The sequence below is a fragment of the Thermobia domestica genome, chromosome 11, assembly GCF_964235325.1.
Source record: "Thermobia domestica chromosome 11, izTheDome1.hap1.1, whole genome shotgun sequence".
NCBI classification, from domain to species: Eukaryota; Metazoa; Arthropoda; class Insecta; order Zygentoma; family Lepismatidae; genus Thermobia; species Thermobia domestica.
Window position 1 is genome coordinate 148351632 of NC_137464.1, and position 144179 is coordinate 148495810.

The 144179-nt window shown below is 35.5% G+C and overlaps 1 protein-coding gene across 1 annotated transcript; it reads left to right on the forward strand.

Moving 5' to 3' along the window:
- Nucleotides 1–21463: 21463 nt before the first annotated feature.
- On the forward strand, nt 21464–93842 carry LOC145664486 (uncharacterized). The gene is made up of 3 exons (XM_081731205.1): nt 21464–21984; nt 69628–69806; nt 93010–93842. Exons 1-3 carry the CDS (start codon nt 21621–21623, stop codon nt 93631–93633), a joined length of 1167 nt encoding a protein of 388 aa, XP_081587331.1. The 5' UTR covers nt 21464–21620; the 3' UTR covers nt 93634–93842.
- Nucleotides 93843–144179: the final 50337 nt, after the last annotated feature.

Genomic DNA, 144179 nt, shown 5'->3' on the forward strand with positions numbered 1-144179 from the left:
AAGAAAATTTTCGACATGAGACACCGTTTTCAAAATGATCGCAAAGACATGGTGACTGTGTCTAAGAAAACGTCTAGTGCCCATAGTATGAATACGGTTAGACATAAATGAAAATAACGAAAATTAAATAGGAAAACCACGGAGGCGTTCCAAGGCTCGAGAATAATACAACAGAGATAAAAATATTAGAGTAAAATTGCCATAATGTATAGAGAGAAATCCAAGTCCTGCAAAATAATCTCTCCCTGCGCTCTGTATGTAAGTGCGGTGGAAAGTAAAGTGAAAGTTCAAACGAGAACTCTACTTTAATTCGTAAATTAAGGCTAACCTTATAAATAGGTATGGTGTGGTTGAAACAATTGTTTGTAAAGATGACGCTGTAGTGACTAAAAAAAGAGAAACTTTTATGCAATGCGTGCTGGTTATTCAGAAAGCATTTCGGGGATATACGTACACACCGTTTCGTCCCTCAAGCTCACAATATGATATGAATGCTAATAGTTAATCAAAATGTAACTGTGGCCATCCGCGTTAACTTAGTGCACCAATTCTCTATGCATGGAGTCTGCCTTCCAAACAGCATTGGGTAGGTTAAGCGTACGCCCGAACCGTTGTCCGGTCGGACATTGAAATTTTGAAGTTAACCCACAAGACCCCTTCAGGGAGGCCACTGGGATCACAGGGACCACACCGTTCGATATGCCCTATGATATTTACGTATTTCAATTTTGTTCCATTCATTTACCTCCCATGGTTTTCATACTACGGGTACTGGAGTTTTCGAACCATATCATGGCGGCCATTTTGAAACTGGTGCACAATATGAAACATCTTTTGGTACAGCGTTACTTAGTTTTCCAAGACCTTTCGAACGAGGTATTACTCGACCCATGTTCCCATTTGACATTTCAAAGTTACCCCCCGTTACCCCATTTAGGGGTGCGGGGAGGGGTACTTTTGGCGGAATTGGTTTTCCCCCTTAGCAATATACAACGTGTACTTCAAGAAATTCTTCTATGTTTTATCATTTTTCAGATATTTCCGTGGATTAATTAAAATGGCCCACCCTGTATATAAAACGAGAGTAAGGCTATAGTAATTCATCATCAGTGCTAAGCAGTTTTCTTCTTTCCTCTCGTCATCATATCCGTCTTCTACTATCAATATTTTTTGGGACAACTTTATTTTGGAAACTTCAGATTCTCCACTTATCTGAAAAGAAACGAGAAAATATAATTAGTACACAATATCCAGAAAAGAAAGAAATTATAACTATTTTATTTAGTAAGGAAAGGTTGCAAAAGAAGTATTTTGATTGAATTCTTTGTTTACATTACAGATAGTCAACATACTTTTAAGCTGCATATTCCTTTTTACTATGCTACCTTGCGCAGAGACGAATGAAATTGATTTCACCATCAGTTCACAATTACATTTTAAGAAATTACTTAATGTGATTCTATATCAGCTTTCCTTACCAATACCTTTCAACCTAACTTTCCCTTTTCCCCATAACCTACCAACTATTTCAATATCTCTCTATTGATATTTCTCTATTTCTCTATCTCTCTATCAATATTTCAATTCTCTATTTTAATATCTCCATTGTAAAAATATCGACGACCCACTAACAACATCAGTTGGTCAGTTAGCAGAAAAATGCAGGATCTTCACACGCATATCAACGATTTTTTTCTGGAACCCCCAAATCCCAGATTTCATGAGATGTCGAGCAGATCACCTACAGCTCTACAGCTCTGTTGATGATTTCCTTTCTTATTGTTGCGGTGTTGCAGACAGTTCATCGGTTGAGGATATGAATAAAAAGAGAAACGAATTTGGAACAGACCGTGCTTGGTTTGGAAAAGCAACTTTTGAAGAACAATCTTTTCATTAAGAATTCATCAGTTTTTGACTTTCAAGGCACAAGTTAAAGAGAATTTTGAGAAGATTCGGAATATTTCTGCGCCTTGTTTTGGACCAAGAAAAGGATATCGCCGACCATTTGAACCAATTAAATGACAAGATGGATCAAGAAGCGACAGCTTTCGTTTCAGATTTTTCTCAAACTTTGTCACAGTTTACTCAGTTTCTACAGATCTTCAGATACGACTTGACCTTAGAGATGTGTCGAATTTCAAAGCTAAACCACAATATCATACCCTACAAAGTTTTGTATGCGCATTTGTCAGAATTTGAAAACATAGTTTTAAGAAATGGATATCGATTGGCTATAGACAAGAAAGTTTTGGAACTGTATTATTCGATTAATGTACTATCTTGCTCAACAACTGAGTCGTTAATTTATTTACAACTAAAGATACCTATTGTAGAACATCTATCTTCTTTTGAGCTGTATGAAGTTAGACCGATACCTTTCGCAGTCTTCAATCAGACCTGTAGTATTGACGTAGAACACTTGGTTTCCGCAGTGGAGAATGGAAAACAGCTGATACCGGTAGCTGAATATGATCTTTTGTTCTGCAGATATTCTTCTGCTAAATTGTGTAAGATCCCGTCTCATGTTATTTCAAATTCAAGGTTAGATAATTGTTTGCATTTTGTTTGGATGGGACAAAAGAGTTCGAGAAGTTATCGCAAACTGTGATCATACTTGCGTTCAGTCACAATTAACGCATACAATGGGCATTGGTTCCCATGAATCAGTCATCACACATCCGCCACCAACGTTAATACTCCAGTCAAAAGACAATACTTCAAGGATTACTGCTCTTGAACCGTCAATGCTATACTATGCTATCAAGATTAAGATACCATGCAATACGAAACTCATCGTAGATAGAAATTTATTTGTAAGATCAGAATTTCCATGTTTTGAGAACGAACTTAGGGAACCTATATTTCTTCATCTTCCCGCCCAACTCGCCTCAAACGACTTATTACAGTTAAATCAAAATTTTCAACCAAATTTATTCTTTAATACATCTTCTCTTCTTAACAAAGTGTGGACATCAAGCGTTAGACACGTAAATATATCCGCCTACACTATTATCAATCAAACGCCTACGCCAGTGCCCAACTATAAACACGAATATTTCATACCAGGAGTTAGGTTATGTTGGAATATTGTTCTTACTCTTTTGGTGGAATATTTGTTGGGAGAACAAGAAATTTTGAGTAGTTTATTGTTTTGCAAGAAGTATATTGCACAGGCCGAGATTTCGATGACAGAGAGTGTTCACGTTGTTGACATTTTTCAATTGCTTTGTACGATTGCGGGCTTCTTTCTACTCTGCAAAGTGATAAAATTGTTGAGGGAAGTAGCACGGAAATCAGTCAATGTTACACACAGTGAAAATTTGGAATTAGGAGATGTTTTACTCACAGAAAGGTCCGTCTCATTGGACAAGAAGAGTGACACTTCGTTATCAGCTTCTGATCTATCACTTCCCCCACCTCCCGAAGAAATTAGAGTGCACGAAATTATACACGGAACAGAAGTTTATCCGCCCCTTTTACCACCAATTGAAGTTTCCAACGCCAACTTACAGGATTCGTATGTGAATAACTACATTGTATACTGTTGAAACTTAGTTGTCGAGACATTGTCCTACATTGACTACCAGATTATTATCGGAAAATTTTTGGCACTGAAGGCGAAAATAATGTTGTGATAAGGTGTCGTTGCAACCCACTCTCTACTTTTTTTATTGAATTTCTTTTTTTCTTTTTTCTTTTTTTTTTTTTTTTGAACAAATTCTCTTTCCCTTCCTATCATATATATTAACCATAATAAATGTCAGGTCGAGTGCTGTGCGACCTTAACTAACAAAGCTTCCTTTTCACCCGACTACCTATACGACAGAACTTTAAACATTGAATGGAAATGAAGACGACGTCATTGTCTAAAATTGGACGAAAGAATAGAAAACAACATTAACTGAATATGTAGCCTCAAAAGATGTCAGGAAATTCTTGAGGATAATGGCACACATTCAAAAGTTGGAGTAATTCTGGCTTGTTCCAGAAGGGAAGCTATCCACTAATGTACTAATTCAATTCTATTATAAATCATGAAAATAAATTACTAATTCATTGAACGTTAATATTGACTTTGTTTCTTATACTTATTCCGAGCTTTATCTGCCCATAACAATGGGTAACTGTGTGCCAAATGAATGACTTGTGACAAATCACTTCGCTAGCAAGTTGTTCTTTGGATAATCCCGTAATGCTCACGCGTACTTACAAATATCTCAATATGTTAAAAACGAAGAAAGAAGAATATTATATTTCAACTCAGTAACCATTGGCAAATAGTTATCGGAAAACTGTTAAGAAAAACTATACAAGAAAACAAAAATAAATAATTAAATATTTCTAGAAGTTCCCTTTAAATACCATGGTCAGGAGTTCGACCAATCAGAGATAAGGATTTGATTACATTTTCCAGTTTTGACCAATCACAAACAAGCAATAAAATTGATTTCCATCTTTCAGATGTGTTACCATGTTTTCTAGTAAATGTTCTTTCACTGATCTATATAATTGATCATTATATTTGCATTTACATGTTCTTAGGTGCTGTGAGAAAGGTTGGTATTAAATATTGTGAGTTAATAATGGTTTTATATTCTGAAAGATTTTTACTCTGCTTTTAGTGTGAAAAAAACCATGGCCCCCTGAAAAGGTCATGATCCCCATACAACAACTTCCTGGCTACACCAATTTGATGAAACTTGGTCCAGTTGATACAGTGTACTTATCCTCTAAAACAACCGAAGATATCTTCTCTCAGCTTCGAGAATAAGAAGTTATTTTGAATAGTACCGCAAATGTCCCAGTACCATAAATAAAGATACTATATATTTATTCTTACACGGTGAAAAGAGAACATACATCAGAGTAATAGAAAAATTAAAAGCATTATCATTAATATTTTGCTTTCCAAAATAAGGAATATATCTTCTAAAAATAAAACTCATAATTTTAAAAGAAATATCTGGGAAGATGAAAGAACAAATCCTTGTATTATAGGCATGTGCGTAACAGTAATATACAAGATAAATAAACACGGCACACAGATCCAGATTGTGGATTGAATTTAAGCTACCAATGGTAGGACAATGCTACGAGTACAACGCTATTGTGCTTAACTCCGAGTTCTATACACTGCGTAGGCTCCAAGAAGGAAGCTAGCATTTCTTTCGTATTTTAGGTAACAATCAAGCGTTATTTTCAGTGAACAATGGAGTGTGACATTTTGTCTTCGTGACGTTTATTCGCACTTCCTTCGTTTCTACTCTAGTTCACAACCCAGGGATCTTCACTAGACCTGTACTTCTGCTAAGCTTAGTGATACAAAATTTGAAAATGCGAGTACGCTAAGATATATTTAAATTTTATGAAGAATATAAAGGTTCTTGGATACAACGAAACAACAATTATGTTTGCTCATATCGGTATGTCCCACGTGCGACAGTCCTATATCTCTTGTAATGAAGAACCATTCCCTTCGTCAATGCACCAATATTTTGCGAAAAGTGTAGTACCTTACCACATGACCATGTAAATATGTTTTTATGCTATATATCTCTTGACAACTGTATATTGTAAGTGTTATTATGTTTACACAATATCTATAGTACGTGTCTAAGGAGGGATGAGTATGAAAAACTCAAAATTCGTCTTGTGTTGACATATCGTCACAAAATTTTTTGTTTGGCGACCTACCTGAATTTGCCATGAGAGCTCTTCACCTGTCAAGCTTGTCAGTTATGGAGTGGGGAAATTGAGACTTTTTGATTATGTGTATCTCTCTTTTAACGTCTCATATAGTTATACGAGAGTATTGTTATGTCAAAATATATCATTACGATAAGAAAAGATGTAAGTGTGTAGTGAGACATTTGGAACTCAAACCACAAGTCACGTAAATAAGTTATTAATGTTCAAAGTCGTGACACCATTTCCAGAATCCAGGAATATAAACAGCACAAAACCGATGGTAGGTAAAGAAACAGACGCGCGAAAAGAGTTTATAATTTTGGACATTCCAAAATTTTGGACCGTAGAATACCAAATGAAAAGTTTACGAAATAGTAGTGAGACTTACCACATTATACACAGCAAAAGATTGAATAACGAAGAAGAGAGAGGAACAGAAGTTGCATAATGTAGAGATGAAGATCCTGCGCTGAATGTGAGGAGTGACGAAAAGTGACAATATTAAGAATGAAGTGATCCGAGAAACAGTAAAGATGAAACCAGTAGCAGAAAACTCCAATAAAGTACACTGAGATAATTTGGGAAAGGAAGAAGATCTACGGATTACGTAGGTCACCGAATGGATTCTATTGAAGCAGAATGGAAAATGAGTGAGGGAAGATCGCAGAAAAAGTGCCGAGATTGTACTAAGAACGATATGGTGCAGTGTAATGTTGCAGTGGGCATGATACAAGATAGAAACTGGCGGATGACAGATATTGGAAAAGCCAACCACAGTTAAGTTGAGAAAATGCTTATAATAATTATAATAATATTTCCGCTGAAGATTTACTGTGTGGAATAACGGACAAACAGAAGGATAACTTTAGAATCTATGAATCAGAGCTCGCCTTAGAATGTTACTAATTCACTCCGCAATTTGACTGATTGGGTCTTCAAATAACGCAGATTATAGGAAATTTTCAAAGAATATATACACAATATTGTACCAGAAGAATATCATTTGGGAATACTTTCGCCCATACGTGTTTTCAAAGTTAAAAACAAAGAGAGTACACTCACCCCTCAGTCTTACCATATTATAACTCTAAGCAACCAGAAAGGTAGACCATAAATTGTATGGATCGTAGCAACATCTCAAGGTGATACACATTCTTTAATGTTGAGCATTGTCCACATACTGTGAATTCAGCATGGCATGACCATTGAAGATGCACTTCGTTCACCGGTGAATTAATTTTCTAACATTTCAAACATGTACATAATTTCCTATGGAATTTGGTGTTTGATACGGCGCATGAGAAGCTGAAATTTCCTAAAGTGTGTATTCAGTTTGGTTCCAAGAAACCTCACTGGATCCTAGTATAAGAGACAGCAATAGCTGTTCTACAAAGTTTACAAAGGAAACGATGCAGCAAAATAGATAAGAGAATATCTCGCTTGAAAAAGTTTCCATTTCTACAATTACAATTGTAAACTTTGTACGTAGTTAGAATAAAATGTGAAAGTGATAAATATAAATGTAATTCTTCATACCTTTCATTAACTAAATTGAAGTAAGTTGAAACAATAAAAGTGTAAATTTAAAAATAAAAAATGTACATTTGGGAAAGAAATAAGTAAGTTTAAATATAAACGTGTAACTTTAAAAATCAAAAATTTAATTCTTCATACTTTCCTTTACAACGTTAGTCTGTAATTGTAATATGTAAAAGTGAAACATAAAAATGCAGAAATTAAAATTAAAAATGCAAGTTTAATAATACAAAATCATGGTCATTTTTCAACATTTTTCGATAAGAATAACCTTAAAGAAAATAGCTCTGTATTCAATCACATAACCAAATATTAAAAAGAAAACAAGTAGAATAAACTAAGCAAAATATTTTACTTACAAATATAAATATTATGTTATCAAAAAATCTAGTCATGGAGAGTACGAAGTTCCCACATCGCGACGTTCATAAATACACATGAACCTCACCAAACGGAAAAACATAATCAAATTGATCACGTTTTAGTAGGTAGAAACAGACTATCTAACATAATTGATGTCCGGTCGTTTAGAGGGGCTGATTGTGACACCGATCACTACCTGGTAGGGGCGATAATAAGAGAGAGATTATCTTTGAATAAAGGAAATATTCAATGCCCGAAAACTGAGAGATTTAATTTAAAGAAATTAAAAGAGAGCCAGGTAAGAGAGGAATACCAAATTGAAATTTCGAATAGATTCTCGGTTTTAGAAGATACGGAGTGCACTAGTGTTGAGGATACTTGGATTGAAATTAGAGGAAACATTAAAATTTCAGTAAAAGAAGAATTGGGACACGAGGATTTACGTAGGAACAAACCATAGTTGACCAGGAATGCATTAAACTAGCAGAGAAGAGAAAACAGGAAAAATTACATTGCTACAAAATTCGAATGAAATAACTACACAAAATTTCGTAGACATCATGCGGGAAACTTCCAAAACTTTTAGAACAAAGAAACGCGATTTTTGAAAGCTAAAATTAAGAAATTTAAAGATAATACTAAAAATAAAAACATTCGAGACATGTATAAGGGGACCAACGAATTTAAGGAAGGCTATCAACCTCGTCCTTATATATTAAAGAAAGCTGACGGAAGAGTTCTCACTAGTACGGATAGCATCTTAAATAGATGGAAAGATTTCTTTGATGATTTGCTGAACACGCAGCGAAAAACTAATGTGCATGGAGAAAAGGAGATACACACCGCAGAACCGTATATTTCAGAAAGATTATATAACGTTCTTACAGAACTTGGAATACCGAGAAAGCTAATTAGATTGATTAAAATGTGTTTAAATGAACCCCAATGTAAAGTCCGTGTAGGAAAATCTTTGTCCACGATCTTTCACTTCGAAAATGACCTGAAACAAGGAGATGCGTTGTCGCCATTATTATAACTTCGTTCTGGAATACGCTATAAGGAAAATCAAAGAAAGCAAGAAAACACTCAGGGCCTAGAGTTGAACAGTATTCACCAGGTTATGGCATATACTGATGATGTAAATTTAATAGGAGATTATAGAAGAACAATAGAAAGAAATGTAAAGATCTGATTAAACGGTTGCAGGGACTTGGGTTTAGAAGTAAATGCACAGAAAACTAAACACATGGAAGTGCGTCGGGACCGTAATACGGTAAATTATAGATGCGTTGAGATATTAAAAAATATTTTTCATGAAGTGGATACTTTTACATATCTAGGATCAATATTAACAGACGAAAATCATATTCACGAAGAAATTAAATGTCGACTATAAACAGGGAATTCGTGTTATTATTCAGCTCAAAATCTATTGTCGTTGGAAATTCTGTCGAGGAATTTGAAGCATAAAAATATATAAAACGATAATCATACCTGTTGTTCTGTATGGTTTCGAAACCTGGTCGCTTACTCTGAAGGAAGAACATAGACTGAAAGTATTTGAGAACAAGATTCTGAAAAGAATATTCGGACCTAAGTGGAACGGGAATTGGAAAAGGCGGAAACTTCATAACGAGGAACTAAATTATTTATACTGTTTACCAAACATTGTTAGGATCATCAAGTCTAGGAGCCTTAGGCGGGCAAGTCATGTAGCTAGGATGGAAAAAAGTATAAATACTTTCCAAGTCTTGACTGGAAGACCAATCGGAAACGACAATTAGGAAGGGAGGACAATATTAAGATCGATCTAGGAGAAATAGGAATACAAAGTAGAAACTAGATTCAGTTTCCTAAGGGTAGAACTCAATAGAGAGCTTTTGTGAACGCGGCATTGAACCTCCGGGTTCCATAGGTCATAGAGTTAGTTAGTTAGTTATTATTTATAAGAACAGACACGCTTTTATAAATTTCCAAGAATACTTGTTAAAAAATTATTTCCTTTTAATACACATTACAAAGTTTTCACATTTCAGTTTATTTTAGCTTTAAATTTTTTGTCTATGCTAAATATTCAACTTTTCTTAAAATGTTTTCTAAGGTAGTCAATGTGTACCAAGTTATATGCACAACTATATAATGGCAAATTTAATGCTGAAGGTAATTTTTTTTTGATTCCGAGAACATATGTTTTCCTTTAGAGAAAACACCATTATTTTTTCCTTAAGCTACACATGACGTGTTCCGTAATTAGTTTTGTTTTCACTATCTTATAAACATTATAACTATTTATATTCGTTAGCATTAGATTTCATTATTCTTTACTTATCACGAACTTTCAACATGAACAAATACAATGCATTTTAATTTTCCATGGTTAATATTTACATAATGAAATTATCTGGCTGGTTTACAACATAGCTGTTCCACAGAATTTTCAAGATTGAAAACGAGGGTCTTAAATAAGTCATAATCAAAGATTATTCTACATTGTTTCCGTGGGAAATTTTAAGCAACGAGTAATAGTTTAAGTATTTAAAATAAAAATAAAATATTACCATACAAAAATGTAATTCATTTGCATTTGGTAATATAAATGTTCCCTGTGCAATGTAAATATCTTTTTACACATGTCACTTATCAATCGCGTAATATCATTAGAGATTCTTTAATTTGTAAACTCCCTCATTATCATTTTAGCGCAAAATATCTATCAGTTCTGATAAGTATGCAGCATTAGTTATTTTAATTTCGTAACCAATATGAAAATATTTCCGCGTACAAGGTCAATCATATGAGATTCACATACATAGCAAAAGAATCTTCTTGCACTTTTTCTACTGTCATAACGCACCATGCAAAGATTTCATATGTAATATGATCTACTGACAAACAATAATGTCCACTTTGATTAAAAATTTCACGTGCACAGCCAGAACATACTACCATGTAATCCGATTGCCATTTTTGAATACTGTTCGTTATGCACTGCCCATTCACATTGTTATAAGAAACTCCCTAGCAGCATAATAACATAGCAGGCATATGCCTATCATGTTCCCTCAGGTACATGGGAATGTGTCCAGTACGTGCCTTATATACTTCTGAGAAGGAAATCACATGGATGGCAAGTGATAGTCACAGTCTATGTCCGCCCCTAGGCATATGCCTGACATGTACCTGGGATACGTGCCTAGTATGTTCTAGGTATGTTCCCCATGCCGAAAGTGTAAATGAACCACGAAATTACTCCCCCAAAATATGCTAAGTCGCTCATATGCATAATGTGTTTACATTAAGGTGAGTCTAAACAACACTTTAAACAAATGAAAAATGTAGAGCTAGCCTAGGATGGGCGCGAACCACACCTAACAGCACATGGTGTGCTAGGCCTGTGCCATTTAGGTGTCTCAGCTAATTTTTAGGTACCCGACACTTTTCACATATTATGTTCATGTGCTCAGTATGTACCTCAGCTACCTACAGTTTTAGGTATAGTTACACCTAATTGAATTTTGCAACTATTTACCACAAATAGCGTGTACCATTTATATACCTGGCTCAGTTTTACACTCTAAGTTTTTTTATATCTTCACTTGGGACATTTATCTGTCACGTTCTAGGTACGTTCTTTAGGTATATATTGTTTCAAATACCCTAACAGCACAAGATGTGCTAGGCATTCGTCATTTAGGTGTTCTAACTTTATTTCCCACATTTGATGCATTTGTTGCTTCCTTTTCTAAGCGATTGTGTACTAAAAGCAATAAACGCATCAACTTTATTAGATGGCAACTGTGGCCGATCATTTGAAAGTAAATATGGAAGAACCATGAAATAAAGTAAATAGACACTCGTTAATATGTTATAAAATTACATGGCGAGCAGATTTTATCTGATCCCAAACGGTTGTAGTCGAATATATGCGGTTAAAGAGCACTCTGATTAGCAGAATGCAAAAGGCCTCAATAATTTATCTTTCTATAAGCGAGGTTCTCTTTATCAGCTCTGTGGCCAAGTCGGAAGAGCACGCGGTTAGTAATCGAAAGATTAGTGGTTCGTGCCCGCCCTAGGCTAAAACTACGTTTTTTTACTTGTTTAAAGTGTTGTTTAGACTCACCTTAATGTAAACACATTACGCATATAGGGGGGAGTAATTTTGTGTTTCATTTACGGTTACGGCATTGGGAACATTTAGAACATACTAGGCACGTTCTCCAGGTACATGTCAGGCATGTACCTAGGGGCTGACATAGACTGTGACTAGCACTTGCCATCCATGTGATTTTTCTCAGAAGTATATAAGGCACATACTCAACACGTTCCCATGTACCTGAGGGAATACGACAGGCATATGCCTGCTATGTAATTGTGGTGTTAGGTACCAATCTTTTTATTACTAGCAGCGTGCTCTTCCGACTTGGCCACGGACGCGATGAAGAGAAGGTCCCTTGTAGAGAGATAAATTATTGAGGTCTTTTGAATTTGGCTAATCAGAGTGCTCTTTTAACCGCATATATTCGACGATAACTGTTTGGGATCAGACAAAATCTGCTCGCCATGTAATAAAAAATAACGAGTGTCTATTCACTTTATTTCATGGTTCTTCCATATTCACTTTCAAATGATCGGCGACAGTTGCCATCTAATAAAGTTAATGAATTTGTTGTTTCCAGTACACAAACACTTATGAAAAGAAGCAACAAACGCATCAAATGTGGGAGATGAATTTCGAACACCTATGGCACATGCCTAGCACATCTTGCGGTGTTAGGGTAACTGAAACAGTATGTAACAAAAAGACATATCTAGAACATGGCAAACATATGTTCCAAGTGACGACATAAAAGAATGACTGTTAGAGTTCGAAACTGAGCCAGGTATATAAATGCTATATTTGTGTAGATAGTTTCAAATATTAATTAGGTGTAACAAGTACCTAAAATTGTAGGGTGCTGAAGGAAATACTTAGCACATGAATATCATATGTGCCAAGTATCGGAGCTGGGACACCTAAATGGCACATGCTTCGCACATCTTGTACTGTTAGGGCTCACTCATGTTCAAAATGATGTTATGTATGTTTATGTACACTTATGTTATGTACGCTCATGTCCAAAATGATTGTCGCACGTCTATAACTGTCTTCTTTTAAGAATATAATTTGGTAATTATTTTGCAGTGTACTTTTAAAACTGATATTATGTGTATAATCAAGAAATGTATATTTCTGGTAAATTTCGTAGGAAAAGAGTTATAAATACGAAAATTAGAAAGAGTAAAACAAAATGTTGCTAAATGGACAAGAAAAATTTAATTTATTTTTACTAATCTTGTTTACTGCTTTTTGAAATGAAATTTTCCACATACATGTCTTTGCTGATTATACACATACTAACATTATAAGAAATACCGGGCGAATTCGCTATCAAATTATATTCCTACAACATATTTATAAACAGGCGACAATAGTTTTGGACATGAGTGTACATGAAATGAAAAAAGAAACCTTTAAATTTTTACGTCTTATGGTTATCTCGGCTAGGCTCAGGAGACTGTTGATAAGAAATGAATGAAATGATGGAATGAGGAAAGTGGGAGGTAACAGTGGAACCCCTTGGCTCGAATTGGAATCGAACCAAGGACCTCATGCACCGGAGGTGAAATCTCTATCGCTGAGGTACTGCTACTTCTCACATGATATGTATGCAAAATTATTTAACGATAATTATGGTGATTCCCCATGAAATTCTGATGGGACACTACCCTAACAGCACAAGATGTGCTAGGCATGTGCCATTTAGGTGCCCCAGCTACTTTTTAGGTACCCGATACTTGGCACATATGATATTCATGTGCTAAGTATTTACTTCAGCTCCCTACAATTTTAGGTACTTGTTACACCTAATTAATATTTGAAACTATCTACACAAATATAGCATTTATATACCTGGCTCAGTTTCGCACTCTAACAGTCATTCTTTTATGTCGTCACTTGGAACATATGTTTGTCATGTTCTAGATACGTCATTTTGGTATATACTGTTTCAGATACCCTAACACCACAAGATGTGCTAGGCATGTGCCACTTTGATGTTCTAAATTCATCTTCCACATTTGATGCATTTGTTGCTTCTTTTCATAAGCGTTTGTGTACTGGAAACAACAAACTCATTAACTTTATTAGATGGCAACTGTCGCCGATCATTTGAAAGTGAATATGGAAGAACCATGAAATAAAGTAAATAGACACTCGTCATTTTGTTATTACATGGCGAAAAGATTTTATCTGATCTCAAACAGTTATCGTCGAATATACGCGGTTAAAGGAGCACTCTGATAGCCAAATTCAAAAGACCTCAATAATGTATCCCTCTACAAGGGACCTTCTCTTCATCGCCTCCGTGGCCAAGTCCGAAGAGCACGAGGCTAGTAATCCAAAGGTTGGTGGTTCGCGTCCACCGTGGGGTATGTTTTTTTTTACTTGTTTGAAGTGTTTTTTTAGAATCACCTTAATGTAAACACATTACGCATATTGGGGATTTAACATATTTTGGTTGAGTAATTTTGTGGTTCATTGAAGCTTACAGCATGGGGAACATACTTAGAACATACTAGGCACGTTTCCCAGGGACATGTCAGGCTTGTGCCTAAAGGCGGGCATAGACTGTAACTATCACTTGGCATCCATGTGATTTCTCTCTCAGGGGTACATAAGGCACATACTGGATACATTCCCATGTACCTGAGGGAACATGATAGGCATATGCCTGCTATGTAATTGTGTTGTTAGGGTACTAATATGATCTTCTTCGAAATTCAACTCTGGAAAAAGTTTCGGAGAAGATGGAAAATATTCACCATCGTCATCTCTTTCTTCTTCTTCTTCTTCTAAGTGTTGAGATGAAAGTTCATGATCAGAAATACAAAAAAATTAGTGTTTTCTAAAAATCATCCCAAGAAACTCTCGCGTCCCATTCGAACTCGTTCGCCACAGCAATCTCACACTGAATAATATAATCTTCTGATGCCATGTTTGCATAGGTACTTTATATTTTCAGTCTCGTGCGAGGGTCACTTCGAAGATTCTAAACACTGAAATATATTATGGAAGTAAATAATTTATTGTACAAAATATCTTTCCAGACCTGTGTGTGTGTGTGTGTGTGTGTGTGACCAACGTTACGTTACATCTTAGGAATCTACAATTGCAACAGTTTTGAACAAAGAAACGTTTATTCTTGTTTCCCTTACGTAGTTCATAACACTTCATAATTTTAAGGAAAATACCTGACAATGTGTATCACTTCTACTCTGCTAATTCATTTAAAGAACCAATTACCGGTTGGTCGCAAACTGGAATTATTATTTTCGGCTGAGGAATTTTTTTCAAACTCTCAATCAAATTTGGCCGATACATGAACAATAATGGCCTTGTCGCAAATTGGAATGATCACAAATCACACGGAATCAATAAAAATATATCCAAAGAAAGCTGTAGTATTCCATATATCCACATTCGTGCATACTTCTATTTTGCAGTTGACCATCCATTACACAGAGTTAATACTTGATCTGTTGATAATTTGTGGGTGAAACATTGCAACTAAATTCTCGCGGCCCACAATCTCGCCTAGCGAAAACCTCGCTGACTAAAATCTTACTAGACGAAATCAAGCCTGGCCAGAAACTCTCGGAATAAAACTTAGCCATGTAAAATTTTCCCGAACCAACACTTTTAGTAACGATTTCTTCTGAATGTGTTTAAAATATATATTCAAAATAGGCACTGTACACTTGGTAAATGATAATAATTATTATAAACAAATGACAAGAAATGGCTTTATTAATTTTTAAAGGAAGAAAACAAACATAGTTAAGCAGTTAGTTTTCGACTTATTAATATAACAGTTGGGACGAAAACAGATCTTTACAGCTCACGCACATCATATAATTTAATTAAATACAGGTGCAGAACAAGAATGGGGTACATCTTTTCTCTTTAAAAGAATAAATATTTACGGGTATTATTATTATTAGGTATTCTGTCTTTCGGCAGCTCCTGGGACTGATGATATATATATATATATTTTTTTTTTAATTTTAGATTTGGGCCTGAAAACCTGTTAACTCAGAAACGAAACTCATGTAACTAAGATATAACACTGAAAAGTTGCTCCATCACCATGATATTGTTCTATGTGAACAATGCAATGGATATACGTATTTAGTAATATTATGAAGGGTAATTTAAATTTATGCACTAATATGTTTAGATCAGTGGCATATTTATTGGAGATATTGGGCTCAATCCCCCCCTCCCCGAAATAATTTCATTGTTATTTTTTCGCATTATACGTACACCAAAAATGCTTCTTACTGGTTCCCAAGCTGCTTCCGAAACAAGATCCTAAATACGCCACTGGTTTTGACAACATTTGAATCGATAGAAATGCTTTATAGGAAGTTCAAACCTGAATTATCACAGAAATAAGAACACGTATGATGTTAGTAACTGAGGTCGTATTGTCAAACGAACTCCAAAAGGGCTGACCTCTTAAATGAAAGTATCAATTATTAATTTGCAACTAACATCTCTACAAGCGCGTTGGCAGTTTATATTGGAAAATATTTCACTGCAGCGTAAGAGAAAAAAAAATTGATATTGCACCTTTTTACCTTTTCAAATTCGAGACTAGGCAAGAAATACAAGAATTATCGTCTCGTTTTTGAGACGAGAAGTTTCTCGAGTCCCGTGGGCAACACGGTTCCATTTCCTCAGTTAATCTTCTATATAAATCAGAAGTGATAGAGGTCAACCACTTACGAGCCATAACTCAAAAACTATAATAGATAGCGACAAGCAGTTTTAAGAAATTGATTCAACGTCTCTAGAAAATAAACTATATCCACCCCTATCTCCCTGTTAAAACCGGAACTGATACAAATTTACTACTACTTCCACTTTCAAAATTGATTTTCATAGAGCAAAAACGATAAGACATATAGAGAACGAGTTCTCTGGAATCCATTCAGCACCCCAAGAATAGGTTCCGTCTCCTCCAATTATAATCATTTATTTAAACCGTAAATGGTGGAAATCGACCACAACCGGTTTCAATATTGTAATGATTTTGGTAGAGTCAATGATGGACCGAGATTTTATACCCTTCACCAATTTATTATAAAATTTGATAAGTACAAAACGTCTTTGATTACAAAGAGTACAATACTGTTTTCTCGTTAATGTCCAAGTACGGGAGAATAGGTGTTTTGCACGGTGCCCCTTCTCTCAAGGCAGTCTTCAAGTCACCCGCCGGTTCGGTGAGTCTGGAAGGATAGCCCCCTCAGCTCAAAGCAGCTTCGCAAGGCTTGGTTGTAGAAAGGACCCCTAGTCCAGTGCGGCGTCGGGAAGGATACTTGCACCCCAAGTCCAGTGCGACCTCAGGGCGGTGTAGGTGATTTGATCAGTTGGACGACTGATGCTGGGTCATTCGGTGGTTCTCCTTTTATTTGTCCTCCTCGGGTTCTTCCGTGAGGTCCGTCTGCTTTCGGTTTTCCTCGGTGTCTTCCGTGTCGGCTTGTTGTCTGCTAGGTTGTTTATAATCATTAGACCGGGTCACGTGTATGACTGCTTCCAATTCTCGAAATTCGTGACCAATTTCTCACTGCTTTCCAATACAAAGTAACATACAGCATTGGTTTCAACCCCAACGAGCAACAATTGATCGTTCTCTGATAACTTTTTCTAAAAAAGAAAGGGCTTCGATTACCGACAAGGGTTCATGTTGTTCGCTTTCTACATTAAGCTGTAGGTCCACGTCACGCCTCACTGCTGAACGGAACGCGAAACTCAAATCAACTACAAGAACAACTAAAAAGGGAGAGAAGGTGCTCTGCAGGCCATTTTCTTCATAATGAAATTTTATTCGTATCAAACAGAACCATTGCCTATGTGTAAGAACAAAGATTTGCAAAACCTTAAGTATATTTACAAACCTTTAAAAAAGTTTGATAGAGGTTCTATGAATCAAAAATAGGTTTTAAGAAGCAAAGTAGTCCCTACTGCGTAGGCTATTTTAGACATTATTAAATTTGATCTGCTACATTTGCTAATGAAACGTTGACGTTATACTTATTCTTTCTGAAATATATGTAAAGGAAGAATAGGTTTCGACATCACACCGACATGTAGTAATAATGTAATTAGTTATGTTAATTTATGCACAAATCAGGAAAGAAATGGTGATTTAGTGAGCCACTTCCTAGATTTATCCTTAAGCTAATCACTTTATAAAGACCCTCGAGGCTTAAAATTCTTAACATATATAAGAGTTTGTCAAAAATCAAATTCAAAGTGTATATTTCAAGGTGAAATATCACTTATTTATTCAAGAACCTTTTCAAATATGAAATAATATTTTTGCTAACTTCCAACATCCTGAACCCCATTGCAGATTATTTTAGTATAAACCATTGCTTATTTTATCACAGAATTGTTCATAATGTTTGTCACACCTTTTTCGACATTTTCAAGTATAGCTCCCTCGTGGCTAAGTGGTTAGCGTGCGCGCCTTTGTCGTGGAAGCCACGAGCTCGATTTTCGGCGGAGTTCATGTTATTTGGATACCAAGTTAGTCTGTAGGATTATGTTTTACATCCTTTCGCTTTTGCAAGGAACGCTAAACTCTCATCAACAAACCACCATTATCTACTTCAAGGATTGTGATGTAGATTATCTGTTATTTGTCACTTTTATTATTATTTGCTTACTATTAAAATTTCAGGCTGAACTGAAAGAGTCTATTTAATAGGAACACAATATCTTGGAAAGGAACTTCAATGGTTAGTTTGTTGAACGGTCAGTTTAGAGCTAATCACCTATCGCATGACAATTGTGAGTTCGATTCTCTGTAAGAATACATGTTGTTAATAATCTACAGCAATAGGTTAATGTGAACATTTTAACTGGTTATTGGCTATCGCACGAAATTTCTGCATGTGTGTACCCAGTTTTGATTTCTGGTAAGAATATTTGTTGCGGATACAAGCCGGAGTAGTGAACTGGGGTTCACGTTAAACAACAATTTATTCACGTTAAACAACCCGGGTCTTCCGCGTCAAAGACGCGTACGCTAACCGCTTAGCCACGAAGGGGCTCAGAATTGCTATAGACAAACATATAAATGTATTATTTTAATATATAGAATGTTGGGGTGAGTTTGGGGCACACTTGGATAAGTGATAGATGATACTAAATACAAATATTTTTTTCTTATAATCCCATATCCGAGTACGACTCATTGTAGGTCCACAAGCCTTCGAAGTTGACAGTTCGCAAAGGTTTTGTCATTCAGATTAAAGCAAAGCGCCTGAAATGTCCATCAACCCGCTATACGTAGCACCTCTACTGGTTGCCTTTCATAAGGGTATGGACCTCCTAGTGACAATATTAAACTAATATTGTCAAAACGACACCTAAAATGTGGAATGGATAAATAAATGAATGAGAACTGGCAAATCTACACGAAATTGGGAATCGACCAGCGAAATCGGCATGTTTCTAGCTCTTCTGGTGTTCGAAATTTCACTGGTGAAAGGATTGACCACAAGCATATAAACTTTCTTGACCACAACACATAAATCTAACATTTTAATTAGATAGCCTATTTATCAAGTTTATAAATTTTATAAATTGGGACAAAAGGAGTGATATTATGTTTGATGAGGTGTTATTGATTGTGATCACATAGCCGTCGGTGGAGAGTATTACGTAGAAAAAAACGTACTACTGCAAATGGTCAAAACTAATTCAGGGTACCAAAGGGCACTATTTTCTATCAGGATACAAAATAACAATATACGAAATTCAACTTTATCCTTTATTTTTATCCTTATTTAAGTTATCAGCAGTTATTTAGTAGCCCGGTTATTTAGACCTAGATGTCAGGACTGCTTTAGTAATCGGAAAAACGAAGACTTACTTTATTTAGACCCTACTGTTATAATCAAACCATCGCCCTCGTTCGAGTGTTTACAGTCTGATGATATTTCTAGTCAGACTCATTTCAAGCTTTTGAAGCTTCTTTGGGAAATTATTGGACTAGTCTACTATTTTACTATTCAAATTTATCTGTTACTGGTTTCATCCTCTCTTATTTATTTTTCTTTCGTGACTTTCTGCTAGAGAGGAAAATGTTAGTGATACAAATGGAATATCTTTCAAACTACAGTCTGGTATATATATATATATATATATATATATATATACAGGGTGTTTCAGATAAAACGTCCAGTGCTTATAAATCCGAAACGGCTGAGAATAAAAAGATGAAACAAAAACTGAGATAGGAAAATGTCATAGGGCGCATCACATGGTGTTGTTGTGGTGACTCCCAGGGCCCTCCTTCAAGGGGGCCCAGGGGCCAACTTCTAATTTTCAAATGGGAACACGTATTGAATCATACCTCATTCAATAGTACTTAAAAAACGAAACAACTTTTGTAGGAAACAATTTTCAATTTAGGCCACCGTTTTTAAATGGCCGCAAAAAGTGAGTCCTATATCAGATAAAAAGTCCAGTGCTTATAAATCCGAAACGGCTGAGAATAAAAGGATGAAACAAAAACTGAGATAGGAAAATGTCATAGGGCGCATCACATGGTGTTGTTGTGGTGACTCCCAGGGCCCTCCTTTAAGGGGGCCCAGGGGCCAACTTCTAATTTTCAAATAGGAGCATGTATTGATTCATACCTTATTCAATAGTACTTGAAAAACGAAACAACTTTTGTAGGAAACAATTTTCGATTTGAGCCACCGTTTTCAAAATGGCCGCAAAAAGTGGGTTCTGTATCAGATAAAACGTCCAGTGCTTGTAGGCCTAAATCAGAAACGGCTGAGAATAAAAAGATGAAACAAAAACTGAGATAGAAACGATGATAAAGCATATCAAGTGGTGTTGTTGTGGTGACCCTCAGGAATCTCAGTGAAGGGGGCCTAGGTGTCAACTTCAAACTGATACAGGACTTTTTGCGGCCATTTTGAAAACGGTGGCCCAAATCGAAAATTGTTTCCTACAAAAGTTGTTTCGTATTTCAAGGACTATTGAATGAGGTATGATTCAATACATGTTCTCATTCGAAAATTTGAAGTTGGCCCCTGGGCCCCCTTGAAGGAGGGCCCTGTGGGTCACCACGACAACACAATGTGATGCGCCCTATGACATTTTCCTATCTCAGTTTTTGTTTTATCTTTTTATTCGCAGCCATTTCGGATTTATAAGCACTGGACGTTTTATCTGATATAGGACCCACTTTTTGCGGCCATTTAAAAACGGTGGCCCAAATCGAAAATTGTTTCCTACAAAAGTTGTTTCGTTTTTCAAGTACTATTGAATGATGTATGAATCAATACATGTTCCTATTTGAAAATTAGAAGTTGGCCCCTGGGCCCCCTTGAAGGAGGGCCCTGGGAGTCACCATAACAACACCATGTGATACGCCCTATGACATTTTCCTATTTCAGTTTTTGTTTCATCTTTTTATTCTCAGCCGTTTCGGATTTATAAGCGCTGGACGTTTTATCTGAAACACCCTGTATATATATATATATATATATATATATATATATATATATAACTTAATTTGTAGAAAAAAGAGAATATATTGAAAATGAAAACGTAATTTGCATTAGCTGGGTCAAATAACGCAATTGCCACTTGCTATGTCATCGGTTGCGGAACGGGAGTTGTTAACTTCAGTTCCGGAGTAATCAGCAGTAACGACTCCAATTTTTGAACCTGTGACAAACCATTCGTTCGCTGTTCCAGTGACAGGCAGGAAGCACATCACTATCTGAAATCGCTCGCCCGCACGTGACGGCAGCAGTTTGGAGCTTGGATTGCCGACAGTTAGGCCCGAAAAACCGAACACGCGCAACTGAAGAAAGAAGAAAATTTTTGTGCCTTTTTTTAAAATAATCAGTTCTAAGTTTTTTCTTTTTTTGTGTCAGTGTAATTGGTGATTGGACGCGATATGACCCTTGTCATGGACAACAGTAGCGGACTGAATAGATTCGCGCCCGACCTTTTGGCCAGACTTCGTGGCACTCCTCTCTTACGAATTCCCCCTGCACCTTTAGCACCATATCCTTTTCACCACCTGTTCCCTGCAGCGGCAGCCGCTGCCGCTGCATATGGGAAAGTTGCTGCGACGAGGGATTTCCTTCATCATTTACAACTCCCGCCACCTTTAATCCCACTACACCATAGTGCAACACCCAGAGCCGTAACTGCTACTGCTACCGATCAAGTGGAAAAAGCCCCGAACACCACGTGTGCCAGTAGAAGCAGAGAGTCACCGAAGAGATACTCAAGAATAACATCAACCCTAAATCAAGGTAATGCACAGGTAAGAGGGAGAGGGTACCTAGAGTGTCAAAGGGCTTAGTTAATTGGTCCAGCGATAACGACATCCCATAACACTGCTGGTTATCCTGCAAGGGGAAATTAAAGCTCTGGGTTCTCCTACTGGCAATTACCCTTCAGATGCATATTGTCGTTTCAGTTGCTTACTACAAGTATAAGCAGTGTATGTGCAATGATAGAGTGCTATACAACGGGAACGAGTAAAAAAGTAGTTTATTACCAAATTATCAAATCTATTCAAATCATGTTTGTAAATTTTTTCGGCCTTACTTGTATACCGACCTTTTGGTTACGGTGTGCCCAGTGGTGGCGATTGGACGTTAAAGGTGGAGAGCAAGACATGATCTGGTTTTTCGACGAAAGGTTGTATAACTAATAGGATACTATCTTTTCAGTTAAAACATCACATATCGTATTTCATATTTTATTAAGTAAATTGACAAAAGCAATGCAAGTAGGTACTAGCCCTTTGTACTCTTAAAGAACAGAAGTGTAAGAGGAGATTTGTTCCATTGCTCGTGAACATCTTAAAATTCAATATGGAAAATTGTGTGATAGGTTATTTAATAACAAATTTGTAAAACAATAAATAAAAAAGGATAATATTAATCATAGTAATGAACGAGGCTTGTTGGGTAGAAGTTATATTGAAACTGGGGTTAAAGAACACGTTGTATTTTTAAGTCTACACATGCTATTAAATGTATGTTATTACTTTGAAAATGAGACAGTAAATACCACAAGGATATGTTACAACATTGAAAGAAATACATAATTGCAATATTAATTGATTTGAATTGCAATTAAAACGCAATTCCTGTAGCTATCTTAACTCCACGGGAAAACAAATAACCAATAGGTACTCACGTAAGAGCAAATATTATATGGCATAAATTTTTCTATGAACCAGTAATACATAGAAAAACTTTATATTTCCAAATGGAACTATATACATTAAGGGGTCACTTCAAAAAGGGGGAGGGGCAACTGCCCGCTCTTGCCTCCCTAATCGCCACCCATGGGTGTGCCAAAGGTCCTGTCGAGTATAGTGTTAACGTGGTACTGAAGTAATAACATTCGGATTGCAAGTAGTAATGATCCTCACTAAAATGCTACTAACAGTTACAATAGTACTTGGTACTTAATTGATAAAGAGATTTAGCAAAATTGTTCGTGACAAATTTATAACTTTCCATTTAAATCTCTGCTTATTACAAATACTGGTTTTCCAATACATGAATTAAAAGAAGTCGAATCATATATTTTTCTATTAGGATCCGCTCAAGCATACCACATGCCCTCTCTAGTTACATTTATATAATCTCTTTTATAATTAATTTTAAAGAGTACACAATTAAGAGCGTGAGGCATTTATTTCCTATATTAGATCTTCTTTCTCCTTGTCCTTTAGCGATTTTCTTTTTCTTTGCTGTTGATAGATTTGAGTTTAATCCTTTTCAGCAGTGGGTTATAGTATATGAGATGTAGACCTACAACTTAACGTGGGATCCGAATTACATGACCTTTAGCCGGGAATCGAACTCGGGTCTCTCGTGCTAAAGATGTGTTCGCTAACCATTTGGCCTCGCTTTTTTCTTGTGCGCCTGTGTAGGATGAGCAATAATGTAATTTTTTCAGCCCTCTACCTATAGTTTCGTTCAATAACAAAATAATTATAATATAATTTAGAAGCTTGTTAAAATATTAATTTTAACAAACTCCTAGAATATTATATAATTACATATGCTTAGAATACACATTATTTATATATGCATACATATAAACATATATGCATTACATATTATTTAGAATATTAGATAATTACATATGCTTATATATTGAAAAAGAATGCTGCGTTTTGGTATACCAAACGATTTAACATCATAGGAAGATGCTTAGAAATATTGATCAAAATGTTTATGTGAATATTAAATGCCTGTGAATATATATATATATATATATATATATATATATATATATAAGTATACTAGCAGAATGCCCGTTCTTCGCACGGGGATAATAGTTTCATTTTGGACATAAAGGGCACCAAAACTGTCACCAATTAACTTAGGAACCCCGAAAACTATGTATTTGACACTAATATCGGTCATTTTAAGTAATTTTTACATATATATATATATATATATATATATATATATATATATATATATATATATATATATATATATATATATATATATATATATATATGTATGTATGTATGTCCCATCCCCTTCCCTAAGTTACACCGTCAAAGTGAAATAATATAAACCATCCCAGGCCCGAACCACATGTATGTTAAAAATTTAATCAAGACCGGTCGGTCGGGTGGTTGAAGAGTTTGCTTTAAAGGTCCATAGCTCCAAAATTATGGGACTTACCGTAGTCGGGTCAAGCCTTCACTTAGGAACTAGTATGTATCCTATCCAAATATCTAAGTTTCGGAACCCTGCAGTACTTTCGCAACAATTTTTATAGAGGTAGCTGATGAGTACTTCAAATTGTATGCCCGCAGCCAAACTCCCTATTTTTGAATAACGCACATATTAGTTCCTCGATGAAGTCTTGACCCGATTACAGTAGGTTCCATATTATTGGAGCTATGGACGTTTACATTTCATTTTTTCACGTTTTCACCATCCTATAACTCCGAAAGGAAGCATTTATGCAGCCAAGTTGGTCTATACTCTTTATCTTATCTTGGTGTTAGGAATCACCTCCCAAAGTTGTCGGTGTTGTTTTGGAACATCCTGTATATGTATATTGAAAAATCACAAATTTCCCGAATTATAATGCTGTATATATGTTTCTAAATAATGTTAACATTATATTACTGCTAATAATATTAATATTGTAATTCTGAAATTACCTTTAATTATCTTTTTAATTTATTCTAGAAAATGTGTACACGTGACATTTAATTTCTTGTATTTGTTGCTTAATTATCAAAAGAACACTTCCAGGATGTGTCTGTACACGAAAGACTACAAAAATATACGCACGTGTGCTCGAGTGTTTTTGAATGTATGGTCTTGTATTTATTTCTCCGTGAGGTTACAGAATTTTCAGTGTTGAGCCAGCATCATGAGGCAATGGTGGCGGTTTTAGCGGGTAGGCTGGGTAGGCACGGGCCTATCCAACAAAAATTTTGAAAAATATATAAACGCTAAAAAATACATTTTCCACTATTTATATTTAATAGTAGATAATTATTTAACGAATAGTTTCAACAATTTCTGTAAAGTATTTTGCTATTGTCATTAATCAATCAAATGTGTATATGTATCCATAAGCGAGGGAGCGGGCCTACACAAAATTAAAATCCTAAAACCGCCCCTGGGTGAAGCTACTTCATTCAAGAAGTAACAAACTTCGATCTTGAGAACTAGAACGTGACGGTGATAAGCGGAGATGTAATGACTAGGGTTAGGATATCTGGTGGAAAGAAAGTACTAAAATAATGGGTGGAAAGTTAAAAAAAAAAAAAAGACAATTCTCCGTAGAAATTTGGTAGAATTAATGCTATCTTAATTAATAATTATAGTAGCTACACTGCAAATACTATTTCAATATTTTTATACCAAATTCTATACGTCTAGACATTTGGCTACTTGAAAAATATGTCTTAAATTGAACATCGAAAACGAAAATGAATACGAGGGGGACCCAAAAGAAACCTGATTGAAAGAGCGCTGCCGTTCCTAGGCGTAGTAGAGAGTTCTCCTGCTAGGTGGGTCTAGTAGAGACCTTCCCAGATCAGTTGGCCAAGCGGCGTCTGCGTAGGAGGTTAACGTTTGATTGTGTTATTGTTTTTCTCAACTGTTCTCGTGTGCCGCCTGCGAAATCGTTATGGCAGATTCAAAGGAACAAGGAGTGTGTTTGCTTCCTACTTGGAAAATCGGAAACGAGAACTTACCAAATGCTTCGACAGGCTTTCAAGAAGAATACTATGAACTGCACACCATGTATTGAGTGGTTTGGGCGCTTTAAGTGTGGTGAGATGAGTGTTGAAGATCATGCTCGTTCTGGGTGCTCTTCATCATTTCGAAACGAAAAAAACATGGAACAAATCTGCCCCAGAATCAGCGAGAATCGTCGTTTCATGATCGATGATATTTCAAAACAGGCAGGAATGAGCTGGAGCTCGTCCCAGCGTGAGGTTTTGCAAATGAGACATGTTGCCGCTAAGTTTGTTTCTCGCCCGCTCACACAGGATCAAATCATTCGTCTGAATTTGAGCCAGGACTTGAAAAATCAGATTGAAAGTGTTCCAAACTTTTTGACCAACATGATGACATTTTCCGAGAATTAAACAAAATCTATAAGGAAAATGTTTTGATGGTGTAGAGGCTGTAAAAAAAACTTCGCAGAGCGCATTCGACGATATAAAAGTTCCAGAGTTCCAAAGGTGCTTCAAACAATGGGAAAGAAGATGGGAGAAATGAATCGCATTTAATGGAAAGTACTTTGAAGGAGACTGAAAGATTTTTGGAATTTTTTTTTTTATTTTTTATTTTTTTTTTTATTTTTTTTTTTTTAGAACGAAAGTCCGGTTCTTTTTGGGTCCTCCCTCATATCACATTTATTTACCTTCAATTTGTTCACATGTCTAGTCACGGAAGAGTGAAATAGAAATGAATGAAATTTTACAATATTCGTCATCTCAGTGTTGAAAAATATCAGACTTCATCGGTTTGACGAGAGTACTTCATAGTGCGAGAATGAGCGTTCAACGTCTACAAACGCCAAGGGAACATACACTTATTTTCTGTTCAGCGTAAGCTCTAAACTCCGATTAACAAAATATTTGTATCCTTCCGCTTGTCACAAGTACGATTGACTAGTGATGTATCACTCCCACTCCCCACGGGGAGGAGCAAATTATACAAGTGCATTATGACAATACTTCTCGTGTTATCCAGATACTTACAGCAGCAGCAGAAAAGAAGGAAAAAAAACTCGAAAGATTAATAAAAAATATATATATTTGAATTTCGCTAGTATACAATTGTTGCTTACTGAGTAAACGTTTACCTTGTTGATGTTTCACCACAACACTCCCGGAAAAGGGATTCGTGTCAGCCATCTTTCAGACTTAAAAGCAGAACACACCTTCACAGTTGAATTGGCGCCACAATTACTGCGCATGCTTAGTGTTTATTTCTATTGTTTCATTAACCACACTTCATTGCAGTATTATTAGATAATCCGTATTATATTTTTGTCATTTATAATAATGTAGCAGTTTTATATGGAGCTTCATAGTGAAAGCAATAATCAAATCATATGAACTATTTTGCGCAGGAGTACAAGCGTCGGTAGGCCAACAGCAAATCAGCGAGATTTAGTTTCACGTGGCTTTGTTTATCGCAGTTTAAATCTTAGGCCGAACAGGGTTTAGTTTTCACACTAAACTTTAGTTCTTTCACATTAGTTGGATATCTAAATTTCAACTGAACTACAAAGTCTGAGTTTTGCTGATTTCTGCAGACTATCATTTTCCGCTTGAAGTATGTATGTTTTATTGTTTCTGCTTGAAAATGTAATTTACTTCTAGCTTAAGAATATATATGTGGATAACTTACAGGTTAGAAAAATACAAAATTGATTTTGAATTGATAACTTCAACTAGTTTTTCCACGTTATAAAGCTCTCTGCTCCCTATTGTTACATTTGCCATAGATCAGATCTTCTCTAACATTGTCTCAAGCACTTTTAGTTTACTGACGATAATAATTTCTGATTTTACTTACTTTAATCGGCAGTAGCAAAATTTCATACTCCTAGCAAGTTTCTATGTAGTTCTGTTATTAGGCCTATTTATATTCTCCCCTTCTTCTGGAGAATGTAAATCCAGAGAAGGACTGGAAGCCTTCGAAATGTGGGTGTGGAGAAGAATGGAAAGAATTAGTTGGGTCGAGCGCAAAACGAATGAGAGAGTGTTAGAAATGGTAGGTGAGAAAAGAACACTTTTAGATATTATTAGGAAGAGGAAGAGAAACTGGTTGGGACATTGCCTAAGAAGAGATTGTATCATGAGGGACGTCCTAGAGGGTATGGTGGCGGGAAAGAGAGGGAGGGGGCGAAGGAGACTACAATTAATGGATGATGTTAAAACAGAAAGATCATACGCGAAGACGAAAAGGTTAGCGGAGGACCGTGGAGCATGGAAGCTTCTCAGCTGAAGAAAGTGACCTGCCAATAAAGTCAGAATACCTATGATGATGACATTCTCCCCAATGTGAGAGAGACCGGGGAACTATTTGTTTACTCCATTTGTGTTTCTGAGCTTGCGTTTCGATATTTTTCTACTATGTTGTGACATATTTTAAACAAACTTGCGTACATTTTTGTACATAATGAAGAATGCAATAAATCAATGTTACTAATGACGGAGAACGAGAAAGAACAGAGACCTACCTCGGTACAGAATACGGATAATGAAAAAAAAAAGCGAGATAGAACTGAAGATTTGGTAATTATTTAGTAAGAATTTCTTAATTGGGCGGAGAAGGTTCTTTTTGGTAGAGATGTACATAAATTTTGACTTTGGAACCAAAAGCCATGTACTAACTTGTTTCAGCAACCTCAACCAAATTCTGAAAATTGGCGGAGCACTAAAAGTCCGTACCCTAATAATGACTACATTTTACTCAAGTGAAAATTACCTGGTCTAATTTCCCTGGACTGTCGTAGCCCATAATGCCAGGGGTTTTACTTTAACAATCATGCAGGGTATTCTAGTTGAATGTATTTTTATTAGTATTTTTAAAGTATAGACTTAAATAATAATAATAATAATAATAATAATAATAATAATAATAATAATAATAATAATAATAATAATAATAATGGGGCAAATAGCGTAATGTTTCCTTTTTTATTCTTCACTCCTAAAATAATACGTCGCCGAATAATGGCGATTCTGTATGAAAATTAGTGGTAATTCTGTAGAAAATTGTAATATATATTGAATTTCCACCGTTTCCCATAAATAATATTATCCTCCTACATCAAAGTATCAATTATGTTTTCTACTATCAATCATGGACGCCTGCGGGATATTTTCCAAGGGTGGAAGGGGGGGGGGACAAGACACGCACACACACACACACACACACACATATATATATATATATATATATATATATATATATATATATATAAGGAGAGAAATTATCCTTTCAACTTAACTGGCGGGTAATATCAATCATTCAAAATACTTTGCCATTGCATTCATTAGGCAGAATATAATCATTACTGAAAAGATTATAAAACATCACACGGGGGAGAGGAGTAGCTTAAAATCTTGGAGATGTGCATGACAAAATTTTGTTACTTCTATTGAATGTTGATTTTAAAAGCAAACATTTATCATCAGGAGAGCTTATAAATATTAACCATTTTCGAAAATCCAGGGGAGGGTAATTGACCCCTCTTGCCCTCCCCTGTGGGTGTCTATGCTTTCAATACTTCTAATATCACACTTGCTGAATTCGAAGTATGAATTCAGAATTGTACTACACATTATATCAAACGGTAAACGTTTTGTATCGTCTAATTGTTATTAATGATAGAGAAAAGTTTTATCATCTACATACATGTACGATCATCCTTTCCAAAGTGAAAGAGATACTATCTGAAGATTTGCTTTAGAATATCTGTTTTAAAAATGCATACTTTGACATAAAATTAGCAGTTGGACACTATCTGCAACTTTTCTTTCTATTTACTTTTCTATTTTTTGCTTTTTTTTTCTTTTTTCTTTTTTTGGTACTTATATTATCTACCAATTTTCCAACACAATATCCAATCGAAAAATTAATTAAAAGAGTTCCTTTCTATAGCATTTATGCATCAACACAGTCATATTCGCTAATAAAACAATCCATATTATATTGAAAATGATTCTTCACTCAATGGCATGCATTTTTTCTCCCAGCAACTGACTTTTACGTGTGCCTTACTACGTGTGCCTTTGATGCTTGTGTTCTCGGATTTAATATTCAGTAAGGGGACAGATATTCCGGATAGCATTCAGGTTATATGAAACGAAACATTACTCAGGTTTATATCTGATTCACGTACCTGAGTAGGAATTAGCTAACTACTTGGCCGCGGAGAAGCGCCAGGTTAGTGTTGATCTAGCGTAGTTTGGTAATAGTGAAGATACCTGAAGAATATAGAAAGAATATTCTCACCAATGTGGGAACCAGTGGAGCATTGAATTTGTTAAAAAAAAATATAAGATTACGAAACGTTGTAATTTATAAGTAGTGAAGCGTAGGGACCCATTGAAAAAAAATAAAGGTTATCACCTATGTTGTACATGATCATCATACTTACACGAAGGAAAACTATATTACATTTAGAAACATGCAATGTATTTCTGTTACTATTGGCGCATTATAGAATTTATCGAGAGTAAAATTTACCTATGAAAAGCATAACATTTCTTAAAAGCAAGACCTGCAAGACTCTTGCAGCAAGACCAAGATCAAGGGTTTCGGGGCAAGACCAAGGCCAAGACCAAGACCACCCGGATCTTGGTCTAGGTTTTGCATTTGCTCATCACTACTAACAAGTAAATGAATAGTTTGTATTAAATTCTCGAGCATAAGCAAAAATTTTCTGAATTTAATGCTGCAATAGTTTCTTTATTTTTTTACGTTCTGTTGTAAAAATATATGTTATGTCCAGGGAGTATTCTGCACATCCATAACACTCCTCCAAATTTCCCTACACACACCCCTGAGCGTAAAAATATTGTTTTCTTTGAGTTTGTGTGGAAATGTATCATTTTTTGGATGCACACCCTCTTTTATTTTGAACACCTCACTAAGTAAAAGTCCCTGGCGTTCTTGCTGATTATGCCATATAATACTACCGTGAATACCGCGAATACCGAATACTTATCAAATAAATCAGCCTCAGTGCGACTTCTTTGCATATCCTTTCTCTCATTAAGCTGTTATAAAATTCAAAACCAGAGGACAAACTTAGCCCTCTCCTGCGAAAAATCCTGTGGATGTATTTTTTTAAAAAATCAAGTCAGGAAAATCGAATGTATACTAGTGCGTACTGAATAAGTGGCTGCTTATGAAGGTTTGTCTTCTAACTCGAATAATTCAATGACAAATGTGTCATTAAACTTCCATCAGTTCCTTAAAGTTTGTGATCATCTCATCACCATTTCATTTTGTATGCAGTCGATAACGATTTCAAGCTGATTATACCTTTCATAAGTAGCTACCTACGATTTTCTCACTAGAGTACTTAGGTTTTCCTGACTTGAAGTCTTTTCAAAAAGATACAACTGTTAAGAAATCTTTGAATCAACGAATTCATATCAGTGTGCATTTCATTATGTCTTACATATATAAACTTATGGGAACGTAGACTGCACTACTGTATTTCTCGTAAAAGTCTACCCCAATTTGATATATTGTATGCCCCTTTCTATTAAAAAAAAAAAAAAAAAAAAAAAAATAGCGAGATACAAGAAGCCAGACTTCAGGACAGCGACCATGATAAGCATACCCTCAAATAGATGTTCACTTCCTCCCAGTGTCAGTTAATGTGTTTTTATTTTTCATCCCTGTATCCGTTTTAAAATAAAATTAAATGTTCAAACTTGAAACATATTGTTATGGCTTATTCTGATCAATCAGGTTTTTGGCCACTGTGACCGTCTTTATGGACGGAAGCATTTTAAATTTTGCTTACGCTCGTTTCTTGATATTCCACACTTCTCTGCTAAGTTTGGTCAGGAAACTAGATTAGGACATCAGTAGGTTTACTTGTAAGAGAAGAAAACTATGAAATACTGGTACAGAACCTACTTGAAAAGTTGCGAGGCACAAGTGTGAAATATGTATTTTAAAATTCATTCACTGTCTGCATTTCCCTTTGAGTTATCTCTGAAAAATTAGCTGCTATAAGCAGTGAACAGGATGAGCGTTTTCACCAGAACATTTTGCAGATGGAAAAATGTTATAAAGGGAAATGAGACCCGTCCATGGTGAGAGATTATTGTTAGTTCCTCCTGAAATTTGGACTCCACAACATAGAAATGGGAAAATGTTTCGAAACTGTCTTTGCTGTTAATCATTTTCCTTAATCAAGCCTATAAGTAAACATACAGGGTATTCTGGGGATGAACTGACAAACTTATCATAATGTGTTCAGAGTCTCAACACAAGAAAAATCAAGTTTTTCTGAAACTTTGGTTGGAAAAGCTTAATTACGGAGAGAGAGCTAATTGAAAGTAATTACTGCAATTAGTCATTCCTCTTACACTTTTATTATCCCTGTCTCCGTAATCAAGCACTTTCGAACTAAGTTGCAGATTTTCTTGTATATATAGGTTCTACAGATCTTGGTGCAAGTTAGTTGTAAACCTGGGGCCCCGCAGAACGTTCCCAATTGGACCCCGCGCCACCTAAGGCCGGCCCTGGTAGTTGCCAACCCAAACGTCTGATGTTCCCGGCTCCAGGTTTTCCATTAAATTGATATATATCTAGCTACATAAAAGGAAGAGGCCTGAGTGAGTGAATGACTGACTGACTGACTTATCACTCAGCCCAAACCACTTAAGTTGCAAACTTAAAATGTGGAAATGTGGAGAAGACACTTGAAATGTGGGCATAAGGTTTCACTAAGGAAGTTTTTTTTTTTTTTTTTTTAACTTCGACGAGTAAAGGGGAGAATAGGGATACCTATTATTATATTAAAATGTCTATATACCCGAATCACTGAAGAGCCAGGACAGAAAATTTGGTATATGAACTTCTTATTTAAAATAATAAGACATACGTTTGATATTTGGTCTAGAAAGGAAGAAAATGTGTAGGTGGGAAAAATGGGATTACAATTATTATAATAAGATGTGTCTATCTAGGAATTTCTTGAGGGACATGAAGTTTGATATTTGGGCTTATTTAACTAATAAGACATTTTCTTAATATTTGATCTGGAAGAGGAGAAAAGAGAATGAGAAGAACAAGCGGCAGGAATTATAATTATTATAGCACGAGCAGTCTCCGGCTGGGATACTAACGAAGGCGATGGACAAGTTCACCAAAAGGGCGCTCATACAAACGTGAATACATACTATATATAGGGTGATTCTTTATAGGGTTTAGAACTTCAATCAGTTATAATTCTTTATTGGAACCACATACAGACTTGGTTTATAGTCATTATACTGCAAAACACTTCAAGTTTGACTCACGTAGTGAGTAGTTGCGGAGTTGACCACAGGTGACGCCATCGGTCAGTCGTTGAAACTAGAGACTTTCCGTGGTGCGGAAAGAGCTAAGTTCGTGTTTTGGTTTGAGGAAACGAAGTCAGCAACGAGTGTACAGCGTACACAGAATACTGCAAGGCACCACTCAGCAGATCAACAGTATACAAATGGCATCAGTCATTTGTTGAAATAGGTTGTCCTGTGCGACATACAAAAGCTCCAGGGCGCTCATCCGTGACTGACGATGCGGTGGAAGAAGTTAGGGAGAGTTTTGTACGCGGTCTTCGAAAATCTAAAGGACGTGCATCACAAAAAACTGGTATCCTTCAGACCACAGTTTAGCCTGTATTGCATAAACGTTTGTCCATTAAGCCATACAGACTGTCCTTGGTTCAAGCACTGAGTGAAACGGATAAATATACTCGACATTAATTCTGTGTTACCATATTGGATCGTACTATTGGCGATGAGTTAATGTGGTATTCAGTGACGAATCAAAATTTCACCTTTCCGGCCGAGTCAATTGTCGTATTTGGTGCACGGAAAATCCACATGCGCACGTGGAGCTGGTTCGTGACAGCCCCAAAGTGAACGTGTTTTGCGCTGTTTCCAGAGCAAACGTGTATGAACCATTCTTCTTTACTGAGAGCACCATCACCGGCATCGCCTATCTTGATATGCTCCAGAACTTCCTTGTTCCACAGTTAGATGAAGATGACCGCGATGGCCGCTTATGGTGGCAACAAGATGGCACACCACCGCACTACCTGACAGGCGTAAGGGAATTTTTTGTTCAGCGTTTTCCAGATAAGTGGATAGGTCATGGTAGACCAATGGCCTGGCCGCCAATGTCTCCAGATCACAAGCCACCTGACTTCTCTCTGTGAGGGTTTGTGAGAGATAAGATGTACAATGTTCCCCTACCTGATAATGTAAATGAACTGAAACATCATATCACAGCCATCGCGGACCGGAGGTGCACACATTGAGCCATAATGAATTTATAACAAAAAAACTTGAAGTGTTTTGCAGTATAATGACATATAAACCAAGTCTGTATGTGGTTCCAATAAAGAATTATAACTAGAAATATAATTGAAATTGTAAACCCTATAAAGAATCACCCTGTATATATTGTACAGAACAGTTTAGTTATTTATGTTCCTAACACACCGTATTAAAACCACCAAAACTGTGTTAGTAACGTAAATAACTAAACTGTGAAAACCTCTTTACTAGAGAAATCCTTTTTAGTTTCTGTAATAAAATGTCTGGTCATTTTATTGCAAATCAGCATCATAGGTATTCTACCATTTTTGGCAGGTCAGTTGCCACAACTGAGTAGCTACCATGCTACACGGTTTTCCTCTAACCTCTTCGTCTTCACGTGCGATTTTTCTGTTTTGATATCGTTAATTAATTGTAGTTTCCTTCGCCCATTTCTCTCTTTCCTGCCACCACACCGTCTGGCAAGTCCTTCATTATCCAGTTCCTACTTGGCCAATATCCTCACCACTTTCTTTTCCTCTTCTTAATAATATCTAAAATTGTTTACTTACCTACCATTTCTAACACCCTCTCATTCGTTTTAAGCTTGACCATCTAATTCTTTTCATTCTTCTCCACACTCACATCTCGAAAGCTACCAGTCGTTCTCATCACTTTTACGTAATGAACATGTTTCTGCCCCATACAGTACAATACTCAGTGAGTCTTTTTCTCAACTCTTTATTTAAGGTCCCACAAAATAAATCTTTCTTCCTCCTAAATGCTTCTTTCGCCATTACTATCCTTGCTTTGATTTCACGTTCACAATTCAGATCATCACTAATAATATTACCCAGGTATCTAAAACTAATCACCTATTCTATCCGTCCAATTTCTATATCTGACACCGACGGCTTTCTTTCCAATCACCATGGACATTGTTTATCTAACATTTATTTTCATCCCATATTCCCCACATCCCTTTCTCAAGTTTTCTAACACCTTATTGATTTTCTTTTGAGATTCAGCACCAAGAGCTATATCACCTGCAAATCCTATATACCTAATCATTCTACATCTTACTGAAATGCCGTCTTCATTATGTAAGCTCTTTTTGACTACTGTACTTCTTCTAGATAGATATTAAATATTGATGGCGAGAGACCGCGTTCCTGTCGAACTCCTTTTCCAATTGCATTCTCCTTGCCATTTCCTCTCCTATTCTAAAGGTTGCCCGTTGATTCATATATAAGTTTCTTGTGAGTCTTCGGTCTTTACATTCCAACCATAACTTCTTTAGAACTTCCAACAACAATCTCCAATTCATGCGATGAGAAACCTTTTCTAGATCAAGAAATACCACATACATCTTTTTCCCTTTTTCTATAAAACTTTCACCGATCATCCTTAATAGTCCCATTTCATTTCCTGTGCCTCTACCTTTCGTGAACCCGAATTGTTCCTTTTCAACTTTTTCATTTGCTCTTCCATACAACCTTCTGTTTAGAATTCTTTCTTGCCATATTCTTCATGAATGCAATTGGTATATTATTTATTCCGGTTGCCTTTCCATTCCTAATATCGGATATAGCTTGTTCAAACTCATTCCGAGGAATAATAAACACTTTATCATTTTCAACATCTGGGCCACACGGTCTATTCCTACTCTCATATATACTGAGTACTCACTGAATTGCGACCCCCCCACACACACACACGCAAGAAAGCGTGGCCAGCTGCCGAGCAGATTACATGACCACCCCGACTGGTAGTATTGTAGAGAAAGAACACACTAAGGCTACATGTTGGCAGACAGCGAACTGTTATAATGGGCAGTGGAGAGGATTTATCCGCATTTTAATTGGGCGTAATTCTGGGTATCCCAGCAATAGGTGCGTCAACAACCCAGGCACCAATACTTGTCGGATGTACCCGTTCCTATGTAGTGTAAGTGGGAAGAAAATGGGGAAATGGTCTCCAAGAGACGGAACTGCAGGAGCGTACGGAACTTCAAAACGTGGAGCGAGAGTCGCGTGAAACAGCTTGTGACAGCGAAACGAACTATCAGTGTCCGGGAATTACATGAGCAATACAATGGTGGATGCACAACACCCATATCACACGCAACTGTACGGCGTACACTGGCAGGCATGAAGTTCCACAGGAGTCGATACACTCGTCACCCACTCCTTACAACTTGTCACCGCCTACTTCGTCGCGCTCGGGCACAGGAACACGCTAATTGGACCATAGATGATTGGTAAAGGATGCGTTGGTCCGATAAATCATGGATTGTGCCTACTCCTCTAGGACGGGCGTTTGCATATGTGACGCCAAGAGCACGAAGCTATTGATCCTTCGTTCATGGTGCGTACTGTACAAGCAGGTGAGGATGAATGTGTGGTTTGGGAATGCTTCTGTTGGCAATGACTGGAACCGTTAGTGTCTATGGACCACAGCGAGACATCCGTTGTTTACCTGTAGGTGTTAGAGAATTAGTACACCCTACAATGCAACATTTCTACACACAAGAGGACGACATTTTCCAGGACGACAATACACGGTGCCGCCAAGCCAGGACTGTACTTGCTTTGCTTAAGGAACATTCCACTGAGCTGCAGCATATGAATTGGCCCCCTAAGTCACCGGATCTTATTCCCATAGAACATTAATGGGATATTACGGATCAAGGTCTTCGCACCATGGCTCCTATACCAACTTCTGTGGGCTCATTGTGGGATGTCATCAGGAATATATGATGTCAGATCCCTGTGAAAACATACCAACAACCACATCCATGCCACATCCAATCCAGGCCATCCTCTGAGCAAAAGGTGGATTTTCCTTCGTAACTCGTTCTTTTACTTTCTCTTTCTACCCTTTTCTGTATTAACCTGTTTCTACGTCTTCTTTTTCCTCATTTTCTGCAACATCTGTTTTGTAACCCATGGTTTCTTAGTCGTTTTGGGTTGACGGTAATATACGACTTCTTCTGCAGTCTGTTGTATGCAAAGTTTAATATGCTCCGACCGTTTGTTACTACATGCACCTATCCTTTTTTCGTTTGAGTATTTTACTTCGAATTTTTCAACGAAAAATTCTTATTTCCTCGTTTTAACTTCAATATTTAAGAACCTCATGCGTACTTTCTTCCGTTGAATATCTACTTCGACCAGCATGAGGTTATGATCAGAGAAAATGCGAGGAAAATGTTTTCTCGTTTCTTTCGCCTAAGCTATATTTGTCAACGACACTACCTTTTTGTTTTTCTCCTAAACTGCATTGAAATCCCCCATTAATATTACACATGTCTCCCTTTTCTCCCTGTGTATAATTTCTTGTATTATATTATGATTTTTCTCAATTTCTTCAGTTGTGTGCGAAGTCATCGGTGCATGTCTGTATTATTTGTAGATCCTTCTTTTTTTCCTTTAAGTCTTAACGTTATAACACTATCATTAACAAATTCTACTTTTATTACGTTCTCTTTTACAATGAATTATTGCTACACCATTATGTCCGCTCTTTTCATTATGTGAGTAAGACATTGTATATCCTTCGCTTTTCAACACCCCATTATCTTCTCACCTAATATCACAATTTCCTATTAATCTAGATTATTTTGTTTCATTTCCTCTTTAAGATTTTCAAATTTCCTTCCTGTAATATGGTACGTACGTTCCATATCCCTATTCTAAACTCTTTTTTTGCGTGTCTTTCTTTCCTTATTTATCTTCCCTACATTTTTACTTTCAAGTGCAATAGTCCTTCCGCAAAACATTCGCCTGTCGGAGATGCGAATGGAATTATATTTTGACCTGCAAAAGACTATTGTACGTTTGTTCTCTCTCTGTTGTCAGCAAACTAGGGGAAATATAGAATGGTGGTTTCCTGTTGCCTTCCACCTCGCAGAAACCTAACCGTTGAAGTTACTCTAAACAAGCCTTGGGCTAATGTCCAAGTTGCTATACTAATCACTATTATCTCCGCCAAATTGGCTACTGGACAACTGCTGCCTTCTCCCAGAACACTCTTCGTCTGGTTCTCCATTTAGACCAATTCCGTAGGGATGACACTTCTGGTAGTGAACTAATGCCGACATATCTTCCCCATGTCGTAAGCGTCACCTATATGCGTAATTTGTTTACATTAAGGTAAGTTGAAAACCACTTTAAAATGTAAAAAAGCACCTATCGGTGGGCGCAAGCCACCAACCTTTTGATTACTAAGCGCGTGCTCTTCCGATTTTGCCACGGAGGAGATGAGGAAAACGTCGTTTGTGGAGGTAACATATAAAGGTAACCAAGAAAGTTCTTTGTGGAGGTCTGTGTTCCATTGGCCCTCACACCGTGAGTTGAATGCGAATGGAGATAAGGCGAAGGTCTGATGTTGTTGTGGGTATATCCAACATGTTACCTGGTTGTGGTAGTTCAGTTACTCCGTGAATTTGCGTAAGGACAGTGAACATGGGATCTCCAAAGAGCGTCATAAGGTGTGTATGCTTTACGAGTTCAAATTGCGGTCAAACACAAAGCGGGGCGGAAGCTATGCCAGGCCTTTGGTGAGGATGTCCTGACTACGCGGACAGTGCATCGGTGGTTTAACATGTTTAAGAACGCTGACGAAACACTCGAAGACCAAAACATATTAAAAATGAAGATCTTCAGGCAGAAATTGAGGCGAACAGTGACCAGACATATGAGGAGCTGGAACTACAATTCAGCGTGAGTAGAGGAATCATTCGACATCACCCCCATCAATTTGGGAAGCACTACAAGTTTGGTCGCTGTCCCACATGATTTGACTCCGGGCCAGATGGTAACGCGAGCAGACACCTGTGTTTCTTTCGTCTCGACTGAGGAACGAGCCATTTCTAGACAGGGTGTTGACATGTGATGAGAAGTCGGTCCTGTACGAAGCTCCACGGCGTCGTCATCATTGATTAACATCCCATGAACCTGTTCCAAAACAGCCGAAACCAGCACTACACCAGAAGAAGGTCCTCCTGTGTGTTTGGTGAACTCCTCGCGGCATCGTGCACCAGGAACTGCTACCAGCTGGTCAGAGCATCAATGCAACTGTGTGCTGTCAGCAGTTGAACCGTGTTCAGCAAAAACTCAAAACTCTGGAGCCAGCACTTCTGAATCGCAAAGGGGTCCTTCTGTTATAAGCCCCACGTAGCTAGGATGACTGCGGACACCATTCTACGACATGGATGGGAAACACCATTGCATCCGTCATATTCCCCGGATATTTCACCGTCCAATTATCACCTATTCCATTCTATGGACAATCACCTTGGAGGACACCAATTCGAATCGCTAGTAGAGGTGCAAAATGCACTTGATACTTTCTTCGCTTCACTGCCCATCAAGTTCTACAGCGATGGAATCCATGGCCTTCCAGAACGTTGGCAGAAGGTCGTCAATACTGATGGGTACTATTTTTGATCTTCCAGATACGTGTTAGGTGACATATCGATGTTCGAGAGCGGTGGGTGAAAAAGCGACAGAACTTCTTTGGTTACCTTTATAGAACAACTTGACTTATATGTCCTAATCAAAGTGATCTGCATGACTAGTAGATTAAGAATATAATATGTACTACTCAATTGCATCCTATAGTAATGAATAAAACTAGAAGACATGATTCTTTCACTACAAATATCTTATATTTGTGGACTTGAGAAAGCATATCCATAATATCTAGCCAACAGTAAGTCAGTTGGTATCACAACTAATGGTGACTCATTGTTATGGATAGATGTGACACGTTCGGTGTACGTGTTTCAATTTTTATATTTTCCACAATTTCATCTATATACGTTGTCAGATCAGTACGTGCATTATATATTCGTCAACTGCTCATCTAGACGAGTTGTTTGATAGGTCAGACGGTACGAAAACGTTCAATAGATTTTGAGTTACTAATTAGGGAAAACTAGTTGTGGTGGTAATTTGAGCTCATTTACTCGATTCAAAAAGCTTTTTTCTTGTTGCTATATAAAACCGAGTGGTCACCCTTCAGGGCTTAAGCCCTCGAGCCACAACAAGGCCCGGATAAATACAAGGAAAAAGGCTCCGGTTGGATGTTGTTTACTTGAGTTTGGTTTTAGTTTTTGGCTATGTGTGAGAGTCATGGAACTCATACGTCACGGTCCTGGCGGCCAGATTTTTCGGCCAGGACTTGGCCTTCGTTTTTAAGGTGTGAGGGCCACGTATCTCACACTGCCTCACGATTACTCTACGGTGTGATAGTGAGGTTCACTAATGTAGAATATTTATAGTGGAATAATCATTTTTTTTTTTTGCGTTTATTACCCAGATATAAGATATAAGTTGGTAGTGCATATTATATTCTTTATCTACTAGTCATGCGAAGTACTTTGATATATAGGATATGTAGATCAAGTTGTTATATATATATTTCCAACCCTGAAGGGATGGGGTCACTTTCTGGCAAGGAATTGAAACCTGTTTTGAAACTTGCCTGACACACCTTTCAGGAAATACATATATAGGTTATGCCCAGTTTGAAGGTTCAACTTTGAAGTCACCCTTAATTAGGTTCTGAAAGTTTCTTGGCAATAAATGAGTAGCAGCAGGAATAATTCCTATTTTATCTTTAAAAAAATACATGTAGTTATATCTTAAGTGTTTTACTGAGTGTACTATAAATGTTTTATTTTATGTAACTTTATAGATATTTTTTTAAAAATGATTGCACTCTTTACCTGTTCTCTGCCAGTAGCAACTGTATGAATTTATAATAGTGTTGTTAATAGAAAAAAAAATAGTATTTTTTCAGAAATGTACGTTTTTTTTAGAAAAAAACATTGCCTCTCGTTTTTGTTTTCTAAATTTCGTTTTTTTAAATAGTCATTTCTAATGCATCTTACGTCTATTTAAGTATTAAATACTTTATGTAGGTATAATCGCCGTAAAATGCAACATAAATTAAAACGCTAGATACTGATACGCTACAAATATTTTACAATTTACATGAATGCCATACCTATTAACAATTCGGGTTTCAGCAGTTTTCATCAATATCAACTAAGAAGTAAAAGTAGAAATGAAATTTTGTTTTTTCGTGAAAGCAGGCCTTTAATAAGTGCGAAAATAATGTCACGAACAGTATAAAATTCAAATAACTTGTCTAAAGGTAAAAACTAATACTAATTTGCCTAATAGTATTTTTTCTAAATGTCATATATAAATAATTTGTCAACTAGATATATATGATATGCCGGCTCTACCATATATGTAACACGTGCATTTGCGTGGAGCGGCAAGTTTGGATGATCCCGTAAAATCTGTCATAAGTATATTATTTAAATTAAATATTTCTTGTTGGAAACAGACTTCATGATGATGGTAGTTACATTTACTAAGCTGACCTTCTATTTGAATACTACATTCATAAATTATGTTTAGGTTGCATTAGTTTAAGGCCACATGGACAATGCTAAAGCAAATGGTCGAATAAATCCGAGCACAAATTGCTTGATTGTTGCCAAATGCAATAATTCAGTTCTCGAATAGTAGTGAATATCTGTTCCATTTAGTAAGTTATCACAGTTTTGATATGACAACTAGTCTTGTTTTTGTCAGAAACAAGTTCTTTATCATTGAAGATAGAAACAAGGCTTTATTTTAAAAAATGTTAACAGATATTGAAGGGAAATCAAGAAATAAAGATAAAAGAGCTAGTTGCACTGGAGTTGCAAACTGATACATTGAGATTGAAGCTCGATAGTGAATTCTATAAAAAGAATTACCATTTTTCCTCTGCAGGTGTGTTTGATTTATCTTTCACTAAAGTAATAGATTAATATTTAAAAAAAAAAAAACATAACGGGATTGCATTTTTAGTAAGTATTTAAGCCTTTCTGAGTGCAACTGCACTTACCCTCACCTTTGTTCTTCATGCTGGAGTAGCATACTTAAAATCATGACTTTTAAGATTTGTTCTTTCTGGAGAAAGAGGGAGGCGGCAAATTATGCCATTGCATGGGGCGACAAATTGACTAGGACCGGCCCTGATGACATGTATATAGGATGACACAATTTGAAGTAATGCAGGGTGTTTCAAAATTAATACTTGGGTTTTGAAACTTTGTAGTATCTATTATAATTAACTTACAATTATAAATATTATATCAGATGAAAGAGCAACTCAAACAGTTTTGTACGCACGCATGTACATGCATTGTTTCTTCTGTCTCCCGTTAGAAAGAGCAAGCAGCAAAGATGGAGACTAGAGAGCAGAAAGTTTTTTGTGTTTTAATAAAGACTGAATCTGTACAGTGCAACCGTCTGTGTGAAGAATATTAAGGAGACGCTTGCAACTACGTCCTTATCGTTTGCAGTTGCTACAGGTCTAAAGCCTACAGACTACGGTTTACGTGCCAATTTCGCAAGTGAAATATTGCTGCATAACAATGAAGATTTTCCGGATCGTGTTGTCTTCAGTGATAAATCGACATTTTACCTAATAGCTAATGTGAACACTCATAATGTTTGTATCTGGCCGTCAGCAAATCCTCAGGAGATGGCACACTTGAAACGAGACTCCCCTAAATTGAATGTGTTTTGTGCCATATGGCGGAAAGTTTACGGGTCTTTCTCGCCTATCGACTAGATGTGTGCCGTGTGACGAATGAATCTCACATTGAACACTTGTAGCAAAGACTGTTTGAGGTGCTCTTTTACTTGATGCATTGCTTATAATTGTACGTAAAATGTAATAAGTACTACGAAGACTTAAAACCAAAAAATTCATTTTGAAGCAACCTGCATTTCTCACCAACAGTGTTGGAACTAAGATGTAAAAAGGAGATAAAATTTTCCTTACAAAGTTATTGTTTACAACAACTATATTATTATTAGTCGAGACTATAACTACAACAACAACACGAGTTAGTAGTAAAAAAAATGTAATCAAATGTATACTCGGTGGCCCAGGTAGCCAAAGTGGCACACACGGGTGTCATTTGTTTAATCCGCTCCTGTGTGGACACTAATTAAGATATCGGGATATTATTCTTGCAAAATATGGTTGGACTATATTTTATCATATTATTTTTTTTCTTCTGGTGTCGAATTTCCTTCTCAAATTTCACCCCAGTCAAAAATTCGAGAATTTTCTAATTTCTAATTTCCTTCTTTTTTCCCTGTAGCTTCCTTCCTTGTAGAAAGACCTCCTTATACTTGCCAGGTAGATACCTCGGATGGATACCTAACTGTTGACATCAATTGGATGGGCTTGCGCGCAGTGTTGCCAATTAGGGAAATTAAAATTTTCCTAAATTTGGGGAAAAAGTTAGAAATTTTTGTTTATAAATCCGTACCTATACGTCTGAGTGCAAGTCAACTTACGCCAATCGAACATTTGTCCTTACTTAACAAACGCAAGTACAGACCGTTACAATGGGGTAATTAGGGAACGCACGAAAAATTCGTATTTAAATTCTAACCCTTGATTTTTCTAGTTTTTCCTTACTTTTCTGTTTACAGTAATATATTTTTGGTAATTAGAAGTTTTGTTCCTTAAATATCGTCGTGTACCAATGTTTAATTTAAGATAGTTTGCGTCTGTCTGGTAGCAGTGTTGCCAGCTACAGAAAATTTTAATTCCAGATTTTAGGGGGAAATTTTGGAAAAATTATCTGCTTTGTCTCTATTATTTCCCTCTTGTTGGCTATATCGGACCAAACGTACCAGTATCTGGAAGTCTCGTCTTTGCTCTACACAACGCATTGTAGAAAGTTTCAATACGATAATTAGGGGAAGTACAAAAGACCTTGTTCTCTAATTGGGAAGATAACTGTGATTTTTTAAAGGTAGAATGAGATATTTTTTATTGACATGCTCACTTTATTAGATATCGTCACAATACTTGTAGGATATATTAGAGGGATACCAAAGCTTATTTTAAGATAGTTTGTGTTTGTCTGATAGTAGTGTTGCCAGCTACAGAAAATTTTAATTCCAGATTTTAGGGCAAATTTTGGAAAAATATCCCTTTTTTATTTCTATTATTTCCTTCTTGTTGGCTACATTCGAACAAACGTGCCAGTGTCTAACAGCCTCATCCTTAGCCTTTACAGCGCACTATAGAAAGTTTTACTAGAATAATTAGGGAAAGTACAGTTGAGGTTTATAATAAACCATGTTCTGTAAGTGGTAAGAAAATGGTGAATTCAAAAATTTCATCCTTACTTTGTTATATATCGCCATGATACTTGTAGGATATATTCTTGGAGTACTAACGGCTATTTTCAGATAGTTTTCGTCTGTCTAATGGCAGTGTTTCCAGCCAAAACAATTAACTCCCGCTTTTAGGTGAAAAATTCGGAAAATTTCCCTTTTCCCCTCTATTATTACCCTCTTACTGGCTACATTGAAACAAGCGTACCACTACCTGAAAGCTTCCTCTTTGCCCTACTGAACGCATCATAAAAAGTTTCAATAGGATAATTAGAGAAGCTGTAGCCCCGGCATATTTGATTTTTGCTTCTGAGGCGTAAAAAGTGTCAAAATTTCATGTGTATGACAGAATTTTTTCTTTCCCTCTTTGGATGGAAGCAAGCGACTTCAGGATTTCACTGTACCTTGTCAACACACCAAAGATTTTTTTAGGCAACTTGAACCCATATAGCAGCAGTGATACTAGGTACAAAAAATTTTGAAATTCGGTTAGGGAATTTTTTTGTAAATTTTCACCCCTACATTTCCCTCAATAATTTCCCACCCATTGGCAATACTGCAATGCAACTTACACCAAAAGATAGCCACATCCATTTTCTAAAAAACAAGGCCTTAACCTTATCAATCGAATGAATGGTTTTTGAGCAATAAGTCACTAACTGTAAATGTAGGAAAACGCCAAAAATGACCTGGGGCCGAAAGGAATAATCACACAATTTTGCTAGTATATAGGTGCAAAGAAACAAAAGATTTGTAAGTTACGAGGGCTACGACTGAATTTCTGTTGATTATTTCAATAATCTGCGACGTAAATCAATAAATAATAGTTGCCAGAAAAAAAAAACAGACATTTGAAAAAAACATAAAAGAGAACGATGTTTTTTATTGAAAAAAAAACTTCACAGAAAAAAAACGTTTCTTTACAACACTAATTTATAATACAAACTGGTATACAGAATAATAATAAAAACTTTTATGTATAATGTGATGTATCGCAAGACGCTCCATGTAAAGGACGCACTGTACCCTTGACATGTTCTTTAGTAACAGCAACTGTGTGTATTTATTGTACAGAACTGTGGTGTCCAGAAAAATAAATAAAACAGTTTATCTTTGATGTGGTTTTGCGAGGAAGTCTTATGTAAAGAGCGCACTGTACCTTTCACGAGTTCTTTACCAATAACAACTATATGAATGTATTATGTAAAAAACTTGTATCTTTATTTATAATGTCATGTTTCGGAGGTTGCACCGAGACATGTCCCGGTGGGCCAGCCTATGCCTGAATACGAATCCATAACTCGGAATCCCTAAAGGATAGAGACATTAAATTTGGTATTTAGGCTTTTTATTTACAATAATTAAATACGTATGTCTTCATTTTTGCTATTTGTCGTAGAAGAGAAGAAAAGGGGTGAAAAACAAGGAAAAGGAGTTGTAATAATTATAATAAGCTCCATCTATAGAGGTTGATTCAGTTATATTGTGCCGAAGTCAATGTGCAACTGTATCGCGCATGCACAACCGTTTGTCGTGAGATTGCTACGAGGCAAGCAACAGTATCTCGTTAGTCACGTAATAGAGCAGTGTTCAAGCATAATCTAATACTGCCGGAACTGTACATATTCTAGAAGGGGTTCATTATGGTCCTTTCCGACGCTATGCTCATGGCGTCGCGCATCGTAGGAATGTGTGAAGTGCGTAATTTTCCTATAGGTTGTGTCCCTGTGAATCTTGGCACAGAGTCCTGGGCCCACTACACCTATACGAACAGCTAGAACTGTTTTCCAGAAAGGTTGATGACTGTTGTCGGTTTCTCGTACATGAGCGAACTGTGCCTCTGATAGGTGGAGTGAAATATCAAAATCAATGCTGCGTACTATCAGACTTATGTCCTGACTAGAATGTACCAGCATGCAATCCCAGCATTATAAAGGCAGGACGTGAACCAGGTTGAACTACATCAAGATAAGGCATCCACAGGCACACAGCGAAAACATCGCTGTATGGAACAGGAAACTCGGAAATTCCCTTCTACGATATCACTGGCTAGAACGCAGATGGACTATTGTGCTTTCAGACTCCTCAAGTGGAAGTCTGCACCAGCCTATAGAACGCCTGGGATGCAATACCCGTGGTCCAGTTGCAACGCAGTCTCCTGCAATTTGAAATCCGATGCAGGGCAATAGTCAGTAGAGATGGCCTGCTGATCGAACACAACCGGTGGTGAAAACACGATATTTCGTAAGTAAGTGACACATTCAATTTCGGTTCAATTTAGGTGAATTATCTGAATATCTCGGAATCCCATAAGTTTAGAGACATGGAATTTGGAGTTTTGGAAGGTTAATCTTAAACAAGTGTTTCAGTGTTTTCGGAAGTTTCACATATAATGGAATAAGGAGAGGTGAGAGTGATTCTTTAAGATTCTCATACGAGATGCTTGAATTTTTTCGACAACTCGAGTTCTATATAAAAGGTACAGAAGAAAGAACGCAAAACATTACCAACAGTAACACGTGGGGGCATTTGCTATTATTATAGTAACAGAAGAGTGATCAACGCTTAAGCCAAACCACATAAGCATGAATCTTCAGAGTTGGACAGTATGTATAATTTGTGATGTAAGGTACCATTGAGGATGTTCTTTCTTTCTTTTTTTCTTTTTTTTCTTTCTTTTTCTTTCTTTTCTTTTTTTTTCTTTTTTTTTTGAAACTGGATGAGAAAAGGAGAGATATAGGTGTGGCAACTATTATATTAAAATATCCATATCTCGAAATCTATAAAGGTTAGGAACATGAAAGTCGATATATAGACTATATTAAAATGTTTATATTTCAAAATTTATGGAGGTAACGGACATAAAAATCGATATATGAACTTCTCATTTAAAATGCTTAGAACGTTGTTTCAATGTTTATTGACATTTTATCAGAAAGGGAAGAAAAGGAGTGAGAAGGGAAAGTGTGAGTGGGGATTATAATTATTATTGTAATAAGCTGTCCATATCTCGAAATCGCTTAAAGTTAGAAATATGAAATTCGGTATTTGAACTTCTTGTCGGGTTTACGGATCACTGTCCACCGCCCGTTCCTATCCTGTTGGATATCCGCTGTGACACCACACTGCACCATATCGTTCTTAACACAATCTCCCCACTTCCTTGGCCGACCTCGGACTCCTTTTCCCTTCAGTTCTATAACACCCAATTGGTGAGCTACGTATTCCTAATTTCTTTTTACATGCCCATATCATCTTAAGTCTACTTTAGTGCAGGTTTTCTACTACTGATTTCCCTTTACTGTTCCCCGGATCACTTTATTCTTAATTTTGTTCTTCCCCGTCACTCCACACACTCATCGCAGCATCTTCATCTCCGAAACATGCAACTTCTTTTCCTCTCTCTTCTTCATTGTCAAATATTCCGCTTCGTATAATATAACAGGACTCACTATAGTCCAGCAGCTGACAACACTTCTGTATGGAAGTCCGTATATGGAGGAAATTGTTACTGAAATATATTGTTGTGTTCATAAGGAAGTAAAAAAGTTGAGTGTTTGCCCCTCACCCCCACACTTTTTTGCAATGGCGGCTTCAAGATGGCGGCCATGGAAAATCACCTGTAACAATTTTAACACTTTGTAACTTTTTAATAAATAAAAATTGAAATACCGTTTTACGCCTGATGAAGGAAAATGGACAAAAAATTATTTTTAACTAAAATTAGTTATCACGTGTGACCTCCATGTTTAATAATGGCGCCCTAAATGGCAAAAACACCGTTTCGTTAATGTATCTTTTGTCTTCAGCATCAAATAATGTAACATGTTTCCAAGATATTGAATATTTGTGAAGTACACGAAAGAGTTTACATTAAGAGCTTTCGAACGGTATCAGAATCACTGTTCTATCTTTAAAAATAACAAAAAATATTCCACTTTGTATGGAGCAAAGCGCAGAGCCTTGTGACCTGTCAATGGCTGTAATTGACGCAGCACCTTGAAAATTTCCTATGCATTTTCTTTTCATATGTGTGTGTAAGTAAACGAACTTTGTAAGGCATGTTTATTCCTCTACCACTTTTTGTAATATAATAAAAGTTAATAATTTATTTCCATTTTTTTTTACTTTGATTTCCAAATTATAAGAACCATATGATTAATTACCTTATTTTAATGTATTATGATTTACTTCTAGGTTTTAAATAATTTTCAGGTTAAAAAATTAAAATTCGTTGACTGTACTTTATATAGCTATTTAATATTATGATTTTTAAATTTCCATTCCCATTCGCACTAGAAAGTAGCAAAGTACTAAGTTATAAATCATGGAAAAGAACACGTTTGTAAACTAATCTAGAAATTCTGTAGAAGTAGAGGTGAAGTACTATCAATAAGCACCGAACCACCGTCAGTGATAGATGTCGGTCTGCTGCTGTCTGTGACTCGCTCTCTGAGGCAGAATCAGATATTGAATAAAGAAATCTCTTGTAATAGTAAATACATATACTTTTAAAATGTAATGTTTGCATATCAAAATTAGGGTTGCTTCTCAGGATGTTTCATTAGTACCGGTGTTTCCGGACCTGTGTTAATTAGGATTTATGTGCCTCCTTTTACGTGTTTCATGTATCAAGCTTTGTTGGCGAATTTTTGTAACACAGTGTATATTGTTTGAAATAGCGTATCGTCTTAAATTAGAGATTTCATAGTATACAGTAAGAACACAGTAAGAAAGCACGGTGTACTTCAAATTAACATTCTGTACATATGCCATCCAATACATTGGCAACCTTACGAATTTTTCGAGAGACTATTTATATTTTCTGGCAGTTACAAACCTAACTTGTTTATAACATTTAAAAAATAATATGATTATAATATTAGTAGTAGGGTCAGGTTTAGAAAATTTACTTACATATAAATGAAAACTGTTTTAGCGGTGTAAAAGTATGTGGACTTTCTATACCAAGACTTTTTTCTACACATTAACTCTCATAAAGCATATTGTAAATAAACACACATTTATGCGTAGTCTTTCTGCAGACAACAGTAATAAGTATACTGTGATAAAAACGAATTTTATTTTGAATCATATTAATATAGTAACAGAATGAAATTTTCTGTGTGTTTGTAAATAAATTTCCGGAATCTTCCCATTTTTGGGAATCTTCCCAGGGAATATTTCCGAAAAATATCTTCCGGGAATTTACCCATCACTACTCATAGTCTTTCTCTATCAGCACGTATTAAGTTTCTAAGCAGTTTAACCATTCACAAGAAATTATCCCAGAATAGAAACTGCTCTGATGATTTCCTACCCTCTGTTATAAATGTCTCAAAATCACTTAGAAGACGTGTCATATGAACTGACTGGTAAGCACTTTTGCATTGTCCAGAAAACTTAAAAACATGGGCGTAAAAGAAATATGGATTCGTGCCTGCATTGGAGATTCTACGAGAATGGTTCCCATTCATTATATATCAGCTTCCTTGAGTTATGAATATTCTTTCGTTCTACCTGCCGTTCACGCTTTATCTGGTGCAGACTTCACCAGTAAATTTGGTACGAAGAAAGCAACTTTAGATTGTAACCCTACGGCGTATTTAAAAGAATTTTTAATTATGTGTGAACCACTTCACGAAGTTTTACACTGTGCTGAGGAATATTTTCAACAGGAAATAACATATATTAAATCAATATTAGAGAATACACTTAAATCAATAAATATACAAATGGAGCTTATAAGGACTTTCCTCTTCATATTTCCTAAATATTTTTTGGGTAAGACTCAAGAATGCTGGGGGAGGGGAACACTTGCGCGTAACTACATACCTTTGATATTGCAACATTGCAACCGGTGCTTCTACAGACCACGACCGCTACTGCCTACGGTCAAACACTTATCCTATCGCTTCTCTATATTTTGTCCAACCACTGCTAATTCTGCTCTTTGTATCTTCTATTCCTTTATTTTTATTTTTATTTTATTTATTTATTTATTTATTTTGTAATATTGATCCCGCTTGAATCTTCTTCGTCCAGTTATATTCTTGTATTCTCGATTACATTTTTCCTGAAAGGACATTACAAACATTCTCTTGGTTTTACTAATTCTAAGCCCTTTGCTTTCCAGCGCTCCTCTCCAGGCATCTCATTTCTGTTCCAGTGATGTCTTCATCTCACCCACCAGCACGATGTCGTCCGCAAGTAGCATATTCCAAGATGCTAACTTTTGGATATCCTTTGTAAGAACGTCTATCAGAATTGCAAAATGATATGGGCTAAGAGTAGATGAAATCCGACTTTGTGAACTTTTCTGTTATGCCCCACGCGCTATTCACTTCTGTCTCATTCCTAGTAATAGATACGTATTTCAGTGTTTATTTTTCATATTTGATCTACAAAAGAAGAAAAGGGAGCGAGTAGTAAAGGGATGGAAATTATAAGTATTATTTCCCTCGGAACCTCTTAAGGCTAGAAGCACAAAATTTGGCATTTGGACCTTTCCTTAAAATAATAAGACACGTATTTTAGAGTTTCTTGATGCTTGACCTACACAGAAAAAAAGTGGGATGCGCAGGGAAAAATGGGATGAGCAGGATAAATGGGGTACAATTACTATTATTATAATAATATTGTCATATTACGGAACCCATTACGTTGGAAACTTAAAACTCTGTATTTGGACTCTTAAACTAAAATGATTTAACACCTGTTTCAGCGTTTTTGGATATGTGTGCTAACAAATAAAGACAACATATAAGTGAGGTGAGGTTTGCAATTATTAAAAGATGTCAATACCTCTAAATCTCTTAGAGATAGAGAGTAGAAAATTAGTGTTTGTAACTTTCATTTAAAATAGTTAGGTAGATGTTTAATCGTTTTTTGGTATTTGTTCTAGAAGAGAAAAAAGAAGTGATTAGGTAAAGAGGTAGGAGCTATCAATTAGTATAATATATTTACATCTCGGAATTCCTTGCCCACAGTAACATATGGTGCATTTGCTAGTATATATATATACAGGGTATCCCACGTAAAACCAGTACGCCTGACGTACCGGTTAATCATCTCTAGTTAAATTGCTTGTGGGATGACAACACTGTCTCGAAAGTTGGCTACACTGCGTTTTATCGAAAAGTTGAGTGCAGCAGTGTGTTCGTGCGTCAGTTGTTGTGAGAAATTCGTATTGTTGAGCCCTCAAGATTCCCGGAGTTAAAATCGTGTGACTTTTATTTATGGGGCACACTGAAAAGCAAAGTGTATGCTAACAATCTTCAGATAATAGACAATCTTAAACGGAATATTACTAGAGAAATTATCAACATCACGCCTGTAGAATTACAGCGTGTTGCTGGTAACGTCATCAAACGATGCCCACTTCCAGCATCTCTTATACCTAAATAGGTAACTGTTTAACGTTACCATTATCTATTCATTGTTAATTAATTCATCGTTGCTGTTAAAGTGATTCTTAAATCTCGTGCGTGAGATGTACCTGTTTTATGAGGGACATCCTGCATCTATCTATATGGCGCTAAAGCAAACCAAACAAAAAAGGAAAATAAACATAGTGCGAAAAGCGCGTAGTTTACGTTAAAGGCTGCCGAAAGCGTGAGAAAAAACAAACATTTTGAGTTAAATGTTGCATAGACTACTTATGATAGACGTGATGTGACATGATATCGTCAAAGGATCATAACCTGATCTATCCAAATTTGCAGTTTACAGATTTGTGCAATGGCGGCGCGAGGGATTCCCTAAAGGACGTTAGGGATTCCCGGACACTTTACGATGTAAACTGAGTGGACAAGAACATGTAAAGGACGTCTTTGATATCCCCTTTCATTTGTCTGTTGAACTGTGCGACGCTGGAGTCATTGTACATGTCTCAATGAACTGGTTTGTTCGCCGTGTGGAAGAACAAGCACCGACACTGTGGACAGTTAAACGAATCCTCCTTTGAGGGTTAGTTCTGCTCCCGTATTTCTCATCAACCGTTTCGTAAACGAAAAACTACTTATGACTTTTTTTAAAGGCTACGATCATTTCATCGCCGTACAATGAGCATGGCCAACATCTATGATTACAGAGTTGATGGAGCAGTACACACGTGAGGAATTGGCAGACGTTCATCTAGCATACGGGAAAACGGACGGTAATGGCAGTCTGTAGAAGCATAGGCCCAATGCTGTCGAAAGAGCCGTATGGATCGTGGCTTTTGAGGAGAACATTCTTGTTCTAGCTCCACCAGCACACGGTTAGTAGCTACTGAACTTAACGCCCATCATCGGCATTTGTGGAACATGCTTCACAAAAATCAGGTGCACCTTTTCCACGTCCAAAGGGTACATATGTTCCACGTTGCTCATTATCTACATAGACGGAAGTTTGTCCAGTGGCTACGCAAACAGCATGCTAATACAACCTACTTCATGTCTCGTGTTCTCTAAACAGATGAAGCTACGTTTTCCCGTAATGGAGTGTTCAACACTCACAATCAACATTTGTGGTCTGAGTCAAACCCACATGGAATGTCAACTCGTGCCTATCAGGAACGATGTTCTGTGAATGTGTGGGCAGAAATCGTTGATAATTATCTCATCGGACCGTGTCTAGGACCACAACGCCTGACAGGGTGGGAGTATCGCATAGTTTTGGAAGAGGTTCTGCCTGAACTTTTAGAGACTATGCCACGAAATATGTGGTTTATGCACGACGGTGCTCCAATACATCTCACTGTTGAGGTGCGAAATTGTCTCAACGCACTATTTCCAAAAAAATGGACTCTCATAGAAGGACCGGTATCTTGGCCACCTCGCTCACTAGACCTTAATCCCTTAGATTTTTTTTATCTGGGGCCATATGTAACAACTGATGTATGTGACGACTGTCCTATCAGAGGAGAATTTCGTTGCTCGAATTGTTGCTGCAGCCTAGAGCATTCGGGAAATAACGTGTCCGACAGTCCCTTCGCCACCACCGTAACCTTTGCATTGAAGTGGTGGATCGAAACTTGGAACACCTTTTGTAGTGACCGTTGTGACAACCATCCTCTTTTCATTTAAACAGTGACCTTCCTCTGTACCTTACTCCCTACAACTCTGTACGGTATGCAGTCCCGTTACACGATTTGGGACCAGAAATGTCGGTTCCTATTACAGCACGAAAATATATCGCAAATGGAACGAATGTTTTGTTTCACGAAAAAAAAAAAAGTGAAAGAAAAAGTTTGTTGAGATCATTGTAGGTGCTCTAATTTGCCCTGGGCGCAGAAATCTCTACATACGGCTCTAATTACACTATATTAAATTTTAGCTACTACAGCATTTGAGAACGTAACGAGAACCATTATCTGCACAAATTGTTGTGAATTAAGTTCAATGTCCGTCAGATACCTTGTCATTTCACGTAAATAAAGAAATAAATTGGTCGTTAGTTATTGTGTTTTTTTCTCTATTTAGCCATTAAATTTTTAAAGTAGTTACTGAAGTTTAATTTTTTCCCCTCACTCAATAAACAAGACAGACAATTTCATTCTGAGAATAATTCACCTAGAAAGAACCAATCTTTATGTTTCTTTTATGGAAGGTAAGGTCTAACTTTAATTTCTGTTGAACGGCAACTTCAATTACCATACGAAGAAATTAATGCAACAGTAATAATAGTAATAATTATAATTATTCAGGAAATGTACACATTCGACAAGCATGAAAGTAAACACCTAATATACAGTAGTACTGTGTGAAATAACTTATTTATTTAACCTTCATTACTACATTTCCATTAATTTTTTATTATATCATGCATCTTTATTAAACTATAATGTCCGAGAAAGATGATGGTTTAAGAGTGTGGTAAAATCCGTACTGTTAAAGAGAAGAGACAGTTCACGTTGATTTGATTTTATTTTCAGTTTTGTTTCCCTTTTAGCAGCGAGGCTATATGAGACATGGACCTACAGCTTAATGTTGAATCGGAACCACATGAGCTCAAGCCAGGAATCGAACCCAAGTCTTTCATGCCAAAGGCAAATACACTAACCGCTTAGCGACAAGGAAATTCGAAACAGATCACGTGTGTTTGCAGGTTTGTGCTATCACCATTGGAAATACTATTATAATAATAATGCTTGGTTTCTAAACGTAATCATTATTTTGCTAAATTGAAATTACAATCCTGTTGTGTCAACTGTTTCTAACTCGTGCTGCCCACGAATTTCAGAAATTTCTCTTCTCGTGTCGAAAACAAGACGAGAATTATCACTTTTCTTATTCGTTTCGAGTTTTAAGAAGGTACTTCTCGCCTTCTTTCCAAGAGGAGAGTCGAGACAAGATGAGAAATTTCCCATCTCGTAGGCAACTCTATTTATTATTGTGTGTCATTGCTAGGAGATTCAACAACAACAATACATACAGTCTGCTACTAATTTGTAGTATTATTGGTGGGCATTGGCTCGATTCTGCATCCAATGGCCCCTGGCTCAGGAGCCATAGTCTCTCTAAATTGGGAGTGGTAACTTGGCCCACTCTTAAAATTTGAGTGGGGTACAGAAGACACGCCATAAATTTTGGAAATTGCAAAACTTAAAATTTGATATGGTAGCATAGGACCGGGAAAACTGTAACTGACACTGGTTCTTAATAAATATCTCTTGAGCCACAATATCTATAACAGAACATTGAAACGTAAATATTATTTATTTATACCTTCGTTTAATATTCCTATTACAAACCATTAAGGTAATAGTATACATGAGAACCCCCTGTCTTCCGTGCGCGAGGATACTTCATATTATATAGACCCCTATTTATACGTTACCAAATTAAATCACTGCGTTGTCTTCATTATATGTGCTTAATATTCTATTTTTACTTTCTAGAATAAATTTTGTTGATTTCGATTCGAAAAATGTTAAATATTTTTAAATTTATATCATGATGCAGACCAAAATCCTTGTTGCATATAATGTAATGCGCTATAGCATATAAAGTACAAGGGCAAATAGGTACGTTCTTTCTTATTTTCGTATCAGTGGATAAGTAAATGAAAGTGGGTTTTTTACCCCCTTTCTAAGTTCGTAGATACTCAATGAATAATCCCTAAAAGTATGAGCGTCCAGCTTCTTCTGGAACTCAGACGGTCTTACGTATACTATATCCCCATTAATTTCTTGAACATCAATTCTTCTGAGAACTTCGTAATCTTTCACTTAACAACCTCTCTTATTTATATTCAATTACAGTAACTAAGGAGCAATGATAATCTTTACAATTTCCTTTTTCTTCTTCTTTACAAAATATGCTCCGTTGTCGCACCTCTGATCGTCTTTCTAAGACCGGTACAGATAAATAATAGTACAACAGTACAACACATACAACATACCGTTGTAAAACTACCTCTATAAATTTGAGTCATCCACTTCATTCCAATTCATGTTTGAAAAAAAAAAAGCCAAAAATTTACATTTCGGAGATTTTAAACGTAATTTATCCTCTTTAATGAGGTTTTATCACATTACATGGTTATGTGGTTGAGAATAAAATCCTATTTCCTTTTAAACAACTACGTTTCTGCTATATTATCAAAATTTGGGAGGGGTACGTAGGACCAACAAAAAAGTAATAAAAAATAGTATTTTTTTTTCGACTCAAATACATAATTCTGTACAATCAGTTGGTCTGCTTAGCCTCTTCTCTGGGTGAAAAAAGTCAAATTATTATTTAAAATGAAATGTACTCATCACGTGGTCGGTTATTGATCTAATTTATCTTCTTTGGTGAGGCTTTATCATGTTATATGCTTGAGTGTAGGGTTCTATTTACTTTTATAAAACGTGGTTTAATCGATGCCCCCCCCCCCTTTTCAAAATTCGAAAAGGACGTGTTGGTCCATCCTTTAAATTTAGGAATTGTCAAAAGAGTAAAACTCGATAAAATTTCTCTAGGACTCAAATATACCACTCTGTTCATTTGGATTGTCATGCTTATCCCCTTCTATGGGTAAAAAATTGTCAAATTATTCAACTTCCGTGTGTTCACCACGTTGTCCATTATTGTTCAGAATGGCAAATACCATTTTTGATCAGAATTGACATGGTAAACTTAAAATAATTCAGTCACATTTTTAACTTTGTGGTGATCCTAAGTCTAATTCGAAATCTGCAGGTCTCTACTTTCCTATTTCATAATTTCAAGTTTTCCAAATTCCTTTCTAAAACAAATGGAATAAAAATAGCTAAGCTATCTCTGTTCTACTGGCTTAATGTTTTTAATAACCATTAGGTACTTGGGATGGAATCTGCATTAAGGTAAAATATTCAGACAAGTTCGTTTGACAAAAAGAAAGTAAAAGGGTATACTACTACTACTACTACTACTACTACTACTACTACTACTACTACTACTACTACTACTACTACTACTACTACTACTACTAATAATAATAATAATAATAATAATAATAATAATAATAATAATAACAAACTATTAATATTAATAAGAATAAACAACTGATGTTACTGTCAATATTTAAATACAACATTTTAACACAATACTAAGAACATACAAGACACAAAATACAAGATTTATAATCTCGCCCAACTACTATTACTATAGGTAGAAACGTGAAATTTAAACAGGAACTACTCTTTTCGTCACAGAAGCAAAAAATATAAGAAAGAACTTTTTTAAACATGCGTTCTAAGGGACGGTTAAGGGAGGGGTAAATTTCCTGCCAAAAATTGAGAATATCACAAATCTCTGAAGTTACAGAGGTGAAACTCAGCAAGTGAATTCTTCATTAAAAATAAGGAAGTACGTGTTTCAGCAATTTCGAAAATCCCATGCTTAAGGGTACGGATATCTGTAAGTAGTTCTCAACTAAAAATAATTTCAAATGCTCCTGTTTCTCAACACTCTGATCAGAGATCTGTATATCAGCTACAAACTTATCAATGTGCCTATTTAGATAGTTTCTTTCTCCTTAGGTCGACATATTATTTTCTCTTTTTTTGTGGTGATTTTTTCAACGAACTTCATATTCTCGTTCTAATCAACAAGTGTTACCCATACTTTAACCTGCAATACCTTTGCCTTTATTTCTTTCTTTTCACAGCGAACCGAACTACTGAACAACACGAAAGATCCCAAGACTGTTTAATCATATTACAGAAGATGAATTACTCAACATCCCAGTTATATAAACTGCTTTAGTTATTATGTCTTGCTGTCTGCAGCGCTATAGACATGCCTTTCTGGTATCAGTGAACAATATTTGATGTGACGAATTAAGTCGGAAATAAATGTTCATTATCTAGCAGAACACGCAAGGATACCAAATAAACTAGTCAACAACTGGGGGAAAGATGCTGAGTTGAAGTTATAAGGAGGAAAACTTCCACGTTCACCAGGATAGGTGAGCACCAAAGTGATTACACCAAAGTGATTTTTAATTCTTCGTGTGAGGAACAAAGAAGATATCAAGCAATCATTTGAATTAAGACGATTTAAACGCTTGACATAAACGCTTTTCGTTAAAACATGTTTTAAAGATGAGCAGTAAAACGTAATTTATCGCAGTCTTTCAGTTCGGAGTGTCTATATTTTGATCTTCATTATTCAGATATGTGTAACTTTAAGATGCGCTAAAATATATACATTGAAACTTTTGTTTTGAGCCAAAATCCACTACCTTAACGACTGAGAAGAAAATAGTAAATAAAACAATATTAAAGTTATTTTTTGTAAAATATACCTACTCTACTGAGGATATAACGCATTTCAAATTTCTCAAAATACTGCAAAATTAATTTTAATACGCTGTACTTTCCGTATATCCTATAAAAATAACTGTTTACAAGCAATTTCTCGTTGTTGGGTATTGCTGGGTATTGTTGGGTATTGTCACCAATGCTAGTCACAACATTTGATTTAAGGACATAACTCAGTAATGAAGAGCTTCTTGTAAACACAAGATATCTCACAAGTAAACCTTACGTTTGGGTGAATCGAGTTGCTGACTGAGACACATGAGAAAGTAGTACTAAATGTGGTCAGTATTTCAGTGAAGTTGTAGGTGCGAAGCTCCAGGGGTTTAGGAGATACAGCTACCAGAACATCACATGGAAGTACAGAATAGTCTTCATACAGTTGCAGGTATAAGCTCTGTAAGACCTTTTGTAACGACAAAAGGTGAATAACAAATGTATGGGTACATATTAGGAATAGGGAGAAGTCATATAGTAAGGATATACCTGACGGCGGCCATCTTGAAATTCGCAATTTTGAATTAAGGTCAAGTTTTTAAAATAGGAATAGGGTCATGTGATACATGATTTAAGGCGCAAATTTAATCAGAAGAACAATGGTGACGTTAATTTTGATTTACGCGCAATTAGTAAAAAGTTACAGGGAAATTAAATATTGTTGCAGCATATGTATTAGTCCTTTACCCCACCTTGTAAATTTTGTGTTAATGATAATAATTAAATAAAAAGCAGGTGGATAAATACGTACTAGGTCTATGGTAAGAGTTGCCTTGATGGCAGCCATGTTCAAATCCGCCATTTTGAATCAGACAAACGTTTTAAACAAAACGCATAACATTGACACCTTATTAATAGCAAATTTCACAATAAATCAAACGGTATAACCATTTTTGCTTTATCATTAACCAGCATTTTTAAAACTTTTGTCTGATTCAAAATGGCGGATTTGAACAGGCCGCCATTAAGGCAACTCTTACCATAGACCTAATATTTATCCACCTGCTTTTTATTTAATTATTATCATTAACACAAAATTTACAAGGTGGGGTAAAGGACTAATTAAAACATTGAGATGGAAATTAAAATTTCTAACCTTTAAAAGATAATTGTTTGGTCCAAATGTGTTAGTGCACAAGCAACCAAGCAAAACACTTACACTTGCCTGTCTCTGGCTTAATCAAAGGCAGTCCCCATAATAAAAGAATGGAACTATATTGCGAATAGAATCTAGCACAGCCCTCTATGATAGTGTTCATAAAAGATCGAAGAGATCAAAATGATCGAAGTTAACTAAAAGGAAATCAATCAAAAAGATATCGAGACTCCCCTGAAAAGATATACTACGTCCCGCTATTGATATGTACCCACATAAATTTTGAAAAGTCGGCGCCATTGGCTCAAAGTTCTGTCTATGACTATTGATGCAATGAAATTATTGCGAGGACTAAAACTGTATTAAGTTTCCAGCAAGTGTGCGTAATATTCAAGCCGCAACGGCAGAGTGGTAAGAACAATATACATTTCCGGATGCTATCGGAGCACTTGAGTGTACGTACACACGTGGCAATAAAGAAACCTAGTATTTTTGGAGACTAATACGTTAATAAGAAAGGGGTATAAGTGTGTGTGTATTTTGTTTATGTCAAGGCGGAAGGGGTCAAGTATAGTGTGGAAAAAGCAATCAGATGAACGTGCTTTATGACGTGACTGGCTGGACTTTCTTTAAATGGATACAAAGGAGCCAAGTGTCTGGTTTCATTCTTAAAGCCAAACACCCTACCATGCACCCTACAAAGACCTAGAACAACACATGTTATGCGCTTGTCCTGTTAATCTGATATTGCTAAATTCTAATCAGCATCCATCCACTCCAGTAGGTTCGTTACCCATGATTTCAGCATTACTTTCCTTTCCTTTTCATTCTTGTTTCTTTTTTTAAATATCAGTTTTTTGTTTTATTCTCGCTCGAATCTATATATATAAAAGAGAACGTACAAATCCTTTGTTAGCTCATCACGCTAATACGGCTGAACCAATTTCTTTCATTTTTGGGGGGTTATTAAGATTTGGACCCTAGATGGTTTTTATCATATCACTTTAATTTTCAATTACCAGTGTCTTGAGATAATTGACCATTCAAGTGTCCATAACGTAGAAATCCTTTGTTAGCTCATCATAGCTAAATCTAACCGTATTTATATGCAACCCACATGACCGTGTCACTCGGCGGGTTAACATAAATGACAGGCGATATAATGTTAACATTTACTGCAATCTTCTATGGTTTTTATCATATCACTTGAAAGCGAAAAAGTAAAAATTATCTAAGTAACAAAGTTTATTGCGTTCCGGGGTGACCCCAGCGAAGCGGGGTGAACGCTGCTAGTATTAAATATTTTATTTTTTTATTTATATCTCAGTCGTTGGTGTATTTGATTTTTCGTTGCATTTCACTGTAATTGCTTTCAAAGCTTCAGTTTTCATTCTTTTACTTTCTGGTAGCTGTCTCTGGGAGAATACCACTCGAAACTCTTTTGTAATATCCACAAATGCACTTTGATTGAAACTGTCGTTTGCTACTTGTCCCTTCCATGGCGTTTAGGATACTAAGCTGTAGGTTAATCACAATGAAATGACCGCCCGACAGATGGGAGAAATGAATAATTGCTTCTTTTATTGATGTGACTAACTACTACGCGCAGAGGAAACGCAAGTGAAAGTTCATAAATCTGCAGCTGTCTCGACCTGAGTATTGGCTTGTTTTATTGGTACGAAATTGAGGGAGATGATTGCTCCAGGTGTAGTTACTCCGATTCTCGATAAGCACTTCTCAGAAGTAGTTACTTATTTTTATTCATATCACCCAATGTGAAATTCGGTGTTATTGTAGTAAAAAAGGATGCACATGGAGCGAAACATATGATGATGAATCTTTATACGAATTCCAAATTTCATTCTGGAAATGACAGTGAGCGTCAGATTAATCATAAATTTCATAGAAATAGTATTCCGATGCAAGAAGCTGTGATTCATATGAGACTGTAGTACCTTCCAAATTCACATCAAAAATTCTCCATAAATATCCTTAGCAAGGACATACAGGAAGAAACTGTTTGTGTTTTTGATCAATTAATGGGAAATTTGTCATCGCTGTAGTAAAAAGACACGAGTTTTTAAAATCTGGATTGTTAATTATTTAACACACCGCCATAGTGGAAGCACAAGGGGCGAAAGACATAGTGAATCTTTATAAAAATTCCAAATTTTATTCTGGAAGTGCCAGTGAGCGCCAGGTTAATCACAAATGCCACAGAATTAATATTCCGATGCTCCTTACATGTGCTAGTTGCTAATATGGGCAGTTGACTCCAATCCTTTATGCAACATATTTACTTGGTGACTTGAAAAGAGAATTGTCCAGAGTGTCACTCGAGATATGCTGGAAAAGGTGTTAATAATGGTTATAGCAAATCCCATTTTTTTGTCTTGCTCGTTCAGGAGAGCATGCTCAATAAAAGTAAATTGATTTTATTTGTTTTATACTTACGTTGATGGTATTTTTAAACAATTAAGGATGATGGAGCGAAAAGGTGTTGTTTTCAAGAAGAAATGCATTTGAAGAAGTTATTCCTCGCGAGGCGTTTGTTTCTACTACAACTGTGTGTCCATAGTATACGATTCCTTGATGTATTTCATGTGCAATACATATGAATGGGTTACTGTCTGGAAAGTTGGATCATACGATTATTGTGTAGGAAGTATGAAAAAGATACCCTCTTTTTACGACTAAAGGAAACAACATTGAAATATAAAGTAATCTACTTAAACATTTTATTGAATTGCTTGTATAAATTGTAATTTGCAATGGATTTCATTATACAGAATGTTGAACATATATACATTCAATAGTAAGAAATATAAATCGAGAAACCATAATTAAACAATAACAATAATGTATGTAGGAAATTAGTAAATAAGTGAAAAGAACAACAAGACTATATGAAGGCTAAGACCATGAAGGAAAAAAAAATACAAGGAACAACAGATTCTAATAACACATAAATAATATAGAAAATCTAATCGTCACAAACCAAACCTCTTCTTCTTTTTGCAGAAAACAATAAGATAACCTACTAAAAAAGGTAATCTACAAAATATTTAATTTTTAAAATGTTACTTTTCATTAAGTTTTTGTGTGTGTGATTCCTGCGACATTTTCCGTTGTCATTTTATGTTTTAATTCGAGCTGGTTTTGTTTAAGTGTGCAGAAAATGCCTTAGTGACTTATGTGTGTGATTTTGTGCTATAATAAGAGTCCCAATTGAGTTTTAAAAAAAAATCTATGATTATATTCCAATGACACCAGAACAAGAAAGATATATGCATGCTGATGCATCTGTTATGCTGATAGAATATAATTATTTACAGTAGATTTGAGTTTATTTTATTTTTTATTTATTTATTTATTTATTTATTTATTTTTTTTTTTTTTGAGAAAGCACAACATTTTTCTTAAATGATGATAACATACCTAAGACATCTACCTTCTTGCAGTATATTCATGCTAAGGATATTTATCGTACATTTTGATACGATTTTTGGAAAGGAGGGAGCGTAGCCCTATATCAATCATGGCACATGCAATGATCACAATAATAACTATTAATTCTGTGACATTTGTAATCAATCTGACGCTCATTTTCATTTCTAGAATAAACTTTGGAATTTTTATAAAAATTTACTTCACACATTTCGCCCAGTGGGTTCCCCGAAGGCGATGCGCTAAACTAAAGCCTGTGACAAACATCTTGGCATTTCAGCTAAACGAATAAAACGCAAGCTCTGAAGCGACATTGCCAAGTGGTAAAGGGGTGTGGCTTTGGCTAAGCAGACAAACCTACAGCGCGATCAGGTGATAGGGGATAGACGTGGATGTGTACAAAATAGACGTGGCAATACCGATGACCTCTCATTTGCTAGCAGAATTTAAAGGGAACTTGGAGCGCCGGCATCAAATGCCAAGATGTTTGTCACGCCGTTTAATAAACAAGCTATATTTTAAAATCTCGCATCTTTTTACTAAAATGACGCCAAATTTCCCATTAATTGGCCAAACCAGAAATAGTTTCTTCCTGTATGTCCTTGTAAAGGATATTTGTGGAAAATTTTGGATGCGAATTTAAACGCTCACTGTCATTTTCAGAATGAAATTTGGGATTCGTATAAAGATTCACCGTGTATGTTTCGCGCCATATACTTCCCCTAAGGCGGTGTGTCACCAAAGTAACATCCTATATGAAGCAATTCATAAATTTTTACTACAACTAGCTTAACCTGCGCTCTCTACACAGCGCATCATTCACATATGAGCGTGAATCTCCTTGTTATTCGTCACGTCTGTACATGTCTCTTTACGGCGGCACAAGTCTCTGATAAAAATCGGCAAGAGATACCGTAAACGGAGATTTTTTTTTCGATTACATTTTCAATATCTCGCTCCGTTTGCAAGTTTGAGTCTACTTCCAGTTGGAGTTTTTAATTCATGTATGATCAGTGTTTTCTTTCTTCTTGCATGCAGTATGTAATAAGCAAATACATTACACAAACAATTAATTATAATGTCAGTTATATGGTGTTCATTGGTCAAAAAACTCCAAACAATAAAGATTCAACTTACTATTACAGTGGAAAAATAGTGTGCAACCCCTGTATACAATTATGTGGTGTTGGAATGTATAATGTGTAGGATATGATGCTTTAGTTTTTTTGTTTTTTAACTTCAACACTTCCAGTGTACCCGTAAACATGTAATAAAGGAATAATGGCCATGTTTTTTAAGTATTCATTTAGAACTGGACAATCTATATAAAATTCGCAATCGATCAGTGAAAACGTCATCTTTCTAGAAACTGTAGTTTCCGAGATCTCATTGTCGAAAAGATTGGCCACAAACATATAAACGCTCACAAAGGCACAGTTTAAAAGAACTCCAAAGATGGGAGCACAATTCATTTGCATTGATTTCGGAAAAGTCTTGTTAAAATAGAAACAAAGGCTTTGAACAATAATTAAAAAATAAACTTTATACGAAAAAGGACTACATAAATAATTTATTTAAAGTACACAGTTCAAAATATTTGTTTCTGTTAAACGTCAAATCACAAATAACCGTAAATCAAAGGTTATAGGTTGGAGCTGAGGCGCTTTTGTTGCTATTGAAGCATTTTATTTTACTACAATAACACCGACTTTCACATTAATTGGTCCACAAAATACCTTCTGCTAGTCCCTGCTTAGGATACTTATGGTGAGTTTTTAAAGTGATTTTTAGAAGGGGACTGTAGCACATATTAGTCACTAACAAATGCAAGGAGCATTGGAGCCTTAATTCTGTGACATTTGTGTTAATGTGATGCTTACTGGCGTTCCCAAAATAAAATTTTGGATTTTGGTAACACTCCATCCACCACCCTTTTACACAACTTGCTCCTGAAAAAGGAGAGCCTTACAAAGATAATGTTCGAGACGACTACACGAATGAGTGTTATTGATTTTTTTAACAAATAATACTCATTTGCAACAAAAATCCTTACCAATAATCATGGAAGAAAACTGCTTCAAAAATTTAACACTGAATCTCCCTTAAGGAAAATGAACTTTTGTGTTTACGCCCGCAAACGAGGGGCTAAACAATGACTTTATTCCATTTACTGTTAAAAATTGAAAAATTCAGACACTTTTAAATAAGAGTGCCAAATTGCACATTAATAGCGTGAGAAGTTTTTCTTTTTCCAGTACTATAGAAAATTACACGAATTATGGAACAGTATATATATATATGCCGGAATTTCTATACTGGCGTTGGTACTAACGAATCCTTTACATACCAACAGACACGATGTTTCTTGTCGAGTTATGAATTCTCTGTGTGCCCCCCGTTTATTAACTATGCTGATTGTTGCCCACCGTACATTACTTCAGTAATACGTTATTGGACATGCGCCGATGTGATTCTCTGCCTTACAGGCCACACAGCTTTCTTCTCTCGTTGATTTACAATCAGATTATTCTTCGAATTACTCAGCGATATCCTCAGACTATGTAGACCCAGGTATGGGCTAATATCTCTGATCTTGTATTACCTTCTTATATACAGATTGAATTGTTTCAAGTGGTATATTAACTGTTCCATACGTGCGCTCGTTTATTTGAGCTGAATCGTGTTCCTGACCCGCTGTGTTCTCCGTGCGTCAAAGAGGATACACTGGTACGTCAGTACAATCAGTGTATGGGTGCTCCAGCAATCTGGAACTGTCTTACGTCCTTCTTAGGACGAATTTCTCGACGACCTTCATACCAGTTCATAGTGTCATATTTTTTGTTTCTGGATTTTGGTTATTTTCCACAGACTAAACACCAAACTATTCTTTTTCTTGAGGCGTGTACAATTGTCTATGTATATACATTTTCATGTGGCTTTGCTGGATGCTCGCAGCTACTTGGATTTCTTTAAACGTACTCGCCGCAATCTCTTCTTTCCCAGTTGGACAGGCAGTATTTCAGTTGGTTTTCAGAAGTGGTGGTGTAGTAAGCTCCTTGTTTCTCGTAATTATATATATATAAACATGAGATCAGCTACCTTTTATGTATGTTTATCCTTACTCAAATTTTGTCTATTATTGCTGTCAATTTAGGTTTTTATTCTTGTATGTATGAACTATGGTGTTGTACTAAACCCAGAGTAAGTCCGTTTCTTGTACAACAGGCCACATGTACTCTTGAGATACAAAGTCCGTGAGTTAGGCAATCCAACTAACGCCTGCTCCGAGATTAATTACGCCTGGTATAGTAGCTAGAACAGCAGCATGAAGCTACCCTCACCTGTTAAAAGAACAAATCGTAAAGTGTGTTTTTGTGCAGGAGTGAGGCGAAACTCTGGCTGACGAAATGACTAAAGGGAGTCTTTGGATACTTGTACTCACAGTAAACAGCACAATGCCAGAACAAAAATAGACGGACATCAGAGGCGCCAATGACAAGATAACAATCAGGGGACTTAAATAATCTTATAATTAACAAAACAGAGGGATTTTAAACAAGTTAACTTACTTCAAATGACTATACACATATGCGTACCAAATAATATTCGGTATATGTAGCAGGTTATTTTTTTAGTAAACACAAAGCCTTGCGCTGAATTTTGGAACTATTAACAATAGTCCTACCTGCAAATCAATTAAAATATGGATGGATCATTCGGGAGAAGAACCCAGCCTCCAACGAAAATTTTGGGGGTCTAACAGTGAATGAGCTCCTTGTTTCTGGCGCCACTGATTTATACTCAATACTACTTCGAAAGAAGAACTTGTCCTATTTTATTATTCGTTAAATGACTTTTGAAAATGCTAAATATTGATATGTAGTAATTTATTTGAAAATATTAAAAATGCAAAGTTCCGTAACACTCAAACGATTGGAAGAACTAATCCGTACTAAGAGTATTTCCCCTTAGATTGCAAATATAGCTGAAGGTTCCTGATTTGTATGACATTTATAAACATTTACAGATTGAGACACAAAGAGAAAAGGGGAGAATATAGTATCAATTTACAACAGTTTTAAAATGCACGAAATTAACGGATAATATCAAATATAGATCCATTAACAGAATTAACTCTGTAATTCGTTTTCTCCATTTATTTTTCTTCCTTTATTTTCAGGATTACATTATTACTGAAGTTCTCCACTGGAGTTTATCTTTGTTCAGCAGTATCCAACTGGAGCTCAGCCTTGTAAATGAAACATTTTAAAAATGTTCTACGGGAGAGGTGGACAATCGAACCCGGACCAGTAATTTAGAAAATCACAACGCTAATTATTCACATAAACCGTTACTTACCTTGGCGCGCCTCAATAAAGAGCCCTTTCTGTTCGCTCAAAACAGAAGCTTGTTTATATTCAAATTGATTGGCAAAACACAGGAATATGTAATTGAGGGCACGGAGGGCATTATATCATTTTATTCACTAAATTATCATTCAGACTTTAAAAAAACAAAGTACAAAAGTCCTTTATTTTGAATAAAATACGGCTCGTATATTATACACGTACACAAACTAAAGACGAATCAATTAATGCGTAGTAATCGTGATTCAGTGGTCAAGGCGCTCAACCACTAATCTGAAGGTCCGGAATTTTTTTTCAATATATGGAAACATTTTCTTAATTTGAAGTTCTGTTTTGAAGTGCTTGAAAAACCAAAATTAACACGTTTCGTCACGTTTCAAAGCTCAGTCACATTTATTCACAATGTCCATCATTTATATAGGAAGACGCTAAAATGAAGAACGTTAAAGTTGTTATAATGGGAACAAATATCTGATTTTAATACCAACCTTAAAGCACACGTCCAAAATGAAAATTATTCATGTTTCTGATACATTTTGCAATATAGAGGTTTATATGTAGAAAAAGAGAGTGTGAGTCTATGTGTGTGTGTGTGAGAGAGAGAGAGAGTACGTGAGAGAGATAAAAAGACAATATATGCTTGTATTTTTACTTACCCAAAACGAAAAATGTAAGTATTTATTCAATTGTTGTGCATGGCCCATCCCCGAAACAAAATTTAAATACACTACTGTATATTGATATCACTAGATATATTATGGTTACCACAGTCATCGTGCAAAATATCTTCTTGACGCTTCGTATCCATATCTGTGGACAGTGCGAATTACAAGGAATATGAGGGGGAAATCCTCTTTGATAATACTGGATATATGCTGCAACCAAAGGCATCATTTTAGACTTCGCTTGAGGGCGGGAAGAGCACCACCGATATGACTTTCACGTTTTGTAGAAGTATATTAATAGACAATTGATTAAAGTATATGTATTCTTCAAACTCTTGGGGGGCAATTGCAACCTCATGCATTATGCATAGACTGAATAAATTGTAAACATTCCTTTTTCGTGTTTCTGAGACTAAATCATGCACCCCATTAAATTAAAAAACAATTTATAGTCATAATAATTAATATTTTCAAGAATTTTGATAGTAAGATATAATTGTGCAAAGCAAGAAATGTACCAAAGCATAATACACCGTCCGTAGTATAACCATACTATCTTGTAACCTAGCCCAACTTAAACTTGCACGGAATTAGAATAAGGTCACCAGTTCTATTGTGCACCTTAACAAATAATACTCACTATGCAGTGCAAGGAGTAAAAGTACTGTAAGAATAATACACAATGTTAAGCGTTGGTGAAAATGATTCGTAACACAGGATTGATCAAGGATAGTTTCTTTTTGTAGTTTTCATTTTGCGCTGTTTTCATGAATCTAAGACTTAAATACTGTCTTTAAGTATAATTGTGACTTATACACACGGCAACGTTTTTCTGAAATTATAAGCACAAATTAAGTGTGTCGCTTACAGATATACACGTGCAACTTATAAACTCGAGAATATTATACGTGCATTTCGTATTTTTCTCTTGCAATAATAATATTGTAGACTAATCTTAGGTTGGGGTAATTGAATGTTACATGAAATATTGTTGGGATTTTGAAACGTGTTGATGAATTAACTGTACTTAAATGCTGAGCAAAATGAAAAATTAGCAAGAATTAAATCTGTTTCTCGCGGTATAGGACAATATATATCCAGCTATATCTTAAACTGCTTTTAGATAGAATCAGTTCATGAAATAGTGTTTTTAAGAACATGAATTGTTTTTTAAACATAATTATCTTACTTTGGTATTTAACCGTGATATTTGCGTTAATATATCCGTTAGTTCCAAAGTTATACTTTTCAAAAGATCATCGATGAAAGTGTCATGATTAGCATCTTAGACACTAAATAAAACTACTCCGACTGTTCTTTATTTCTTTCGCTTCTAATAATTTATCACCCATTTATACATTAGTAGCAATACTAATTGTTTCATGTAGATTCATACAATATCAACAAGGGTAATAAAGAAAATTGTATAATTTGAAAATATGTATGTAAATTATATGAATTAAAAACATAGAGACCATCAAACTCACCTATGGGGCGTTCAGACCACAATGGTTTCAAGTTCAGTTGCCTGTTATGAGAAAAAGAGGCATAACGTTTCTAAACTCAATTTAAAATATGAAAAGTTAACATTATTCTTTACAGCATAAGAGTTATTTAAAATATCTTGACATGAATCTTTTGAACACTGAAAGAGGCTTCAGGAAGCAATGTCCAAAATAATCATAATTGGATTTGTATTCCTTGTGTACTGAATGCCGCATTTAATGGTCGTTGTTGTGTAAGTAATGAAGCAAGGCGTTAATAACATTCTAATTGCAGATATGTATAGAAGAAACTCTTATTATGTTGTTTCACTTTCCCTCCTTTAGGAACGAAATCCCATCATAGTCCAGAAGATTCATTTACAAAGCGTCGACGGTCCCGAACAAATTTCAACAGTTGGCAGTTAGAAGAACTAGAACGAGCTTTCATGGCCAGTCATTATCCTGACGTATTCATGAGAGAAGCTTTGGCGATGAGATTAGAACTCAAGGAGTCGCGTGTAGCAGTGAGTATATCTTAAAATTTCTTTCTAATTTCTTTCTAATTTCTATCTAATTATATGTAAAGCCAGGGTCTGAGTCTAAAATGTTAGCCACTATTGCAGGTATAAAACTTTCTATTAAATACACAAGGCATAGGTAAAAATTTTCTAAAGTCTAAAAAAGATACTAAATTTACTAAATTTAGAAAAAGCAAAGTTCCAACCGGGAACCGAATTCTGGGTCCCTAGAGCTGTGAAGCTATTCTAAGCATAAACAAGACACAACATGAAGATATTGAATTTACTTTATATAGGCACACACACACAAGTATTTTTTTTACTATCTAATGACTCACCTGATTGAAAATCCGGTATATTAACACTTTACAAAAAATTTAAATATTGAAATAATAACCCAATTTTAAATACTTCCTTTATTGTTTAAGTATATAACTAAAGAATTTTATATTTCCGTCGGAACAAGCCTTCTCATTGATTTATTGTTTTTTTTTTAAAAAAAACGTGGATAACAGCAATAATGTCATCAAGATCCCATCAACAATAATAAAACAATGAATAGTTTTGCTCGCAGCAAGTTAAGGAATTCTTTCAGAATAATAAGATCTATTTTATACGTAAATTCATATATTAATTGAACCTCATGAAACTGCACTTACTTTTCTAACAGATTTGTATTTCACAAGATTTTTTAAGAAATGAATATTGTTTTTAATATCGTTCTAAGAGTTAACAAAATTGTTTTCGAATCGTTGCATAAACATTTTAAATGACGAAAAAGACAGTAAACAAATTGGGTACCTGATGCGAATATCACCACCAATTCGGAATATTGGAAATATTTCATTGATCTTAAACAAGAAAAGAATTCTACATCAACTACCTATGACCGTATAGTAAAATATTCACCAGCTGAATTTTCAATATGAGAAAGCAGCTACAGTTTAATAATGCTTTAATTACAATATGCAAAACGGCGATATTGTAGGCATCCGAACATAATATCGCCACTTACAAATATAAGGATTTACAAAAAAGATACATACATTTGAGTGGTAGGTTTTTAATATAATATTAGTAAACATAAATACAAACACAATAAACAATATGCAGCAAATAATATTACACAATAAACCAATTATAAAAAATATGACCAGTAAGTATTAAAACAATATACTTCCTCTGTGGATTCACATAACGCAGATGTAACCTTAAAAAATAATCGTCCAACAGTACACAGTTGTCTTGACACTCCTGACAGTCCAGCTACTGACACAGACTTCACTCACTCACAGTGTTTATGAAATCACATTTTGCATTTCATCCATTGAATCTAGGATCTTTTGTCTTTTCGTACTGTGCAGTGTCCAGATCAGACAAATAGTGGGCAGACCAGATAGCTATGTCTGTTCACTACTACAGGATTTAGTGGTCCAGGCTAGTAACAGTTTGGTGGTAACACTTTCTGACAGAATTCACAGGAAGATATGAAATTCCCTGTTACATTGCGCATCTTCGGCCAAACAAAATACTTAGAAAGGAGTGGTACTAGTTTACTTGCCGAATTTTGACAACGCTCGTTGTGGTAATATTCAAGCAATGGTTGTACGAGAAATTTCCGGATGCATATTTGCAATCCATCGCAGTCTTACTTTCATAACCGACCATTAGAAAGCGCAAATTCATGATTGCTACTTTCTACTTCCTCCGAACACTCCTTCTCAATGTTTCTCTTAATTTCTCCATACACTGGACCTGATGATTGCATCTCAGACAAGATAGCAATCAATTTTCTCAGTTCACTTGGAATTTCAGTTAGTATGGTCATTAACGAGTCGTTTAGTACTAACTTTTTCTTTTGCTCAAATTCTTTGCCAGTGTTTGGCAGATACCGTGACAAGTAATCACTACCGTGACAATTTGTTTTTCGACTTCACGTACTCGAATTCGAATTCTAATATACTCAACGCGAGAATCCATCTCACAAATTTCTGTGATGTAAGACGACATAATAGAATGAACCGAAGAGACTGGTGGTCAGAACGAATTTTGAATAGATTGCCAACCAAATACTGTTTAAACTTCTTCGCGACATCAATCAACGCTACAAACTCCTGGGTGATCCCGTAGGTCCGTTCTGTAGAATTAAATATTTTCGATGTCATCCCTACTATTATAATGTTACCATCATCGTCAAGCTGATATAAATGCGATGAACAACTCACATCTGATGCATCACATTCTAAGATCAACTGTTTGTTTGGGAGTGGTTTCTTTATTACTACCTTTTCGTGAAATATTTCGCGAATGCGATTGCATTCTTCTTTATGGCATGGCAGCCACTGAAATTTTACTCCTTTTTTTAAGGAGCTGGAAAAGTGGAAAGAGTACTGAATATTGTGTGCTGAAAATCCTATACAATTGACAATAGCCAATAAAACTAAGTAACTCCCGTACGTTCCTGCTTCTTCTAAAAGTCATGACCTTCTCCAACTTTTCTGGACATTTCCCTATGCCTTCAGGAGAAAGCTCGTACCCTAGAATTGTTATGCGTTTTCTCGCGAACTCACATATCTTTAATCTAAGTGTTAAATTTTCTGCGTGAAATTTTCCGAGAACTGCATCAAGATGATGCATGTGTTCATCAAACATTTGGATAGTAATCGTAATATCGTCGACATCGTGACCGCAGAACTCTCTACATTCATCACCTAAGATGGAATCAATTGCTCTGACACACAAACCAAGGCTCTGTTGAGTTCTGAAAGGCAACTTAACGAAAACGTAAAGAATACCTTCGTGCAGGAATCCTAAAAACTGCTAACTATCCTCCTGCATTTTAATTTGTAAAAACTTTCAACGCTTTCCAAGCTGGAGAAATAACGTTTATCGCAATTGTCTTGAAGCGTACACAACGTTGGGATTGGTTGATCCATCTCGCTCCGCGTAATCTCTCCCAATCTCGTAGCGTCAAAACAAACGTGTACTTTCCCGACTTTCTTCGTGACCACGACCAACGGACTCATGTAACAGCTTGGAGACTTCTTCACTATTCCCAAAGCAAGCCATCTGTTTATGGTAATTTTCACCTGAATTTTATGTTTCATAGCATAGCGATACATTCTTACTTTTTGGGGTCTGTCATCTGTAACCTCTATGATGTGTTCATAATCACGAATGCATCCGGGCTTTAAATCAGAGATTTTCCTGTGTTTATTGAGAACGTCAAATTACTGTTATCATCCTTATTCAAATCGGTATACTTTTCTACATATTCTCTATCTCACTTGGTGTAGCCTGAGTACGAACTTTTGTCCATTCATAGGGCAAGTATACTACATTCGCCAGTTCAGCGGTAGTTGGGAATTTCTTATCATGCAACCGATGCGCAGTGTTGTCATCTCTCTTTCATGATATTCTTCTGCTATCAACGACTCTAGCTGAACATTTCTAGTGGATCCTCTATCCGACACGCACATACTACTTATACTTCGAAATTCATTATTCCTACAAATTAATTCTTTATCGAACTCCCAGGATAGTTCTGTTATAATCAATTCATTTTCTTCTATTTCAATATCACGAAAAATCATCTCTATAACATAGGGATGATTCAAGTGTAAAACGCCCTTGTTGTAGTTCACGACAGCTCTACTTGCAGCAAAGCATTAAGAACCAATAATGAGATCTCGGTTAAGCCTTTTAACAATAATTCCAACGATATAGAATGACTTGCGATTTATAACTAGCTCCAACATAACCTGACCAAGGATCAAAGCGATATCTCTACCAAACGCTGAACTAACTCTGATGTTAATAGATTTTATGAATGCTGGTGGGGGTCACATTCTCTAACTTGTTCCCATAAATCCGAGCTGAGAGCCATACGCTTGCTTCAGAATCAAGAACTGCTAAAGCTGATTTCGCAAACAGTATTACTTCCACTTCAGGAAGGATAATCAAATTATTAGTAGGTATCTTATCTCATCTAACAAGTCTGGGGAAATCGCGTTCGTCTCCTTAAACTTCTCTCTATGTAATTTTATTTTTTCCCATTTCTTAATACCAAATAAATTTCCTTTTGACATACGTCCGTGTTTCCTTCACCTGAAAAATTTGATTTCTCAACTATTTCTCGACATTCACCACAATTTAGCACCGCTTTATTTCCCTAAATTTCTTTTAATTTCGTTTCGCAATTATCATCGTGGTCAATACAATTACTTATTTCTAAATTACTCACGCTCCCAGGATTTAATTTATCAGGCTTAGTTAGAATATTCAGAAGACACTCTTTCTTTTCACCCCCTGTAAGCATGCGAGAAATTCTGACTTTCTCGAAGTGCTATGTGCACTTTCGAGACGTGGTCTATTTGGTCTTGATCTGTTATTCCGTCCTCTTGGTGATCGGCCTGTCTGTTGGTCATATGTCTCGAGAGCATTGACCTCTGCATGTAGCTGGAGTTTCCTTGGAGCTACTTGCATTTCCCCTCCTCCTGTGTAACCGCCTATTTCCTGTCTGCCTACGAGTACCCTCCTTTTCTCGCCCCTGACTGTATTCGTCCTGTGGCGACTCCCTACCAGTGATGCCAGTTCTATGGTTCTTCTCCCTTCTTCCTTTTTGGTTATAAGATGTGCGATTGTGATACGCTCTTCTGCGAAAACGTGTGGAGTTATACGGCCTATTGTTCCTGTTTGGATGGTGTGTCTGCTCTTAATCATCGAGCGACAACTTGTTTATGACCCTCCTAATATTTGAATTTGCAGTACTGGATGGGTGATGTGTGATTTGCAACTCGCCTTCTACAATCAGCAATTCCTCGATAGTTCGTGGCTTCGATGAGACGATGCATCGATATATCGAGAAAGCCAACTGTCTCGGTAATACAAGTAATGATACTTGTTGTGGAAGCGGTGGGTCCAATATGTTGGTGGTGGGCAGTAATTCCAGTAAGTATTCTGTAGGTTTTTGTTTATCCGTGTCTCGAACCTGAAAGTTAATATTCACGCACGCAAGTTGACCAGTTTTTCCTCACTGAGATACGTAGCCCTGAAATGATTCACGAAGTCGGTGTAGCTCTTACATTTTAACGCAGTGACTTGAAATCACTGGTTTGACAACCCACGAAAACGTCTCCCAACGAACACTAGGCTTCTCTCTGCAGGCATGGCTGTTACATCGAAATAACTATCTAATTCGATGACAAAATTCTGGGCTGGAACTTCGTTCTCTGTTGCGTAAAATATAGGTAACGTTAGGTTCCTATGCATCAAACCTAACACGGACACTAGTTGGCACGGCTGTGATGAGAGTTGGTGTTGAAGGGACAACTACTCGATTCTCGTCTCGTCTCGTATAACTCATGTCGTGCCTCGAGCTACTAGGACAAGCCTCTAAAGTCTCTTCTCTCGTATTCGAGACCGATTCTCGTCTCGTCTCGTCATTGTTCCTTTCTCGCATTGATTCACGTAATGATTCGAGCTCTCGTTCGAATTTCGAACATACATTATTAACATTAATTTGCACTACTTGCATCTCTTCGTGACATTCGCTGCGAATGTCCTCAAATTGATTTTCCGGAGCTATCTCGGCTCCTACTCGAATTAACTGCATCCTCCATTTGATCTCGGTTTGTCTGAGGTTAACTTCTAGCTGTCCTACCGAACCTTCCAGTCCATCAAGCCTAGTTCCTAGCTGTCGTACATTTTCTATTACATTTTCTACTTGGGTGTTTACCTGTTGGACAACGTCACCAATCTGGGCTACGTTTCCTCCTAAGCGGCCTAATTCATGGTCTAACTTCCCCACGTCCCCTCCTATAACATCGGTTACTTCCACGATTTTCGCTGTCTTGCTGACTTCTAGCTGCCGAACTCGTTCATCGGTATCATGAATCGAGTTCTTTAGCTCCTGACACGTAACTGCTAATTTCTCGTTCAGGTTCTCCCCCGTAGCGTCGGGCCTTGAACTGAGTTTCTGGATGCTTGTGGTAAGCTCCTGACGGACGTTTACAGTGATATTTCGCTCTGCACTAGCTAGCCTTTCTAATAGTATCTGGCTTGCTTGTTCCTGTTTTTCCGCAACCACTTTATGTTTCTTTTCCTGCTCCCCTAATTTCCTAGAAATTTCTTTCACTGCCTGTTCTTGTCTTTCAGACATCTCCCTCAGCATCGCTAGTAACGGAGTTAGACCCTGTTCCACCGTTATGGATGTTCCAGGAACCGGTTTAGTGATACTGTCACCTGCTCTTTCGCTCCGAGCGTCACCGCTATATTCTGCTACTACAGTAACACGATCTGCTACAATTTCAAGACCCTGACCAACATTACCCGGTCCTATTATTTTTTCTTGCTTAAAATTTTCCATTTCGTGTCCAAATTATCCTAACTGATTGAAGTTGTCTTGGTTAAACTCTTCCATTTTCCTCTGTTGACTACATGTCACTACCATTGAATCCTCAAATTCTCTTAATATACTCTATAAAATATTATACTTCTCAATATTCAAATTTCAATAAAGTTCACTTAAATTCTTAACATATGCACACATACATAAATAAACACTTAGAATTTTCTTGAACCTGCGCGTATTCTAAATACACGCAAGAAGCTTATTTCAATGACTTTCTTGTGTGTGATATCATTGGTACCGGTTGAGGCTACTGTAAACACATTTGTTATTTATGCAAATTAAAAGGGACTGTGAATTTTATTTAAATTTTCATTTTGCCTCAACTTTTCACTACTCAGCTCTCAATCATAAACAAGCAAACTATCTTGTCGCAAACAAATTTTGAAAAAGGGAATATTGCTCTGAGCAGTTTACTTTACAAATTTTAACCATGTTACTATCAAAATTTAGTACCGTAGTACATGAAGTCCCACGCTGGGCACCACATTTGCGTAATGCGGTCGGCTGAAGGCCAACACAATTTACATAAGGAAGAAAATTTAAATGCATTCGTTAGAGCAATATTAAGATCATTAAAATTGTCGTGATAAAACTAATCTGAACAAAATTATGCTAATTTTAAAGAATAATATGATATGAGACTCGGCTTCAAGTTTCCTGTGGCTTTACTTCAGGTTTGTGTACCAATAATATCACCCACGCAACTAGCTCGGATGATAGTTGCAACCATGCTCTGATGGGTCTCCGCATCTCCAAGCAGCTGGAAAAAAACGTATTAAAAACAAAAACCTTTTGCCACGTACCTAACAGAAGATTTTATGAAGGCACAAACGACTAATCTAATATACTTGTTTTACAAAAAAGTTTTAAATTTTGAACTCGTTTCAGTTAACTTAGGCCTTTTCTTTAAATCAATTTTTATAACTGTTCTTGTACTTTTACTTCAATTTCGATGAGATGTCTTCTGATCCCTCGCTGGCTTCTTTCTTTAATGAAGTTCGTTAACGAAATCGTGGCGCTCCCGCGCAGGTCGCATTTCTTCCCATAAATGGAACAATCTTTTTGCTGGTTGAAGTTCTTGGAAATACTACTGCAAGTCGCTCATCTTATTACAAATAACAAGTCCTTCGAGCAGTAAGAGACCCAGCATTAGGATTGGAAATATGACAATTCAAATCTCTCTCTGCTGTGCACGTGTTTGAACTGTATGCACCACTGATTCTCATGTAATTGTGCTCTAACTACCGCGATCCACCTGGGTGTACATCAGCTATATTGCGACTGTTTTCATCACCCTTATAATAGAAAGGAAGATGACACTTCTAAGTGAACAAGATTAAAGCACTCCCGTAATTGTTCTTGGTTTTGACGAAACTATCGACAATGTTGATTTGTCTATAGCACTTTGATATTCGAATCATCGTTACGTTATATACTAATTTACGTATAGTTTACGAAAGTTTTAGCACTCAAGCTAATAACACTCAATGATATTCATATTTCGAAGAAAAGTATTTAATAATGAACTTGATAGGCACAAACAGAAGATACTTCTTAACGTTTAAACAAATCTGGCGCTTTATTACTTCGAAGATCTAACTCTAAAGTTCTCTGCACCTTCGAAGACCAAAACAGAATTACCCCTTCTCAACCTCCACACTGGGTTTAAAACTTCCCTTGTTCCATTGTTTCTCATAAGCCCGCCTCCAAGTCCCGCGAAATCTTATGACGGGGCGTGGTTGAGGCGAAAGGGGTTGTAACTATTGTACTTTGAACTCACTGACCTAAATTTTACACCACACTTGTTTCACCTGCTAATAACTCTCTTCTTTGAATAATGATATTCTTGTCTTAACTCACACTGGCTAGCAACAATTATGACCTTTCGTTTGATATTTGTCACACCATATTAACACGCGTCTATCACAATGAAATTGATATAAAAAACATATCGTATGCACATGCATTTTGATATAAAGACAGGCTTCTCACCTGTCCCATTCAGTGTTGCACTCTGGTGGCACTTTTCGAAGTTATCTCACATGCTCAAGGCATTGTCTATGCGCGTGATATTTGATAATTTTGTTTATATTACTACAACTAAATATTGTACCATATAAAACACTATACTAGTATTAATTATATATACATATTTATCGATATTCTGAGAAGCTCTCTGACTGTCTTCTCATACTTTTTAATATTCAAACGATTTTTACTATTGTTGTGATTCTTTATAAGCAAGACTTCCCCTCCTAGCGGCTGTTCTGCTGCTGCCATTCCACGTAATACGCATCTCCCTTAGAGATGCTACCCGGAAAAAGATCATTATTTGAAATAAACTTTGTGTTAATGATTATAAATACACTAAAATATACGGATTAACCTGCACTACATATACCAACAACGGCATGTTCAATAAAATTTTACGACTATAAACAATGAATTGTGGAAGTTTATTCACATGATGGGGGTAAAAGCGTTTGAATATAAGGACTTTCTCTCTCTCATTTTCAACCCAGCTAGAAACATCGTTCAAATTTAGAGGCTCGCTATTCTTGGCAGTTAGGATATAGGCTGATCGAAGGTTTGCTCTTCTGACATGCGAAAAATGGTCAAGAAGAGAAAATTTCACACCTCATTGTTCCTGTTATTTTCGCATGTAGCTCTGAACTTTTCTTGCTTGCTTCAAACAATAGGAGCATGCGACATGTCGACTCCTGGCTCGCTATTCTTCGCATCGTATCCTCCTATCATGTGCTTTCAATGACTGCACCATCCTCTATACTCTATATACAGGGTACATAGCAAATTTAGCAAAACATACATTAGTTGCTTGTTTCGGTTAGCAACGCTACTTTACATTTCTAGTAGCGCACAAGTCGTCGACAGCGTCACAAAGTGTCGTATCTCAAAAAAATCGAAAATTGAGATATTTTACTATGTGGTTGCATACACTGACTTCTACAATTTCCCAAAACGACACATCTGTAATGTGCGTTGTTTTGACGGTGGTGATGGCGTCACTGTGTCGTATCTTATGATGAAGCATATAAACCATTTTCACAAACAGTCGTATCTTGAGTTACGACAGTTTGTGAGCAACAGATCTTTCGCAACTGGACAGATACGCCTATATTCAAAGCAATTTGTTTATATATACAAAGTGGCCCAAAAGTAGGTATACAGTCCCGTACTGATAAACTCAGTGCTTTTTATATCATTTCTTATTGTTCTCCATCAGGTAGACTTATTTTCTTTATCATTTGTTCCTAATGTATTTTTACTTATATCTTAAGCTCGGAAGAGCCAAAGCAAATAAACTTATAGGCTAGAATGTTATACTTGATCAATGCGGGGCTGTATACATATATATTTACACGGCATGGGCGTCCTCAGGTTGCGGATCGACATGACATGATATTTTTGAGTTTTACGTCCCACGGTTATGCCGGTTAGGCTAAAGGAGACGGTGATTATGAGAAATGAATGAAATGATGGAATGAAGAAAGTGGGAGGAAACGGGAGAACCCCGAGGAAACCCACGCACACGCTGTTTGTCCACCACAAACTTCACTTGGCGGGAGCAGGGTTGGAACCCGCGACCCCATGAACCAGAGGTGAACGCTCTACCACTGAGCCACCGCGGCCCCAGGTTGCGGATCGAGGAGAAGGACTTTAGATATAGAGGTTAGCTGCGAATATACTGAATAAGCAGTCGCGGGCAGACAAGGAGTGACCCTCCAGCTTGGGGGTTTGGGTGAGCCTAACAAACTCATCCTGTAATAGAAAAAAAAAGACACTTTTTCAGAAACAATCGCAGAAGCCTCGGACCAAGATTGATAACTTGGCACGACATCAGCAAAAGAAAATGGACATGAGATTTGGAACATGGAATATTAGAATTCTTTATAGGGAGGCGCGTTAAAATCCGTAACGAATGGGTTAGAGAAATACAGGATGGACCTAGTAGGAGTTCAGGTTGATTGCTATGATGGGGTATGCGGTGCAAACACGTAAGAACATCAGAGAAATTCTCTCCGATTCTTTGAATCTAGGCATGGACAAAATGAGGGAGATTCAGTCCACAGTGTATATATGCACATCTATTAAGCACTGCGACAGCAATTTTGTACCCTCGCAACTTGAACCGATTGTTAAACTGGCAAGGAAAAAGTACCCGTATACCGTTCATTGTGTTGAAAGAAGCGACGTATGAGACTAGATCTCTGTCCCAATGTCTTTGTATTCCGTCAGTTAGACGTGACGAAAATGGAGATCCAATCAATTGGACGGAAATGCGCGAAGTGAAAGTGAACAAAGACTATCCAAACTGCATTCAGTTTAAGACAAGTCATTTTGAGGACACTTACATAACTATTTCCCTGAAAAGAACGCAGATTGAATCCACCAGATAGAAGTTCCTACTTTTATCGCTCTAGAGAAGTACGAGGACTCGTTTTGATTGATTGATTTTTAACGTCCCTTTCAGCAGCGAGGCTATATGAGACGTGGACCTACTGATTAACGTGGAACCCGAACCACATGAGCTCCCGCCGGGAATCGAACCCGGGTCTCCCACGCCTACGAGGACTCGTTATCATTGTGTCCGGGCCCAACTCCAATCATTCGAAACCCTGAACATGTTCAATTTTACAGAAACTTACCACATTAGCCATCCTTCTCAAGTGCAATATCAAAGCATGCAATTTGCAAATTACTTTGCAAGATTTTATATTCTGGCAATGACAACTTGATAGCATTATTTTATGTTATGGTTAGTATGCTCTTAATATTGTGTTTCTTGTGTGTTCTCAGGAATTTCGTTTTACCCTCAAGAATCTCAGGAAGCATTTGTTAAATTATTTTGTGTAATAAACACGGTTTTTCAATAAAAGTGCAATATATTCCGATTGTTCATCTATTAATGTAGTTCTCAGTATAAAAAATATGCGTCGTATCTTTCATACAAGAGAGGATTACCATCGTCACAAACTGTCGTATCTTTTTCCCGCCAAATTTTCCACAAGCTTTTACAGGCAAATTCCATAAAACTTTCTACACTGAATTTTTATGATTTAAGTTATAACTTGATAAATTTTCTCTCCTTTCGGTAAAATAGATTTTGAGTTATGGCTGTTCAAAGTTGTGTGAAAACCTAAAAATCGCTCTCCTGAAAAGTTTAGAAAACTGAGATACGACAGTTTGTGACGCTGTCGACGAAGTGTTCACTTGACATCAAAGCAGAGAACTTTTTTATTTTTTTTATTTTTTACTTTGAACTTTCATCTCAGCTCCAATGCTGCGTCCTTACAAATGATATAGGAACTACCACTGGTTTAATTTTATTTGCATATGAGATAGTAGCTGTCGTTTAATTTTATACGATGATCCAATACTTGATTTAGAATGTATCTACGGTAGTTAGTTTACATATAACAATAAAATATCTCCCTTGTCTTAATACATACAGAATTACTTACAAATATAATATATATTCTTACTAAATATCCTTCCACAACTAATCCTTTATGGCAACATATTTAAATAATAATACGAAAAATGGGAATAAATTTTAATATATATTAGGGTGGAGCGAAAAGAGGCCAATTTTTTTTTCGAAATTCGATTTTGGATAGGGGGCAAAAGTTGCATCATATCGTAGTACTTTACCATGCAAAATTTCAATTTTCAAAAATAATTTTTAGCCGAGGCGCAATGGGCCTTAAGTTTGACAGATTTTATAAATGAGTGAAAAGAGCCCAAATTTTTATTTTTTTAAAAAGTTCGAATTCGGATATAGGGCAAAAGTTGCATCATATTGTAGTACTTTACCACCGGAAATTTCAATTCTCTAAAATATTCTTTAGCAGGGGCGCAATGGGCCTTAAGTTTGATTGGTTTTGTAAATAAATACACGTTTATTATTCATTTGTGTAATTATTAGGCAGCTCTTCGCTTGAAGGAGACTATAATTTGAAGGTGTTAAGATTCGTTGTCGTGTCCAGGTTTCTAAAGCTATCGAAGTTCATATTTTATGTTACAGGCTACATCAGTATTAGATTGAATGTTTCATAAATTTCATTCACGTCTTCAAGCAAAATACTGCGACTTTATCTGAAAAGTAGTCATGTATTTTCTTAAGTCAAATTCGGAACGAATAAAGAAATCTTTCGTGGCTCACATACTGACGAAGAACCTTCACTAAGTATTTTCACTAATCTTTCCACTGCTTGCGTATAACATGGAAACTCAGGGATATCAACACTTGTACTTACTCAAGAACAAATTTCTCGCAATTTATCATCTGTAATATGAGTCAGTATTGGCGGTTCTGTTGTTATACCCATTTTAGTTTATCATTTCTGTATAATTACTAGCCACGAAGTTTAACACTAGCACTTGGAAGGAACGAGTTTCACAACGTTTGCATTGTTTTCTGGATTTGAGGATTTAACCGGCAGCAAGGATTCGCGTAGCTGATCTGTAGTCACCAATCATGGCAATAAGAATATTTTTAGAATTCGCATCGAATGCATTTCTAGAAATTACTTTATTGACAAAGGTTTTGTATGGTTCTTGCAAACATCTCGAAAGTCTTATGGTGAAGAACAAATGTTTAGCTCCGTATTTGGCAAGAGGTTTCAGTTTTATGCTGAACCACACTGGTGCATATACTTTTACTACGAACTTTACGAGAGTTTAGAGCTTCTCTCAAGAATTTGGCGTATATATTCATAGACGCAAAAGTCTGCAAGCCATTGTTAACCAGCGAGTATGCGCAAGTTTCCTAGGTTTCTTATCTGCTAAGTTTTTATCACAGCCTCCTCTTATGACAGATTGACATATTTCATACAAATATCTTTGATCATAACTGAGTTGACGCACGTTTAGGTATGTAGGGAGTTCTAAAGAGATCTTTCCGACGCTGCACACTGGATTCGTTTCTCAATTCACCAATGATCTACCAATAGGACCAGACAAAGTACCAGTAGATACATAATCGATTTCTTTCAGTAAATGACGAAGTAGTAGTTCAATGAAGTGCAATAAACGTATGCATCACTGCAAGGACCTCTCTAAATGGTTCTCGAGCACTCTAATCATCATTCTTTTAACCCAACATTAGTATTAGTACCATTGCAACCGATAGCTAACATATCTCATAGGTTCACATTATTTTCTTGTAATACCCGGCAGATGGAATTAACAGTATTCTTTGCTGATGCTGAAACTGTCAAGGAGACATAGCTGAGAAATTTATTACCCGGTTCTTCAAGGATACAATAATGTTCTTTCCTCTTCATATCTCTATGACTTCCGGAGCCGGACATTACGAGTGTTTGGTCTTTCCTCCTATCAAAATAGATGGTACAAGGTTTCTCTTTATTAACAGTCACTTTAGTTCTTACACTTTTACGGTTTTTCGCAACCTCTCTTTGTATTTTACTTCTATCAATTATGTTTTGCAGCTGCTCTGGACTCACAATATTAAAATCTTCCAAACCTTCAGTAACAATAGCTACAATTTTTCTTCCAATCATGCCGGTTTTCTCCTTAACTTTTGCTAATGTCGAGAGGAATTTTCTCATTTCCGTGCATCTAATTTCTGATTGCTTTCTTGTCTTTAAAGGATATTTCGAACTAAAATCAGGATCTCCTCCAGCTTTAGCATGTTTTTTATTGCCTTCGTTTCTTGTTTCCAAAGATGATGAGGAGTATAAAGATTCAATAATGTAACTGGTACTGTTTTGGTTGAAAGTTTGACCACAAGTTGCTTTTTGGCTTTCCTTTCTTCTCTTTTCTTTGTCCAAGTAACATCAATGCCACCGATTACCATTTTTCTACTTATCCTTTGGTCTATAAAATACTCTCTCCGATTCAGGCATTTTGAGTGAATATAATTTTTTATATTCAAATAAATGTATACAGAAAATTCATTTATTGATTTTTATTTAATAAAAAACTTTTCCTAAAAAGAAGGTATCATTGGTATTTTACAAGGTGAAACTTATCATATATAACTTATATATAACTTTTTTATATTCTTAAAATTATGGTACACAATTTTATTTTAAACTCTCAAACATATGCTACACGATTTTAGTTTCCTCTAAGTTTGATATTTGATGTTTTTTTATTTTTCTTTAAGATTTTTACTATTACCTTGAAGTATTTAAAAAAGTTTGATGGGTACTTTATTACCTTCTTGAAAATTTTACATTCGATTATTTAAAACTTTACAGTATACATTTGTCAACTGGTTTATTTTTTTCATAATTGAAATCGACTTTTTGCAAGTTAACACTGTAAGTGTTTTGATGAGGTTCCAACAGGAATCGAATTACTTACAAGTTCAGCAGTGAAATTTGTTCCGACTAATTTATTAGGAGAATATAAATAAGAGCGAGTTTGTGCAACAAACGTACCATTGAATAGGAAGAGTTCGTGTAAAGAACGAAGCATATAAATAAATAAGAATGAATTTCCAAACGAAAGAAAACAAACTGAATTTCTACAAGAATTTTAATGTTCTCGCAACTATGTTGCTATGAGTTTGCACAGCAAACGAACCAATAAAATAATCACACTGTAAGGCCTACCGCTCACTGGCGACAAAACAGTTGCGCAACTATCTCGTCGCTGTCGCTTGCAGTCAGCAACTTCACGGAGACAAAACAGTTTTGTTGCCATACCCTCGCTCACTGGCGACGGCAACAGAAAAGTTGCCGAGCATTTGATATTACAATTTACATAATCGGCAACCGGAACAGTTCACATAATCGCTGGTTTCGGACATTAAAAAAAAAAAAAAAAAAAAAAAACTACCGCCCATTCCAATGGTTAAATAAATAAATTTAAATAAACTTTCGAAGGTAGCGTTAACAGGTGCGTTATTTCAGACTTCAGTTGAGGGGGGCAAGAGCACCACCGACATAAGACTTTCACGTTTTGTACTAGTATATTAGTAGACACTTGATTAAAGTATATGTATTCCTCAAACACTTGTGGAGCAATTGCACCTCCTGGCCCCCCTAAATGACGTCCCTGAACGTCAATGACTGACAAAAGTAACAGCATTGTGTAAGCTAATATGAACGGGAACAATTATTCGAATCAAAGGATAACAAAAATAACGAAAATATAAAACGACTGGAAATAACTAAGAGAACGAAACTAACAAAAGCGGCAATCCAACAACACTGTACCGTAACTGTACTATCAATGTTCTACGTATAGCCATAAAATAAAAATTGGCTTTCTTCGTCCTTCCCGCGTATTCTTCACGTTTTAAAATCGGCCATATTTATACAGTACAGTTTTTTCTTTTTTATATTTGAAATGGAAAGAAAATTAACTTACTAACTAACTAACTAACTCTATGGCCTATGGAACCCGGAGGTTCAGTGCCGCGTTCACAAAAGCTCTCCACAGACTTCTATCCTTAGCCAACTGGATCCAGTTTTTACTTTGTATTCCTATTTCTGCGAGATCCATTTTAATATTGTCCTATTTGCCCCTAGGTTTTCCTAATGGGTATTTTCCGATTGGATTTCCAGTTAAAACTTTGAAAGCGTTCCTACCTTCCTCCATTCTGGCTGCATGACCTGCCCACCTAAGCCTCCTAGACTTAACGACCCTAACAATGTTGGGTAAACCGTATAAACTACGTAGTTCCTCGTTATGAAGCTTCCGCCATTCCCCATTCTCGTTCCTCTTGGGTCCGAATATTCTTCTCAGGATCCTGTTTTCAAATACTTTCAGTCTATGTTCTTCCCTCAGAGTAAGCGACCATGTTTCGCAACCATACAGAACAACAGGCATGATTATCGTTTTATATATTTTAAGCTTCAAATTCCTCGACAGAATTCGCGACGACAAGAGATTTTGAACCGAGTAGTAACACGAATTCCTTGCTTTTAGTCGACATTTAATTTCTTCGTGAATATGATTTTCGTCTGTTAATATTGATCCTAAATATTTGAAAGTATCCACTTTATCAAAAACATTATTTAATATTTTAACGCCTCCACAATTTGCCGTATTACGGTCCCGACGCACTTCCATGTATTTAGTTTTCTCTGCATTTACTTCTAAACCCATGTCCCTGCAAGCGTTTAATAAGATCTCTGCATTTATTTCTACTGTTCCCCTATCCTCCCCTATTAAATTTACATCATCAGCATATGCCATAACCTGGTGAATGCCGTTCAACTCTAGGCCCTGGTTGCTATCTTTGATTTTCCTTATGGCGTATTCCAGCACAAAGTTAAATAATAATGGCGACAACGCATCTCCTTGTTTCAGGCCATTTTCGACGTGGAAGCTCGTGGACAAAAATTTTCCTACCCGGACTTTACTTTGGGATTCATTTAAACATATCTTAATTAATCTAATTAGCTTTCTGGGTATTCCAAGTTCTTTAAGAACGTTGTATAATGTTTCCTAACCGAGTCGTACGCCTTTCTAAAATCAATAAATAGTTGATGTACCGGGGTATTGTATTCCCACTTCTTTTCGAGTATTTGGCGAATGGTAAATATTTGGTCGATAGTTGATCGATTTCGTCTAAATCCGCACTGATAATCTCCAATAATTTCATCTGCGTATGGGGTCAATCTTGCTAACAGAATATTTGAAAGGATTTTATAGGATGTTGACAGAAGAGAAATGCCTCGATAATTATTACAGTCAGTTTTGTCGCCTTTCTTGTGAATTGGAACAATGATTGACTCTTTTCACTCTTGTGGCAATTCTTCCTTGTTCCAGATAAGGAGAATGAGTTTGTGTATCTTGTTCCACAATTTTTCGCCTCCAGCTAAAATTAACTCAGCCGGAATTTCATCTACACCCGGAGATTTGTGTTTCTTTAATTTCTTTATAGCGGCTTCCGCTTCTATTCGGTTGGGTTCTGGAATATACGGTTCTGCGGTGTGTATCTCCTTTTCTCCACGCACATTAGTTTTTGGCTGCGTGTTCAGCAAATCGTCAAAGAAATCTTTCCATCTATTTAAGATGCTATCCGTATCAGTGAGAACTGTTCCGTCAGATTTCTTTAATATATAAGCACGAGGTTGATAGCCTTTCTTAAATTCGCTGATCCCCTTATACATGTCCCGAATATTTTTATTTTTACTATTATCTTCAAGTTCCTTAATTTTAGCTTTCAAAAAATCTCGTTTCTTTGTTCTAAAAGTTTTGGAAGTTTCCCGCCTGATATCTGCGAAATTTTGTGTAGTTATTTCATTCGGATTTTGTAGCCACCGTAATTTTGCCTGTTTTCTCTTCTCTGTTAGTTTAATGCATTCTTGGTCGAACCATGGTTTGTTCCTACGTATTTCCGCGTGTCCCAATTTTTCTATTGCTGAACTTTTAATGCTATCTCTAATTTCAATCCAAGTATCCTCAACACTAGTGCACTCCGAGTCTTCTAAGACCGAGAATCTATTCGAAACTTCAATCTGGTATTCCTCTCTTACCTGGCTCTCTTCTAATTTCTTTAAATTAAATCTCTCCGTTTTCGGACATTGAATATTACCTTTATTCAACGATAATCTCTCCCGTATTATCGCTACTACCAGGTAGTGATCAGTGTCACAATCAGCCCCTCTAAAAATGGAAAGAAAATTGAGAATGATAATTTTATCTGTATTTTTGTCTAGTTGTGGGAAATTAATGAAAGTAGTAGTGTCTAGTATGACAGCGATATGTCATTATCGAAAAATGTACCTACCTGTGTTGTTTTTTCTTGGCTGGAAACCTCATTCTAGTTTCTTATAACAGCGAAACACACTTCCTTCCATAGTTTCTTCTTTATATATATATTTCATCTTTAACGCTGAGCGTTTCTCTATATCCTCAATTAATTTTTCATAGTCTTTATCACTAAAAACATGATAGCCACTAATCAAAGAATGTATTAGTTTCCATTGCGAACACTTCTTTTCACACGGAACGAACTGTTACGTGAAAAAAATGTAGAAAACATTTATTTTTTTACCTTTCTATTTGGAGGTACCCCGGCAACTTTTCTGTCGCCGTCGCCTCAGTGAGCGGACTCCCATAAGACTCAATGCATTTTTAGATGTTGCGCAACTGTTCCGTCGCCGAGCTGTTGCCCTGCTGTCGCCCTGCTTGGCGACACCTCGGCAACTTTTCTGTTGCTGTCGCCTCAGTGAGCGGACTCCCATAAGACTCAATGCATTTAGCCAGAGCAACAAGATAGTTGCCCGACAAAATGTTGCCAGTGAGCGGTAGGCCTAAGGCCTACCGCTCACTGGCGACAAAACAGTTGCGCAACTATCTCGTCGCTGTCGCCTGCAGTCAGCAACTTCACGGAGACAAAACAGTTTTGTTGCCATACCCTCGCTCACTGGCGACGGCAACAGAAAAGTTGCCGAGCATTTGATATCACAATTTACATAATCGGCAACCGGAACAGTTCGCATAATCGCTGGTTTCGGACATAAAAAAAAAAAAAACTACCGCCTATTCCAATGGTTAAATAAATAAATTTAAATAAACTTTCGAAGGTAGCGTCAACAGGGGCGTTATATCAGACTTCACTTCAGGAGGCAAGAGCACCACCGGTATAAGACTTTCATGTTTTGTACTAGTATATTAGTAGACAATTTATTAAAGTATATATATTCCTCAAACTCTTGGGGAGCAATTGCACCTCCTGCCGCCCCCCTAAATGACGTCCCTGAACGTCAATGAGTGACAAAAATAACAGCATTGTGTAAGCTAATATGAACGGAAACAATTATTCGAATCAAAAGATAACAAGAACAACGAAAATATAAAACGACTGGAAATAACTAACAGAACGAAACTAACAAAAGCGGTAATCCGACAATACTGTACAGTAACTGTACTATCAATGTTCTACGTATAGCCATAAAATAAAAATTGGCTTTCTTCGTTCTTCCCGCGTATTCTTCACGTTTTAAAATCGGCCATTTTTATGCAGTGAATACAGTTTTTTTTTCTTTTTTATATTTGAAATGGAAAGAAACTTGAAAATGATAATTTTATTTTTATTTTTTTCTAGTTGTGGGAAATTAATAAAAGTAGTAGTGTGTAGTATGACAGCGATATGTCATTATCGAAAAATATACCTGCCTGTGTTGTTTTTTCTTGGCTGGAAAGCTTATTCTAGTTTCTTATAACAACGAAACACACTTCCGTCCATAATTTCTTCTTTATATATATATTTCTTCTTTAACGCTGAGCGTTTCTCTATATCCTCAATTAATTTTTCATAGTCTTTATCATTAAAGACATGCTAGTCACTAATCAAAGAATGTATTAGTTTCCATTGCGAACACTTCTTTTCACGTGCTATACACGGAACGAACTGTTACGTGAAAAAACTTGTAGAAAACATTTATTTTTTACCTTTCTATTTGGAGGATACCTCGGCAACTTTTCTGTCGCCGTCGCCTTAGTGAGCGGACTCCCATAAGACTCAATGCATTTTTAGATGTTGCGCAACTGTTCCGTCGCCGAGCTGTTGCCCTGCTGTTGCCCTGCTTGGCGACACCTCGGCAACTTTTCTGTCGCTGTCGCCTCAGTGAGCGGACTCCCATAAGACTCAATGCATTTAGCCAGAGCAACAAGATAGTTGCCCGACAAAATGTTGCCAGTGAGCGGTAGGCCTAAGTGTTCTTAGGTCTTTGCGTAGTCATATGAAACGCCTACATGTGTAGCTACTGTTTGAGCTTTAGGCACATGGTCTAATTGAATTGTTTTTCACAGCAACATTCGCCTTCGTGTAGAATGTGTGCGGGAGACCGGAAAAGGTTCCATAAAACACAATTACGCACCCTGTTATTAATGTTTCACCCCAGTATACCTGTTTTTGAATATCATGCATGGTTTTGTTACCGTAACAACTCACGATAGATTTTCAGGGGATTTCTCTTTTTGACCATAGAAACATGATCAAACTTCGCAGTTCCACCGTTTTGAATTCTTGAGCCGACGTGCCGTTTCTGGACAGCTGTCGTTCCAGTGTTGCCAAGAATATAACTAAGTTCCTATAAGAGTTAAAATGCCCTACTTTACACAGTAAAGTCCCTACGAAAAATGTTAACTTATATACTAATACGGAATATGTCATCATGCATTACAAATGTCATTACATGAGATTATGTAATATCAATTTTTACTCAGCAGTGATGTATCCTTTCATTAGTTTTTTCTGAAAACATTGAAAGGCGAGCTTGCATTTCACATACAGCTCTTTTCCATTATCACTGGCTTCGGATCTTTTGCTGAACAAGAGAACCTTCGTAATACTTCGTTTCAGGGGCGGATCCAGGGGGCGATCGCCCCCAGAAGGGGAAACTTTCCTATTTTATATATATAAATAAAACCCATCCCAAAGTTTGGAGCCCTTAAAAGTAGCAGTATGACAACCCACCGCCCCCCAGAAGTCGGTCCTGGATCCGGCCCTGCTTCGTTTATGGGGAGATATTGACCTTGCACGTCAAAAGTTGTACAGTCTCATTCTAGCACCTTCAGGGAAGAATCTGTAACTAGAAGCGAATTTAGAAGCTTTGCTTCTAATTTTGTTTGTCGTCTTTGTTTTAGTGACACTCAACATATTAAAAATTCTTCCCAGTCAATTTAACTTTAAATTATCTTTCTTACTTGTTCTCAGAAGTTCTGAATCGATCGAAACCAAGATTGGTAACTCAGGTACAATTATAACTTCTGAGGATAATTTGAAGCGCGCTGACATTGATCAAATAACGTTATCAATATGATGATTAATTGCAGTTTATTTTCACTGATTAAGTTTTTCTTTCTTTTAATCCTTACGTTTTTCCTCAATTTTTCAAATCTGTCAATACGGTTAGTAAGAATGTCAAAATATTCATACCTTCAAGGACATTTTCCTACAGTTGGCCACAGTATTTCGTTCAATGTGGGAGGTGCACAAATCTGCTTTCCCGTGGAAGGTGAAATAATAGATATACTTCAAAATTCATATTTGAAATTTTAGGATTAGAATCTGGAATTAAATTTCTGGGCTTTCGGTAGCTATGGCCACCTTAACCCGTCATTATGAGAGAAGACCCCCCTCAGCAATCACACTACCCGGGGAATTGGTGAGGAAAGAAGGAAGCGGTCTGGGGTCATTATGCGAGGTACCACCTCAGCATTTGCCTGGTATGAATAAGTAAAACTCAGGAAAAACTCACTTAGGATCGTTGACTTGGAAAAGATAATACAATACACCTTTTCGACTGAATGTGTCCACCAGGAATCCAACCCGACCGCTCGCACCCTACGCTAGTCGAGGCCACATATTTCAGATTTTGTGGATTCATCTCTGTTTTACTTTGAGAAATTTACTCAATTGCTTTTAGATTTTCCCTCAAAATAACTTGTATTTTGCTTCCAGAGGCATAGAAAAGGCTATATCATGAATAACTCGCATCTCTGTCGCCTTGAATACCTGCTTTGAATGGAACAAAACTTTTCGCTTTTAATCTTAGAGTAGGATATTACTATATCTGATTTTACTAAATAAGTGCGTGCCGGAGTTGGTTGAGATTCGTCAGCAACGCTAGAACTTTAATTCGAACATTGATTGCACAATGATAGGGTTGATCTAACCCTTTCACTACCACTGGGACATATTGTCCCACGATATATTCTGAGAACCAGTAGTAATTTATCACATGTTATTGCTATGAATCAATGTCCAATTGGTAAATGGGAGCCTGCTAATGTTTTACAGAATTCTTATAATTACATATTTCACATGTAGGCCGGGTTGCTGTCAAGTTTGATTGTTAACCCTTTGCTCTCTAGACGTCTTCTGTTTATTATTCAATATGGTAACTGTCTCACGTTTTATTTTATGTATTTGTAGTGACTTTTCCATTCCAATGTTTTCAAACTACGTAATTTTTACATAAATCATGTACTTAGGAAGGACGTGCTTTTTAGCTACTTTTTACATTCGGGACAATTGTGTCACACTGGTATTTTTAGTGGGACTTATTTATCCCAGTTGTTGTGCAAACCATACTTATTTATAAAGGAGTTTTTCGATCATAAATTTAGATGTCAGTGGTGTACGATGTCTGAATGCAAGCACGATGCAGATGAAATTCGAAGATTTCTTAACGATTCTGACCTTCACTGTGTAAGTGATGATGCCATAGCTGATGATTATCAATTAGACAGCACTGGAAGGTGAAAGTGGAGATAATAGAACAGACGAATGTGAAGAACAAGCTGTTAGCGATAAAGCAGTGGTTGCATGTACTAATAGAGAGTATAAAGCTTATTGCAATTTCAAATAAGCTACCGAAATGTAAAATATCTGTAATCATAAATACAATGCAGGTGTTTTTCTGACAATATATCATGATTGAAAATACAAGATGATCATTCATTTCACCACCACTGGGACATAGAGTCCCAACGTAAAAATACCAGTGGGACACATGTCCCACCCCTCCCTACGTTGAAAAACGAAACAGTGGGGGATTTTTTTTGTATGTTTATACTTTTGACAACAGTTTTATTTAAAATAACCATATATTACTATATTTCACTCCGAAAAAAAAATGGTAGTGAAAGGGTTAAAACCGTGAAATTGATTACATGCACTACTAGATTTGTTTTCCCTATACGATCAGATTTGCGTGTTTATCAATTTTGTTTTAATGTCAGTTTGGACTGCCTCTCAGTTATAGACCATAATCTTTCCTAACTTTAAAACTCAAAATTCAGTCTTTGGTGAAGAACTGAAATTCTTTTTGTTTATTTCAGGTGTGGTTTCAGAATCGTCGTGCAAAGTGGAGGAAAAAGGAGCATACAAAGAAAGGTCCAGGACGGCCAGCCCACAACGCACATCCACAGACTTGTAGCGGAGAACCAATTCCTCTAGAAGAGCTAGAGAGAAAGGAACATGAGCGACGGGAGAAGAAACTTCTAAAATCTTTGGAGAAACAACAGAAGAAACTCGCTCAGAAAGGTATTCATGTTGACCTGTCATCTCTTCGAAAAGACTGGGAAGCACAGCAGAAGAAACGGGGCGAACAATCAAGAAATAATTCCGGAAGTGAAAGCACGGCGGATACTATTGACTGTGATACATTATCTTCAGATAAAAGACCCGAGTTTTACGCAAATGATGTAAGTGTACGTCAAGATGCTGCAACTGCGACGTTTACAACAAATGAACTATTACAAACCCAGGACGAAGCAGTAAATACAGAAACTTCTAATTCTCCTGCAGTTCAAACAAATGTAAAAACTGAATCCGATAACAACAATGAGGACAGTAAATCTCTTAAACTAAAGAGACCAAATCCGTTTAGTATTGAAAGCTTGTTATTTGTTGATAAAAAAGACGAACCAAAATTATCGCCATCAGACGCAAGTCATTGTTAACTAACTGGTGACTTTTTTCTTTCTTATAACAGCGCGCAAAAAATATTAAATGTTCCTCGGTCAATTTGGCAAATATCCTTTATAGTGATTCCTTTATTGTTTTTTTTTTTTTTTTTTTTAAGTTCAATTCTTTAAGCGTTATTTGATCGAAGTGAACACCAAATTTTGAGATATAAATTAGTATTAGACCAAATAGTGTCAGAAATATTCCAACTCCAAATGTAACACTTTTATACATCTGAATCTTCAATCGTACAAGAAATGTAACTTCAGTTTATTTTAGTTGAAAATGAAAGTTATATTGGTGATAGCTGTTCTTTGAAAAATTCTAAAAACAGCTGTTCATTTTCCACTAGGCTCAGAGGTTTGTTGAGCTTGATTTCATTACTACTTGCGGAAAAGTATGTATATGTATCATGTCTCGTCCGCACGTAACAAGTTACTGGATGTAATAGAAAACCTAATTGTATTAATTCAAGGAATTAATTATTTCCAGAAGTCAACATTCCTCTGCTTAATTAAAAATATTCTTAATACATATTTCGTTCAGTTTATTTAATTATAATGATAGTAGAACACAATCGAATAAACCAAGTATATAATATTTATTTAATATAATTTAAATTATGATTTTATCTAAAAGATGCGTTAATTATTCTGACATTTTGGTATTAAAAAGTTGATAGGGGCAGAATTACGATCTAACTTTTATAGTAGGAACAATCCTTACAAGAGAAACAATCATACAGTATCTCTCTTTTTCTTAAATTAATTTCCAATCATCTTGTAAGCTGTGACTCTATGCGGTGTTAGGAGAGAGAAGTAAACAAATATTGTCTTGAAAACCATCGTCTAGCAAGTACAACGAGCTTTCCGGCAGAACGAATCTTTCCCAAATTTTATTTCAAGACCTGTATGAATCCTATCTAGTGAGAAGTCTATGAGATAATGGATATATTCGTCTTTAACCTTTATCTATTCACACAACAATGAATTCCAGAGTAAATGAGTATCTCTGCCAGTGAGTAACCCGCAGCTATGATACAAATGACCTTACGTAATTTCTAAATGATTTAAAACTAACCATTTGTGGCCGAGTAGTTAACACATGCTTCCTGCGTATGTGATTCCGTTATTTGCATAGGATACACACCCGAGTAGTGGTTCTGACTTCGCTTTGAAGAGCAGGTCTCGTATCATATAGCAGTACTGAAAAGGCAAAAGGGCAGCAGTTAATCATTCAGAAATTGAAGATAGGAGTTTTATATATATAAATTAAGGAATGTAAATTAGAGACACCTCTAATGGTGCGAAAACTATCTCCAAAGAATCACAAAGTTTTCTTTCATTTCAAGTATAACTTCAACATAGTCTGGTTCGAACATTTCACTTCACTCGAAGTGGCTCGACGCTGGGTGTTATAGAATATGAACAGTCAACACTCCTCTGACACATTTTCAATAGTTGATATAAAATATCAGCAGCACCGAGTGCATTTTAAGCTTGCATCTCGTTGAACACTTTTTGCACATTTAGTGTTAGTGTACGTTTCGATATTTAGGTTAGACTTCTGGTTGGATTGCATGTGACACCCAAGCCTTGTTTAGCCTCATACTGAAAAGATACCTTAAACTCCGAACAAACAAACATATTGCATCACTTCAACACAGCAGATAAAACTACATTGTGCAGAAACATATCATATGAATATGCACTGCTGGTCCTAGCATAAGAATGCTTTCATGAAATCGTAAAGTTTTCTACGGAGCATGTGTCCCTCTCACAAGCAAAGGTTCTCTCTCATGAATCCGGGATCCTTAAACTGCGAATATATTTAGATAGAGGAGGGACACGAAAGAATACTGGTGAAATATCCCGGGCCGACAGCAAAGGATAAATGGCCGTCAATATAGCAGCCCGAAGGTCATGCCAATCGACGTTAGCAAGCAACCTCTCATTCACTTCCCATGGGCAGATTGACTTAATGTTTTGCAGATTTATATATCTATGAACACTACACATATATTGGTTTGAAATTTCGCGGGCGGACGTTCACGTATTGAACCCAATATGGCTGATCAAAATGTCAATGTGTCAACGACTCGTGTCTGTAAAACGAATTGTGCTATCGAAGTACAGTATCAACTAGACGTGTACGAAAAGCATTAAACGGTTCAAAAAAATTACGCCATCTGAAAAACAATATGGCCAAACAAAATCTTGAACCAAACAGCTTAGTAGTTCAGCTGCCCATTCTTAGGAAAAGTGGTCCTAATTCCGTATGATTAAAATTATCTGTTTTAGGAATTTTTAAGTGTTTTATTCCCTTTTATACTATATTTTCGGTCTTTAGAGGGTTTCATGTGGAGCGGTGTTCTTAGAAGAAGCTCATTTATGACTTTAAAATTCGGTATAAGCAGTTTGAATTGGCCGCTGAAGAATAGAAACATTATTTATATTTATAAAGGGACGTGCTTACTATTTTTACTTATTGTTGTTGTTGTGCAGCAAGCCACAGCTGTTGAAAGAAAACGGCTACCAACTTCTTCACTTATTGTCCTTTCCTTCTGTTAACTACCATCATGAAAGCCCTGGTACATGCTTTGTTACTAGAGGTCACTTTTATTTTCTACGTGGATCAGAACTTGTTCCATGCGCATTTAAACGTAGTAGAATTAATTCGAACTGACCGAATAAATAGTGTTTTGAAAAATATTTTTTTAAGCTATATACGCTTAACGTTTAAGTATATCAGTTATGTAATAAAAGAATTATTTAGTGAAAAGTCATATGAATTTGATATAATAGTAAGAATAGTAAAAATTTTAAAACACAATATTAGGTAGTGCATTCCTGTTACGCGGCAAAGTTATAACTGATACTCTTTGCAGATAAGAAACATATGTATTCTTCCTTTATCTTATACAGAATACACATACTTATTGATATGATACCAATTATTGGATGTATATAGGTATAGGAATGAAACATGTTAATGAAATTTGTTATTTTTTATTGATTTGTTCTTTGTTTAAATACATTATTTAAATAGAAAATTTGAATAATTGTAGTTTTCATTGGTATATTTTTTACATTTTGATATTTTGAAACGTATATTTTCATTATTTTTCAGTGATTGTTTTTATTCGTATATTTACAATATTGATATTTTTAAAGGTATGATTCGAATATTTACATATTTATTATACTTGGAACATTTACTTATTTACATATTTCCAATATTTAGAAAAAAGAATATTTACATATTTACACTATTTACAATATTTAGAAAAAAGAATATTTATATATTTACATTCTTTACAAAATTTACAATAACACTATTTACAATATACTATTTATATATTTATAATATGTAGTTGATATTTACATTATTTACATATATACACGTAGGGGCAATGTCAACCGCCGGGTGTGAAGGATCGTGAAAATATTTATGAAATTTGCCTCTGTAACTTATCCGAGAATATCATGACTATGTCAGTATGTAAGGCCTACGAGGAATGATTGACACAGTGTTTCCTTCCACATTCACACATTCGTTATTTACATTATATATATATATGCAAATATTTACAACACACTTATACAAGTGATGCCAATCATTCAGCACGCCTTATACTTTGATAGCTGTATGGCAATGTCCTAAAGTCAATCAAACTATTAGGATCAAGTCGTCGCCTTTTATTATCAATCATTTGGAGTGTCTTAGTTTCGGGCCTGGACACAATGAGAAACCCCGGTTTACGAACAATCCTCCCTGGGTTATTTAACTGTTTATTGTGAACTTTATCGCGAACTGGATTTTAAAAATTATCAAAATTAATTTCTTGTCGCTTCTGATAATTTAAAGTTATTCCCCTGATTGTAAACACAAAATCTACTTTCCCCGTCCCAATTTCTTTCAAACGGTAGGCATAATTCTTTGGCCCTAATCATATAAGTGCATTAATTTCCCACCGTTCTGGAACTTCATTAGTTTACCCAGGTTGGAATCCAAAGAAAACGTTAGGATATTGCCATACGTCTATCAAAGTATTAGGCGTGCTGAATGATTGGATATTTATATATATATATAACGAATGTGTGAATGTGGAAGGAAATACCGTGTGAATCATTCGTCGTAGTCCTAACATACTGACATAGTCATGATTTTCTCGGATAAGTAACAGCAACTACATTTTATAAACATATAAATAGTACAGGGTGCTGCACGTAAAACCGGCCCGTCGTAATATTCTGGTATATTGTGTTTTTGGCAACACTTAAATAATCTACCTTCCTACCAAGAGATGGCGTGTCGAGCTCGGATCGACTTACGTGACCTGCAGCAGTCACGTGCAGCCGCAGCCAGTGAAACTTGTCGAAACCAGTTGAGAAAAAGGCCTCGTTGTGTTAAGCCGGGTAAGTGTAAGTGTGTGATAATGCCGTATTCGATACCCGAGCGTGTTGCCATTGTTGAAGGGTTCATTCTCACTGGATCTTTTGTGAAAACAAAGAATTTGTTTCGGGAGAAATTTCCAGGACGTTCTGTGCCAGCAAAAAGCAGCATTCAGGAATTGATTGAAAAATGGCGGCGTACAGGTTCGGTTCAAAATGCTCCCAGGAACAGACGACCATCTGTCTGCACACCTGAATTAAAGATGCAGGTGAAGGAGATAATGACAAGAAGTCCTCGAAAGTCAACCAGGAGATTGAGTCTACAGGTTCATGCGAGTGAGAGAAGTTGCAGACGTGTTTTAAGGGGACTGAAGTTAAAACCGTACCGGATAAGTGTTGTGCAAGAACTGAAGGAGCCTGACCTGCAGAAGAGGGCGCATTTCTGTTCATGGCTGTTGAGTAATGTTGCCAGTGGTTTCTTGGATCCACTAATGCTCATCATGAGTGACGAGGCGTGGTTCCACCTGTCTGGGTACGTAAATTCCCAAAACAACCGGTATTGCTCGACAGAAAATCCACACGCAATCCACCAGGTACCCTTGCATGATGAGAAGATTGGTGTTTGGTGTGCCATTTCCGCCACACGCGTTATTGGGCCCATATTCTTTGAGACGACAGTGAACAGTGACGTGTATATGGGAATCCTGGAGGAGTTTTATACACACTTGACCGAAGAGGAGCGTCAGTTATGTTACTTTCAGCAGGATGGTGCAACATGCCACACATCAGCTGCATCATTGTCCCTTGTGCATGAGATGTTTACACCAGAGAGGACAATCAGCAAAGGCTTGTGGCCTCCTCGGTCACCAGACTTGTGCACGTGTGACTTTTACTTATGGGGACTGTTAAAGGGAAAAGTATACGAAACAAATCCACACACAATTGAAGAACTCAAGACCAGGATCCAGGATGTCACCAATAGCATTACAACACAAGAACTGACAAGGGTATATATGAATCTCGTCAATCGTGCTCACATGTATGTTCAAGTGGGCGGAGGACACTTTCAGCACCTGCTGTGAAGGCTGCTGTGAAGGTGAGTAGTCATATTCAATACATTACATTTCATTTATGTGTTGTAGTTTATCATATTCAATACATTACATTTCATTTTATTTGTTCACTTTACGGGCCGGTTTTGCGTGCCGCACCCTGTATATTGTAAAGAGTGATATTGTAAATATTGTAAACAATGTAAATATATAAATATTATTTTCTCTAAATATTGTAAATAGTGTAAATATGTAAATATTCTTTTTTCTAAGTATTGTAAATATATAAATATGTAAATATTCCAAGTATAATAAATATGTACATACAGTATATAAACATTCTGATTATAGGTTTGAAAATATCAACATTGCAAATATACGAATAAAAACAATCACTGAAAAATAATGAAAATATACGTTTCAAAATATCAAAATGTAAAATATATACCAATGAAAACTACAATTATTCAAATTTTTTATTTAAATAATGTACTTAAACAAAGAACAAATAAAAAAAATAACAAATTTCATTAATATGTTTTATTCCTATATCTATATACATTCAAGAATTGGTATCATATCAATAAGTATGTGTATTCTGTATAAGATAAAGGAAGAATACATATTCTTCTTATCTGCAAAGAGAATCAGTTATAACATTGCCGCGTAACAGGAGTGCACTACCTAATATTGTGTTTTAAAATTTTTACTATTCTTTCTATTATGATATCAAATTCATATGACTTTTCACTAAATAATTCTTTTATTACATAACTGATATTCTTAAACGTTAAGCGCATATAGTTTATAAATATATTCTTCAAAACACTATTTATTCGGTCAGTTCGAATTAATTCTACTACGTTTAAATGCGCATGGAACAAGTTCTGATCCACGTAGAAAATAAAAGTGACCTCTAGTAACAAAGCATGTACCAGGGCTTTCATGATGGTAGTCAACAGAAGAAAAGAACAATAAGTGAAGAAGTTGGTAGCCGTTTCGTTTCAACAGCTGTGGCTTGCTGCACAACAACAACAAGTAAAAATAGTAAGCACGTCCCTTTACAAATGTAAATAATCTTTCTATTCTTCAGCGGCCAGTTCTACCTGCTGATACATAACTTTAAAGTCATAAATGAGCTTCTTCAAGAATACCGCTGCACATAAACTCTCTAAAGATCTCCCCTATTTCCGCTTCAGATGGAACACGTGTTACCTGATGCTTTGAATTCTTCAACAAAAGAACGAATTGAATCCATCTCTTAATGTTTCACATATAAGTAATTTAATATCATTAGATATAATACCCGTTCAATTAAATCATTAAGGGGTTAATATCAAAGTATATCAACAAAATGTTTCCTAACAATTTCCTTTAGTTAGCAACACTGAAAATCACTATACATGTGAGAAAATAGTTATAAAATACTCGAAAAACAAAATAAATCAGCATAAAATAATATAAAATCGTCATAAAAGGGTACAACTGCGCCCAAAATAGAGTAGAAGGCTATGGAATATCCGGAAATATACGACAAAAGGGAATAAAACCCTAAAACAGACTGAAAGTATAGGGTAAAAGGGAATAAAACACATAAAAATCCCTAAAACAGATAATTTTAATCATACGGAATCAGGGCCACTTTTCTTTAGAATGGGCAGCTGAATTACTTTGCCAGTGCCTATGTTATCTGTTTGAAGTGTTACACGCAAATATATACTGTTCATTTGGGAAGGTCTAGAACGCACTAGTCACCAACGTCCTAGAATATACGTCTTAAAGTTTGCAACCATTTCATATATAACAAAAATCGCCCTTGCCAACCCTTGCACCGTGGCTACACAGATAACATCGTAGTTTACGATCCAAGGGTCCTATGTTCGAACCCGGCGCAAATCAAGGACATATTTCTCGTTACTCACATAATTTTTAATTATTCTATACATTGTTACAGCAAACTAAATATGTATTGGTCCATTTATCATTCATTGAATGTTTCTGTTGAAAGTCATGCAATTATGCCAACGAAATTACGGCATACGATTTGGTGAAATCGTGGCGCCAGAGTGTCATATATTTCACCAAAATTTTACGCTATAACTTCTAGAGTGTATAAAAATATGTGTTAGGTCAAATGGTGTAGATACAGGAAACAAAGTAAAAACTGTTTGTAGTCTATTATGCGCTAAGGAAATATGTAAACCACTATCGTATACCACGATGTTACCTGTGTAACCACGGTACCAGTGTTGGCTACGGCGATTTTTTTTTTATACACGACATGGTTTGCAAACTTTAAGACACGTATTCTAGGACGTTTGTGGCTAGTACGTTCTAGACCTTCCCAAATGAACACTATATGTTTGCGTGTAACACTTCAAACAGATAACAAAGGCACTGACAACATTTTTAACTTACTGGCATTCAACCTGCAAAATCTGTTCCAGTGAATTGTTGGTGATTTTCATGCGAAACCACCTGAACTGTTTACAGTGTATATTTTATATGCGTATTTCACGGCTATATTGGATACACGATGTAGAAATTATGATCAATTTGTATTATTTTCCTCACCTATTAGTGGTAATAGACCTTTACATCAAATTTCGTTTTTGTAGTACGAGCTGAGTAGCAGGGTAGTTGCCTATAATGTATTCCAAGAGTTGCCAGTGCCTATGATAAAAATTATCTGTTTCTAGGAAATTTTACCGCTTTTATCGTATATTTTCGGACACTTTAAATCCTTTTACGCTATTTTAGATGCATTTCATACCCTTTTTACACATATTTTTATATTGTTTTATGCTCATTTATATTGGATTTTCGAGTATTTTATAACGATTCTCCCACTTTTATTCCGTTTTGTAGTAATTTTCAGTGTTTATAGCTAAATCCAATTGTTAGGAAAATTTTGTAGATATACTTTGATATTAACCCCTTAATGGTTTTAATTGAACGGAACATTCTATCTTATAATATTATATGTGAAACATTAAACAGCTGGATTCACTTCTTTCTTTTGTTGTATAATCTAAAGTACCTGGAAACACTGTGGACACGTGTGCGGAAATAGCGGAAGACCTTTAGAAGGTTTTATGTGGAGCGGTGATCTTAGGAGTTAATTTATGACCTTAAAGCTATGTATCAGCAGGAAGGAGATAAAGATCATTGTTTATTGTTCTTGATAGGTATTGTATCTTTTATCCGTGACAGAGAGAGTACATAGTGGAAAATCCAAGTATTGGAACATATGTGACACACCTGGTAAAAAATATATTGTTGTTCCTATGATTTGGAACCATGTAGTTGAAAAAGAATTTTGAACAATGTGTTCGTTTGACGAGAGGTGATATATGTTTAGGAATACACTTACATTTTCTTTCAGACCCTCCAAAGTTTCGACTGGAACTATGAGAGAATGGAAAACACTTGTATTGTTTGAGAAACATTTTAGAAATTCGAATAATTTCATGTTTGTCTTAGTAGCGAGTCCCTGGAGAATTAATTGAGAATACCGCTTGACAAGAGCGTCGTTACGTAATATGTCTTTAGTTTGAATGGACACATGTGAAATTACACAGGAATTTGAAGTTGTTTAGCTCAGAGGTAAGTCCGGAGGAAGAGGGTAACATCATAGTTATTAATGGTAGGTAGGTAGGTGATATTTTTTAAGCTAAAGACCAGTTGGAATTGAGAAAGAATTTTTGACAATGTGTTCGTTTCAGAACTAGGTGTGATATCTGTTTACGAACACACATTTTTTTTGAGACCCTCTAGAGTTTTCAATGGAACTATGAGAGAAAGGAAAGCACTTGTATGGTTTGAGAAACATTTTAGAAATTCGAAGAATTACTTGCTTTTTTTTTTTAGCGAGTCCTTGGAGAAATAATTGAGAGTACCGCCTGACGTGAGTGTCGTTACGTGTTATTTCTTTAGTTTGAATTGACACATGTGAAATTACACAGAAATTTGAAGTTCTTTTGCTCACATCTAGGTCTGAAGAAAGTGGATAACATCCTAGTTATTATTGGTAAGTAGGTAGGTGATATTTTTTTTAAAAAAAAGCTCATTTTGGGTTTGAGAGATACGTCTATTTAATTCGTTTCTTTTGTGTATTGTAAGAAAAGACAGTTTAGGGATATAAATATTCGAAAGTCAAACACTGCATTGTCATTGATATGATATATATTTGAGACCCTTCCATGAAAGAAATATGACTTCTTGAAGAATTCGGAAAAATAAAATAAAGTTACACATTGTGTTTAACCTCTTTTTTTTGACGATTTTTTGTTTTGGGTAGGACTTATTGCATATGCTGGTCATTTAATAAATTTCACCGCTTCCTCTTTGGAACACTTTAAAATATTTTCTTTGAAAGAAGAAAGAGAAAAGAGGAAGAAATGAACCAGAAGGATCCTTATGGAGTACTTGCTTGCCAAGTTAATAACCTTGGAAATGAAATAATTAATTGCAAAATACATTGGAAAGAAGACAATTTATTTGAAAGCTGTAGAAAATAGAAAAAATGAATGGGGCATTAGATTAGTCGTTGGAGCTACCTGCAAACTCTTTTGGAACGTTAAGGGATGGTAAGATGAAAAAATGTTATATTTTTAAGTATTGTTCGTTGTTAACGCGAAAGGAAAGAAATCCTTATTTTTTCCTCAACTCTCTTTTAGTTGGAAGTAAGTTTTAATTGTTGTTTACTTTAAGCGAGAATAAGATCTCACCTTTTGCGTGGTGACTTTTCTTCTTTGTAGGGAAACAGAATGCCTTCATTGTTCCTATTGTATTATTTTTTTTTTAACTTGACCTGACTTTTTCTCAAGAAAGGGGATTGTGTTAAATTGTTGTTTGAAGTTGAGTGGAACAAGTTTGTATTGTCGGTTTTTTATCTTTGAATGACCGATCCCTACGGTATAAGATGTTTCTATTTTTTCTTTTCTTTACGACTCCTTATACAGGACTGAATTTTGAAAAGTCAGAAGATTATTTCTGTCTATGTGTACGCGTGAAGTTGTGTTTCTACATTCCTATTATTTGTAAATATTTCTGTTTCACGATTGGAGTTTGAAGCAGTAAGGTAAATTGATATTTTTATTAATTTAGTTAAGTTGTGCTGTTAGCGTAATGCAGGATTAAGATTACGCATCAAAATTGAATATACTATGATTTAGATACCGTCTTCATATATGTATGGGGATAACGTTTTGTTGATTATAGTATTTGCGGGGAAAGAAACGATTGCGGGAAGGGATATGGGACCTATATGTTAATTATCCTGTAAATTCAAGGAAAATTTCGTTCAGAGTGGACTGATTGGAATATTTTTATGGTTTTGGTTGGCTGTCTTTATCCCGGAATGGAACCTGTGACTACTTACACTGAAAACTACAATATAGATAATGTTGGAAGTTATATATTTTAGCACCGAGGTTATTTGTATCAGTAAGAATCAATTTGTGAGAACAGATAGATGTAGTTAAGTGATGGTCAATACTCAGGCTATATGAAACCAGGACCTATATTTACAGGACAGATATTATTTAAATAATATTCTATTACTAATCTTGTGATCTGAACCATCGCTGGGGATGAAACTCTTGTTTACGTATATTAAGTGTTATTTGATTTAATTTTCAGTTTTTAGTTGTATGAGACGTGGACCAAAAGTGGAACCTAAGCTTTTGTCGGGAACAGATTTGGGTTTGCTCATGCTAAACACACGCAGGGTAAACGGTTAGTAAGAAAGAGATCTATTATTATTATTATTATTATTATTATTATTATTATTATTATTATTATTATTATTATTATTATTATTATTATTATTATTATTATTATTATTGAGTTGGAATTTCTCGGGCATCTTCAGTTTGATATCAAACTTTTGTGTGCCGTTTTGGAGATTTTTGTGTGTTTTACTATTATTATGCAGTACAGAATAAGAATAAGTTGTAGGAAACTATATCTGTTTCAGACGATTTTTATTGGAATTTAGCTGTGAGGCATGTGGATTTTCAGTTTTACGTTGAACACTGCATTGCGTTGGTGGTTAAGGTTTTCTAACTACGAATCAACTTGAGATTACATGTGTATATGTAAAAAAGAAAATAGGTCATCATTACTTCAGCGAAGAGGCTGGAGCATAAGAACATTAACTATGACTTATTTGGTTGCTCATACCGCAATTTTATCAACATTACTTTTTGTTTTTCTTATCTTTTGTAATACGCTCAGCAAATTGTGACGACAGTTCTATAGGATTACATTTTATGATGTTCCCTTATGACCAGCGGTTACCAAACTTTTTATATTGTAGACCCAACATAACGTTACTAGATTTTCAATTGATAATAGTATGGCTTTATGACTTTGTATAAAGTATTGACTTTATGTAATACTGAACATTCTTGCTCTCAGTGGAATTGTTGCTTGGCAAAATAATTAATAGATGTAACAGGGGTTTTGAATTCTAAGATTTTGTGACAAGCCAAGGATTTATTCTAATGGCAGCAGTAAAACATGAAGCAGCTATGGACAAGTCAAGAGATGAAATTGTGTAAATTCGTACATGTTTTGCATTAAAATCTACAATGTTATGGGTTGACTTTTACTTGTGTTATGTGTAACGAATGCCGTCAACGTTCTAGATTGAAGTTCAGTAGCTTTCATTTTTCTTTAGATGCTTCACACCTTATAGTGAAACGAGTCTATGATTATTGATCGGACAAGGTTATTTTATTATATTAGCCTTGTAATCGAGGATACCTGAATTTGAATTTTATTTTCCCATTTAGATCTTTTCTTTGTTCACGAAAATATGTTTTCAATTTCACGGTTATCGAGTAAATCTTAAAGTAAGTTTAAAGTCCAAGATAATGCATAGAGTTCATTCAGCTCTAAGGCTATAGGAGACACAGCTTAGCGTTCATCGCCCACTTGAGTCTCCCACAAAAAAGCCGCGTACATTATCCGCTTAGCAAGGAAGAAGTATTATTATTATTTAGTAGTGAGGCTATTTCGGACGTGAACCTTTAACTTAACCACCGTTGGAATTATGTTTCATACCAACGACCCAGATCTTCCATACCAAGGACCCGTGCTTAATTATAAATAAATTCTTTTCTGTAGTTGTACATTACATGGAAAGAAAAATTAGGATTTTTTACAAAATTGCGTAAAGAGTTTGGATTACTAAGTTGAAATCAGAAGTGACGCTTAATTTTTTTTTTAAATCTTTGACTTAATTTTGCGTTTTTAGCAGTGAGGATGTGTGAGATTGAACTTGTATTGTATTATATGCGGGACCGCATACGGTAATTTTTGTTGAGCACGTAGTTTTAGCTAATGTTTGTGTTTTAATTAAGGACGGAAACATAGGCTTTTAAAAATGTGCAGCACTTCCCTGAGAGCCGCCACTGTTGGAAGACTGATTGCGTGCTGTATATAAATTTGTGTTTAGGATAATTGCTTAAATTTTTCACTGCTTATTTCCGAAATTAATTGGAGACCAGAGTAACGTTACTTTTTAGAAGTAATATACAATTTACAAGAGGAAACAAACTGAATTTCCTTCTTATACTTGTAAATGAATTTTCAAAATCTGAGGAGATTTTTCATTTTTGTGCACTTTTCCCCTTAGTTACATTATCATAGGCGATAACATGTAGTAGAATGAACTTCGACAGGATATGATTTTGCCGTCTTTACTTTTGATGGGTTTTGTAGATATTGTGTGGAACTTATAGCTAATATTTTGTATTGTTTTCCATTTTAATGTGCTCGTAATGATTTGGTAGGAAAGCACTTTATGGTACTTACGTGAAAGATTTTTTTCAGCAATATGACGTGAGATTGTGCCTCAGACTACGCACTATATTACTTCGATGCATTGCAGACACAAAAGGCAGTTTTGTATTATAATTTTGGGGACCCGCACTTGTGTGACTTAGTTGCTTTTAAAATATTGTTTCTATTGCTATTGCTTAAGTTATTTAGATGTGCAACATTTTATGTAGTTTCGCATGGAAATTTACATACTAGCAACTATAGTAGTTTGTTTTCGTAGAACTTTTTGTTGGGAGGGGCTTCTTTGTTTATTGTACGGAGAGCAACGATAATGTTTCACACGAGCAGAAATTAGTAGTAAAAATTTAGAATTGTACATCACAGGGGGATACCGCGCTTACGGTACTTTTAATTAATTTGTAAACAAGTTAGAGATATCATGTAAGGTTAAGTGGTTGACCGTTAAACCGTTCTGAGTACGTAGTAGATGTGAAAAGTAGGTCTGAGTGTTTTTTTCCTGGAAAGTGAATGACCTTTGGTATGTCCATACAGTTACATGGTCCCTGTGTATGTACTACGTCCTCCAAGTTTCCAGGACCCCTCTAACGCTTATATATTTTTAATCGTATTAATTTCTTTGGAAAACACGTTGTTAAAAGCTGGGGCCATTCAATGGTTTTCAGGACCAACTATTGGTTTATTAATTCTTGTGGTGTGAGAATATAAAGATAATAGTTCCATGAAGCTTTAGTTGTGAAAAGAATGCCCCCCAATGAATTTCTTATAGCTTCTGGAGGGGCCAATGGTGAATGTTTTCCCAGGCCCCCTTCAACATATAAAGATATTGGTCCTATACCCCATGTAAAGAGTGTTTATGCTTATGAAGGCATAATCATTGTTAAATGTGTGAGCATTATTTCTTAATACGATCGTTTACCATGGAAAATAATTTTAAAGAATGGGTCCTGTGCAGAACCCGTCTAATGGTTCCCTTGAATGAAAGCTCATACAGAGAAACTTTTTTCGAAATATTTAGAAAAAAGCTCATGCTTAAAGAATGGTTCGTATCTTTTATTCTTTCGTTTTCATTAAAGAAAACTCGGAGAAATTATGTTCCGAAATATTTTAAAAAAAGGTCATTGTTAAAGAAATTGAGAATTGGGGATCGAACACTGGAATTGTAGTGAAAGATGTCGCGAAGACGTAAATATGTATGTCTGTGCTGAGAATTGAACCCGGGACTCCTTATGTGAAAGCCCTGCACACTAATATTTTATTTCTTTTTCTTGTATTATTTATTATAATACTTGCTGTTAAAAATTTCCTATTGAAAATCAGATTAGGAGGAGCAGGAGAAGGCGTATTGTGGATTGATAGGAATATTATGGATTCTCCGTCTGAAAGACGTTCGCGAACACGTGAGGTGTAAAATCTTTATTTATTCATTTATTTCCTGTGGAAAGTCGTTGTGAACATATTTAAAATATGATTTAAAGCACATTGGTACAACGATGTTATGTACATATACTTCTGCATGATAGCGAATATGGTCTTCGTATGTCCTTCCTGGCCGAGGTTTGGATACTAAGTGAGCTTATGAGGAAGCTTGCTTTTGTGCAAAGTGAAAGTGTGTTTGTGGACTATGACATTTCAGATGGAATGACCTCTGATGTTGGTAGTGGATAATTCCCTGTGCTTACGGGGCTTATGTGTGAATGACCTATGACGGGGAGGAGAATAAGAAAGTAAATATGTTTGTGTTGACATACTTTTGATGGTTGAGATTCAGACAATTTTCTTTGTTGATGAGAACCCTAAGAAATTATTTGGAAGTGAACCGTTTTTCGTATTGCTACAAACGTGATAATAACATAGATTTAGTACACAGTTAACGCATATATACATGTTGTACATAAACGTTAGGTGTAAACCAGTAGTCCCAATTATGTCTAAAATTTCCCATTTACCGTTGAAATTTGACGCTGTACATGCAGAGAAACTTTTATCCAATGTCAGATGAAAATCAGATTTGAGAGAAGCATTTAATGAAAATGAGATGAGAACCCGATAACAACCGTATATGCACTACTTATGTTTGAACATGTTCTAAAACAATTTCTGAATTACAGTTAATAGTTTGATGCACTCTCAATAAATGAAATAAATGGCATTTCCACCTATTGCAATATTAAAATATCTATACAGAGAAAAAAATTAAGTAAATAAAATACATATAAATTACCCCTGATCCATATCCCTTATCCTTATTTTGTGATGTAGGCGCGCTTATACACAGCGGTTGAACAATATTACTTGTATTTACAGATTTTTTGTGAAGTTTCTCATGTTAGAAATTACACGTAGGTTACTACTACTTCTTTTTCTGACTCGGTATTTTACTGTGTTTATGTATGAGACAGTTTAGACTATTGAAAAAAGTAGAATGATAATGTAAAAGGAACCGAGGGAAAATTTATGGGAACACTTAAGCATGTTTATTGGATCCTAAAAAAATTAGTTGGTAATAATGCAATTTTTTTGAAAAAATGTTGAGATGGGAATGTTGGAGGAAACGGGAATAGACCAAGAAAATTTACGGGAAACTTACTTAACTTGTCCTAAAAAGATTAGTTGGTAATAAGGGACTATCATTGAAAAAATGGTGAGATGAGAGGAACGGACGAGGCACCCCAACTTGTTGTATTGTTAAGTTTCTGAGAAAACAAATGTACTTAGCTTGAAGAGGGTAATTGGTTCCACTGGAATTATTACATGTAGCAAAGGTGTAAACACCACCACTGATGCTATATATTTTATACTACCGAAACTTTTAGTTGTTTGTACTCACAATCTGAACTGCATAGTTTCCACATAGTTAGGGGGATCCCGGACCACTTTACAACATGGACGTGTATGCAAGTTTTAACTCTGCTATTTTTTACGACGTTAGACGTAATTTAGGTTTTGAAGATTTGTCTTTAATCTAAACAATTATGAAACATAATGTAATGATATAAATAATAGATATTTATTTGTTTTTCATATTTTATTTTACGGTGTTAGATGTAAAACATTGAATAGGAGTTTCTCTGCCTTTAGCCCCCTGCTTTGAAACAAATGTTTATAAAGTAAAAAAATATTGGTATAGATTTTAAAGGAGTTGAGATTTTTTATTGAAATCCATTATTATTATATTACATTGTACTAATCTCTGCTGGAAACTTAGCCCTACACCTAGAGAAAAAATAATTAAGTTTTAAGGGTAAGGTCTTACTTTGCTGTCTGTTGAGCGGCCATAGTACTGACATTTGGGAGTCATTTTTTTGTTTTTGGATATTTATTAGAGAACACCTAGGGATTAAGAAGTTTGTGTTTTGTATTTTTATATTTATTGAATATTTAAGAGAAGAATTCTAAAAATTTGCACTTTTTCTTGGCTTGTTTTTTTAACCAAAAAATTATTGCTCACTGAGAGAGACTCTTTTCCTTAACTATAGTCAATCTTCTGGAGACATAAAGCAAATTAACTGATGTTATTTTGTTTTACTTATTTGATTATTATATAACTAATGCTTGAAAATAACTAATTGACTATTCGTTTATACATTATTTAACAATAGTTTGAAAATAACATCGATTTTCTTGTTAGAATCAATTTAATTCAGTATTGTTGAACAGTAAGAAAGACTCTTTGTTTAAAAAACTCTAGTAATTTTTTTTGCATTAACTATTGTGATTGCTGGATAATTTATACTATTATTATATAAATAAAGATTGAAAATAAGCAATTAATACCTGTTTATATATTATGAAACTGCTTTTTGAAAATAAGTTTTTGGTTTCATTGTTACACTCAATTTTATTCAACTTTACTGAAGACTGAGAAAGTTTTTTTAAACTCTAGTTAGTTTTCTGCATTAACTATTGTAATTGCTGGATTACTTATTTGATTAATATATAACTAAAGCTTGAAAATAGCTAATTTACCATTCCCTTCTATATATTATCTAACTGCTTTTTTGAAAATTTTGACTGGGTTTGTTCTTAAAGCTCAATATTTATCTGGTCCTTGAAAATAAGTGATTAGTTTCTATTATTACTAAAGCGTGCTTGATAACTGAAAAGCGTTTTTCTCTTTTGTTTATTTTAGATGGATTTCTTCTGCCCCACTGAAAAACTCAATATGGTTGATGAGATCTACCCTCATGAAGTCGTTCGCGGTCTCAACGATTATCCGAGAGTTTTCAGCGCATGGAAAACTATAATTGAGCTCTAGCGTTTGTGACATCGGGGCTCCGAGAGATGCGACGCACTACTACGCGCCCGTCGCGTCGTTAAAGGTAATAACATTTTATTACTACATTTTGTTTTATCGTTGCCGACGTATTGGACATGTTTGTTTACGGATTTTTCCGTACATATGATGGTTATGAACAGGCTCAGCATAAACTTATTTATTTATTATCTTGTGGGGAAGGTCAGGTAGATAGAATAAAAGATTCGGAGTTATCTAATTTTTCAGATTTTGGGACGCTGTTTGTTTCGAATCAATGTGTAATCCCATTTGAAACACCCATACCCGTGTCCCCTCAAGACAATTGTAACTTGAGTAGTAATATTATAAATCAAATAACTAATGATTTATCATTTTTAGATGGGATTGGTTTAAATTCCGTTGAAAAGAAGAAATGAAGACGTTGGTTGGAAATATGGACGATGCTGTGGCTACACCCTCGGAACAGGTCCAGGGACAATATTCTCTATACAATCGCCCGCCTAAACATTGGGTACAGGATAGCCATGGCTATGCGAACCAATTTGATCCTCAGCCTGGTACGTCGTACGCCCCTAATCCAGTACTGGTAGGATATGGAAGCAATAACAGTAATAGTACAGGTGGTATTAGTGGTAGTACTAGTAGTAGTAAAACAAATGGTAGTAATAGTAATAATAATAATGATGGGCAAAATCAGAGCAATAGTAAATTCGAAGTTGTTAGAGGAAGCAGAAAAAGGTACCGTATGTTTATCTTACGGGCGATGAAATTGCTTTTAGACCTGCGGATAATGAGAGACGTATTGATAATCCAGAGTCCTACGTTGAAAGTTTGATTGATTTTGAGTTGAACATGTAATTTCCAATGCACGCTCCATGGATAATATTGGGCTGTACATAGACAGTAGTAATAGTAGAAATAACAAGTCTGTGTATATACCATTTCGAGGAAAGCGCGATTTCTGTGCTAGAACTGTCCTTACCTCAAGTGAACGAGTATTAAATTCAAATGAGGAGTTCGTTTTCCGGGACGAAGTACTCTTTCGGTTTCCATTGGCCGACAGTATGCATTGCCAAAGAAGAAATGCAGCAACTATTGATGAAAAATATGCAAAACATCAGGATTATTTGTAAAAGTGTTGATTACGCATAGAAAATAAGAATATTTATTGCCTCCCCATGACAATTGTGTGGTGGATAACAAAACACACTGCATGTGGCAAAGTTTGTGTAATTCAAGAACAAAAGATCGTGATACATGTCTTCTTAAAGCAGAAGTACTCTGCGAAATGACAGGAGTTAACGTTAAAACGAAGGGATGTTGTGATTTTAAAGACGTTGAAATTTTCCAATAATATTTGAAACGGGATTATCAAATCGTGATTTATAAGGAGCATGAAAAAATAATCGGGAATATATAGTTCGTTATCCAGGAGAGTCTGCCGAAAATAAGAAGTTTATTTACTATCAGAGGTGACAGTGTTGATCATATTGAACCGATTTGCAATATTAAAACTTTTGTTGGTAAACTGAACAATAGCTATTATTGTTCGGAAACGTATAAAGGGTTGGCATATAAACACAAGTGTTAAACTCAGTGTTGTTTTTGCGAACAGAAACACGGACGAGATTATAACAGTAAGAAAATTAAATGTGATGAGTGCAATAGGGAATTTGCTGAGGATGTATGTTTTGAGAATCATGTGAAGCGTACTAAAGCGGCTAAATCTGTAATAATGTTAAGATTTGCATTGATTGCGGTGTCATGCTCGATAACAGGAGTCGAAAATCCAATCATGTGTATGGTGAACATTTCTGTTTAACATGTCACATGCATGTTGATATAACCCACAAATGTTTTGTACGGAGAGAACAGCCTATACATACTAATAGGTTTATGTACATTGCTTATGATGTAGAAACGATGTTAAAGGCAGCAAATGCATGCGGTGAAAGTGAACACGAGGTAGTGCTCGTGTGTTGTAAGCATGGGTGTCACAGCTGTATAACTAAAGGCATCGATGATCCCTGTAAGATTTGTTGTTATAAAAATGGAAATCGTTCGCTTTCATTTAAGACGATGACGGTTTTTATTAATCATGTAATAATAGAGCGTCCCGTCTTTAGTCCTATAATTTGCGTTGGTCACAACGCTAGTAGATACGATGGTCTCTTCTGGCTTAGAAATCTAATAGAAGAGCAGCATATTATTCCTAATGTCCTTATTCAGGGTCAGAAAATTCTTTATATTAACATTGGAAATCCTATTTTTCCAGAGATTCTTTGTTTATCGGCTGCAAAGTACCCAGGTTACCCAAAACTTTAGGCTTTAGTGAAAATTTAAAGAAGGGAGATTTCCTATATTTATTTAACACAGAAGAAAATCAAAATTTTGTTGGTCCCTATCCCCCTCTTGAATTCTATGATCCTGAAGGGCGAAGCACAGAAGAAAAAGAACAATTAGCAGCCTGGTGCCAAGAACGTGCGTTGAGTTGCGAAGACTTTAACCTCAAAAGCAAATTCTGTCTTATAGTTAGAATCACGATAGAATTCTAGCAGAAGCGATCATCAGATTTAGTGATATTATTGAGGAGAAAACGAATGGTTTGTAATGTTACATTACGTCATCCACCATTGCAGGCGTGCGATGCGTACTTATGGTATTTTGTACTTACCCCCGTAATACTATCCCCGTAATTCCCGTGTTGCATTTCGATCATACGACCAAGTATATTATTAAAGCTATGTAATTTCTTATGTGTATGGAAGAACAATTAGGGATAGAAATCCAGAATGCTAGGAGAGGTGGAGAAAAGTGTATTGGTAGGTACCAAGGCGATAGATGGCACGAAGAACTCAACGCCGCCTTCGAATTCATGCGATGTTTCTGGCACAGTTGTCCGCTTTGTTACCATTTTAATCGCGACGCCATTTTGTATAACGCTCATGTCTCTTGCAATACGATGGAAAGAAGTACGAACAAACAATGCTCCGCCGGAAGTACCTGGAAAGTTTAGGAATAAACCTATACGAAATCTGGGAATGTTCTTGGGATGAAAAGGTAAAGACGGATAAGGGCGTACAAAGTTTTATTAAAGACCGTTGTAGTAACCTGCCCGATTTCCTTATTCCCAAGAATTGCTACAACGATGGTCGCACTGAAGGGTTTCGATCTTCCGTCGGGTTGGGAGTGATGACGTCATAAATTACGCCGATATTATATCACTATATCCAAATGTGATGTCGCGCAAACCTATACCGGTTAAATCACCAAATATATATATAGGGCCGGACTTTCCAGATGTGGAAAGTATTTATGGTGTAGTTAAATTCACTATTTTGCCCGGAAAAGACCTCTATTTTCCAATCCTTCCGTACGTTGCGGAAGGCCGATTACTTTTCGGTCGCTGTCGTACATGTATGGAGGAGGAAAACGCTAACGATTGTACTCATAGTGACGCTGAGTGTACTCTTACAGGGACATTTTGTACTCCAGAGTTACATCTGGATCTTCTAAAAGGTACAAAATACTCGATATACACGAAATATGGGAATTCAGGTAGGTTGTTCGGATCTTATGTGAATTCCTTCCTTCAGATGAAACAGAAAGCCTCTGGTTTTCCTGCTTATTGTAAAACAGAGCAAGACAAGCAAAAAAATCGAGGAATATTATGCCCATGAAGGCATACAGTTGATTTATGATAACATCAGGTCGAACCCGGGATTGAGCCAATGTGCAAAACTTTACCTCAAATCATTATTTGGGAAATGGGGACAGCGGACTGATATGTCACATAGTGTAATCGTTAGTGATGAAGTGACGTTTCTTAGGTATTTAACATCGGCACGGTATCAAATTCAAACTGTGGTCCTAATTAATGATGATCATTTAATTTTCATTTACAGAGTCATTAAAACTGAGAATGTCCCGCTCGAGTTTTCCAATGTAATTTTAGCTCTCTTTATTACTTCTTGGGCTAGAGCTGAACTGTACAAACTGCTGACGACTGTAGGACCAGACAAAGCAATTTACTGACACCGACAGTATTATGCATATACAGAAAAAGATGAAGAACCTTTGTTACCGCTTGGTAACTATTTGGGTGAACTAACAGATGAAATTCCAGAAGGCTCAAATTTACACACTTTTTAGGATTAGGCGCCAAAACTTAGTTATAGGATAGTTAACGCCCAAGGGGATGTTCGGAACATAGTCAAAATTAGGGGGTTACACTAAACGATAAGACCTCTCAAAATTAACTTTGAGAGTGTCTATAAATTAGTGTCTGCACTTTTAGAGTCCACAGTAATAGAAAATCGAAACAGTATAATGCGTAGAACAGGGTTCCGTATCTTTAGCTGTACAGAGACAAAGACACACCGGAAACCTGAGGTCAACCAAAAACGTAAACGAATTGATGAACATGACGTGACTGACGACGAACCTATACGAAAACGTTCAAGCATACCTGACGGTTATAGGACCACGAACGAGTAAATGTAAGCTGTATGAATGTCTCTCTGTTCTAAACCAGTTCGTTTCTTATTGAAAGTAGTTAAATCTAGTAATTGTTATTTATTTATTTATTTATTTATTGGATCGTATACATAGCATACTCAGAACATCTATGCTGTGATCATATTCAAATTTTATAGATACTCATTCTTGAGACTAGTCATTTTTAATCATTTATTGGATCGGCTTCTGCAAAACCTCGAGAGCTTTAATTTTTTAACTTGGAAGCTTTAATATTTCCAGTTTTTAATAGTTTCATTTCTTATCTTTTCCTTTCGTCGGATCAGAAGCTCGATGTTTATTGTTTATTTATTTATTGTGTATGAGTATGTATATAAAGCAAAGTCTCTATTGTATGCATTCATTTGATTACATGATGTTAAAGTTTCAACATCCTTCTACAATTTTAATCACCGGCCTGTCAAGGGCGGGGTAAACATGTTTTGTAAATCGATTACTTAATGAACGTGATCAAATATTTAGTATAAAATTTAATGATGCACTTAGATGCACATGCAAAAATACGTTTTCTAGAGGGGATACCCGACATGAATAATTTTGAAATTAAAGAAAATTCATCATTAACAGTTGATGATTTAATATCAGAAACCAATGGTGATGTTGCTAATTTATTTACAAAGTTTGCACATCATGGAAAGTTGACCGTAATATTTATTATTCAAAATTTATTTCCAAAAGGAAAGCATTCACGTGATATTAGTTTAAATGCACATTATATTATAGTATTTAAAAATCGTCGTGGTAAATTACAATTACAGTATTTAGCAAAGTACAGTATACAGTATCTATATAATGCCTCGATGTAGTAAGGAGATCGTGAATTTGTTCGAACAAGTAACATGCAAGCCTCATACTTATGTATTATTTGACTTAACACAAAAAAGAAATGATGCATTGCGAATACGTAAAATATTTTTCCTAATGAAATTATGCATGTGTACGCTACATGCATACAGACATTTTTGTTCAGCCTGAATCAAGATTTTGAAGGTGAAACAACAGTACAACATGCTCCGTGCTTTTTGCAAATGCAAGAATACAAAACAAAAACAAATTTTACAAAGTGCTTCAGGGGATTTAATAAGAACAATTTCTCAGGTAGCTAAAACACAATAAAGGGAAACATCAATTTAAATTCTCGTCAGAAGCAATGTTTACGTAGACATAAAAGGATATTACGTGCTTTATCTCAACTACGTACATCATTAAAGAAAAAATTTGTTAGAACAAAAAGGTGGTGCACTTCTAGCATTAATCTTTGGATCACTTCCTGCAACAGTAGGAAGTATTTTGAAAATGCTGTACATGAAATTCGATCCAATCTTAAATCCATAGATTCACATCAATCACGTTTAGATGAAGAAATGAGTACTATTTTAAAATGTCATGATCTTGGTGAACAACAAAAGTGGAAATTATATCAACAAGCTTTGTATCGTTACTTACAGTATACTTCATCTTCACATAAACCTATTACATTGCCTGTTATTCAGGAACGAGAAGAAGAAGAAAAATCATCATCATCAGCTTTTCATCATGATAACAATACTTCTATTTTAATATTTGTTTCACACATTTTACAATCAGTACCGAAAACACTACATATGAAAACAGATCTATTATTAAAGCAGTTGACAAGCTGATAGAATTCACTGGGATAACTCTGGTATAGTACGTATGCAAGGAAAAACAATACCCGGTACAAATACTATTAGATTTAGTAAATGATGTCGTTCGTACAAGAAAATATTCAAGAAATCCTATACGTATTCACGAATTTAAAAATTGGATAGATCTTAATGTTCCTAAAGAATTTATTTGCACTCCAGCATCAAAACTGAGTAGTAGTAGTAGTAGTAATAGTAAAAGACAACGTACTCGTAAAAAAAGAAAATCATCAAGTACAACAGCAGTATCCAATTTACTTAAACATTGGAAAGAATATAATATGTAAAAATGACAAAGTTATCAAAAATATATTATGATTATTCAAATCCTGATTCTTTATCGAGTATACAAATATTACACGTAAAACAAAGTTGTCTAAAAAGAAAATTAAAAATTGGTTAGCTTCTCAAGATGCTTATACGTTACATGCACCAGCTCGTAAAGTTTTTAAACGTAAAACGTATTATGTTAGTGCACCAAATGACACATTACAAATGGATTTAGCAGATATGCAAAATATAGCAAAGTATAATAAAAATTATAAATATATATTATGTTGTATTGATACGTTTTCACGTTATGCATATTGTGTCCCATAAGAACAAAGTAAGGTCCTGAAATGGAGAAAGCAATAAGAATTTTTTTTAAATTTCGAGTTACCCGTGTTTAATGTACAGATTTAGGTACAGAATTTTATAATCGTCACGTGAAACAATTCTTTAAAGAATATGAAATTAATCATTATAGTATTCATTCCGAAATAGAACACTCTTTAGCAGAACGTTTTGTAACAACATTAAGAGAAAAATCATATCGTTACTTTAGTGCAAAGAACACTTATCAATATATTAGTCTTGGATAAGTTTGTAAATAATTATAATCATTCATATCATTCAAGTATTAAAATGGCACCCGCAAAGTAAATGATTCCAATGCCAATCAAGTGTGGGAAACATTATACGGAAATACAGTAAATAAATAGAATACAAGTTGTAAATTTAGTCCTGGTGATTATGTCCATGCTAGTAAGCATAAACATACATTAGAAAAAGGATATTTACCTAAATGCTCACAAGAAATATTATTGTTAATAAATGTCTTAAATCAGATCCGATCACTTATAAATTGAAAGATTGGAATGGTGAGAAATTAAAGAAATATTTTATGCACAAGAATTACAAAAAGTAATTATAAATTCAAGGAAAACTTATCTCGTTCAAAAAGCATTAATACGTAAAAATGGGTGGATGTATGTAAAATGGATGGAATGTCCGTCAAGTCTGAATTCGTGGATTAGATCAGATTATACTCAGTCTGCAAGATGAATTCCAACTTTACACATGACTTTTACGTTACTCTTCCTTCAAATACGAGTAGTAAACTTTTCGATAATAATACTACAGCTTTACTTCGAGTTAAATTAGCAAAACATATTGATTTAAATGATGGACAATGGGGTGTTGCATTAACACAAATTAATATTCGAGTTTCTACAATGTTGGTGAAAATGAAGAAATTACAATTACTACTGTTATTGATGATGAAATTGAACGTCATGATGTTCCTATAACACCAGGATATTATTCATCTATTGAATCTATTCGTCAGTTGATTTCTGAGAATCTACGTACATTACAATATTTACAAAATAGAAGAAATTTTGTAAATATTGTAATGTTTATTTACAAAATGTAATTAAACATTCTTTAAAATTAGAAGACCAATGTATGATTAGTATTACACCGGAATTTCAATTTATTTTTTGGATTTATTAATGAAAATGCAATTGATATTAAAAATGTTATATATACAAAAGTTAGAAATGTTGTTCTGATATTAACAAGTGGAAAATTTCTATGCAATTTAAATTATAATATTCTCCATACGATTAATGTTTGCGTCGATATTGTAAAACAACCACAAAATATTGGACAGATAGTTCGAACATTTAGTGTGTATAATGTACAACATGGTAATGTAAAACCTTTTGTTCCACACACCGCATTATGTTAAAGTTGAAAATAAATATTATGATACGATAGAAGTAAACTAAAAATGAGCACGGGTTGAAATTAAAATTTCGTTTCTGGACTTCAAACTTGACATTTCTCTGTAAACGAAAATGATTTCCGAAGGTATTAATGATAGTTCTTATATTACATTACTTTCAAACGCTAGTCGAAATGTATATCCACCAAATAGTCGAACACATTTTATTAATCAATTAAAAAGTTATATACCATTATCAGAATCCGATTGGTACGTAATGTTAAGTGAAGTATATATTCCATCAACTTGTTATAATGATACCGAAGATGAAAATGTTATATGGTATAAATTTAAAAATGCACAGCCTATGAAAAGTAAAGTTATTGTTGTATATTATCCAAACATTCATAATTTAATAGATTAATTAAACACATATCAAGATTTAGTTTTTCAAACATTGTACATGTCGAATGTGATGAGCGTAAAGAATCTCCCACATTGTCGCCTACATTAGCATTACAATTAGGTTTTTCTTAAAAATCGGATCTTGTGAAAGAAGGTCGGGGATTCAAACAACCATACATAGATACTGGATATCCACATCAATTTTTTATTTACACAGATGTTATACAATATCAGTTTGTAGGTAACACAAAAGCTTGATTATTAGGTATAGCTACAATCTCTGATGTTAAATATGGAAAAGTAGAAACAATTACCATTGAAGATATTCATTATGTGTCACTTGTAAAATTTTGTTTTAACACAATCGAAATACTATTAAAAGATCACACAGAGCAAAATTTGCCATTTCGATCTGGGACACTGACCGTAACTCTACATTTTAAAAGCTCATTTGCATTTGTTAAAATATATAATAATAATAATAATAATAATAATAATAATAATAATAATAATAATAATAATAATAATAATAATAATAATAATGAGACCAAATAGTGTTCTTATCACCGTGGACACGAAATACCGTATTTTTGAGGTCCTGTATATTAAAGGGAAATGGTATAGGTAGTTTCTTTAAAGGGTTATTTCGTTTTGCTTTACCATTTCTTAAACAAGGTGCAAAAACTGTAGTGCGTCGGGCATTACAAACGGGTATCCAAGTTGAAGGTGATGTATTGGAAAATCGTTCATTTAAAGAATCTGTTCGCGCACGAGTAAAAGAAGCTGCTGATAGTTTAAAGACAAACGCCATTAATACATTCGGACAGTTGCTCACTGGTAGCGGCAAGAGGCAGTCACGCAAAAGGAAATCTCCTGCAATTGGACCACCAACAAAACGTAAACATATAAATTTGTACCAATGAATTTGATTTATTTTCTATACCTATGACACAAACAGCTATTAAAGCTACTACAAAAGCTGAATATCGCCGTATTTCAATATTAACCTTGGAAGGTCAATCTGAATTTGTTATTCCTGTAGAGACAGGGGAATTTATTCATCCTGCGTATCTATATCTTTATGTACGTTCTAAAATTTCAAAAGCTGATGGTACAAATTTAACTGAAGATGATACAGTAAATAATTTCTAACATTCATAATTTAATCAAATTTATATTTCATTTAATGATAAATTAATTAGTTCTTCATGACGATCTAACCGTTATGGTGCATATATTGAAACATTATTAAATTATTCTTATGATGTTTCTCAAACACATTTAGCATGTGCCACGCATGATAAATATGATAATACAAATACTCGTTTTGAATAACGTGCTAATAAGGTGAAAAATGGTAAATATTTTGAAATGTACGGACCTGTTCATACTGATATTGTTAGCTTAGATCGTATGCTTCCCAATAAAGTAAGTTTAAAATTAAACCGCAGTAAAGATAAATTTTGCTTAATGTCTCCTGAAAATACAAATTATAAAGTTGCGCTTGAGGAAGGTATTCTTCATGTACGGCGCATTGATGTAGCAGCAGATTTAGCTATGGAATTAAATACGGGAATGGTTTCGGAACCGACCAAGGTAGCTCTCACAAGAGTAGAAACAAGATCTTATACTATTTCTGCACAAGTCAAGACTTACAACCTTTATAATCTCTTCCTGGGTAATGTTCCTAAAGGCCTGGTTATTGGTTTCATCTCCTACACAGGCTTCAATGGGAAATCACATCTTAATCCCTATGAGTTTCGAAACTTTAACGTAACAAACTACAATTACATGTCGTCTCAAAACCATTTCCTCCAAATCCCCCTGATTTTAATAATGGTTTATACTTTCTAAGTTATTATACTCTGATATCAGGTACTGGTACATATTATCAAAATTATTCACATACTGTTACTTTTGATGAATATCCTAATGAATATGCTCTGTATGCTTTTACTCTGTCTCCAACAGGAACTTTAAACGATAATACATGGGATGTAGTTGGTGATTCGCCTGTAAATTTGAAAGTATCATTTTCAGTCACTTTAACTGAACCTGTCACATGTATTGTGTATGCACAATTCCATTCCTTAGCACAAGTAGATAAAGATAGAAATATTTACACTGATAACACCTTTTAATTTATTCAGTTGAGTATAATGAAAGATGTTGTCCACTTCTCTGCATTCCACGATAACGATGATGAATTTATTGTAAAAGAACTAGCAATTGTAAATCCTCATGTTCACTTTTTTCAAAATTGGATATTTAAACCACCATATCCAATAAAGAAGTTATTTGAGCCAATCATCAGTGCAAACAAGTATCTAACTGAGAATGTATATGGCATTACTTGGCGCGAATGCGATGTAGAGACTTTACATCTTCAGGAGATACTTCAATCATATTCAATAACTAGAAAGTGTTTTCTTCAAGAAATTCTTTAAAGAAATATTACAAATTTGGAAGAAATAGACTGTCCAAAGTATACTGGTTTAAGTTTTCACGTTCACAATTGTGCACATAACTAGCACCGTTTCGGACAATATAGGTGCAGTGTTCATGAAGCATTACTGTATAGTGAATATGTAAAAGTATATCATTATGTTTTACATGTGAATAACACTGATAAATACATACCTACTACAATTAAGAAAAATAATAATAATCATAATGTATAGTGACGAATTGTTAAGTGTTACTAATTGATAAAGTGACTGGTGCAAGTGTTACTGAAATTTACCACATTGAGACACTTTCTGTAATGGTGGAACCGCCTGCTGCACTTGTGATTAATATTGATACATCTGATTCAAATGGTACGCAGTGGGTTGCAGTGTACATTAATGACAAACAGGCTATTACTTTGATAGTCTTGCTATGGCCATTCCCAACAAAATAAAAAACTTTTATAAAAAAATACTAAAAAATATTTTACAAATAGTCAACAATATCAGGACGATGAATCTGTGTTGTTCGGATATTTTGTTTTCTTCTTTTGGCATCATAATATTCGCACTGAATCATTTCAAGTGTTTTAAAAAGTTCAACAAGAAAAATTTGAAAAAAAATGACGATATTGTTTATAAACATATGAACAATATTTTAAAAAATAAACACAAATATATTTTTATTTTTTATTATATATATTTACAACTTTTTATTTTTATTATAAATACAATTTTATACTTACATTTTTTAAATTTATACATTTTTTTAAAATTACATTCCTACTACATTTAAAATTACATTACTTAATCCATAAAGATTTCTCTAGACCTTTACAATAGAAGCTTGATTTCTTTGCACATAATTGATATTTAGATTGCGTATGAATGATACAGTATATTCAATTTTTGCTATCCCACTTCAAAATGTGTAAATTTAATGTTAACCAATCAATTTGTTTTTGGAAACCTAATGACAATAAATTAAAATCCATTGGAGATTTTACCAAGCAATGAAAATTTGCTGGATCATCACATGCGCTTAAACAAAACTCACGAATAATAAGTTCCTTATCAGACATTTCAAATCTTGCATTTCAATAATATATTGATTTACACATGGTAAATTTCATGTTTGCGCTTAACAAAAATGGTATAATTTCAAGCATAGAAATGATATTTCACTATGTTCTTGTTCAAACACTTCAAAAAGTTCACTAAGAGTTTTATCAAGAGATAAGTAGTTCGCTGCAAATGTTCCAATATTATGAAGATGAGTACAATCTTGGAGAATACTCAATTTGCATTCCACGCATTCAATTGGATTATTATTACGTAAGGATACTTTTATTGTTTTCAATACACAATTCACATTAAGATTTCTAGCAGTATATAACGCACATGAAACACAACCACAATTTGAATACATTTTTCACTCTGGAATGCTCGATTTCCGTCTGTCTTAAGAAAACGTCCTGTAACTCCGCGTAATGATCTGTATCAGTTACTAATTCCAGATAGGACTTATAAAATTTTTCTCTTGTTAATATTTCAATAATGTTTGTATTTACATACGGGTAAAAGACATCTTCAACACTAGGACTTGCTATAATACTCCATGCACGGGTTTCCACTAATTTTGGGTGTACATTCATACAATCATGAGTATAGGTATGATAGGAACCTTCTCTACATCCGTCGCATATTAATGTATCATTGCATACCCATTTTTCTATGGCCTTCTTTATACATTCTTGGTCCACTTTTTGACTATTACAACAACAGTCGAAACTCCAAAATCTTGTTTTTTTTCATAATACAGGCGGCGATGTTGGTGGGGTTTCTGAAACTGTTAGCGCTGATGATTGTATCGCTTCGATATCAAATTCTTCATCTGACGATGATTCGTGTATTTCTGTTTCAGCATCAGATGATGATGCTGCTTCAATATTACTTTTGCAATAATCCTTTTTCTCAAACGACTTCATGATGTTTCTTCATCTGACGATGATTCGTTTATTTCTGTTTTAGCATCAGATGATGATGATGCTTTAATATTACTTTTGCAATAATCCTTTTTCTCAAACGACTTCATGATGTATCTTTATATATTTTGTCTCTTATAACTTGTATTTAAAGTATTTTTATACCAAGAATGCAATCATGTGTTCACCTTACATGACGTCAACGTTCTTTTCTATTAGTCCCCGCCTTTCTCTGATGTTACCTAGCAATAAGGTCAATCACTTATCCAACCGCCTTTTCACTTCCGCATATCAATACAAGTTTCAATGTTCTTTTCTATTAGTCGGCGGTTTTCTTTGATGTCTACTCACCGTTGCGCCGAAGTACTTTTCTTTTACTCAATGGTTTTCTTTAATGTCTACACACAGCTGCACCAAAGTTTTTGTTAATGGGTCAGGAACTTTCTCTAATGCCTCAAGGTCAATAATATGTAAGGCAAGCTTTCCATCTGGGTTCCAAAAGCGCACGAAAACACAAGTTACTATCCACACCTCGGCAGGAAGGACATACAAAGACCATACTCTCTATATGCACCAGTACACGTACACGACGTCTTTTTAATTTTATTACACAACAATCAACTTTAATAACGAGCTTTTAACATAATCGCAATCAAAGTTTGTTCAACGAGTACATTGCGAGAGAATAAAAGATACGATCCATCAAAATACAAGTTGCTAAGCAATTGATCGAATTAAAGAAAAATATCCCGCATGAATAAAGTTTATTTCCTCCCATTTATAACAAGGAGCTTTTAATATGATCACACAGAGTGTTCGAGTAAATTACGAGAAAATAAAAATATGATCCAATTAAAAATCATTACGAGGGATTAAAAGATACAAACTAACTAACTCTATGGCCTATGGAACCCGGAGGTTCAGTGCCGCGTTCACAAAAGCTCTCCACTGACTTCTATCCTTAGCTAATTGCATCCAGTTTCTACTTTGTATTCCTATCTCTGCGAGATCCATCTTAATATTGTCCTCCCATCTGCGCCTAGGTCTTCCTAATGGTCGTTTTCCTATGGCTCTACCAGTCAAGACTTTGAAAGCGTTTCTACCTTCTTCAATTCTAGCTACATGACCTGCCCACCTAAGCCTCCTAGACTTGACGACCCTAACAATGTTGGGTAAACCGTATAATCTATGTAGTTCCTCGTTGTGAAGCTTCCGCCATTCCCCATTCTCGTTCCTCTTGGGTCCGAATATTCTTCTCAGGATCCTGTTCTCAAATACTTTCAGTCTATGTTCTTCCCTCAGAGTAAGCGACCATGTTTCACAACCATACACAACAACAGGCATGATTATCGTTTTATATATTTTAAGCTTCAAATTTCTCCACAGGATTCGCGACGACAAGAGATTCTGAACCGAATAGTAACACGAATTCCCTGCTTTTAGTCGACATTTAATTTCTTCGTGAATATTATTTTCGTCTGTTAATATTGATCCTAAATATTTGAAAGTATCCACTTTATCAAAAGATACAAACCAATACATATACCGAGTAAATGATTACGAGAGAGTTAAAAGATACGATTTGAAAAAAAAATATGTTCATACATAGTGTTTGACGAAACCTTTTAATTTTATTACATCAGAATCAAAGATTCTTCATCGAATGTTTTAGTACGTTCACACACAGTGTTCGAGTTTCCAGGGGAAGCGATCTGATTAAAATCATTACAACGGATTAAAAGATGCGGACCAATTAATATTAACATCATTTGCAAAAAACAATCTAATTAAAGGGCTGGGTTCGAGATTAATTTTATTTTAATATACTTGTTCTAATAAGCTACATATCAATTTTAAAATATGTTCACATCATCGTTGTTTTATCGAACTTTATATCGAAGGAAAAGAATAAAATATTAATACCTAAGCAAAGCTTCATACGAAATCAATCAAATAAAAATCATTATATAAGTTGAGCTTCCTATAAAAGCGATCGTTTAAAAATTATTACAAGGAAATTAAAAATACGTTATAAATAAATATAACACGTAAAACAGGTCATTTACCGTACAGGAAAAAACCATCACCTTCATTCACCACGTGGCAATTAACGTCACACGCTTTCACGTGTCATATTTACGTCGCACAATTTCTAAGGTACCGTTACCGCGGCATCCATTTGTCGTCTACAAATCTAAATTTTTACTACCTGAATTGCAGGATTGCCATACTTCATTGATGTAATTGCAGGTTGAAAATGTCTTTATTTTCGCATTATCCGACGTTTCTTTAAATCCTGAACAATAAATGCATTTCTTTGGAGACGATGCTAGGTTATAACTTTTTGGTAATTGAAACTCAATTTTTTTTTTTACATTTTTCCTTGGGAAATTTTATAATAGGACGGAAATAATTATATTTAGTCTACAAGAAAATCTAAAACGAATGGTATTTAGATAAAAGTTTTCATTTTGTTTAGTAACTAACATGAACTAATTTGAATAACTATTAAAAATATTATAGTTACGGTGTTACTGTAATATAATGCAAAGAAACTGGAAATTTGACTTGAAAAGTATTTACACTTTCGAGTGTATCAAAAGGCAGGAGCGGAAGCGGGGAATTAGGAGCGCGGAAGAGAAGCTCTTAAAATTAAAATCAATAATTTATTTGCACGCTACAAATTATCCAATATAACGTAGCATCGTTTCGAAAGAGTTACCAGGATTTAAGGAACGGGTAATGCGTAAACAAAAGCATTTTCTTCCTGGAATCACATCAATAAAGTATGGAAATCCTCCCCGTGTTAAACATTATCGTTGTTCTCCGTACAATAAACAAAGAAGGAACCCCTCCCAACAAAAAGTTCTACGAAAACAAACTACTACAGTTGCCAGTATTTAAATTTCCATGCCAAACTATAGAAAATGTTGCACATCTAAATAACTTAAGCAATAGCATTAGAAACAATATTATAATTATATTTAAAAACTGCCTTTTGTGTCTGCAATGCACCGAAGTAATACAGTACGTAGTCTGAGGCACAATCTCACATCATATTGCTGAAAAAAAGTCTTTCACTTAAGTATCATAAAGTACTTCCCTACTAAATCATTACGGGCACATTAAAATGGAAAACAATACTAAATATTAGCTATAAGTTCGAAACAATATATATAAAACCCATCAAAGAGTAAAGATGGCAAAATCATACTATGTCTAAGTACATTCTACTGCATGTTCCCGCCTATGACAGTGTAAATAAGGGAAAAGTGCACAAACATGAAAGTTCACCTCCTCAGATTTTGAAAATTCATTTACAAGTATAACAAAGAAATTCAGTTTGTTTCCTATCGTAAATTTTATATTACTTCTAAAAAGTAACGTTACTCTGGTCTCCAATTAATTTCGGAAATAAGCAGTGAAAAATTTAAGCAATTATCCTAAACAATTTATATACAGCAAGCAATCAGTCTTCCAACAGTGGCGGCTCTCAGGGAAGTGCTGCACATTTTTAAAAGAATGTATTTCCGTCTTTAATTAAAACACAAACATTAGCTAAAACTACTTGATCCGCAAAAACTACCGTATGTGGTCCCGTATATAATACAATACAAGTTCAATCTTACACAACCTCACTGTTAAAGGACGCAAAATTAAGTCAAAGCTTTAAAAAAACAAAATTAAGCGTTTTAAAAAAATTCTGATTTCAACCTAGTAATCTAAACTCTTATACGCAATGCTTGTAAAAGAATCTAATTTTTCTTTCCATGTAATGTACAACAACAGAAAACAATTTATTTATAATTAAGCACGGGTCCTTGTATGGAAGACCTAAACATAATTCCAATGGCGGTTAAGCAAAATGTTCACGTCTCAAATAGCATCGCTACTAAAGTAAAAATAATAGAACTTGTTCCTTGCTAAGCGGATAATATATGCGCCTTTTTTGTAGGACACCCTACTTTAGTTCGCTCGGGGCGAACAACGCTAAGCTGTGTCTCCAATAGCTTCAGTGCTGAATGAACTCTACACACTATCTTGGAATTTAAACTTAATTTTAAGATTTACTCGATAACCGTGAAATTGAAAACACATTTTCGTGAGAAAGGAAATGTTCTAAATGGGAAAATAAAATTCAAATTCAGGTATCCTCGACCACGAGGCTAATATAATAAAATAATATGGTCCGATCAATAATCGTACTCTCTTTTCACTATAAGGTGTGAAGCATCTAAGGAAAAATAAAAGCTAGTGAACTTCAATCTAGAACGTTGACGGCATTCGTTACACATAACACAAGTAAAAGTCAACCCATAACATTCTAGATCTTAATGCAAAATATGTATGAATTTACACAATTTCATCTCACGATTTGTTCATAGCTGCTTCATGTTTTACTGCTGCCATTAGAATAAACCATTGGCTTGTCACAAAATTTTAGAATTCAAAACCACTGAAATATTTATTAATTATTTTCTCAAGCATCAATTCCACTGAGAGCAAGAATGTTCAGTATTACATAAAGTCAATACTTTATACAAAGTCATAAAGCCATACTATTATCAATTGAAAATCTAGTAGTGTTATGTTGGGTCGATAATATAAAAGTTTGGTAACCGCTGGTAATAAGAGAACATCATAAAATGTAATCCTATAGAACTGTTGTCACAATTTGCTGAGCGTATTACAAAAGATAAGAAAAACAAAAAGTAATGTTGATAAAATTGCGGTATGAGCAACCAAATAAGTCATAGTTAATGTTCTTATGCTCCAGCCTCTTCGCTGAAGTAATGATGATCTATTTTCTTTTTTACATATACACATGTAATCTCAAATTGATTCGTAGTTAGAAAACCTTAACCACCAACGCAATGAAGTGATCAACGTAAAACTGAAAATCCACATGCCTCACAGCTAAATTCCAATAAAAATCGTCTGAAACAGATATAGTTTCCTACAACTTATTATTCTTATTCTGTACTGCATAATAATAGTAAAACACACAAAAATCTCCAAAACGGCACACAAAAGTTTGATATCAAACTGAAGATGCCCGAGAAATTCCAACTCAATAATAATAATAATAATAATAGATCTCTTTCTTACTAACCGTTTACGCTGCGTGTGTTTAGCATGAGCAAACCCAAATCTGTTCCCGACAAAAGATTAGGTTCCACTTTAGGTCCACGTCTCATATAACTAAAAACTGAAAATTAAATCAAATAACACTTAATATACGTAAACAAGAGTTTCATCCGCAGCGATGGTTCAGATCACAAGATTAGTAATAGAATATTATTTAAATAATATCTGTCCTGTAAATATAGGTCCTGGTTTCATATAGCCTGAGTATTGACCATCACTTAACTACATCTATCTGTTCTCACAAATTGATTCTTACTGATATAAATAACCTCGGTGCTAAAATATATCTTCCAACATTATCTATATTGTAGTATTCAGTGTAAGTAGTCACAGGTTCCATTCCGGGATAAAGACCACCAACCAAAACCATTAAAATATTTCAACCAATCCACTCTGAACAAACTTTTCCTTGAATTTACAGCATAAATAACATATAGGTCCCACATCTCTTCCCGCAATCGTTTCTTTCCCCGCAAATACTATAATCAACAAAACGTTATCCCCATACATATATGAAGACGGTATCTAAATCCTAGTATATTCAATTTTGATGCGTAATCTTCATCCTGCATTACGCTAACAGCACAACTTAACTAAATTAATAAAAATAACAATTTACCTTACTGCTCCAAACTCCAGTCGTGAAACACAAATATTTACAAAATTCTGTCTTGTATAAGGAGTGGTAAAGAAAAGAAAAAATAGAAACATCCTATACCGTACGAATCGGTCCTTCAAAGAAAACAAACCGACAATACAAACTTGTTCCACTCTCAACTTCAAACAACAATTTAACACAATCCCATTTCTTGACAAAAAGTCAGGTCAAGTTAATAATACAATACGAAAAATGAAGGCATTCTGTTTCCCTACAAACAAAGAAAAGTCACCACGCAAAAGGTGAGATCCTGTTCTCTCTTAAAGTAAGCAACAATTAAAACCTACTTCCAACTAAAAGAAAGGTGAAGAAAAGATAAGGATTTCTTTCCTTTCGCGTTAACAACGAACAATACTTAAAAATATAACTTTTTTCATCTTACCATCCCTTAACGATCCAAAAGAGTTTGCAGGTAGTTCCAACGACTAATCTAATCCCCCATTCATTTTTCTTCGTCCTTCCACAGATTTCAAATAAATTGTCTTCTTTTCAAAGTGTTTTGCAATAAATTATTTCATTGCCGAGGTGACTTGAGTGGGCAAACAAGTACTCCATAGATATATTTCTAGTTCTTTTCTCATTATCCAACATTTTCCCCCCTCTTCTCTCTTTCTTCTTTCAAAGAAAGTATTTTAGAATGTCCCAAAGAGGAAAGGGTGAAATTGATTGAATGATGAGCACTTGTAATAAGTCCTACCTACAATAAAAAATCGTGAAAGGAAAAAGGTAAAACAATGTGTAACTTTATTTTATATTTTCGAATACTTCAAAGAAGTCATATTCCTTCCATGGAAGGGTATCAAATGTATATCATATGAATGACAAAGCAGCGTTTGACTTTCCAAAATTTATATCCCTAAACTGACTTTTCTCACAATACACAAAAGAAATGAAATTAATAGGCGTATCTCTCAAACCCAAAATGAGCTTTATTTTTTAAAAAATATCACCTACCTACTTACCAATAATAACTAGGATGTTATCCACTTTCTCCAGACCTAGGTGTGAGCAAAAGAACTTCAAATTTCTGTGTAATTTCACATGTCAATTCAAACTAAAGAAATAACGCGTAACGACACTCACGTCAGGCGGTACTCTCAATTATTTCTCCAAGGACTCGCTAAAAAAAAAAAAAAGCAAGTAATTTTTCGAATTTCTAAAATGTTTCTCAAACCATACAAGTGCTTTCCATTCTCTCATAGTTCCATTAAAAACTCTAGAGGGTCTCAAAGAAAATGTGTGTTCCTAAACAGATATCACACCTAGTTCTGAAACGAACACATGGTCCAAAATTCTTTCTCAATTACATGGTGTAAAAGGGTATAAAATGCGTCAAAAATACGGTAAAAGGATATAAAATGCCCGAAAATATACGACAAAAAACTGTAAAATTTCTTAGAAACAGATATATTTTTATGATAGGCACTGGCAACACATGGAGGACATCCTAGTCAACTACCCTAGTTAGCAACATTTTTAACTTACTGGCATTTCACCTGCAAAATCTGTTCCAGTGAATCGTAAGTGATTTTCATGCGAAACCACCTGAACTGTTTACAGTGTATATTTTATATGCGTATTTTTCGGCTATATTGGATATCATGTAGAAATTGTGATCCATTTGTATTATTTTCCTCATCTTCTAGTGGTAATGGACCTTTACAACAAATTTCGTTTTTGTAGTACGAGCAGTTTGGTTCAGGATGTTGTTCGGTCATATTGGTTTTCAGATGGCTATATTTTGAACCGTTTAGTGCTTTTCGTACATGTCTAGTGATACTGTACTTCCATAGTACAATTCGTTTTACAGACACGAGTCGTTGACACATTGACATTTTGATCGGCCATATTGGGTTCAATACGTCAACGTCCGCCCGCGAAATTTCAAACCAATAGATGTGTAGTGTTCATACATATATAAATCTGCAAAACATTAAGTCAACCTGCCGATGTAAAGTGGATGAGAGGTTGCTTGCAAAGGTCGATTGGCATGACTTTCGGGCTGCCATATTGGCGGGCATTTTTCCTTTGCTGTCGGCCCAGCATATTTCACCAGTATTGTGGCCCTCCTCTATCTAAATATATGCAGTTTTCGGATCCCCGATTCTTGGGAGAGAATCTTTACTGTCAGATGAGCTTCGTATAACATACAAAACAACTTTACATTCAGATAGTTATCAAAATAATAGATACATTTATCTTATTAATATGGCGGAGGACCATCTTAAGCATGTATTCCAGTGTGTAGTAAACTCAAAATTGAGGCACAAAACTCTTGAGTCAATCCCAGTGCTATGGCAGGACAGTCATCAATGTGGTGCAGCACTCAGTTGCATCAGAAATAATGGAGGATGACATCTGTACCGGACGCACTTCAGCAAATGCCGCCACGTGCTTTCAGTCTTCCATCAACAACAACGGCAGATCCGCTCGAATGTGTAAGTAATTACATTCACATCAGCTTCCGTATTTGGGTTGCTTTTGTTGGTGCGGTGAGTGACTCGATTTCGTGTTCGGAGCGAAGTCGGAGGCTGCTCGCTGGGCCTTTTTCGGCCAGTAGGTGCTATAATGACAGCAGACCGCAACCTAGTTACTCGAATTGTTTTGAGAGCTTCTGTCAGCCATGTTCATCTTGTATTTATCAATTGCTAACAACACGCCTTAGCGCACATTATATACGGTATTATTCATGGTATGAAAGTTTGTTCAAGTTTATTCCATAGGGGTAACTCTTCATTCAAGGACGCAACATTGAATTTGAAATCAACAGGTGATTTTTTTTTTATTTATGGCTGAGGTGATAGAGGGAAAAATGTTGAAACGGATTTTGGTAAAGAGAACGACACATAAATATAAATACCATTATATAAAAGTTAAACGAATTTTAAACCCAAGATGCAATTTAAAATAAGTCTACTATTGCATATGGCAGGAAATTTTCAATTGTTACATACATTGAAACACTCATTTCATAGGAATGAATGTATATTGTGCAGGGGCGGATCCAGGTCGGACTTTTGGGGGGGCGGTGGGTTGTAATACTGCTACTTAGAGCTACTTTTAAAAGCTCCGAACTATAGGACTGGTTTTATTTATATATAAAATAAGAAAGTTTCCTCTTCTGGGAGGGAGGCGACGGCCTCGATCGCTCCCCCCTCGATGCATCCCTCATAGCGTGGAAATAATACTTTTATTTAGTTAGTTAGTTAGCTTTCTAGATATATTATTAGAGAGAGAGAGAGAAACAGAGAAAGTAGTAATGGCCCCACCTGAGGATAACTTTTGTCCCCTGGGTCCCTGCCTCAGGACCCATGGTCCCTGGTCCGGGGTCAATGACCTAGGGGTACATAGGACCATCCCCTCTAAATTTTGGCAGGGGTACCATGGTCCACCCCCTAAATTTTGGCAGGGGTACATAGGACCACCCCCCTTAAAGTTTGGAAATTGCGAAATCTAAAAATTGGATGTGGTAGCCTAGGACAATAGTATGTACCTCTATCAGTATTGGGGGTCTATGTCGTTCCCTATCATGGGTAAAAATTGCCAAAAATTCTAATTTCGGAGGTTTTTGACCTGATTTATCGCCTTTGATGCGATGTTATTATTCTATGTGGTTATATGGGTGTATACAGGGGTCCATTACCTTTTATAAGACATGGGTATATTAATGCACCTCTTGAAAATTTTGGGAGGGTACCTTGGCCCACCCCTTAAATTTTGGAAATTGCCCAATTTAAACATTTGGTATTATAGTACTGGACTCTAACATGTATTATGATAAATTTGGGTGGTTCACCTCGTTCCCTTTTAGGGGTACAAAATTGCCAAAATATAAACGTAAGCAATACGTTGTACCACGTGTTTGGTATTTTGGCTCATTTTATCACCTTGGATGAGGTCCTATTACCTTATATAGTTATATGGGCGTATACAGGTGTCCATTTCCTATCATAAGACATAGGTACATTTGTGCACCCCTTTAAAAATTTGGAAGGGGTACTTTGGCTCACCCCTTACATTTTGAAAATCGCCCATTTTATATATTTGGTATTATAGTATAGGACCCTAATATAGATCACTATAAATTTGGGTGGTCCACCTCGTTCCATTTTAGGTGAACTAAATTGCCAAATTTTAGTACAACCACGTGTTTGGTTTCTGGCCCAATTTATTCCCTTGGATGTGGTCCTATTATCTTATATGATTATATGATCATGTATAGGTGCCCATTCTCTATCATAAAACATAGCTATATTGATGCACCCCGTTAAATTTTTGGGAGGGGTACCATGGCCAATCTTTTAAATTTTGGAAATTTTCCAGTTTAAGCATTCGGTGTTATAGTACAGGACCTCAACATGTATCATGATAAATTTGGGTGGTTCACCTTGTTCCCTCTCATAGGTAAAAAAATTGCCAAAATATAAACATAAGCAATATGTTGTACCATGTGTTTGTTTTTTTTCCCAATTTCTCCCCTTTGATGTGGTTCTATTACCTTAAATGGTTATATGGTCATGTATATGGGTTCATTTCGTATCATAAGACATGGGTTCATTGATGCATCCTTTAAAATTTGGGTGGGATATCTTGGCTCATCCACTCGGTTTTAGAAATTGTTTAATATAAGCATTTCATAACAACCTCATATGAAATAGTGTTCTGAGCATTTGAACATGTTTATAAGTTTTCTCTCATCAGCTCTGATCGTGATTAATGTTCGGAATGTAGTAATATAGTGGTAAAGAGTAGATCGTGATAGCATTGTGTTCTGAGTTCCACAAGGAAAAACAATCAGTAAAACGAATACTTGAAAAGTTTAAATCCTTTGTTTAAATTTTGTTAGTGTGGATTGGTTTCCCTTAGTATATATTTCTTTACTCACTGAAACAGAATATCGTGTGTATTACTCCTCACGACATATCACAAGCGTTCGTACTCATTCAGTAATCAGAGAACACGGTGGTTAAGTGGTGGAGTATTCATCTCTGGTGCGATGGTCCCCTAGTTCGATTCCAGGCTATGTAAGTTTATTGTGGGCAAATATCGTGTTCGTGAGTTTTCTCGCGGTTCTCGCATTTCCTCCCACATAACCATTCTACCAATTATTTTATAATCATTCACTTTCATTTAATCATTCCTCTCTCTTACCGTACAGGATATAAATGGGGAACATGTAACCTGAAATTTAATTTCATTTCATACAATAATCAGCCAATCGGAAATATCATCATTATTGTGCTGTCACCTGTTTATTTGTTCATTTAATTGTTAACTCATGTGTTCAAAACACTTCAACCGATCTCTAAATTTAAACATTGACCCCTCTTACGAAATTCTATCATTTATATCAGTTATACCTAGGTATTTATTTCATGGACTAATATAATTAGTTACGAGCAGTGTTGGGAAGTAACGTAACGCAAGTAACGCGTTACTTGTAAGGCGTTACTTTTTAAGTAACGTTTCCTAGTAACGCGTTACATTTTTTTCAAAGTAACTGTAACGGTAACGCGTTACAAATTTTTAAGTAACGTACCTAGTTTGCGTTACTTTTTTCGCGTTATATTTCGGATGAGTAACTACAATATACGTATATTTTTTTTTCAGAAACAAATGTTTCTTTCCTGTAAGTGAATTTCTCAGAATGAAACAATCGAGCATGAACTACTTATGTCAGTGACCGACAGTCACAGACACACAGAGAAACAGATAAGTTCGTAGTGCCACTTACTGTTTTTTGAAGATAAGGACAGCCTTAGGGAAATCACATGTACTGATTAAAGCACCTGGAAGATTTTGTCGTAGATTTTGACAGCTCCAAATCAATACATTCAGTGAGTGAACTAGGAGTGCAATGATACCGGTAGTCTATTTTACTTTGATTGGTGTTGCATTTATAAAGATGGGAAACGAAAATATTTTACCGTTCGAACATTTGAATGAATACTTTTTTCTGAAAGGTTGAGGAAGATGGTGGACAGAATTTAAAAGTAAAGTGTCTGAAGTGCCCCGGCGGAAAATATTTATCAACAACTAGGGTGCCATAATTAACGATTTACAGTAAGGGGTTAATATGAATGAACTGTTTTCTGATGAGCAGACCTACTTTATTACTAGAAAATAGTTTGCTGATGGTATGTAATATTGGAGTTCTTTCAAATCATTTTTCTTATCTTAGAGTCCCGTTGATTATTGAGTAGCGTAATGTTTCTCTATATTCTGTATTTTTAATTTTACATAACAACATTGTTATTATTATATAATTAGTTTAACAGACTAATAATAAGCAACAATTTTTTCTAACGTATAGGGATGAGCACGAGTCAAGCTAAAACTCGACTCGACTCGAATTCAAGTCGAGTTTCGAGTCAAGTCAAGGGTAATATCCTCGAGTCGAGTTCTGAGCCGATTCAGTTTTTCGCGTCGAGTTTCGAGTCCAGTCGAGTTTGATAAATGGCTCGTTCGTTTTAAGTCGTCTTGAAATCATGGCCTGATTACACTGGAAAACGAAAGCCATGAGAAATGTAAGCAAAACAGTAATGTGGAATACTTTTAGTGTTGCTCACGAGAGGGGACACGGCTAGCATCTCGTCTCGTCTCGATAGCGAGACCACAAGAGATTTTTATAACAAGCTCAGCTCGTCTCGGCTCAACTGAGAAGATGGCTCGAGCCGGCTCACTTTGGGTGAACCATCGGCTCGCGCTAGCTTGGTAGGGATGAGCCATTTGCTCGGTTCGGCTCAACTGAGCCGAGGGCTCTAGCCGAGTCGGTTGGGTGAGCTGTTGGCTCGGCTCACTTCTCGGTTCGGGTTGATAGTGAATAAGCTGTAACCGAGCTGCTCGAGTCGTTGATAATTCTAAACCCGGGCCAAGCAGTTTTGAAGATATTTGGCCAGTGCCCTATAACTGTTAACAGTGTTTGGCTCGAGCCCGAATACTCAACCTAGATCCTCAACCCAGATTCAGAAGCTCGTGAACCATGTCCTTGACTCCTAGACTTTACGACTACCGAGGTTGGCAATCAACTAGTTTTTTAGTATTCAAATACAAACCACCTATCTTTTTTTTATATACAGTGTTGTTATAATAATAATAATAATAATAATAATAATAATAATAATAATAATAATAATAATAATAATAATAATAATAATAATAATAATAATAATAATAACAGTTGTAGTAGTAGTAGTGTCATTGATAATAATTATACTGTCTATGTAATATACTTGAAGAATGTACTCGAAACTACACACCGGATTTGGCTCGAGTCGACTCGAAACTGGACCCCAATTCGAGTCGAGTTGGAGGAAATTTTTCGAGTCGAGCTCAAAGATGTCTATTTCCAGTCGAATCGAGTGTCAAAGAAAACTCGCTCGAACTCGCTTGTATCCATCCCTACGAGTAACGCAGTATGGCATTTTATCAAAGTTACATTATATGAATATGTTCATATATCAAGTAAAAATTTGTCCTTGAATTTACATAAAGCGATTCAGAACGTGCAATAATAATAATAATAATAATAATAATAATAATAATAATAATAATAATAATAATAATAATAATAATAATAATAATAATAATAGCGGTAGTAATTGTAGTACGGAAAAGTGAAGTCATAATTTTTTCACATTTTTAAAGCTTCGGACCTAAAAGTAACGCGTTACTAACGCGTTACTTTCGAAGTAAAGTAACAATTACTTTTGGGGGGCAAGTAACGCATTACATTTTAAGAGAAAGTAAAGTAACTTGTAACGCGTTACATTTTTACAAGTAACTTACCCAACACTGGTTACGAGTATATTCCATTGGGTTTAAGAAAATCGACTCTGAAATAATATTGTTAATGTGGAAATTCCCAGACAATTCCCAGAAAGCTCATACACATGATTATCAACTTAAATTTGTGTGTGCTTGTATTAAATTCAGTGGAAAATTTACATTACTTTTACTTATTACCTTTATTTACTACATTTTATTTTGAATTTATTTGTTCTCTATTGAAGAACTGTTGCCATACACAACTACACTGCTACATACCAAGTGTATCATGTGCTTGGTTTTTTGCGCAAAACTTTTATTATTTCCTTTTCATTTTCTTGACATGAGGAATCTTTTCCCCAAATATTTACACGCCTTATTTTAGATTCTATATAATAACTATCGACAAACAAAATTGAAAAATAGAGTTTGCAAACTACTGTACCTGCTTGGTGTTGTTGATTTTAACAAGAAAAAATGACAATTATGTTTTCCATAGAATTTGAACTCAGTAAGTCAAAGTAAGGCAAAGTGGTGTCAAAAATGAATTGATATATTGTCTGACAGCCAGCAAGTAGCGGCGGCTTATATTTTTAAGCAAAGGTGCCCACTTTGGACTAGCCTCACTCAACCTCAGGCTCACAACATCTTTTCGACCTCTCGCTCACTTGACCTTACACTCGTAACACCTCGACATGACGCTCACTCAACCTCAAACTCACAACATTCTTCCGACCTCACGCTCACATAATCTTTTCGATATCATGCTCACATCATTTCGACATCACGCTCACTGGATCTCACACTCACAGCATCATTTCGACATTACATTCATTCGACCTCAAGCTCACAACATCTTTTCGATATCACGCTCACAACATCATTTCGACGTCACGCTCACTCGATCTCACGCTCGTAACATCTTGACATCACGCTCACTCAACTTCACGCTGACATCTTTTCGACATCATGCTTACTCAAGTTGACGCTCACAACATCTTTTCGACATTATTCTCACTCGAACTCACCTCACAATAGTCCGACATCACGCTTCCTGAACCTCACGTTGTCCTCATTTTGACCCTACCTTCATTTAACTTTACGCACACATCATCATTTGGACTTTGACCACCAGGAAGTCATTTTCACGCCTTCAAGTTTCAATGCAGCAGGTAGCCCATTTGAAAGGATGATAAAATCTATTCTTGAATTTGATTTTCTGGAAGATTATGTCGACTAGATTAAGGGAATTCCTTTTACAAACTCATATTCGTTTTCAGTACATATATTTCTTTACTTTATGGAATAGAGTACGAAAAGAAAAGAAAAATGTTGATATTGAATTTCATTTTCAAATTTGCATTTTTCATTTCAAGTGTACATTACATTACATAAAATATCGAAGCTGTTATAATCTGAAATGAGATTTGCAAGGAAATTATTTCTTCATACGCTTATTTTTGTATCATTCCTAATTGTTTCTAACTTTTACATTCCCAAAAGCATTCATTAGTGTTGCCATGAGACAAGAAATAAAATTGTCTCGTTCAGTAATTTGTTGTAGAACTCTCATATCAATTCTCGGATTCTTTCTAGTCTCATCTCTATTCTCAGAGCTCTTTTTCTCGTTTCGTCTCGTTTCATATATGTCCCTATTTTCTTTGTAATTTCATCTAGAAGTTATCAGAATTCTTCCGTGTCACGAGAAGTTCACAAAGGGCCTGATGCATCAACATTTAAACCATACTTATTATTGGGTATATTGTGTAATGACTTTCATGTCTTTAAACGTTGATAAATATTCTTCATTGTGTTTGTACAATCTTTTTATCAATTTGTAGTTTTTTTCTATTACAATGAATTATATAACACTAAAACAGTAATTGAGATGTAAAACTTGGTTGAACTGGTGTTCCCCACGAGTCGTTTCCTCGTCTCCTCCTGAATTTCAAAATGAGCTTTTCGTCTCGTCTCCGAGATGGGAAAGTTCTCATTTCGAGGGAAACACATTCATGAAGAGACTTATGAGGAGACATTGAACACCGTCTCGCCTGGTAAATGATCGGGTTACATGCATTGGACCGACAAGGCGTAGGACCGAAAGCAGTTACCTGCATACGATCGAAATAATAAAAAAATGCATTATCTTATAATTATGCAATATTAAGTAACAATTATTTTCTTGAAGATATATAGGAGAAAATCGTCATAGGACCGAAACTTCATACGATCGATACCGACAAAATAATAATATTTGTACGATACATTTACAGTGTTATAAATTTTTGTCAGTCGGTGTAGAGTTTCTATCTAGAAATTTTTAACTTTTGAGAGAAGCAATCCTTATTTTGCTTTACAACCTAGTGTGAATTATGAACAATGTTTGTCCTGACATCCTAATGGAAGAATTTTACTTTAAAAAATTAATATTAATCAATAGGCTATAAATACGTTTATATATTGGGATCTTGTATGTTTTGTTGATTCCTGTTTCGCCAAATGCCTTAACCTACAAAATTATCGCACACGTGTCCAGTCAGTCATTTCCGACGAAACAGAAATTCCTGTTTCGCCGAATCTTATTTGACTGAAAACGAGTTAAAAGGGAATTTACGTACAGAAAAGGATTTTCCCATCTAAGTCTTCAATTTCTTATGGTTAATTTGAAAATGTTGCCAATTTTCATGGAAAGCCATGCGTACCGTCGTCGAACATTACACTCCAATTAAATTTTCTTTTCCAAAAAGAACATCTAAATTAAGCGTGCTACTTCGTGATTCTCACTTATAATTAACTATCAAACAGAAACATATAATTAAAGTTTTAACAAGTCTGACTTGCGCCCTATGTTCCAAACAAGGAAAGGTTTGATTATTTGGTGGAAACATAGAGAGACGAGGTCGACGCGTTGTTCCCTTCGTAAGCATTATAACCTTTCTACTTTTCAACATATTTCTTATATAGAGTAAGTGTGTTTTATTTGAACATATTTAAGTTATAATTGTTGCTGACATGTAAATGGGACTTTCATGGTACCAATGGCGAGAATTATTTATTTGTAACTTAGTTTCTGATGTATGATTCTTAATTTTTGATTTATTATTAATTCGACTGGAACCTGCCAATAAAGTAAATTAATTAACAAATGAAAATCAAAGCGCTGGAACTTACTGTCGAACAAAATCTCTTTTAGGACGGCAAATATCAGTCTATTAAAAATCTCTCCATTACATTTAAATTTCTGTCTGTGCCATAGAGACTTGTCATCGGAATCGCATAAATGAACTTGTGTGTTAAGGGAAATGTTATGGAGTATTTGCGTAAATTATGGCAGCCCAAATAAGTTTCATAAATGTATATGTTGTATGTTTATAAGATTTTCAATGTAATTTGTTTTCTCAATCGATAAGCAATCATTTTGAGAACGAAAGTGAAGGAACAAATAATAATTTTGAAGAACGGCACTCGAAGATGAGGAGAAAGTCAATTTACTGATCATGAAGATACATTCAGGTTTATAACCTTGACGCAACAAGAATAAACAGAAAACGATGCATTAACGTCCATGTTGCTAGCTAAAAATTGTTTGCCCAAGAGTTGAAATGGAAGCTTAAAAACGAACGCCTTAAAGTATTCAAGACTGGACTTCTTAGTGGTCACATTGACTTGAACCGCTGTGACACACTGCATACATTTATAGGATTAGATAATTAGTAACTGATCACAAATAATTATACTTCTCTCAATTTACTCTGCATATATACACATTCATTTTAATGTCTTGACTTTGATTGTATTCGCTAATATAAAGATTACTTTTATTTACATACAATCTGTTCATAGTTGTAGGACTTTTTTTCTTTCTTTTTATATGACACGGTTTCTTAACTACTGTAGCGGACAAGGTTCCATTTTGAAAGCACACCTTTTATTTTAAAGTTTCATTTAGTTAATTTAAAAATCAGTTTTAAATATACGTGTAGTGTGTCATGGCTGTAGATCTTTTGTCTTTCAATTTATATGACACGGTGCATTGACTACTGCAGCGGACAAGGCTTCATTTCTAAGTCACATCTGATTATTTGCTTAACGTGACTCTTTATATATCCATAGCACGTTTTTCAAATCTTTTGGTGTGTAAAGACCACAAACAGAACATGGCAAGGCCACAGAACATGGCAAAGAGTAGAACAGCAAAAGGGGTAACCTAACAGCATTATCTTTCGGGAAAATGGGTCTAAAGCCGCATGATCGGCAGTCCTGATAGAGAATTTTGCACCGTCCGCAGCCTGTCTCTACATACCGCTCAACAGTCTGCATGACATTCCATGAAGATCGGCTTCTTAGCTGTCAAATTAATTTGACACTTTCTGTTAATCTGTTTCATACTGCAAAATTTAGAGAATTACATGTAGTCTAACTTTGTAATCACATACAGTCTATTTTCATTGCATAGTTCTCACATGACGTGGAGCTTCCCCATCGTGTTTTTGCCCCGACATTATATTGTACTTGTGATCATTTCCCGAAAATAATGAGGCCGAGTCTAAAACAAGGATGTTAGAATTTAACAATAATGATTATATTTTTCTGGCTATGCCACTACACTGAGGATTAGTATTAGGCATTAGAAAAAAGTATCAATTTCATTCTCCTGTGATTTTGTGCCCTTGAGCTAATCCAGTTATTTTAGGGAAAAAAGCACGACAATATCGTAAAACAGATCTAATTTGTAATTTCTAAAAGGAAAACAAAATAAATCAGAAAAGAGTAAAAAGGAAATAATCAAGAAACGCCATTATTCTAAATTTAATTTTACATTGCATAGAAACGATTTCTTTTCGTGTCTCATGCAATTAGCTTGCAATCGTTCAACATTAGCCGGAAGCAAACATGCAGATAGAGCAGAAAATAGAAAAAAAAAAAAACATACAACGAAACTGCAGACATAAGATGGAAACACACTGAAGAGAACGTTCTCATCACAAGCAATTGATTTGCTGAGATAGGGACGCCAGATCCTTCGAACAACGCCGAGCGAATTTACAAATAGAAGCAACAATTTGTAACACTAAGCTTTTTACCTCGGTATTTCAAACTCGCAACATCTCCGTGTGCGAGATACTCCGATTTGTCTTATTTTGTTATTTAAGCATATACGAATTTGAAGAGGAAAATACCTAAAATGAGAAAAGGACTGTCATAGACTTTTAGGGTATTTTAGAACCTTACGAGACACCCTCGTGGTCCTCCCAAAAGAGGGAAAATCACCGAAAACTTCGCCCATACAGAAAAGAAGGAAGAGATGGTTGCCTAGCAGTCTACGATGCTGGAGTCCAGATTCCTAATTGGTCGCCGCCCAGAGCTGATCTCCAAGCAATTTAGATGCTTAATGGACTAAAGACCTTCCCACCTCATTTTTCGGACTAAGACAAGTGACACTTAACAACCTTCAGGAACTGTGTATTAGTGAAGTGTTAGTGTGAGTGTTAATGCAGACTACAACGAACTGGAATGGATGGAACCAAATCCGTAAGTAGTACTCATTTATTGGCAAATCCGAGTCAGTTGCAGTTTCTATACATATATTCTCCATTCTGCTCTCTAATCTGAATGTTTCCTTTTAGGCTGTGTTGTTTCCAATCCAACACTAACCCAAAATTTTATCGGGAATTAAATTTCAAATTAGATTCGTTTTAAGAAACAAAGGCACTCGCATTAAAGCCTCACACATTGCCTTTGCTGTGAATGAATGTTTCCTTTCTACTCGCACATTTCCTCCTCGAAAACTGTGTACCTTTCATTCACCCAAAATGCTCTCCCTAATAACTTAAAAATGAAGATACGTTCTAGGTTGCAGGTACGGAAACCTCATCTTGACAAGAACGTTTAATGTGCGCTGTGCCCTGAGACCAGGTAAGACTCAGGAGCATATGCACACAACGATATTGTTCTTTCGGGGAAAGTCCACGAAATTCACGTTCGATAAGTTTGGAAAATAAACATTCAGCCTCTATTTTATTTTTCTTAGCTTAGTTTGCAAATATGAATATTTTTAAGCTTTAAATGTGATTTTATTTGACATTAATTTTTATTTACATATAAGTTACTTACGTAGGGCGGTTGTAGATGAAAAACTTTTTTTTCTTTTAAGTTTAGAAGACACAGTTGACAGTCTTACGACGTATTCCTATACTTGGAATTTGATTTTGTTTAGTAATTTAAATATCACAAGTTACATACAATAAGCTCAAAATTACATATTTATTTTTTCGATTCAGATATCAGTCTTTAGACTATTGTAATCAAGTTCTTTTTATATATATATATATAACACGCAACTGATTTTTATTTCCCTGATGTAACTCTTTAAGATTATCAACAGAACGTTTTTCAAGTTATTTTATATGAATAATCATTAGATTG

Bases quoted from the DNA above. Each gene is read 5' to 3' on its own strand.
- LOC145664486 (XM_081731205.1), top strand. From the start codon at position 21,621: ATGACCCTTGTCATGGACAACAGTAGCGGACTGAATAGATTCGCGCCC. The intron at 21,985-69,627 runs GTAATGCACAGG...TCCCTCCTTTAG, and splicing joins AACATCAACCCTAAATCAAG to GAACGAAATCCCATCATAGT. The intron at 69,807-93,009 runs GTGAGTATATCT...TGTTTATTTCAG, and splicing joins TCAAGGAGTCGCGTGTAGCA to GTGTGGTTTCAGAATCGTCG.